General features: G+C 39.1%; 3 protein-coding genes and 1 long non-coding RNA gene across 32 annotated transcripts in view; 3 read left to right on the top strand and 1 right to left on the bottom strand.

Annotated features, from left to right (window-relative positions):
* kif1aa (kinesin family member 1Aa) overlaps positions 1 to 25,377 on the bottom strand; it is a 243,450-nt gene extending 218,073 nt beyond the window's left edge. For 10 of the 27 annotated variants that reach the window (XM_028794785.2, XM_028794786.2, XM_051922135.1 and 7 more), the window contains exons 1-2: positions 25,022 to 25,375; positions 13,365 to 13,521 (exon numbers count right to left, since the gene is read on the bottom strand). In XM_028794785.2, coding sequence (XP_028650618.2) covers positions 13,365 to 13,470 — 106 coding nt within the window. In that variant the 5' untranslated portion in view covers positions 13,471 to 13,521; positions 25,022 to 25,375. Of the gene's footprint in view, positions 1 to 13,364; positions 13,522 to 25,021 lie in introns of all 27 variants that reach the window. The other 17 variants (XM_028794777.2, XM_028794779.2, XM_028794780.2 and 14 more) reach the window with 3 other exon arrangements.
* Positions 23,862 to 26,759, top strand: LOC127526522 (uncharacterized). The gene is made up of 3 exons (XR_007934022.1): positions 23,862 to 23,936; positions 24,019 to 24,142; positions 26,486 to 26,759. It is a non-coding gene; the product is annotated as an uncharacterized LOC127526522 (long non-coding RNA).
* A 6,877-nt stretch (positions 26,760 to 33,636) lies between these two features.
* Positions 33,637 to 96,328, top strand: zgc:103559 (Allantoinase, mitochondrial). 2 transcript variants are annotated; one of them, XM_028794773.2, is made up of 11 exons: positions 33,637 to 33,932; positions 41,376 to 41,527; positions 49,181 to 49,295; positions 50,147 to 50,293; positions 59,704 to 59,758; positions 70,433 to 70,526; positions 77,329 to 77,515; positions 79,168 to 79,306; positions 87,658 to 87,830; positions 94,495 to 94,527; positions 95,725 to 96,328. In XM_028794773.2, exons 1-11 carry the CDS (start codon positions 33,786 to 33,788, stop codon positions 95,848 to 95,850), a joined length of 1,368 nt encoding a protein of 455 aa, XP_028650606.2. In that variant the 5' UTR covers positions 33,637 to 33,785; the 3' UTR covers positions 95,851 to 96,328. The 2 variants fall into 2 exon arrangements, with proteins under 2 accessions (XP_028650606.2, XP_028650607.2); XM_028794774.2 differs by having other exon boundaries at positions 33,784 to 33,932; positions 41,306 to 41,527.
* A 6,751-nt stretch (positions 96,329 to 103,079) lies between these two features.
* The window catches only part of LOC114646545 (alanine--glyoxylate aminotransferase-like), a 79,548-nt gene continuing 38,448 nt past the window's right edge, over positions 103,080 to 144,179 (top strand). The window contains exons 1-4 of one of the 2 annotated variants that reach the window (XM_028794775.2): positions 103,080 to 103,596; positions 121,422 to 121,614; positions 134,113 to 134,177; positions 137,788 to 137,888. In XM_028794775.2, the coding sequence (XP_028650608.1) occupies positions 103,327 to 103,596; positions 121,422 to 121,614; positions 134,113 to 134,177; positions 137,788 to 137,888 (629 nt within the window). In that variant the 5' untranslated portion in view covers positions 103,080 to 103,326. Of the gene's footprint in view, positions 103,597 to 121,421; positions 121,615 to 122,166; positions 122,300 to 134,112; positions 134,178 to 137,787; positions 137,889 to 144,179 lie in introns of those variants that run through there. The other variant, XM_028794776.2, reaches the window with a different exon arrangement.

The following is a 144,179-nucleotide window of genomic DNA, read 5'->3' as shown; positions in this document are numbered from 1 at the left end:
ATTGATGGGAATTCATTTTGTGCAGCACTGCCATGCAAAGTAATTTTGCTTTGGAAACTGCTTTTGCCTGACACTGTGTGAAGCAGAAAAAAAAATAATTTTGTTGGATTTGGAGATAGCTTACTGAAGCCAGCTGTGATAGCTAAATCTCATTTATGCAATTTAATTTCATTTTCAGATACACAATACTCCATGAAAGAAGGATTATAAAACAGATTGATATATGGAAATATATTCTTTGAATATTAATAAAATGAAAATGTATTCCTATCAACTTGCCTCAAGTCTTTTAAAAATAAAAGTTTGGGGTACTCTTGCTGTCAAAATGTGTTTCAATAATTGTTCTGTAAACTAAATTTTAACACCCCTGTCTTCATGAGTTATGTGTAAACAGACCACCTGATTTAAGAAATGGGCATGCACAGAACTGGTAACTGGATTCAGCTTGGCTGATTTTCATTAAAAACAATTAAATCAGAACTGGCCAGGAGAAACCAAAAAAGTGCAACTTTAATTATTATTATCCATCCATCCATCCATTTTCCAACCCGCCGAATCCGAACACAGGGTCACGGGGGTCTGCTGGAGCCAATCCCAGCCAACACAGGGCACAAGGCAGGGAACCAATCCTGGGCAGGGTGCCAACCCACCGCAGGACACACACAAACACACCCACACACCAAGCACACACTAGGGCCAATTTAGAATCGCCAATCCACCTAACCTGCATGTCTTTGGACTGTGGGAGGAAACCGGAGTGCCCGGAGGAAACCCACGCAGACACGGGGAGAACATGCAAACTCCACACAGGGAGGATCCGGGAAGCGAACCCGGGTCCCCAGGTCTCCCAACTGCGAGGCAGCAGCACTACCCACTGCGCCACCGTGCCTAATTATTATTATCATCATTATTATTATTATTATTATTGTTGTTAATAGGGGGCTTACCTCCTGCTCACTTTGCTTGCCAACCCCCCTGGCCCTCACTACGCGCCAGCCACTTTGCGTCTCTGCCACTCGCATTATGAAGAGGGAGGCTGAACGCACCCTAAGGAGACGCGGTAACTCCTCCTACACCCCCTCTTAAACGGTGATACAATGGGAAACAAATACAGTTTTTTTTCTACCTCCTCTTTGCTCGATCAGCTCCATGGCTTGCTGCTGTACAGCAGCTGTCTTTGTCATCTACTCTTTGTCTTTTATTTCTGGCCCCGGGCATGGCTAAATGTCTTGGCACAAAGTCTTGTCTCACGGGATGTGAGTTCTTGATATTTTTTAGTTTATAATTTAAAAACGAAATAAGAATCTGAAAATCTAACAACAGCACATTAAAGTTCGATAAATTCTGAAAAGAATGATACCAAACATATATATGTAGGTATTAAAATAAGCCCGACATAAAAACATCACATAAAATCATTGCACTATTAGACTTAGGATTTTATATACTGTATATAGAGTAGATTTTGTTCTAGTTTTGGTCGTTGTTTCATGAAAAAAATAAATATTAAAAATATAAGTTTCAAGAAAAAAATAATCAAAACAAAAATCAATCTTACCGTTATTCCAAATAACAAAAATCTTCCCTATAAATAAAAAATAAACTCCAAAGTTGCCTGCAATGCTTTTTAACAAGTATTTAAATTAATAATAATAATAATACATTTTATTTATATAGTGCCTTTGACTGTGGCATGTGCCAAAGAACAGGCTTCTGAATTGCATCAGTTTTTAATTTTTAAATTAAAAAGCATTATTGCATTCTCTTTTGATACCAGTGACCAAACTCTGAACCTAGCAATAAATGTTGTCACTGAAAAAAATGCTATATTGAATGCAGTCAAAATGAATTTTTATTATTTATGTTGTAGGTAGTGATGAGCAAAATGATTCAGGCAAAATCTAAATTACAATGAACCTCAGTGTTTGACTTCACAAAAAAATTCTAAACACAAATGGCATTTCTTTTCCAGCAAGATTTATGCCATTGACTCCAGGAGAAACGTGCTTAGTTCCTGTCTGGAAGTGTTTTTATATATTAATTCTGCCTATGTGTGCCTTTCATGTCGTATTTAAATATTGATCTGTTAAACAAACCTTTCCTGTTTTGCTTATCACTAATTGTAGCCTTTGATCCCCCCTACCTCCACAACATTTATGACAAGTTGGTATACATGGTGGCCATACATGCCAATAGAATGATGTGTCTGTCTACATACTTTCTACAGACCACAAATCATCAACCCAGAAGAACAATAATTTGAACCTTATAAAGGATCTTTCATTCCACTCCACTTCTGTCTCCTGACTGGTCTGCAACATTGTATTGCTATCTTCTCTGTAAAGGTCATCACCAGTGATGTGATAATGCCCCATAACAACAAACCTCTTCATGGGTTTCAATTTCTTTTACTCTTATGGACCAGCTGAATAATGGTGAAGTATTACAGCAATTGGCATTGGCAGGTACACCAGCTACAAATTAGACTGGCAAACAACGAGACTATCAGTCTCCTGCTAGAATGGCGACTTATCAGACCTTGACCATCACTCAACCCACTGCACCAAAGGTAGGACACACACGTGTTCTGTTGAAGCTTGTTATAAGTCATGATGTGGAAGCTCTCCTTTTGAGAACTTAGTTTTCCAATATTATTGACATAAAAGGGACTGAACACAAATCCAGCTGTTCTTGTCAGGTGAAACCTTTCAAGTTTATTATGACCTAAAAGAAAACCTCCCAGCAGACTATGAAGTCCTCAAAAAGTAAATGTAGATATAGGATGTTTAATGCTGTACACAATCTTAAAGATGCCAGATGTGGTCCTTTGATTCAGATAAGTTTGTAAGGGCACAGGTGTTCAATTCATGTGGTTGAACTAGTAAATGATTGCAGCAAAGGTCAGTTCTTGAGAAATAATTTTGGAAATGGTGCTGGCTGAATTATTATTACAAAGTCTTCCAGGATCTCTTACCTTGTCAGTCCACATGCATTTCTGGAGTACAGTCAGAAATTGTATTGAGTTATCTGACCAAAATCATGACATGCTCTGAGACAGAAGAACTGTGCCTGAGCCACCCCAATCAGCAAAGACAAAGAAGAGCTACTAGCCGAAGACTACCTTCACTGTTTGAAAACTGGACCAAAAAGTCCAATGTTCCATTTCCTCAAATGTCCAGAACTGATATGGTGTTACTGCTGTGGGGAGACAGGACACATCATTCTATTCTGCTTACAGGGGGAAGAGCTAATGGAGCACTACTAAAGCCAGAAGAGAAGGTACTATTAATTTTCGCCTCCATGGCTCAGACAAGGTATACAATACCACACTGGAGCAACAGAAGCTCGTAGAAGCCACCCAGTGAGGGCACCTAAGCCATACCCATCATCTTTTGGTCAGGACGATATAAATTTGAAGATGGGAGTCTCTGTCTGAAGAACGCAGCCCCTCATGATGAAGCTCCCCGATCCAGACCTGTTTGACAGAGACCATATCTTTGAGAAGCCTCATTGGCTAAGAAGGCAACTCTTACGTCTTATTTCTGTTGCACCACCGCCCACCCATTTTTGCTCGGTTATTTGTACTTTGGCAGTAAGTGGAGTGGCCTGGTTGGCACCCCAACATTTTTGGTTTTCTTCTTTCCTTCATTTGCACCTCATAAATGTAACAAATTCATTCCATTACCACAAAAATGTACAGTACCACCACAGTCACATTTACCTGTAAAAGAAGCTTGACACTACTTCATAATCTTCCTTATGCTATGATTATTGGTTGTGATACAAATTTTATGTTATGTAGTAATGTCACTTGTAGGACATTCTAGTCTCCTTCATCAAAATCTCTGTTGACATCAGAGGTGAAAGTAGCTCATTCTACTGACGTCAACAGAGAGACAGTGACAGCAGAAAAAAAATCCATTTCGAAATCTGCCATTCTCACTCAGACAAGGAAACTAGCCCCTTTATGTGGAGTTATTATTCACTTAAACATGAACAAAATGTAGTGGTCTTGGAAAATGCTAGTTGTCACTGGAAACATATTACACAAGCCACGCTTCAGACTTGTGAATCATTTATTATATTGAGTCATTACTATTCTTGTAGCAATATTGTGTTGAATTGTTCAATTTAATGGATGGTCAATTGAGCTAAGTGTCTAATATTAAGATTTTATTGGTACAGATTTAATGCAGAGGTAAAGTTAAACTGTGCCTTCTGTGCCAGTTTTCCCAAATGTCAAGGTACCAATGAGTACCATTTGTCCCCCTAACATTGATAAAAGTCAACTTTAAGAGGATCACAGTAGAAATTGTGGGTCTGTTCTAGAAACAGGCATGCAGTCATAGGTAACCTCTCATTGTAGTGGACTAAGCTATTTTGAATCCTAAAGCCATTTCTCATGAGGTTGCCAAAGAAAAAAAAAACATTGCAAAAGAATTAAGTGTAGTAGTTAACACAGATTGAAAATCCTTGGATTTCAGGACTCATTTCGTTTTTGAAAAGATTTTAAGGAAAGTAGAAGTGGATGATGGAAGGCATTGGGACCTAAGCGGTGCCTTAGATATGGACTTGTTTCTTGCTTTTTAAGTTGGTTTATGGGAGACATGCATCCTGGATCTAGTCTAGAAAGACTTGAAGGAGAAGGTGCAGTCAGATCCCTAAACTAATACATTGGTGAATGCTGTGTAATTAAAAGAGCAATTAAAAAAACAGCTCCCTCTTGTAAAGAAGCACTAGAGTTTTACAACTGTGGAACTACAATCCATAAGTTGAAACCTGTGGATCGATAATAGTTTTAGTCTGCAGTATTCATTATAAACTCATAGCCCACTGACAATGTGAAGTGCTTTTAGAAGTGAAACATAAAGAAAAAGGTCCTCCCTGTGTGGAGTTTGAATGTTCTCCCCGTGTCTGTGTGGGTTTCCTCTGGGTGCTCTGGTTTCCTCCCACAGTCCAAAGACATGCAGGTAAGGTGCATTGGTGATCCTAAATTGTCCCTAGTGTGTGCTTGGTGTGTGGGTGTGTGTGTGTGTATGTGCCCTGCGGTGGGCTGGCGCCCTGCCCGGGGTTTGTTCCTGCCTTGCGCCCTATGCTGGCTGGGATTGGCTCCAGCAGACCCCCGTGACCCTGTGTTAGGATATATCGGGTTGGAGAATGACTGACTGACTCACTGACATAAAGAAAAAGATTGGTAGAATAGTTGATGTTGTAATAATTTAAACAGTCAAAGAAGAATATCATGTAACTCTGTACAGGCTGAGTACAGATTTCTGAATATTTTAAATTACTTTTTGCAGCTCAGTTGACTTCTCTTCAAGTAAAACAGTAGCAAGAAGTCATAGAAAAGGTAAAGGGATATAATGAAAATGAATCTTAGAATAACTAACATAATTTCCACTGATATTCACACTAGCCCTCAGATTGTAGTCAGAAAATTACCATATTATATATTAGAGGCAAAATTGGCTAAGGATGAACTAGAAATTAACAAAATTTTAGAACTGGGCTTGATATGCCAAGTGAATGAACTTATTTTATGACTTGGAAAAGCCTATTTCCAAATACTACTGATATCCTTAAGGCGTATATGCAAACACCTTTGTCTAAGTTCACAAAATAAAAAAGCACCTCCAGTGGAAATTAGCACATGTCCTTCATTTTGGTTCTGCACGAGGATCTAGCAACATTTCAAAATCTGGTGGATATACTGTTAAACATCTATTGTATGTTATGTTACACATTCCATTGTACTTAACCTTGTGTAATTATTTTTCTTTATAAATATACTAGGGGGCTCCGCCCCCTGCTCGCTTCGCTCGCCAACCCCTGGTGTTGGGAAATTACAAAGAGCGTGATGTATGAATGAGATATAGCATAGTGTGAAGGTGTAGATGACGCAGATAGGAAGCAAAGAATAAAGTGTTTGGCACAGTGTAAAGGTTTATTGGAAAATTTCTTTGTAAACAACATTAGTAGTAAAGATGGTGTCTTGTACTTGAATGAGTTTTCCTTGGCATGGAGCATTTATGACCTTAACTTTAACGTCAGATGAACGTCGAAGTTGTGAGAAGGCCACATAAAGTTGTCCATGTACAAAAACGGGCTTAGATAGGTAGATGCCAACCTTGTGCATGGTTTGTCCTTGTGATTTGTTGATGGTCATGGCAAAGGCAGGTTTAATGGGGAATTGTTTCCGTTTAAGTGTAAAAGGTAACTCCAGGTCAGAACTTGTAAGGTCAATTTTAGGAATTAGAACAGTATTGTTAGCATGTGATCCTGCAAGAACTGTTGCTTGAATAACATTGTGTGTTATGGTGTAGAAGACTAAACGTGTACCATTGCATAAACCCTGTTTAGTGTTAAGGTTTCTTAATAGCATGAGTATTGTTCCGTTTTAAGGGGAAATTAAGATGGTCATTGTCGTCATCAAAGTCAACTTTGTCAGAGCTTAGAAAGAGGTGTGACTCTCCAGGAAGTAATGAAATGACCTGGTTATTAATGTGATCAACAGTAATATTTTTTGGACATAATATACTTCGTTGTGTTAAAAGGGGTATTTGGTCTAATGAGACCGCTGTTCCAAATATCTCCGTAAGTAAGTCGTCGCAGATGAAGGGTTGAGGAATTGTAATAATATCTGGGTGAAGTCCATCTGTATTGGTGAGTGTACAATGTTCTAGTTGTAATAACCAATTGTTATATTCGGGATCTGGAAATCGCATGTTACGCGGTTTTAGAAGCGCGCCGAGGTGAATTTTTTTGTTTGATGCGGGTTCGTGTTTGTGGTCCCGTTACTCGAGCTGTCTAGTTTTGTATCCGTGATCGTGAATTGATGACTTGTTTGATCTTTATCGTTAGGAATATGGATAAGTAATAAGTAGGATCGAACTCACTGTTAATATGCGGACTGTTCGTTTCTTCGTATTATCACCAATCAGGTCTCGCGCCTGTATATGTATTGTAGTTCGGTCTCGTGTTGTTTATATGACGTCGTCGCGTATTTTAAGGTGGACTGACACTGTCTAAAATCTACTCCTAATAAAAGTACCTTTCCTCCAAAGGGAATATTATTATTCATCAACGCAATGCCAATTGTCCGCGTATTTTAAGGTGTACTGAACAATAGCTGAGCGCATTGAAAGTGGAGTAATAGTTAAGCACTGTCTAAAATCTCCTCCTAATAAAAGTACCTTTCCCGCAAAGGGAATATTATTATTCATCAACGTTTGTAGAAGTTTATCAATGGTGTTGAGTAAGTGACTGGATGCCATTGTACATTCATCTATAATTAATAGTGTGGCAAGACGGATGTCACGTGTATTGTTACTGTGCATTGTCATAGTGGATACCGATGTTTCTGTGATTGGGACCGGTATTTGGAATAAGGAGTGACGTGTTTTTGGAGCCGAGACATTTTTTCTTCCGTGGTTTCAGAAGCGCTTTGTAGGTGCCGACGTGATTTGTGCATATTTGCGTTCTTGATTTGTTTCAGGGTGCACTGTTCCAATGCGATGTAATATTTGTCCACATACGCGAAGGCAGTATGGGTCATTGCCTTTTGGTGACCTGATATTTACTCCGGTAGATGCAAAATCAAATGAAACTATTGTAGGATGTAATGCAGTTCATAAAGTTTTTACTTTCAGGTACTTCGTTAGTTAGAAGCTTCTGTAGATATGCAGGATATGAATGTAAAGGAGGCAGTGTAATTTGACTTTTTTGACAACAACGTGTAAATTCATTACTTGTATTGCCATTTGTTTCTTCAGGGAAGTTAAGTGAATGACAATGATTGCAAATGACATTCATTAATCCCAATGAATTTTCATGAAAAGTGGACTTATTATTGAACGCGCTGTCAGTTAATTGGCGCAATCGTTAGTGTGGTCGTGGGTCTGAATCGTCCTTTTTGTGTACGTTTCGCGTGCTATGTCCGTAGTCTGTCCCGTTTCGTGTCCAATGGGCTTTGTGTGGCGCTCGCGGCTTGTTTTTTTTTTTTGTGTGCTGGGGGCTTGTTGCCTGAGTTTTTATTTCTGTTAGTGGAGGGGGTGTTTGTGTGTCGTGGGGCTGAATCGTCCTTTTTGTGTGTGAACCGTTTCGTGTGCTACATGTGCCTGCGTGTGACTCCTTTGTTTTTGGTGTCATGGGGGCGTGTGGCCTCATTTCTTATTTCAGTTACTGGAAGGGGGGCTTTGGGTGTCGTGGGTCTCAATCCTCTTCTTTGTGTGTGTCCCGTTTCGTGTGCAATGGCTTCGTGTGTTTACGTTGCATTCCATCCGGCCGGTTTCCGTTGCTTTTGGATTGTGGGGCGCCTGCGCAGTACGTCTTTTGCGTCCCTGCGTCCATCCGGTTTAGCATTCTCAGTTAGTAATATGGATCATTTAAAATAAACGAATTCATGTTGCCTAAATTTTGCTGGTATTATTTTGATTTTGAGTCACCTAACAAGCTAACCCTAAAGATCACATCTTAAGCCAGAACATGCTTTGAATCTGCATCCGTTTATATTTCAGATCTAGATTTTTCTCTTTAAGAAGGGGGATCGGAGGGTGTGTTCCAACTACAGAGGGATCACACTCCTCAGCCTCCCTGGAAAAGTCTATTCAGGGGTCCTGGAGAGGAGGGTCCGTCAGATAGTCGAGCCTCAGATTCAGGAGGAACAGTGTGGTTTTCGTCCTGGTCGCGGAACAGTGGACCAGCTCTATACCCTTAGCAGGGTCCTGGAGGGTGCATGGGAGTTCGCCCAATCAGTCTACATGTGTTTTGTGGACTTGGAAAAGGCATTCGACCGTGTCCCTCGGGGAATCCTGTGGGGGGTACTCAGAGAGTATGGGGTACTGGCCCCCCTGATAAGGGCTGTTCGGTCCCTGTACGATCAGTGCCAGAGCCTGGTCCGCATTGCCGGCAGTAAGTCAAACCCGTTTCCAGTGAGAGTTGGACTCCGCCAGGGCTGCCCTTTGTCACTTTTATGGACAGAATTTCTAGGCGCAGCCAGTCCGGTTTGGTGGGCTCAGGATTGGGTCACTGCTTTTTGCAGATGATGTTGTCCTGTTTGCTTCATCAGGCCGTGATCTTCAGCTCTCTCTGGATCGGTTCGCAGCCGAGTGTGAAGCGGCTGGGATGAGAATCAGCACCTCCAAATCCGAGACCATGGTCCTCAGCCGGAAAAGGGTGGAGTGCCCTCTCAGGGTTTGTAGCGAGATCCTGCCCCAAGTGGAGGAGTTCAAGTATCTCGGGGTCTTGTTCACGAGTGAGGGAAGAATGGAGTGTGAGATCGACAGGCAGATCGGTGCGGCATCCGCAGTAATGCGGGCTCTGCATCGGTCTGTCGTGGTGAAAAAGGAGCTGAGCCATAAGGCAAAGCTCTCAATTTACAAGTCGATCTATGTTCCTACCCTCACCTATGGTCATGAACTATGGGTAGTGACCGAAAGAACGAGATCGCGAATACAAGCGGCTGAAATGAGTTTCCTCCGCAGGGTGTCTGGGCTTTCCCTTAAAGATAGGGTGAGAAGCTCAGTCATCCGGGAGGGGCTCAGAGTAGAGCTGCTGCTCCTCCGCATCGAGAGGAGTCAGATGAGGTGGCTCGGGCATCTGATCAGGATGCCTCCTGGACGCCTCCCTGGTGAGGTGTTCCCGGGCACGTCTAACCGGGAGGAGGCCCCGGGGAAGACCCAGGACACGTTGGAGGGACTATGTCTCTCAACTGGCCTGGGAACGCCTTGGGATTCTCCCGGAAGAGCTAGAAGAAGTGGCCAGGGAGAGGGAAGTCTGGGCATCTCTGCTCAAGCTGCTGCCCCCGCGACCCGACCTCGGATAAGCGGGAGACAATGGATGGATGGATGGATGGATGGCTGGATGGATGGATGGATGGATGGAGATTTTTCTTCCTCTAGCAAATCTACACAGGCACAGGGATCAAAAAGGGTCCAACCTCTGGGCAGATGCAAAACTACCCACTGTAGTCCTTTACTGTCCAATCTGTAATTAAATGTTCCTTTTATGTTCGTCTTTCACTACAAACTACAAACAAGAAAGCCTATCCAAGCTGCAGTTTTAAAGGGCTTTTGTCTAAAGTTATTTAAATGAGTAAACAGACTCTGTTCTATGTGATATTGTGCAATGTCTGATGGTGTACATTAATGCCAGAGCAGGCTCACTTATTTGTATGCTGCTGCTGACCATGCAGCTTGGAGCTCTGAGAGAAAAAAAGACTTGAAAAACAACAACAAAAAAAAAGGAATTAGTCCACTAGGATTTTAATTTGTTTCCACACTACTGCGGTCTACTGTTGCTTTATTCCTAAAAACAAAAGTTTTACTAATTAAAGTGAACTACAGTAACTCAATGATTTGGTAAAGGAAATGCATTTACAACATTTTACTTTACTTTACAACATTTCATGATGTCTCTAAAAGGTCATTTTATTACTTATGTTTATTATATTTGGTGCTACATGTGGCCCAGCTCATCAAGAAGAATAAATGGTTACATTGGTGCACTGAGAGACAGTAAAATGCAAAAGGCATTTGCATATTAAAAACAAGAAACAATATTTGTTTCTTCCTTGTTGTTCTGTGAAGGCCATTTTCCTGTTTTTCTAACTTAGGTAACCAGTACTGAAAGTAATTTTCAAAAAAAAAATTAAGTACATTTGCCAGATTTACAATGATGGTATTATAGAAGATTCTGAACAGTTAACTACATAAAAAGTTTGGCATAAGAGAGGAAAAGATTCAGTCAATCAAGCTTGTTTGGTTTGCTAATAGATAAGTTGCTTCCTTATCTTATCCAAATGTTTTTAAAGGTTGTGTTGTGATATAGCCATGGTCATTGCCCTGAATCAAGTTTATTTCTTGTTTATTTAGTCATTTTGTAAATAAGATTTCATATTGTGTTATTAATTCTGTTTTTGGCTTTGTTCTTTTTGTGTTGTATTTATTTGTTGATATTTTTTAATAATTGTTTTACTTTTTGTTTTAGCCTTAGCCCCACTTTGGGCCAGGATTTGAGTCTGGGCTTGAAATTAAGGGCAGGTCTGGCCTTTTGTGTAGTTGTTTGTAAAGATTGCTTCCCATTTTAAACTTGTGGCAGAGTTCATAAAAGGTTGGCTATGAGACTCCCACCCCCATCGTCCCCAGTACTAGAAACACTTGACAAACTGTACCAAAAATTAAAAATCATCAGCAACTGCCTTCGTTTAGACTATCATATGTTTAAAACGCTTCTCAGATCACTGTGGTGCAATATTTAAGCTCAATCAGAATAAAAGTGTACTGCTAGTGTGTTTCTCTTCAGATTTGTATGCAGATCTTCTATATGTGGATTAAGAATGTAATACAATCTAGAAATTACTTGTGACCGCATTTTTGGTAGCTGTAGAAGATTGAGTGTTAGCCTCAATCAATAAATCAAATGACCCATTAGCTGCAGCCATAATCAGAATCCCACAATAGTAAGCAGTAGTGATTGGAGCCAGGCAGAATAATGTGAACAATAGGAAAGAATGTTGAAGCCTTTAAGGTCAGTACAGAAATTTGGTGTTAAATCTGCACTAGGCACTCAGATGACAAAGCAGAGTCTTGTATTTTGATGGGCCCAATTTGGTTAGTATTTTATTTGCTATGGCGTTCTATATCTATTCCTGCTGTTGGATGTGTATTATCTGATTAAAAAACCCTACACTATTAAACAGAATGATTTAATACAAACATGGCAAAAAATAGCACAGACAGCTAGTATGCATTAGAATGACACAAATACTGTGATGGAGACATCTAAACTGGGTCAAGGATTAAATATTTTACAAGCTTCATTTATTATTGAAAGAATGGCTCCACCTCAAGCAACAAAAACTCTTTAAGACTGGAATCCAAACCCCATTAATACAGTATATTCTTCATTAACAGGGAACAGGATAAAAATACTACCTTCAGATTAAATAGTCACAGTATTTTCAATCTAGATAGATAGATAGATAGATAGATAGATAGATAGATAGATAGATAGATAGATAGATAGATAGATAGATAGATAGATAGATAGATAGATAGATAGATAGATAGATAGATAGATAGATAGTGTAAAGTAGTAGGTTGTGGATGGGCTAGTTTGGCTGGGAGGACTGCCTCCATTCTTCAATTGATGATTTTGGAGTCAGGAGAGAAGTACAGGAGGAGGAGGATGAATTCTTCTCATTGTATTTAGTCTGTGCTATTGTGCAGTTTAAAATAAAAGTTTTTTTGGATCTGACACTTCAACTCTTTAAATTAGTTACATGTTTTGAATAAAATAATGTACTATGGAATAAACCACACAGATCAAAGAGGGACACTTCAAACCTTTGGCTACAGATATATTGTAAAAATAAAAATTTCCAACATATGAAGTTTCATGTACAATTATTTTTAACAAGTGCTATCAAAGCACAGTCACTCCACTACTGTGGCTCAATAAAGACACACTTAACTTATAATAAGGTTATAAAAACACACCTGTTCAGGTTGTCTTGAGAATTAAGAACACTTTGTGTCTAGAAATAAATTCACAGAACGTAATATGGTGAATGGCTTTGATAGGATTTGAAAATATAGATTTTATTTCATATTGTGACTTCGATGAATTAATCAACTCAAAGGCTCATTCAAAATAAAGGGATTTAGGATTTAGAAGTGTGATTTGAACAATCACCATACAGATTTCAAATTCAGCACTACAGCCAAAAAAACCTAACTCTTTGTGATGGAACAAAACAGGAAACAAAACAACTGTTCACATTCAATTAACAGTGGAGCAATAGTACACAAGACAATCTTTACTATTCCATAATAGGAGCCACACAGCCAAACAGCTCCACTTTATTATTATTTCAAAGATCCACACAGTATTCTCACCTTGCTTCTTCAATATTGTTCCTACACAGCACAAGATTGTGGCCAATACAATTGCATATCCATAAGTGCCCTTTCAGCTATTTTGCAATGAAGTATTCAATTAACTCCAACCTCTGCATCCATTTACAAATACACATTACCCCCATTGGGTCCATGCACTTACAAAATTAGAGGGCCATTCCTTTGATCACTCAGACAAATTTTTTTCTGCACCTTTTTGATGTTTTCAAACTTGTCAATGTTTGCTACTCCTAAATTGTTAATGATGTTTCCTTCAGTGTTTTCCTAATTTCTATTGAAGTGGCTAGCCAAGATCATTGTGTTTTTCTCTTTCTTGCCAGACTGTACTACTTGTCGCATTTGTTCCTACCTGCCACGTACAATTCACCATGTTTTCTCAACACTGTTTCTTTGAAAGCAAGAAGTTAACAGTAAGAATAATAAGAATAATTTTCAAATGTTACTTACTAGTGGTGTTGCCAGTCATCTGAATAATACACTTGCATTCACGGCTTATTTCCCGTGAGTTGAAGGGACGGACCCTGACCGCCACTTTCACCGATGCTCCTGCCATTTTGTTGGTTGAACCACCAACAGCAAGAGCAAAGGCCAGAACACAGGAGACCTGAAGAAGCAAAAATGAACAAGACATGTTTCAGAGCAAGGCATAACATCAGCAAACAGTTTTTACACTCCATTACTTAGTAGTTGCAACACTGCCCTAACCTCTTTTGGGACTGACTGAATTTTTCTACTTTCTGTGACCAGAAACCCAGGGGGAAAAATAGAGACTAAATAACCATTAAACAAAGATGACTAATTGGTTTATTTATAAAAACTATCACAGAGAATAACATTTCACTACAGAATATGTTATTTAGTAAAATAGAGAATTGGTGATGGGTCTAATTTTTTTTTCAATACTCTGTTTATATAGATAAGACACTTCAAAGTGTAAGGTTGATACCATTCTGTTTTTTTTAATTACATATTCACTACCTCTGCCATTCCAATATGGGGCACACATAATGTTTTACCAGTTTCTGAGAATGTTATGTAATAGAAAACATGCTTTTGTTGAAGACCAGTGAATTTACAATTTTGGCATCGAAGCAGTTAACAACATAAAGTCATTACAACTTGAATTAAATCAAGCAAAGAACTTTCTTTGCCTGCCTTGAAAAGTCATGACACTTCTTTCCACTGTGTCTTAGAGCACCTTTATCTACACTTTGTAGCAAACAAAACTCATACAGTACTTTCTGTTGTTCAGTCATGAGATCAGCAATTACCTGCATTATGAGTGTTTTTATGTAATTATGTGAAAATAAATCTGCAACACAAGACATTTAAGTACAAATAGATATATGGTTTTTTATTTTGTATACAGTATATGATATACAAAAATAAGTATTGTTTAACAAAGAAAATGAAAACAATATCTTTGATAGATAGATAGAAATAACAGAAAACTGTCTCAAGTATTAATAATAAAGGTCTTATTGATTTCCATAATCAAGCTATAATTTTTGCTATGATGAGGTTAGGATTTATGCCCTTTTCATAAAATATTTCATTCAAAGCTGAAAACAAGTAATTCACAGCATCTATCAGCTCTTAACAATGCAAAGATTCAAAACTAAAGTAAAAAACTTAGATATATGAAACATTTAGTTAAAATAATAGGTATAAATAATGTGACAGTATGCTTGTATTCATCTAATTAAAAAAGGCTTATTTTTCATTTAAATAGTCCAGTGAAGAGAAGAGCATTAGCCCTTATTTAAGATAATTCTTCAACTAAATATAATTGGTTCGCTATAAAATCAGCTCTTTTATTATGAAGGAATTGGAACAGTTAATATTTAAGGGTATACGATTTTGTAGAAAGTAAATGCATGATAGCATTCTCAGTCTGTGTTCTGTACCTGACTGCATTTATTGCAATGTATGGTATGTGTTGGGCGGCACGGTGGCGCAGTGGTAGCGCTGCTGCCTCGCAGTTAGGAGACCCGGGTTCGCTTCCCAGGTCCTCCCTGCGTGGAGTTTGCATGTTCTCCCCGTGTCTGCATGGGTTTCCTCCGGGCGCTCCAGTTTCCTCCCACAGTCCAAAGACATGCAGGTTAGTTGGATTGGTGATTCTAAATTGGCCCTAGGGTGTGTTTGTGTGTGTCCTGCGGTGGGTTGGCACCCTGCCCAGGATTGGTTCCTGCCTTGTGCCCTGGGATTGGCTCCAGCAGACCCCCGTGACCCTGTAGATAGGATTCAGCGGGTTGGAAAATGGATGGATGGTATGTGTTAATTTTCAAATACGTTTTTCAAACATTACTGATATTTGCCTATACTACTCATAAGGGGCTTTACAAAGTTTTAACAATTAACCTTTAACTGTATGGTTACTTTAACAGTAAGGCTCCTGACAAACTAATTTAAAAAAATACTATATAAAATCTCTTTTATACTGAACACTTTATAAAACCACTTACCATTAGATAGATCATAAACTGTATTTGCATGCTGTATTCAGCACTTAATCTTGATTTAATAAAGTGTTTTTCTAAACATGCATGCATTGACATTTGTTTTGTATCCTAGCATGTTTATTACTAAATACCAACTGAAAAGTATAAAACCCTTTAATAATCATTCATTCACTCACACTTTTTGGTTCTATGTTTTTCTTTTCTTTCATTTTTTGTTTTATATATGTGTCAAATTAATCAATTACTATATCTTACTAGTTCATATTTTTCCTGCTTCTTGTTATATATGTGTTGCCATTTCTTCTTATAGTTGCATGTTTATTTTTTTGTTCGCATTATTGTAATATTGTTTAATTTTATTTAGTCTTTCACTTTTTAAAATTCTATTTACAGTATATGCATCTATTTGTATGATCATTGTTGTTGTGTTCACTTTATGTACAGTACATTTCCTTGGAAAGAGTTTTTTTTTCTCTGTCTTCTATTTTTGTAGTATCTACTTTAAATATACAGTATTACTTTGATCTAGGTATAATTATTTATTACTTTACTGACTCCTGCTATACTCTTCATTATTACTAAGAAACTAATGTATGCAATTACAAGACATCCTTACTAACACACCCACACGAAAATTCTTAGTGCCATTTCTTATTTTTATATAACGTTTCACAGTAAGCAAAGGTTGAATAGTAGCAAGTAGTATTAATTTTGATCAATAGTTAATTAATCAGCAGGTAATTGTCAGTATGTGTCACAGAATTTGTAAATGCTGCAAAACACAAAAGTATTTCTAGCACAGAGTCAAGGAGCATATAAAATTCAGGAGACCAAATTACATCCTATTGATCAAGATATTAAATTCACAATGGATGTCCACTATATAAATTATGCATTTACTAATTGGCTGTTCATTTCCCATACACTCATTCCCTCATCACAATTGTTCCTTGAATAAACCTTGCATGACTGTAAATCTGATTTTAAAATCCTTATAGGTAACACCAGATTCACCCAGATTCTTTCTACATGCCAACAGTGGCTTGAAACATCATTGTAAAGGCTTTATTCAGTTTCCAATGAGAAAGGAGTTTTCAAAGATTTGGGGGAAACTTTTAGCAGTTGCATTTAACATACATAGATCAGCCTAAAATGAGCCAAAAACAAAAGTGTGCTAAACTGTAAATTACAATATGAAATGTGTAATGCTTTGATTGTCCTGTCCAAGTTTGCTGCACGGGTATGTTTCACTCACCATGAACCTGAAGTACACTAAGCAGGTTCAGTATTGGATGGATTATCTTGAGTCTTTCTCAATTTATTTCTTTCTCTTTAGATGCTGTCAATCCCACATTTCACCAGAGAGATTATAGACAATAAAAAAACAACTAAATACCCAACATGAGTCAGGTATCACATGGACAGCAGATCCTAACATACAGCAGCTAGTTTCTTTTTTTTCTCTCTCTCTATCACTCTCTTTGTATGTACCATAAGTACCTCCCTGGTGCATCTGATCTTATCAGTGAATTATCACAAATGCTTCATGATCTTAATTAATTGACCATAACTTGGGTCATGATCTTGTTCTGCCTGTCATTCTAACTGACTAATAGGTCCCAAAATACATTATTTCCACATAGAGCATACCTGCATTGCCCTGGAGATGACATACTAGCATGGTAATAATAAATAATAATAATACATTTTATTTATATACATGCTCAAGGTGCTTACTTAGGAAAGGTCAAAAGCCTCACACCACAAACATCTTGAGGATGTATACATGTGTATGTGACTCTATACAAGAGCCATAAATGCAGTGCAAGTCTTTCCCTGTACTCCTCTAATAATTATTAGATTATAATCTATGACATCTTGGCGCACCCAACTCTACAATGCCAATGCTTTAATCAACCTGAAAAATCTTCAAAAGTAAGATTGCCATCTGTTGATACTTCTTGTTATTGGTCAGTCACCTGATATCTTCCTTACATGGCCTGAAGACTCTGTGATTCTGATACGAGTACCCAGTTCACCCAAAAACGTTTCCACTTTTTCTTCTTCTTTCAACTAATGCTCTGGCCCCTGTTTCTTCTTAGATAACACATTATGGTAAGGCCTTCTAGAGGCTGCCGTTTTGTGGTGCTTTTTCCTTACATCCACTGAACACGCTACATTCGCTTAACACCAATTCAAAGATGACAGGAGAGAAGAAAACCCAAAATTATCCTCTCATACAATGTACTATTGCCTTGTGGAGATGGAAATGGGTTTCAAACTTCAGGTAGTTATTGACTTATGGGATTTTCAACCAAGCATTGAAAATTATCATTATAGTCATCCATCCATCCATCCATCCATTTTCCAACCCGCTGAATCCGAACACAGGGTCACGGGGGTCTGCTGGAGCCAATCCCAGCCAACACAGGGCACAAGGCAGGGAACCAATCCTGGGCAGGGTGCCAACCCACCGCAGGACACACACAAACACACCCACACACCAAGCACACACTAGGGCCAATTTAGAATCACCAATCCACCTAACCTGCATGTCTTTGGACTGTGGGAGGAAACCGGAGCGCCCGGAGGAAACCCACGCAGACACGGGGAGAACATGCAAACTCCACGCAGGGTGGACCCGGGAAGCGAACCCGGGTCTCCTAACTGCGAGGCAGCAGCGCTACCACTGTGCCACCGTGCCGCCCATTATAGTCATGATTATGTTAATTTGTCTAAATACTTTTGAGCCCCTGGAAATGGAGGAGGGTTGTATGCAGAAAAATGGCTGTCATTCCTAAACAGCTCATATGATTGGCAAACCGCAGAAAGTCTACACTTCAATCACATAATTATTGTTTTGTTTGAAATATACTGTGGTGACATACAAAGCCAAACTTATGAAAATTTCATCTCTGTACAAATACTTATGGACTTAACTGCATCTTATTTCATATTCTCCTATTACTTAAACTGTATATCAGCTGATAAAATACCACAAAACTACACTTGGGAGTTGATTCATGCCTGATAACAGGAATAGTCAATCCTTAAATTTGTGAGCTGCAATGGCTACAGTTTCTTATTTATTTATTTTTTCCAAGCCCTCCTTCATTAGAGGTTAAGCTAGGTATCTTAACATGACCCTGTCTTCAATGCCTAAAATTACCAGTAAGTGTATATTTTTTGCCTGTGAAATTTGTAAGAATGCCTGGTGTTTTTTGTTATCATTTTGAATTTTTACTGCATCTTTCTTTGCATTAACCAATTGCCAATCCAGTATGTGGCAATAAAAGATAGCAAACAGCTACTCCAGTAATTTTATACTATTTTCATCTATAACTTGTTGTCATATAGATAGATAGATAGATAGATAGATAGATAGATAGATAGATAGATAGATAGATAGATAGATAGATAGATAGATAGATAGATAGATAGATAGATAGATAGATAGATATTTGGAAACAGGATGGAACAAAAAATAAATAAAAAACTTCCATGGCATCACTCCAGGATTACTTTGTATAATTCCAAAAATGCAACTCCAGAGCTTGAAACCATACTGTTCTAGAAAATAGTTCTTTTTGAATATTTTCAGGCTTCTTCATGTAGTACTATGGTTTTGTACCATGTTAGCCATTATGGATGTAATCTTTCTAGTTTGCCAATAAAAGTTGTTTTGCTTAACTTCAGACTTCTTCATGAAAACCTTGAAATAGTTGTATTATATTTTCTCATCCAATTTAGACCACGGTTCTTATGACTTGATAATTACTGTAAAATTTGTCACTCTAAAATTCATATGTTCGACTAGAATATTTCAGGGAGACTAGAAAACTGCATGATTTGATAATTCATGCTGAGTTTAAGAAAAGAACACCTGCTTGAAATTCAAATTTCACCACCTATGACCAACTGACAAAGAGGGAATGTAGCTTTTTTCAGACACTTAATCAGTGGCTCATTCATGTTTGTAAATTAACTATTCAGCAATTTAAACATCACAGTATAACATTTTTTTTCTTAAAAGTACAAAGCAGCATAAGATGATTTTGAATGCACATTAACAGTCCCATTCAATTTCTCATTTTCAATAAATTAATAAATCTCCATACTATAAAGTATTTTTAGAATCTTACATATTGTAATTCATGCAGGGTCTTTCATAATTGGTATTGTTTCACAATGCATTGCAATTCTTCTTTTCTTCTTCATTCACCATATACATGGGAAAGGTATTGTGATACATTTAAACATAACACTTTCAGAATAATATTGTTCTGAATGTATGGATGAATGTATGTTTCACTTGGTCTGTGGACACAACAACTCAAAACCAAGCCACTCAATCTGAGTGAGAGTTAAAACGTAAAATGATGGAAACCAGTTTAACTTTAGAAAAATTGTTTTAATAGATTTAAAGTGCACAATGTAAACACGAAGGTTGCTGGTTCGAATCCCCATCACTGCCGAAAGAGACCCTACTCTGCTGGGCCCTTGAGCAAGACCCTTAACCTGTAATTGCTCCAGGGGCGCTGTACAATGGCTGACCCTGCGCTCTGACCCCAAGGGGTATGCGAAAACTAACAAATTCCTAATACAAGAAATTGTATAAGGCGAAATAAAGAACAAAAAAAATATATATATATAGTGAATTGTTATAATTTTATTTAGCACTTTTCAAAGTTAGTTTAAAAACAAAATTATTTGATTTCTATTTTACAGTGTGAGCAATCCTTACCAATATGCACTTTTCAATACATCTGTATTTAATGTTATATTTTTTGAGTACTTTCATAAAATATTTTAGGGTATTACCTGATCACTTTTCATATTGGGCAATGTAATAAACTTCTGCAAGTTATACAGAGCATTTCAAAAGAACTAGTATTTCCCTATATTATTGTGATTTGTAGTTCACATTTACTTTTTCTTCTGCTGTATACTCTAAGTACATCTTTTTTGTTTTCTGAAACTGTTTAATTTAGCTTTTTGTTTGTGAACAGCCAAAGCCCAACTTGGCAGGTACCAACTGTGAAGGTGATGTCAATAGATCAAACAGCACACCTGCATACACACCCACACTCATTCACATTGGATCAATGAAAAATCTGCTTCTAGCGTAAAGTGAACTACAGTATATTTGTAATGTGGGAGGAAAACTGGAATGATTTAAACACATACACACACACAAACATGGGGAGAACATTCAAACGCACAGAAAACTGTGAGGAAGCAAGACTAAGCACAGAGTCACAGTGATACTTATTTTCCTCAGTAACTGATACCTGTAAAACTCATGAAAGGAAACATAATGGTATAACATGTATGAAACTTCAGTCATACCATTTTTTGAACAGGCATAGTCAATACAGATTCAGGACAGACAAAGGCACATTATGGCAGGATTGGCCAGAAGACAGGAAGCAGGCCTAGGCAGGGCAACTTACCCTAATATGAGAATATCTGGTTTAAGGTATATAGAGTTTCAAAGAAATACACAAACCTTAAATTGACAGCAGAAATCTTTAGGGTCTGGGAACTGGAAACAGAAATTATGCATCAGCTAAAAGTCTCCAGTTTAGGATATTTACTGCACTGGGGTGGATTTGTAGCTATCCATTATTCTACTGTAAACAGTGATCTACAGGAAAAAAACCAGTGAATCTAGATAAAGCTTCTGTAACTGGATTTTGGACTACATAATTGGCAGGGAGCACCACATCTTGCATACACTGGCAGCATCACTTGCTCCTTACTGTTTCTCAACACAGACACACCACAGGATAGAGTGCTAATGCCATTTGTGTACTCCTTGTGCACCTATAACAACATGGCTACACAAGGATTCTGCTGCGTCACAAAATTTGACGTTAATACCATCATTATAGGCCTGCTTTCCAGCAATAATGAGACACCCTACGAAGAAGAGATTTTCTTTGGGACACAGTGCTGTAAAGACAAATATCTCTCCCTTAATGTCAGCAAAACCAAGGAGCTGGCCGAAGACTTCAGGAAGTAAGAGGCAGTCTACCCTTACATTACACTGGAAGAGACGTTGTGAAGAGAAGAAGATCAGCAGGTTTAAATTTCACAAATACCATACTTATTCAGGCATCTATAAAAAGCCCAGGTATCTTCATCTGCGTTCATCAACATTTATAGATATACATTGATGTCTGTACTCACTGGCACCTCCTCAGTTCAAGACCACAAAGCAGTACAGTGTATCATCAAGTCAGCACACAATTTTGCTAATATTTAAGTCTCTTCTATTCAGGACATATATGAACATGCAGTTTCAAAGAGGCAAACAGCATTATTATAAACCTTAGCCACATTGCACAATCACATTTCACTGCTCTTTGTCAAATGTTACAGGACCATTAATACTCTTGTGACTAGATTCAGTAACTTTCTCCCCCTAGGCTAGGTTCCACATGCACTCATAATGACAACTGCATAAGCATATCTAATATTTGTACTTATAAATATACCACATTGCCTCAGTCAAATTCATTTTTTTTAGATATTATTCTAATATGATTAGGCTGAGGGAGACATACAAATAAGTATCTCATTTACTGTGTGCTAATGATAATGCACTTAAATGTGTAACATTACAATAATTTTACACAGAAGGCATTCCAAGTGGTAATCAAATTGGTAGGCAAGTGCTGTAAGGTGACAGCGCTGCCTACATTGTCACCCACAAGCAAAAACTCCTTTCATTTACTGAATATTTTTAGTCCAGTGTTAGGGTCATAGAATTTGAGAAAATATCTGGATAGCAGGAAACCACCCTGGAAATTACTCTTATCCATTCTTGCAATATACTGACAATCATGCTCACATTCACTTATACTACGCCAATTAACTACAGACCCATGATTTTGGGAACTGGAAGGAATGGGACCCAAAAAAAAATTCATAAGAAGAAAAGGAATGAACTTGCAAATTCCACAAAACTGAGATTTATCCAGAATTCCAACTCATTCACTTTGAGTTGTAAAGAAGCAGATTTACCGTAATAAGGTAACTCAACAGCCACACATACTGACAAATGCATGAATGATTCGTGCATATATAATGGATATACAGGATATTTAAATGTATTTTATATTCATTGTCATGTGTTGGATATACTTCGTTTGTGGAAGTCATAAAACTACAAAAATCAGTGAACTGTCTACACAAATGGCTCCTAACCTCAGTCTTGGGGACCCATTTTTACTTGGACGTTTTTGTTCCAGCTAAACTCATTTTTTAAAATTGGACCCCAAGCCCAATTAGTTGAGCTGTTATTTTCCAGTTTCTGCATTTTAGGGTCAATATAGAAAGTACACATTTATTTTGGTATTTTTTTATTAAAATGTACTAAGCAGTAAAATTTGGATAATGTGGGGTTTTGTTTTCTCTTTTTAACAATATTTTCATCCTAATTTGATTTTCAATGCTTTTTCATGTGTTCTGCTTATTCAATATATTATTTATTAATTAGTGGGTCTGACGCTAAAGTAATGCAGTCTTTCATCATTCAATGTTGTTTGCTCGAGTGCCATGCTTGTTTTTAATTGTCATTATTAAGATAAAATGAAGGGAGAAAATTACAGAAAAAGGCAACATAGTAAGAAAACTATAAAAGACAGTTAAGTATTTAAAGCTATAGCTAACACAAATATTTCTAAATCATCTTTTAAATGTAAAAATCATACTACTGCTTTTCTGAATGCTGAAAAAGAGAAGAGAAAAAGCCTTGCTATGAGATCACTTAATTATCACTGATTGTGAAGCTGGTTGGAACAAAAAACACTGGTTGACACTTTACTTATTTGGTTGACATCTTTTCCAAGGTGACTTGCAACATCTGTGATAGAACTGGCTGCATTCCTTTTGTCTTTTTTTTTGTTTGTTTGTTTTTTTACCAGTTGGACCACAGAGATGCAACTTGCTCATGGTTCAGATACCCTCAATGGTAGCTGAGGGTTTGAAATCCACAGCTTTAACCATTACATCACACATGACAGTAAACTTGACATTGAATTTAACCACGATGACAGCATGCCACATGCAAGTGAAACATTTTAAGTGACGTTTTTAAAATGCTTGTCACGAATACGGCCTGGGACCGGCTTTTAAGAATGAAAGAAAGAAAATACGTGCATTATGTATTTATCACAAACGTGCCGTTTCTGTTGGGGCTAGCAGTTGACATAAAAACGTGCATCGCCATTGCCGTCCATGACTTTTCCTGAGCGGGGAACAGTCACCATGCAGACAGAAATCAGTCTTGAGCCCCATGATGAAAAGGGTACCACACAATACCTTGCATTTCCCGGGTACTGCTGGTGCCCTGCTTATTTTTCCAGCCTAGATAAGTGAAAGTGCGTCTTCTGCCTTTCCAGCCTGCACCTTAAACGCAGTCTGAACAGACAGGCGCGCCCTGTCGCGTCGAGCCGTGCGTTTTTTTTCCGGCTGGGGAGGATGTTGTGTTTGCTTGGCCACAGAATATATACCTGCTCCCCAAAGGTTCACTTTCCAACACCGTAGCCAGGTCTGTTGGACCACAAACTGCCAGTTGCGCCTATTGAATTAATTATGAAGTGTATTTATTTCTTATTTATTTGTTATTACAGATGCAGAATTAATGGAAAACAACCGTCATCCACAGTGAAAATGTCCATATACCTGATTTAGACAGAAATCAGTGTGTGTTCTTCATACCTCAAAAGCGACATCCCACCTTTCTGTAATGTGCAGGTAAGAAACATCTTGCTGGCCTCAGACATGTGAACTGGATGGACCCAATGACATGCGTGCGTCAGTTAAAATTAACGTGTGCCGTTCAGATTCTGACGTATAAACACTAGTAGGGCTTGGCTCACTGTGGATGGTGTATGCTTTCGCACGTATATTTTATCGTTTTAATACCACCGTTGGATGCTGCCAAAAGCAAATTTAAGGAAAAAGACTTAACAGTGAGTATGGAAGAACGACAGAAAATTATATTTCATTTGTATACCCCATGCTTCCAATCGTAAATTGCGTAGGCCTTTTTAGCCTGCCCACAATGCAGATTGAGCGACTGCGCGCATCCATCCTCTACGCTTTCTTATTCTTCTTCTTCTTCCATCTCCTCCTCCTCCTCCCTGCGTGATTTTGTTATGCTGACAGCTCCCTTTTGGAACAAAGCTACTGCCAACAACACGTCCGTACTCTTTAACGCGTAAACTCAAGTAGAAATCGGACACTACCCTTGAAATATAGCGATCCTAACATTAATTATTAAAACGTGTTGTTCACACTTGCGGCATTGTCCTCTTCAGTCATTTTGTTTATTTTTCCTGCATAATGTACGCGTTTTCCATCGTCAGTCTTTGCAAATATGATGCCAAGTCTATATATGGTAGAGAAACAGGTATACGGAAACTGGAAACCTAGAAAGGTTTATATCTGACAAGTTTACATATTTTATATTCCTGATTACTATTTTACTTCACATTTTAAAAGAATTTGCACACGTATACAAAAATCAATTACATACAGTGATATCAAAAATGTTAATTCTCTTTACCCACACAGATAACAACGCCTCACTTCTAGCGTATTCTAGTGAAAAACAAAAGCTTAATTGCTTACCTCTTTGTTATTTGCCCAGCCCTGTTATTTTTGTAGCAGCCTCAAATGCTATTCAGCGTTTCAGTCTTCAGCCTCCGGCGCTGCTGCAGCTGCTGCCTAAAGTGCAGCGGATGGGCTGAACAGAAATGACAAGGTTGTCACAGATCCTTAAAGGTAATGTAGGCTGCCTCTTTTCCAAAGTGTGCCATGCAATGGTGCATCAGGGTGTGTTCTCTTGACCTGTCTGAAAAGGATTTAAGGGGAGGGGGAGGGGGGTCATCAGAATCTGGATGTTATATGTTCTCCAATTGAAAGGCAAAATGGCTTTGCTGAGTGAGTCAGGCAGGGATGCTGAGCTGTACTGAGCCAGTGACATCATCAAGAGAGAAGCAGCAGCATCAATGCAGCAGTGGTGGGGGAGGGCAGGAGAGGGAGGGCGTGAGTGTGTGCGTGTGTGTGCACTAAAGAGAGAGAGAGAGAGAAACTGGAGAAGGATATATAAAAAGTGATACTGAGAGAAAACGAAGGGTCTGGAAAGGAAGGTAGTGAGACATAGAAGAGGCCAAGAATAAGAGGTTGGAAACAGGACACAAGAAAGGAGAGCTGAGGTATATATACCATGCAAATATAGGAGCCTGAGCAGCATGTTTGTGAAATAAGGTACACATGGCAATATGGCAAAATCTGTGTTTTTCAAGCCAAATTATTTTTTATTTAAATCATTCCTTCCAGGGTGGCATGGTGGCACAGTGGTTAGCACTGCTGCTTCAGTGCTTCTAAGCTGTGTTTTCTTAAAGTTCAGTCTGACACTCAATACCTGTCTGGACAGAGTCTGGTCACCATGGTTTAAGCAGATCTGAGAATATTTTTATGTACTAGCTATCTACCCTCTGTGATAAATCAGTGGAACTTCAGCAGAGATTGTGAAGGAAATGAGTAGTTTGAGTACAGGAAGGAACAGTATAAACTCTTTAAGTTAGTAGCATTCTGGTTTATAAGATGAAATTAGTGTCATGATCCCATAAACAGGAATTTATATATATGCTATATATCTTTATTTATTCATTTGTTTAATGATTACTAGTTTGCAATATATTTATTTGTTAAAGTATTTATTTATTTTGTTTCACATAATTCAGGTGTCCTGTATGCTAAACAAACATCAGTGAATTGTCAATTTTGCTTAATCCAATTTAATATCAAAAAGGGATCATCAAGGTTAGGAAAAATCCAGAGCAAAAATCAAAGGCAAAAAACTGCAAACTTAAATCCAAACTGTGCTCTCATGAAGCATTGTTGACCCAAACCAGTTCTGAAACTGGTTAAAGAGCCATACTTTAATAATTCCAGATTTTGCCCTGTTACACATGCACATCAGATAATCTCCTTCCAGGCTCATCTGAGGTAAGCAATACCACACCGGAATGGGGGGGGGGGGGGGGGGGGGGCTGTTGCTAATGTTTTCGTCTCTATCTATCCCCACAGGCAACTGACTCCACCCCTTTCATTTGGAGGACTATAAAATCGAGGCGCTCCTGGAAGTTGGCATCTCATTTGATTGTAGACTCAACACAAATATGAGCTCAACCTCAGGCCTGACCAGTCAAGGGAGGCTCTGTGGCCTAGTGTTGTTTGTTTGATTTGCATCCCCAAGTGCTATTGCTGCTGTCGCTAGCACCATTACTAAAAAGGGTGGCCCAGTTTGCACTCCAACATTTATTTTGGATCTCATGGCATGTCTAACACAACTACAACATAAAATAAAACTTTTTTTTTGGTTCTTTCTCTTTTTCTTTTAATGTCACCTGTAACAGTCTGGAATAACATTCCCTGGTCTTCTACTCATTTCTCGTGACTTCTCTGTTTTTTTAGTGCTTATGGAGTAATCTGGGCCTTCCTTACAAAAACAGTACATGGCATATCATTCCCTGGAAGCCTGGTACTTGGATGGTCTTTGCATTAATCAATGTGTACTCATCTTCTAAAGTACAAAAGTATACTAACTTACATATGTCACTTTGGCTTCTGACAGCCTATTAAAGAATCTATAAAAGTAGTTATTTTGTAAGGGAAATACGTATATTGTTTGAAGTTACTACTACTGCCTTTCAACTTCAGAATCCCGAAGTGAAATCACAGTCTAATTTGCAGCTTTTGCACTCTCTTCCCCCTGTCCATATAGGTTAAAATGTAGAATAAATTGTATATGAAGCAATTAAGTGGTGAATTTAAAACCACAGTTTCAAATTCAGCAGGAAAATTATTGACACAATGCCGCATTGAAAATTAAAATTGGGAAAGGAGCAGTTGGAATAAAATGAGAAATGCATATTCTTGTAACCAATGGAAGTAGAAGAAGAGAAAGAAAAAATAAACATGCATTTTTATCATTTATAATTAGAAAAAGTCGTAAAATTCCTACCACACCCTGGCTCAATACTTGACACTTGCCAGCTCTGACAACCAGCCAGTCATTGACTAGTTTCAAAAGTAAGTCACTTGGAGTCAGTTGAAGGACTTGTGCATTTCAGTGTAAGCTAAAGTAGTTTGTACCTTACTATGTGAAACAGGTCCATTGAATCTTTCCACTGGTGTTCTGCATTTTGTGTTCTAGACAGTTGCTTCTAGTTGAGAAGTAATCCAGCATTAAAAACCAAGACAAGTATACAGTAGTTTCTTTCTCTAATACAGTACTTGACCAAAATGGACCTAGTAAGTTATTTAATGGTCATTTAGCAGCAAGAACAAAATGGCGATACAACCATTTCTTCTTAGCTCTTTTGCTCAATAGTTATGGTTTAGATTAGTCACCACCTGCATTAGTGTACGTAACTAAGAACATGTACCCTTTCAAGACAAAAACTAGTTTGTGGCTCACTCAATTTTGGTTACTCTATAAAAGAAGTTGGTTCTCTACTCTGAGTCAAAGTGAATCAAAAAAGCCTTTACAATGTGAGAAGGAGTGGAAATAAAATATCTCATGAATAGGCCTCTAGTCTGAAGGTCACCAAAATACTTTACTAAAAATTACATTATATGTGCAGAATTCATGATCAGGTGTAAGCTCTTATGTTTGTAAACAACAGGCAGAGAGTATTCTATTGTTTATACATAGCCTTTTGTAACATTTTATTTTAGGACTACAGGTCCACGTGTTTATATACTGTAGATAGATAGATAGATAGATAGATAGATAGATAGATAGATAGATAGATAGATAGATAGATAGATAGATAGATAGATAGATAGATAGATAGATAGATAGATAGATAGATAGATAGATAGATAGATAGATAGATAGATAGATAGATAGATAGAGTTTGAAATACACTAACCATACACCAAAAAAATAGGAAAAATGGATTGTGTGAACTTTCCTAATAGGATGAATCTAAAAGCAAAGTCATAAGAGTTTAAATTTGGAGTCAAGTAGTACATAACACGATTTTTGCAAGAGAGTCTTTCCTTTATTACCTAAGTAAAATTCAGAAAGGAAACACCATGGAGGGCGGCACGGTGGCGCAGTGGTAGCGCTGCTGCCTCGCAGTTAGGAGACCCAGGTTCGCTTCCCGGGTCCTCCCTGCGTGGAGTTTGCATGTTCTCCCCGTGTCTGCGTGGGTTTCCTCCGGGTGCTCCGGTTTCCTCCCACCGTCCAAAGACATGCAGGTTAGGTGGACTGGCGATTCTAAATTGGCCCTAGTGTGTGCTTGGTGTGTGGGTGTGTTTGTGTGTGTCCTGCAGTGGGTTGGCACCCTGCCCAGGATTGTTTCCTGCCTTGTGCCCTGTGTTGGCTGGGATTGGCTCCAGCAGACCCCCGTGACCCTGTGTTCGGATTCAGCGGGTTGGAAAATGGATGGATGGAAACACCATAGCCACTCATTGTGATATAAAATGACATCTTAAAGTGTAATTAGGTGATGCTTGTAAGGTAGTAGAGCTGGAATAGAAAAGAATCCCTAGAAACCTACACAACACTAATACTGGATAATTTAATTAAAGCTATGACAAAACTTGCAGAAACGGAAATTTTAACAGCAAGAGATCCTAAGAAAGAGGAAGTAATGTAAGTGCCTTTTATTACTAAACACATTGGAAAATGTAAATTATATAATAAAAGTATAAGTAGGGTAGGGTGCATTTTGACAAGATCAAGATTCAAAATGAAGAGAAAAAGTGTATTTTACAAAAACTACTTCATATAGTAATATCAATTGCAAAATACTATTTTATCTCTATATTGTTATTATTATTAATCTCTGTTTGATGGCCACTTTCAAAGTCTACCCAAGTTTTCCAGTTACTGTCAAATTATTTTCCTTCACTCTCTGTGGTCATGAGCAACATTTGTGGTGAGACACATGCTTCTCATGTCATCTGCCACCTTCTGCATACTTTGATATTACTGCAGATACAACCATTTGTCCTCTGTCAACCATCTTCACTACCTGCTCGTAAAAGTTTGCTCAATCAATATAACCCACTCTCCAATCACTTTTTTTGGTAATCTGGCATGAACACATTTCCGGAATTCTTTATTCTTACAGAATTGTGTTAGCCCCTTCACATCAGTGCAAACCTGATTAAAGACAACAACCCCAAATTACAAACAGAAATCGGTGCACCCAGTGTTGTCATTCACATTTAACAAACACTCAACAGGACATACTTATAGAGAAAGAAAAAACCCCTATGTGAATTTATCATTCAGTACAGTTATAGAATTGGTCAAGGAACTGAACCCTTGTATGGCATTTTAGCTGCAAATTGGATTTCTCCTGTATGCTTTGCCATGTAATTATATGATTATGAGGATCAATTGTTCCACACATCAATAGATATAATTGTTTTACTCCTTTTTTGATCATCATAAAAACGTAGAACTGAATACAGAGCTTATTGATATTGGGTAAAGGTATCAGATAAAGAATAAGCTGTTTCATTCAAACAATCCTTCAGCTGAGCAACTGTGTTTCATTACAAGACACTCTTTATTTACAAAGGCACTCTTTATTTACAAAGTGGCAAAGGCACCATTTATTTACAAAGTGAGGCAAAAATGAAAGAAATACCAATAACTCCTTTCAGGACCTACCTAAACAACTGTGGTGTCACTAGCTCTCTAAGGAAGCTGCTAGTTTGTTTTCCCTCATCCTTCGCATCCATATTTCCTCACCTCCAAAGTGCTGCTTTTTCATTCTATTTCCTTTTTTACTTAGTTTTTTTGGCTTCAGTTTCTGTCAAACTTTCATCACTGACAGAGATATGTCTTCTTCAGCTGTTTATAAAAATTGTAAACACTATAATCTAAGGGTGATTCTTCAAAGTTATATGCCAATAGGTCAGAGAGGGCACCTGTGAGGCTTGATATCCATACAACATACTTATTTACATGAAGGGCTAGATACTTGGATCACGCCCTTGATTATATTTCTGTAGCAATCCATTTTCGTAGCTTTCTCAAGGACTCCCTGATGGCCCCTCCTGGTTTGGAAGACATGGTTGTGATTAACGAGGTTTTCAACACAGCTCCATCAAGCATTGGAATATAGCACAAAGTGGGACAATTGTGTCTTACTGTCAGCTTTGTCAGAGTAAATACAGGGAATATCCATTACCTCATATTATACAGTGCACCCTTTACCAAGTCAGAGCAAAAACATCAATTTTCTGACCTGTTTCTCTAACTTTATAGTACAGTTCCCCCTATTCCCAGTTAGAAGCCTACAATTGGATTTTAACCATGCATCTTTGGATGGTGACTTATTTGTATGTGTAAAAAAATAAGAAGAAAGTAAACATTTTATATTAAAGCACTTTAACATCACAAAAACAAACTGTTATTAATATTTAAGTAAAACTTTTTCCATCAAAACTGAATATTTGCATCAGATATCCTTTGAATGAGCAAACGCTTAAACACTTTATATTACAAGACTAGTTTATACTACAATGAAAAAGGCTGGAATAAAAAAATAAACAAGAATATTATTTAGTCTCCGGAACAACCTAACTGTCTTGCAGGAAGGTTCTCCCCATTAATTTATAATCAGTAATCTAAGATACAACAAGCTGCAGAAAGTAAAAATAATTTTAAAAAAAGGGCAATTGAAACACTGTAATGAAAAAGTTAAACATGCTGGGTTCAAAGGGGAATCAAATTTTATGTGGTATAAATAAGGTGGCCAAGCTGGTGACAGGGCTATGCAGACCTGGGAATGAAGTGTAACACATATTACTGGCCCTGGGGCTTATCAAGGCCAAAAGCAAGATGGGTGGAGTTGTCTCTCTGGTGGCCACTGGAGGAAAAGTAGGAGTGAGGATTAAGTTGCAGCTTAATGATGCAACCAGTTAGACTGTTTACCTGTGAACTATTGCAGAGTAGTTTTCTTCCATCAGGACCTAGAAGTACTTGTAAAATTTCTCTAACCCCTCTAACAAGAAGCAAAGCATAAATACATGTAAAGACATAAAAAGTAACAAATGTGTTATGGAAATCCTTTTAAAAAGAAGGACTACCCTAGAGATGAGCATGCAGGAGTTAAGTGTCAGAAGGGGACCTTGTTTTTCGATTTCCTGGATAATCCAGTTACTGATTGTGTCAGGGTTGTCTGTGTAGATATTTGCTGTCTTGCAAAGGAGTCACCGCTTTGAAGTCTGGCCTTGGAGGATGTCTGTATTTACCTGAAATTAACATGTTTGACAATATTGGTTTCTAATCAGCAGATCTGTACTCATTAATGGTTGGTAACAATACATTTTGTTAACTTGTGTTTTCATTAATTGTTAAACCCAGGAAATTTAGATGTGCCATTGATTAAACTGATTGTCCAGGACTGACAACAGCAGGGACTAAAGGAGATTTAAACTCCTGGGCAGCAGAAGGCAGAGAGGACAATCAACAGAAAACGCTGCCAAGACACTCGGACAGAGCACAGAGGCTCACAGACAGACGAAGGTACCTGGCTGGCACGACGTGAGGCACAAGGACAGCAACACTTCCAGGGAGGAAGAGACAGCTCCACAAAGAGACGCCGGATGTGGGTTCAGCGAGAGAGGGAAAACCGCATGAAAGGACCAAGCAAAGCTGACAGACGAGAAATGAGGTGTGCCTAGGTCACAGCAACACAAGGAGATCAGAGTGGAAGAAAAAGGAACAATGAAGAGACTCCGACAGGTATTCAACAATTTGACACAACTTCTGTAGGGGAACGAGTGTCCGGATAACAGAGTGCATCCATGGACAGTTGAACAATTAAGTGTTGGGAAAAAAAAGTGCATAAACTGGACTCTGCACCACTAAAGGTTGTATCCTCCAATTCTTGTTTTTAACGGACTTTTAGAGTGTGGACTGTGTATTTTCCTTTTAAAAAAAAGGAAATTAATTCCTGATATGTTTAGGTTTTGTTATGTTCGTTTATCTTTTTAATGTACCTTATATTGTCTTGTGTAATAGATCTTACTGTTGCTTTTTTTCTGAAATTACCGTTGTGTCTTTCATTGTGTGTTTACTCACCGCCCAATTTAAAGAAACCTGTGTGCTATTATTGGTAAATTTCAGGAGTCCCCAGTCTCTTCATAAAACTGGGTGGCGTAGTCGGATATTTAAATGGTGTCTAAGTTAGATTACCTGTAAGTGTGACCAGACACCTGTTACATAAGTATTACTGTAATTTAAAGCCTGAATTAGACTATAGTGAATTAAAAAATAACATTGAAAAGGTACAATACAATGCATCAAAAGTTCTCTGAGAATCTGACTAAGCAACTTATTAAATGTGTTATTGCTTTTAATGTAGAAGCAGCCTGAATTAAATTCATTGCAGTAAATAATTTGTATATCTGTATGCAAGTGGGATACTGTAGATCAAACGGGTGATCCCCCAAACTATGTGACTCTTCAGTTCCACCCGGGGGGGTAAACATTAACATTATACAAAGTTATTGTCTGTTTCTACCTGCATTATTATCAATCTTTAATTTAATATTGTTTTTTGTATCAGTATGGTGCTGCTGGAGTATGTGCATTTCCCCTTGGGATTAATAAAGTATCTATCTATCTATCTATCTATCTATCTATCTATCTATCTATCTATCTATCTATCTATCTATCTATCTATCTATCTATCTATCTGAATATTTTTTATGTTATAGAAAAAAAATAAACTAAACACTATATAATTAACCCTGGCTAACTTCGGTAACATGCAAACATCATACAGAAAAGCACATTTTCTCAGAATTAAATCAGTAATCCAAGCCTGTCCAATTGTTACTCCTGCTACCAAGATGAGAGAAATTAAGAAAGGTAACAATTTTACAAACAATTTTGGCCAGCCACAATATCACATTTAATTAGCCTGCAAACAGAATTTTGGGGCTCCAATTAAAAGTAAATTGCCCCTGGTGTGTCATAATTTCCCACACTAATTGTTAGCACTGCTCTCCTTTTACCATTCTTTCTGTCAGTCCATACTTTTATGCCACATTCATATTGTCTGAATATTGCTTAAAGATTTTTTAGCACTTTAGCCCAAGGACATTTTTAAAATAACAGAGCAAGGCAAAATAACAGTTTCTGTATCTTCTCCACATGACCTTTGTTAAAATTAGATAAGAGCTTGCTGGTTTTAAATATTTGAAGATCAAACTATCTTTGTCATGTTTACTTCTAGTCCCATGTGATATGAGCAACAGCTAAATTAACAGCAGGAGGAAATTGCGATTTCATTATATAGTACATAAAGAGAAAAGAGAGAAAATCTGCAAAGTACATTTTGTGAAGAAAATGGAGGCAGGAATGGCAGTTAAAGTGCTGAAAAGCCAAAGGGTGGTTTTAGGACAGGAAATCTGTTCTGCAAGTATTGTCCTGAAGGACGGAAAAATTCAAGATATAGTGAAAGATTCGGACAAAAACAAATTACATCTGGGTCAGGTGAGTGATGACACAGGTATCTTAAATGGATTGTTTATAATTAGTCTGAGATCATTTCTAGTATATTTTGATCTATTTTTTTTCAACAATTACTACTGTTTGTACAAAAACTTTAATTATATCTTTCAAAGTACGTGATCTGTAAATGCTTTTCAGTATTCTCAGACAAAAATACACTTAGGCTTAACTTAATAGTAGAGCTGAATGCTATAGAATTAATTGCTTTAAGAAAAAAAATGCTTATTGTGGTAAAATATTTCTGAAAGGTGATTTACAACATGAAGGTAAAATGTCTACTGTTTACTTACTGTTTTTAAAGCTGGAATTTTTAGTGACTTGCTCAGACTCACAAAGTGAGCTAGACGTATGCTGAACAATCAACTTTGGGGTTTAAGGATCAATGCAATAGATACCATACCAACACCATCTACCTTTTTTATTTTAGCACATCTAGATACTTTGTTTTTAGTGTTTAATTGTATCAGTGTCTGAGTAAATGTCAGAATAAATTATTAGTATTTGGTATACTTCAAAATCATTTATTTCAACTGTGACACCTGTCTGCAGCTTTTGAAAAAGTGCCATGTGAGCTTTATATTTTTTCTGTATTCTGCTAGGATAGGCTTAACCTAGAAATAGAAAAAAATTATACTAGAATGGCTGAATATAAAGAAATTTAGGATTAGGGAGGCCTAATCAAAATTTGCTCCTAAATGGAATTGAGATATTTTAGCAGAATCAGAAACATTCAAATCATGTTCATAAAACCGCAGATTCTTGTGAGTGGAAACAGTTCCCAAAGAAACAGAGAGACACCTTTCTGTGACCCATTTAAAAAAATAATATTATGAAAGGTTTAGCTATAGTTATCATTGGTAAAGTCCAGCCTGGTACTTGGTTCCAAAAAAGCAATTATTATTTCATATAAAGTATTACCTATTGCAAGAATAAATTCAATAAAATAGGAGTCAATGTTTGGTTTAAAGTTCAAGGTAAATGCAGGAAAGCAGCCAAGCCATTCCTGCATTTTTTTCCAACTTGTGCCCCAATGATGTAAGTGATTGATGTGATTATTTTTTGTTTATAGTGTTTTTACTTCTTTTTAGAGGCAATTTTGCTTCTTTTACTTCTTTTTGGAGGAATTAATCTAAGTATTGTACTGTATGTTTTGGGAAGCTGCATCCAATTTTGATTTTGATTTGTTTTCTGTTTAACTTTCATTGTAATATTGCAGTTTTCATTAGTGTTTATTACTTTCTCCATTTTGTTTTTTATGGGAGCAGCCATAAAACAACAGCATCACTATGGTGATCAGGTTGGAAGCTGTGACACATGACAATCAGCAGTACAATGATAAAAAGGTTGCATTGTTCATATCCTATATCAGAGTTTTATGGATAATCCCCAATTTTTCTACATTAATTTTCCCATGATATTTGATTCTTTAACAAGGTTATTTTGACTGAAGGTTAGGGTATTGTTTTGGTTTGACAAAAAAATGGCTTAAGTTCTTTGATTAGAATTTAGAGTTTCTTTACTTACAAAACATCTTCTGGTCCTGATTTGAAAATATTTCTGCTATCTTTAGCATAACAAAAACTTGTATAGCAAAATGTGAGACCCTGAGATGGAACAGCTGTGGTCTAGAATCAGTGCAACACATTCTATAAGCAAGACGCAAAGAGATGAAACTGTTGATCTGTATAATTATGTTTATGATTCTATAGTGTTCTTGTTTGTAGAAATAAAAAAACTAAAAAAAGAAAGGGATGTTAATAGACAACATTTAGTATATTGCTTAGAACAAAAGCTTTTGTATGCAAGATGAAAAAGTTCGATTTGGGAACATGGGTCTAGGTAGCCTAGCAGCATTTACCAATCTATTGCATGTGCCCGTAAAAATAAATGGGAACTTTTATTAATTTGAGCGTACTTATTGTCTCATGAGGCTGTAGAAAATTTTATTAGCACAGTTCTTGTACAGCAGTTGCATATACTACATTATCCTCTAAAAATGAAACCAAGAGTTTTGTCCATGAATGGTAAATAGATAGGTGTGGGTGTGCTAGAATTCATTACCCATCCATTAAAGGGTCACACTGAGGTTCTTCATGTGAAAAATCTCTCCTTCTTTGTTTTTCCAGTTTCTCAAATAATATTAGGTTACATTACATAATCCTCAAACAGACTGGGAAAATAAAAGTAAACTTGCTTGGAGCCAATATTGTAAAACTATTTGCTTACAACACATCTCCAAGGCAGTCTAGCTTGTAACAACATTAACATATTGTCTGATGAACTTATCTGACGAATATCATGAGTTTAATCAAATCTTCAATAAACAATAATCTTACAAATCCCATCCTATTGAAAGTATGATGATTGCTTGATTGAATTACCGCCTGAGCCACCTGTCCAAAAAAGAGAAAACTTCTGCACTTTCTAAACCAGAACCTGAGGCAATGAAGGAGTATATAAGGAAAAACAAGAAACTGCTTTATAAATCCATTGTCACAAGAACGAGTCAAAGACATCATGAAGGTTTGGGGCAGCCACCCGTGTATTATTCCAAGGCTGCAAAATTGGTTTAAATTGAACAGAGGTGTTCACAGATCCGAGTCCAAAACAGAACTGAAGGAATGTTATTAAAGAGAGAAAGAAAGCTTAGGACCACGCGCTGATACAGCGCATTGCTGCACCCACCACACGACAAACCAACTCAGGATCCAGATTAGGACCCGAGTGCAGCCAAGCAATGGGTGACATCTCAGCACCACACTAGTTCAGATGGAGTGGAACAGTGTGAGGTTTTTTATGGTGTTTGGAATGTGGCAATTCTGCCACCAACCCCCAGGTTTTTCCCTGTAGGTTGGAGGGCCTACATGCCGGGATGGATGCAGATTAACGTCATACCCAGGATGGCGCAATTGCAGGTTAAGGGCCTTGCTCAAGGGCCCAACGGAGTAGAGTCCCTTTAGGCATTTATGGGATTCGAACCGCCAACCTTCCAATTGCCAGTGCATGCCCCATGGTATCAAAGATGGTGACTTTATTAGCCAGTGCAGGAAATGACGTTATCGGGGTTGGAACTGGAAGTGACGTCATCGAAGGAGCCTGAACCGGAAGTGACTTCATCGGAAGCACTGGAACCAGATGTGATGTCATCAGATGCAACAGAAACAGGCAGAATTTCCTGAGAATGGTCTGCAAGGAACTGAAAAAGACAGTCAGTGCAACCCTCCGCCCCCTGGTCTGGTGTGGAGTTACTATTACTCAGACCCTTTAGCTGTCTCCTACTCACACGTGTGTGTGACACCATCTTATATCATTTAGAGCAGTGTTTCTCTTTGTTGAGGATAAGAATGGAGGTCTATGCCCTTTAATTGGTTACTAAAAACATACACATGCATATTTGAAGAGAAAAAGTAAACTCCACACTAACAATGCAAGGGATCTGGCTGCTGGATCTTTGGGGTAGCAACCCTAGCCATATATACACTAAATATATTTTGCTCCCTCAGTCTTTCTTTTTTAATGCCAGAATAAAAGAAGATTCCAACAGCTGTATTTAAGCATGGGTGTGCATCTTTTCTCAAAGCCTTCATTACCCGTGGTGTTACTCATACTACATCGTCTGGAAGACACATGGGAATGACTATTGTTCTTTCTAAATCATGGGCCAAATGTAAATACTTCATTGGAGTGCTATTTGCAAGTTCTCAATTCAACTCAAGAAATAAAAGGCTGAAGATCAAATGTGATGTTGAACAATGTACGACCACTGATCTGTTTTTATGTTTAATATAAATGCTCAAGTATTTAGCAGATGCATACAGTACATACATAGAATTTAAATACCTGTTCCATGGTATTGTATATATTGTATTACAAGGATCTATTCTGGGTCCACTGTTTTTTTCAACCTAGGAGCTAAGCTAGATTATCTCCAAGCACAAGGTGAGTTACCACAGTTAAGCAGATGACACACAACTTTAGTTATCAATAGCGCCTGATGACCCTGATGCTCTTGCCTCTCTGATCCAATGTTTTAGCAGTATTTCTGATTGGATGAGTAGTAACTTTCTCAAACTAAATAAAGAGAAAACAGAAATCTGAATGATTGGCAAACATGCTTATAGCGAGGTTTTTAGAAATAAACTTGATCCCTTAGGTTTAAAAATCAAGAAAGAGGTAAAACATTTAAGGGTAATTATTGACTCCGACATGAACTTTAAATCACATATTAACCAGATCTCTAGGTCTGCATTTTTCACTTAAGGAATATAGCAAAAGTTAGACCTCTTATAACTTTACAATTATTAGCATCGTTACTGGTTACCTGTGTCATTTACAATTGACTTTAAAATACTATTAATGGTTTATAAAGCCTTAAATAAGTTTGCCCTTTTGGAATGCCTGTCCTCCTACACTCAAAGTCATAACGTTAGATCTTCAAATGGAGGTCTGCTTATAATTCCAAGAGCCAAGTTACAAAGAAGTGGTGAGGAGGCTTTTTGCTACTATGCACCTAACATCTGGAATATTTTGCCTATAGAAATCCGCCAGGCTAGTACTGTGGAAAATTTTAAAAAATGATTAAAAACCAATTTTTTTTAATTTGGCCTTTTGCAAAGCTATATTTTGTTCTAATTTTAATAAACTATATGATCAATGAGCTATGATATTCTTCAGGGATCCACTGTCTGTACTAATCCACACTATTCTCTGCTGTCTTTTCTGTTTCTTCTATGGTTGTGATACCACCACCTGATCAAGTCACCATGCAGCCACCTGTGATGACATAATGAACAACAACAACATTTATTTATATAGCACATTTTCATACAAAAAGTAGCTCAAAGTGCTTTACATAATGAAGAAAAGAAAAATAAAAGACAAAATAAATTAAAATAAGACAACATTAGTTAACACAGAAAAGGACTAAGGTCCGATGGCCAGGGTGGACAGAAAAAACAACAAAAAAAAAACTCCAGAAAGCTGGAGAAAAAAAATAAAATCTGTAGGGGTTCCAGGCCACGAGACCATCCAGTCCCCTCTGGGCATTCTACCTAACATAAATGAATGCGATTTGGAATAAAAGACATCAGACATTCCGATATATAAGATGGGGCAAGATTATTTAAGGCTTTATAAACCATAAGCAGAATTTTAAAGTCAATCCTGATTGACACAGATAACCAGTGAAGTGACTTCAATACTGGAGAGATGTGCTCGGATTTTCTTTTCCTAGTTAGGATTCTAGCAGCTACATTCTGCACTAGTTGCAAACGATTTATGTCTTTTTTGGGTAGTCCTGAGAGGAGTGCGTTACAGTAATCCAGTCGACTGAAAACAAACGCGTGAACTAATTTCTCCGCATCTTTCAATGATATAAGAGGTCTAACTTTTGCTATGTTTCTTAAGTGAAAAAATGCTGTCCTAGTGATCTGATTAATATGCGATTTAAAATTTAGATTATAGTCAACAGTTACCCCTAAGCTTTTTACCTCCGTTTTGACTTTTAATCCTAATGCATCCAGTTTATTTCTAATAGCCTCATTGTATCCATTATTGCCAATCACTAAGATTTCAGTTTTCTCTTTATTTAAATAAAGTTACTATTCATCCATTCTGAGATACAAGTTAGACATTGTGTTAGTGAATCAAGAGAATTGGGGTCATCAGGTGCAATTGATAAATACAGCTGTGTGTCATTAATTCCACCAGGGGGGGTAAACGTTAATATTTAACATTATACATAGTTATTGTCTGTTTTTTTCACCTGTATTATTATCATTCTTTAATTTAATATTATTTATTGTATCAGTATGCTGCTGCTGAAGAATGTGAATTTCCCATTGGGATTAATAAAGTATCTATCTATCTATCTATCTATCTATCTATCTATCTATCTATCTATCTATCTATCTATCTATCTATCTATCTATCTATCTATCTATCTATCTATCTATCTATCTATCTATCTATCTATCAGCATAGCTGTGATAGCTCACGTTGTGCCCTGAGATAATCTGACCCAATAGAAGCATGTAGATTGAGAAGAGCAGCGGACCCAGGATAGAGCCTTGTGGAACACCATATAGGATATCATGTGTCTTTGAGTTGTAATTACCACAACTAACAAAGAATTTTCTCCCTGCCAGGTGGGATTCAAACCAATTTAAGACGCTTTAATGAAAACGGGTATCTCAGATGTCCACAAGACCAACTTTATCAAATCATGTCAAGTAAAGCATAAAAACTAAGAGGGCAGAGTTTGAAACATTTACAGCATGTTAGACAGAATGCCCAGTAGGGGCTGGCTGGTCTTTTGGCCTTGGAACCCCTGCAAATCTTGTTTTTTTTTTCTCCAGCCTGTTTTTTTTTTTGTTTTTTCTGTTCTCCCAGGCATCTGACCTTACTTATTACTTACTTATTACTGTGCTTATTTTATTATTATTTTTGTTAATATTATTGCCTTTCCTGAATTGGTTTTCTTTTCTTGTAATTTTTTATTGGTCTTTTTGTAAAGCACTTTGAGCTACATTGTTGTATGAAAATGTGCTAAATAAATACATGTTGTTGTTGCTGTTTATAACCAATGCTGGTCCAGTGTGGAAAGCATATGATTTTAGATCTTCGTCTGTTTCATGTCAGACTAAATTAGCTGTAGATTTCATTTTATATATCTATAAATATCAACTAAATTATAATGCATCGAATTCTTAATGATCTCTTAACTGAATTTACAAGAGCAAGATTCTAATCTGAAATAACTGCAGATAAAATCCAACATTTTAAATGCGATCATCAATTCATCAAACAACATTTTAATTCTTGAAAGCTTGAAATGCAGCAAAGCTATACCAATTGCAGTAATGAGATATTTGAAGCTTTTATAATGAAAGTACAGTATTTCTTACATTTTTTAAAGGCACTATATAAATTAGGCACTTCATATGTATATAATTCTTACATTTTATACTTAACACCAAAGTGCTGCCTGAGGTAATTGCTTCATCACTTCTCCACATGTGCCTGCCTTGTATGCGAGTATCCCATTTAAAATGTGCTAGTATCCTTGCAGCTGCAATATCCATTACAGTGAGTATATGTATCTAATGAAAAAGAAGAAAGAGCTGTGGTTTTAAAAACTAATAATCAAGACATAACGAATTACACAGTAACCTAGATAAAAAGACACAGACAAATTCAGGAACTATTTCAGAGTTATGATTTTCTTCTTTTTTCTGTTAAGATAGTATTCTTTTAATGTACATATTCCTCACTTTGTTTACATACAGTTAAAATGGAATCCTATAATCATAAAGTTCTTAACTGCATTAACCATCATTCTTTTTGATATTTTTCAGATCTGGATGAGAAAATCACTCAGGAGAGGTTTTGATGGGTTTTATTATATAATTTTTTTTTTAAAATCAGGCTATGGATTTTGGAGATCTTGTGATTATGCCAGGAGTGATAGACAGCCATGTTCATGTCAATGAGCCGGGGCGCACTGATTGGGAAGGCTACTGGACAGCCACACGTTCCGCAGCTGCTGGCGGGATTACCACTATTGTGGACATGCCTCTGTAAGGGAAATACATGTATTTGTTTTCTTCTGGTCACATTAAACACTGAAAAAAAACGGAAGTATATTTGATGTTTTATTTTCATGTATGCCAGTATTTGAGTATAGGCAAATGTTTATTTAAATTAGCTCTACATAACTACAATCATTGAGAATACACAATTCAAAAGCAATTTTAAATTTATGCATATGCTTTTTTGGTAAAATTAAAATATTTTGACTGAAAGGTTAATGGAATCAATTTATACTAAGGGCTGCATTTTTCATAAATTGTATTGTATTAGTTTGGAGATACTGTAGCTGCTATACCACAAAAAGAATAATTTGTTGGTACCAAAATTACTTGTGGATATCTAAGTCTATAGTAGGTTCCGATATTTTCTTTTTTATTATTTTTTGTCAGGAGGGCCATTTGTCCAGTATTTTGGCAACAGCACATGCCAAAATCATAGTATATAGAGCCATGTTATATATACATATATATCTATACATATATACTGTATATATATATATATATTGTGAAACATGACCCAGACACAGACAGGCAGACACGTTTAAATCACCCCACACACATTTATTTACATTGTCCATTATTTACAATTAGTGCTCACAAGTCCCCAAAGTCCTGGCCAACACACACAATGCCTTCTCTTCTTCAGGCCGCCTCTTTGCCTCCTCCCAGACCTCGTCCGTCTTCCACCCGACTCCAGTCCTGAATGAAGGGAGGCAGCCCCTTTTATAATCACCTAGATGTACTCCAGGTGCTTTCCGGCAATCTTCCACCGGCACTCCCCAGTGTGGCGGAAGTGCCGGCTGCGTACCCAGAAGCACTCCCGGTGCCTCCGATCCTCTTCCCCCCAGCACTTCCGGGTGTGGCGGAAGTGCTGAGGTCCAGGGCTCCCAAGGCATCGGGGCACCCCCTGGCGGTGACCACGAGCCCCTGCAGGGCTGAGCTTCCAAGCTCTGTACCCGTGGTCCCCACAACCGCCAGGGCGGTCGCCCCCACGTGGTCTGGGGAAGGTGTAAGCCCTCTTCCGGTCCTCTGGGGTGTCCCGGCCAGGTCACCCCCCAGCCACCTGCGACTATATATATATATATATATATATATATGGAGGCGAAGGTCTGTGATACGGTTTGCATATTTGCTGCTGGAGATCCACAAAGGGAGAGAAAGAATCACGTATCATAAAATAGTTTTTATTCCTGAGCTTTCAGCCCCTGCCAGGGCCTTCATCAGAGGATAATGCTTAGACTTACAAGAATCAAAGGCAATATATAGCAAAATTAGGTGGTGGTGTGGTCGGGGGGGGTGGTTAGAGCTAGGTCAGTGTGTGTATGTGTGGTTATTGGTCGTAAAGTATTATTTATTATGAATATGTTCTTAAGTTTGCATATGCTGGGTTTATGTCCAAATGTCTGTTAATGGTGTTTTCGTCCGATAGCCAAAGATTCAGCCAGCTCTCTGGCACTTTTAGTGCTGGCCTTAAATCTTACTCGTACGTTGTCCCAGTTAAATGTATGTCCTGTTGATTATGTATGCATATAGATCAGTGATCGTGAGTCCTTCCTTCTAACGGCGTTGCGATGTTCCTGTATACATGTTGCGATTCTTTTTGAAGTTTGTCCTATGTATACCTCTGGGCAAGAACTGCATGGAATGCTATAAACTGTGTTTCGTGTTTCTGCTGTCGATTTCTTGTTTTTAGCATTAAAAAGGACAGTGCGTAGATTGTTCGCAGGCTTGTGTGCTATTCTGATGTCTGATTTCGCCAGGATGCGTGCTGCCCCTTCAGACACTCTGTGATGATAAGGAAGTGTGTACCAGGTGGCGTGGGGGGTCTCATTCGAGTCAATATATATAGTGGTAACTGGCCCGGACACAGGCAGGCAGATATGGTTTTAAATCACCCAACACACGTTTATTCACACACACATTAACAACCCACTTCACCCCAAAGTCCAGGCCTCTACCAAAATGCCTCTTCCTCTCTTTAGGCCGCCTCCACTCCTCTCCTCCCGAGCTCCATCTCTCTTCCTCCCGACTCAAGCCATTGAATGGAGGGAGGCGGCCCCTTTTATACACACCTGGACGTGCTCCAGGTGCCTTCCAATTAGCTTCTGCCGGCACTCCCAAGTGTGGCAGAAGTACCAGCTGCGCACCCGGAAGCACTCCGGGTGTCCCTGGTCTTCTTCCCCCCAGCACTTCCGGGTGTGGCGGAAGTACTGAGGGCCAGGGTTCCTCAGGCATTGGAGCACCCCCTGACGGTGACCACGGGTCCCTATAGGGTTGAGCTTCTAAGCTCTTTTCCCGTGGTCCCCAAAACCACCAGGGCGGTCGCACCCTCGTGGTCTAGAGGAGGCGTAATCCCTCCTCCAGTCCTTCCAGGCATCCCGGCTGGGTGCCATCCCCAGCCGCTTGCCACAATATCTATATATATAAAATCCCTATGTGCGTCCAGGTGTCCATGTGTGGGTGTCTTCTGATGAAGTGCGCATGCGCGGGGCACGGTGCGACGCGCGACATTACTGTCAAATAAAGTTAGAGGCGTTTTACGGAAATACAAACCAGTATTATTGCGAGAGGAAATTAAAGGTACACAATACAGTGACGCATATTACAGCCACATACAAGCCAGTATTACTGTCAGAGGAGATTAAAGGCATATTACCGACGCGCACGCCTGTATTACCGCCAGAGAAAATTAAAGGTATATTACGGACGTACAAGCCAGCGGACGTACAAGACGGTATCCTTCAATAAGGGCGCGCACAGGTATCCTTCAATAAGGGCACGCACAAAAAGGCGAGCCTCAAAAGGACGACCTCAATTGGGCGCAGCGAATAAAGGCACGCGTAAATAAAGATCTGCACCTTTGTTGCTCTTCACATATTCCAGAGCCATTTGAACTAAATTATCTCCGAACGCCTTTATTCGCTGCGCTCAATTGAGGTCGCCCTTTTGAAGCTCGCCTTTTTGTGCGCGCCCTTATTGAATAGAGCCGTACAAGACAGTATTACTGTCACAGAACATTAAAGACACACAATACACGGTGGCAGCCCACAAAGAACGGTCAGCTCAGCAAGTAAACATCAACAAAAGAAAGACTGAAAGAAAGAAAAATACGACCAACAAAAAGAATGAAGTCAAAATCCCTTGCCATTTAATATAGACTGTTCCTACTAATGTTTATGCACTACTGTTCTAGCGCCCGTTATTGTAACAGGCTAAATGACTAGTATATATATATATATATATATATATATATATATATATATATATATATATTAGGGATGGAAATCGATTAAAAAGTAATCTAATTAATCATATAAATGTATGTGATTTGTTGTAATCAATCACATCTAACATTAAAACATGTAATTATAAAATGAATGCATAAATCATGAAATAAATACACACTGAATCACAAATTTCATGTAGAATGAACACAAAGAAATAAAAAAAAAATTAATGGCATACTTTAAACTTAACATAATACTACTTGAGCAACTACAACCCATATTTGAATGCCTTCCTAAAAGGCAAGTTGAAAAGAAAGCAATTAGAAAAAAAGGCCAATGTATTAATTCTCAAACTGACAAGTGGGACACAGACGAGTCAAAATAAAAAACAATCTAAATGCAATCTAAATGCACTGCTAAAGAGTGATTAAATTGAAGGAATAACCATCACTTAAATGGGAGTTCATTAAAACTTGTGTTAAAACTCCACAAATACTATCCTCAATTGTTCATCACCATCAACGACTTCATGATTATACACTTCACAAGTGTTTTTCAACTGGTGTGCCATGGAAATAACAGTGTAGTGTCCCTGGGGCCTGACCTGAGAGATACACTACTCAGGTGGTCGAGACCTGTTGAGACCTGTCTGAGGACTACCTGGACAAGTCGACATAAAAGCAGCTCTGTGATCGCCGTTTTGCAAAGAGTTTAGCACATGTATAGATTTATGGCTTTTGTAGTTGGTAGAATTGTGCCTTGGGATTTTTTGGGTTACAAAAAGTGTGCCACAACAGGAAAAATGGTTGGAAAACACTGCTCTACCTACATCTTTGCTTCTGACATTCTAAAAAAGATCTCCAAAGTCCTAGCTAGAAGGATAGAGAAAGTGCTGCCTTCGGTAATATCACAAGATCAAACTGGATTTATTAAAGGCCGACACTTAGCTTCCAATCTTCGACGCCTGTTTAATATAATATATTCACCTGCAAAGTCAAGCACCCCGGAGATATTATGTTAAACTTTTAAATGATATGATTGAATGGAACTACCTTTTCACTACATTGGAGAAATTTGGGTTTGGCCCGAATATTTGTGCATGGATCAAACTACTGCATACCAATCCAGACGCTTCAGTTTGTTTTAACAACATTTGCTCAGACTACTTTAAACTAGAACATGGTACCAGACAAGATGCCCCTTTTCACCACTGCTATTCGCAATCGCCATTGAACCACTGGCAGTTCACTGTCGAAATGCTTATCGGATAAAGGGGATTATCAGAGAAGGACTGGAACAGAAAATTTCTCTATATGCAGATGATATGGTACTGTATATATCAGACCCACAAAATACTGTGCCTGCAGTCTTAACAGCACTTACAGAATTTCAAAAGATCTCTGGTCTCAGAATTAATTTGAATAAAAGTGTGCTCTTTCCAGTGAATTCTCAAGCATACAATATTAGATTGGACACCTTCCCTTTTATTATTGCAGATCAGTTTAAATACCTAGGGGTAAATATCACAAGTAAACATAAAGCTCTTTATCAACAAAATTTCACAGTCTGTATGGAAAAAATTAAGCAAGACTTGCATACAGTAGATGGTTAACCCTCCATCACACTCTAGCTGGAAGAATTAACGTTAAGATGAATATCCTTCCTAAGCTTCTCTTTTTATTTCAAAACATTCCAATATACATCAATACATCATTCTTTAAGCAATTAGATTCAACCATAACCTCATTTATTTGGAACCTAAAGCATCCACGTATCCAAAGAGCGACCCTACAAAGACCTAAGACAGAAGGTGGCATGGCTCTACCTAAATTTTAGTTTTATTACTGGGCAGCAAACATACAAGCTATAAAAACCTGGACACAAATAGAATAACATACACAGGCTTGGTCCACAAAAGAAATAAAATCCAGAAGTACTTCTTTATATTCCCTGCTTTGTGCCCCAATAAATGCAAGTTATTGCCAATGTACTAATAACCCAATTGTGCTTCACTCACTCAGAATATGGAACCTTTTTAAGATGGAGAATCTTTTATCTGTGGCACCTCTGCATGAGAACCACCTTTTTCAACCCTCGCAAATATATACAGTTTTTAATATCTGGAAAACATTTGGGATTAAATTGCTTAGAGATCTTTATATAGACAACATCTTTACATTCTATGAACAATTACATTCCAAATTTAATCACTATCTTCAAATTAGAAACTTTGTCAAACAGAACCTGCCCGATTTTCCCTATCTCCCACTTTCCTCTATGCTGGAAAAAATATTGCTCAGTCTCGAGGACTCAGACACCATTTCTGCAATATATAAAAATATTTTACAGTCCCTCCCTTTCAAAGATCCAAGAGGACAATGGGAAAAGGATCTCTCACTCAACATATCAGAAAATGAGTTGAAGGTAGCAATGCCGAGAATTAATTCGAGCTCCATATTTGCAAAGCATACAATTATTCAACTCATATAATTATATATCGAGCACATCTGTCCAAAATGTTTCCAGGGCAAGATCCAACCTTTGAACGCTGCAATCAAGCTCCAGCCTCTCTGGGTCACATGTTTTGGGCCTGCACCAAATTAACATCATTCTGGACAAAAATCTTTGCCTTTCAGACAGCCTTGGTGTCATAATCCCTTCTAACCCATTAACAGCCGTGTTTGGTGTTTTTCCAGATGGGTTTAAATTGGAGAAGGACAAACAAACTGTGATTGTCTTCACTATACTATTGGTACGCAGACTTATTTTGCTAAACTGGAAGAATCCTAACTATCCTCTTTTAAGTCAGTGGGTAACTAATGTTTTATATTATTTGAAATTGGAAAAAATCAAATTCTCACTTAGAGGATCTGTGCAGTACTTTTTCAAAACCTGACAGGATCTAATCAATAATATTTTAGAAAAAGCTCTTAAAGCACTGAGGAAATAGATTCTCTCCCCATTTCTTTTTCTTCTCCATTTATCTGTCTCCACCTATTAAACTCATCAATTTATTTATTTTTACTATTTTTAAGTTTTATTCCGTTGGCCATGCTCTCTTTCTCAGGGGGTTGATTTGTTTTCAATCCTATTTTTTGTAAAAATTGATCTATTTATATAGAATGATTACAATAAAATCAATAAAATTAAAAAAAAAAGGTCTCAGTAGCTACTATCTCACTTAAAATCTGACATTGTGCATTATTTGAATGGTTATGTTGCGTTCTTTGCATAAATTAGCTGTAAGCTGGCTGGCAGACTGGCAAGTTAAAACCAGGGATACTGGAGTCTTATTTTGGTTTTAGTACCAATCAAAGATAACGTATTTAGCACTTACGTGATATGACTTTGATTTGGTCTCCTTACAGAAACATGAAATGAAAAAGAGAGGGAGAGAGTGTGTAATTTTTACCTTTGCATCTTTTCTCTAGCATTGCACCAGGACTGCCGTAAACTTCCCCTCCCCACCCCCTTTCCCCCCACTCCCCTGCACCTGTGTCAGTATGTATAAATCAAGAAAATAAACACCAGTGCTATGTACTGATATGTGACATATCACTGTAAACCACATAATACTAAATGTTAAACTTTTAAATGAAAATTATATTTCATAAAATTTTTAAAGGTAATATATTAATACAGTATTAGATGTGTATGTAATTTTTTAGGTACATGCTTAACTTATTTGTATTATTGTTTTGTAATGTAAAAAAAAATACATGAAAATGACGCCCTGGATGTGACAATTTTTTTTACTGCGTCAAGCAGGCCACATTAATCACAAAAATTAACACATTATCTTTCCTTGGCCTAAATATATATGAATTCCTTGTCTTTGGAGACTATATCAGGTTTTATTGGGTAACATGAATATCAGGCACTTGCAAAGGGTGCTATGGCCTACATATAATTAATGGGACAACACTTAGCCACACTTATGATTCTGAGGGTTTCTTGAAAATGAACTCCAAGTTAGGGAATAAGTTGCTGCTCCATATTAGATCAAACTGAACTTTGAGTCTAGTATTAAGAAGAACAGTTGTCTTGCAGTGACAAAATATGTGAGAGAAAACAGTATTTACATTTTTTAGTAAAACTCTATTACATTGTTAATTTTAATAATGACACACAAAGGGAAAGGTATTTCAAATGTACTTTTTATTTGTTCATAACATTTCTGTTATGTTTATTAAACAAAAGCCGCTTTATTTTACTTTTTCTTCTAGGTCAGTAAAGTACACACAGATACTCTATTACTAGATACACATTTACCACAATACTGTTATATAATGAATTTATTTAAAATATGAAAAAAAACATAGATTTTGCATGATATGGTAATTATTTAATGTTAAAATGTTTAGACAGATACTTTAACTTGTACTTTCCCTTACCCCTGTGTTTTCATTCACAGTAATAGTATCCCACCAACTACCTCTCTGCGCCACTTACAGACCAAACTGCAAGCAGCTGAGGGACAGTGCTTTGTAAATACTGCTTTCTGGGGCGGAGTTATTCCTGGAAATGAGGTTAGTTTCATATCAAAATGGATGATGGAAAATAATCTCACTCACTCACTCACTCACTCACTCACTCACTCACTCACTCACTCACTCACTCACTCACTCACTCACTCACTCACTCACTCAATCTTTACTTCATGTGTTCAAAGTAAGAGACATCACCAAGCATTTGAAAAGGTAAACAATTTATTAGAAACTTTAATGTATTTGTTTGGAACCACCTGCTCTGTGTACTACAAAAATAGCCTGGCTTCCAGAATATACCTTAATTCCTCCATGCCAGGCACATTTGTTATTTGAATTAACACTCTGTGCTAATTGTGGACTGCTTATTGTCTGGCCGTTAATAGCATACTTGGACATTAGAAACAAAGCTGCAGATAACTCAAACCCAACTATCATGACAACTTCATGATCTATTGTTTGGTTGTGCATACAGATTGTTAATTTCCAAGGACCATTGGATATAAATGTAGCTTCTCAAGATCAAAAGGAGACAGCTACAATGGTTAGGTTTCTAATTAGGATAACTCCTGAGTACCACTCACTGGAGGTGTGCTTGGCATGGTCCACTGGGATAACAGCCTGTGAAAGATGCAATAAATGCTAAAAAGATGATTGCTGTAGAAAAGAAAGCAGGTCTATCTTCTTGCCACGTTGACAATCTATCTGTTACAACTATTCAACAGAAAATGAACTGAAGGAAAGCAAATAATTGTTTCATATATCACTAACATCTTCTGTGTGGCTTTATTTGATTTGGATGTTTTCCTGATGAAAGAGAAAGAAGCTACAATAAACTGGTTTGGCTAATTAGAGGATAATATACAATCATAATGGAAATTCTTTCATTATAGCAAGAACTTCGTCCCATGATCTCTGCTGGTGTTCCTGGATTTAAATGCTTCATGATACACAGTGGTGTTGATGAATTTCCTCATGTGACTGAAAAGGATCTGCACAAAGCCATGGCGGAGTTGCAAGGAACTGGAAGTGTTATGCTAGTAGGTTTGATTATGGTGATCATTTAAACTTATATCATGAAACATTGATATTTGTTTAGCATTCTAAAATTCACTCAAACCAAATTTAGAGCCATGCAGGGATACAGTGCATCACAGTCACATTAAGTGTAAAGCAGCAATCATTCCACTGGGTACCAATTCATTGCAATAACTTTAGTATTCAAGTTGTTATTTCAGCCCACAAGAGATGTCTCAGTACCAATCAATCAATCAATCAATCAATCATTTTTATATAGTATATTTCACTGTGCCTAAGATGAAAATGTGTATATAGTTAATTCAAACTTTAGTAAAGATAGTAACTAATGTTTTTATATTGTTCCTTTGGTGTTTGGAACAGAAAGGTTAGGTAATGTCTTAGCACTTACTGCCTACTAAAGTAAGATTAGTTTACTCTAGTTCTAACTTCTGGCACTAAATAAATTCATGTCAATGTAGTTTTTGCAGTGGCGGACCTTCAGGGCCTGCAAGGCCTTCTCTGCTGGCCTAAAAAATTATCTGAATTACAAACTGATGTTAATTATATTTTGTCCATGAATACTTATTAAATAATTCCAAATAGTCTGTCCGCTTCCTTTCATAGCTTTTCCAATGGTTGTGCTGCTTCCAGACATGTATTTTCGTATTAAAGCATTTAACCAATCACATTTCAGCCATCATTTGTTGCTAGGCAGGGTCAAAGTCAATGAAGTCTGCCCGGAGGCCTTCACAATCCGTTCTGCAGGCCCTCTAACACAAAATAAATGTCGATTAAACTGTTGCTTCAACCAATCAGATTTTGAGTTGGTGTTACTAGGGCCCTCTAGCAGGTGTACGGCAACGTCACCGTATTCAGACCCGTTGATTGGATAGGATGGTGTAAGTATGCCATGGATGATTACGGCAACGTCACCGTATTCAGACCTGTTGATTGGATAGGATGGTGTAAGTATGCCATGGATGATTTTGCAGGAAAATCTCCCACTGATCTCCTTGACTTCCTTCATCAGAAAAATGGGGCATGGAGCATGGGGCAGCTGTACACATTGGTATGTTTGGCAGAGACCATTTCCGTGTCCACTGCTTCTGTCGAGGGGACGTTTCCAGCCCTAAAGCGAATTAAAACTTATGCCAGAAATACAACAGGGCAGGTTCGACTTTCAGCATTAGCTTCGATGGCGATAGAAAGGGACTTCGTGATGGAACTGAAGCGCACGGATAATCTGCTAGTAACTGAACTGTTTTTGAGGAAAGAGAGGAGGATGGATTTTGTTTACAAATAATCCGAATTTTTGGTGAGTAAAATGTTGCGATTTTCCTAAATAATATTGCAAGTTTATGAGTTATTATTGATGTTTATGTGTGTCACGGCTTTAGCGGCAGTAGAAAGGAACTTGTTCACCCCTGGTTTGTCTATTCAATAAAGGCATGTATTGTGGCTACAGGAGTTATCTATCTGCGATGCAACGGCTCTTTATACATGTATTTCTGCATATTAAGATGGTTTTTATAACCATATATTACTTTTTGAGGGGCGGGTTGATTCAGACGGAGCACTACTGAAGGCCTAGGTGGTGAAATGCACGGCCCGCCACTGAGTTTTTGAGTTACTTGAAAAGCATTGTGGTGGATGACACAATAAAGTAGAATTGCACATGGGCATGGGTAACAGAGGACAGATACAAACTAAAGCAAGAACCAAAGAAAATGAGTAAGACAGACCCTGAAGGTATGTCATCCAACCAAGGCAATCAGAAAGAGAATGCCAGAAAGTGGTGGGCCCAGCATTGTTTCTAGATGCACTGGATATCCATTAGAAAGACCATTAGCATAATTGAGAAGGACATGTGATCCAGACAAGAGCTGGTTAGTTTCCCCCAAGGCAGTCAGGGGGTGAAACACTTAACAATTATATGGGTTTTCCGACCCTGTATTAAGTGTGAAATGAACAGCCTTGACACACACAAAAGGGTTTGGGGCAACCACCCATGCATTGTCCTTGGCTGCAAAAGGGCAAATAGCACTCATGTGCATTGTTTTGAGTCCTGAACTGAACTGACTGGATGTTGAAATGATGGCAGCTTTAAAGGCCAAAACCAGAAGTGTTGTCCGTGGCCAGAACTGGAAGTGACCTCATCCGTGGCGCTGGAACTAGAAGTGACCTCGTCCGAGGTGCCAGAACCGGAAGTGACATTGTCCGTGGCCCCAGGAACTGGAAGTTACATTGCCGTGCCACCGGAACTGGAAGTGACATCATCCATGCCACCAGAATTAACGTTGTCCATGGCACTCACAACGGAAGTGACGTCATTCATGGTGCATCTGGTAGGTTTTCCCGTATCTGGCCTGCAGAGATAACAGAAGTAGGATTAGTACACCCTGCCACCTCCTGGCCTGGCAGGTTAATACCTTGACTTTGTCCGCTCAGCTTCCTCCTACTTGCACACGTGTGACATAAGTAAAAATGACCTTGGAGGAAAGCTAGAGTTCACATACTAGTACATCAATTGAAAGATATTATTTTCCTCCATAAAGTGGCTGTTGTAAGTCAAATATTGAGGAAACCAAAAGTACTGATCATCTGGTTCTACATTATATTGAACCATTTTTCTGTGTACATTAGACTTTCAACAAGGTAAGGTAAAATTATTATTATCCAGAACTCTGTGGTACAATGTAAAAAGATTTATATATACTACATGTATTAAAATCTGTTATTAACAGCAAAATATATATCCTTTTGCTTTCTAGGCATTGTTAAACTTTGGGTTATCTTTTTGCACTGATTCAAACAGAAGATCAGGGGACTCTTGCATAAAACCTTGCTTAAATTCCATATTAATATTTTGCTTGGGCTTGAAAGGTAAAAATGACATACAAAAAAAATTATTTTTATAATATCGTACATATACCAATTGCCACATCATGTTCCTTTATAAATCTCAAATCAATTTAAAGCTATGTGTGTGTGCACATGCTTTTATGCACTCCCTGTCACCTCCTTCCAGTAATCATGTATGGCTTAAAAATACCTTTTTTGAATATACAGTACGTGATCTAATCACCATATTAATTTGACCATGTTCCTAAATGACATCTTTACCACAAATTACAGGAGAACTCAGAAAATGAAACTTCAGTGAATACAAATTTAAGATATTGTTGTCTGAAGTGGAGAACCACAAAAACATTTTTTTCCTGGTCTCTCTGCAGGAGTCACAAATAAAAAAGCCAAGAGTTGAAGCAAGTAACAGCAGCTAATTTGAGAGCAATACACCATTATGCAGCGCCAAGACCGTGGCCAATGTCATGGGGCCCACAAAACAAGTGTTGACCAAGGAGGTGTTGCAGACGCACGAAAAATGTATTCAGGCATTAATGGCTTGTTTCAAACACAGAGTGAATTGGTACAGGCTGTATTTGTAGGACTGCAAGATATTAAGAGCATTCTTATTAAACATGTAAAAAATACATTTATATTATTTAAATACATGCAAGTCTGCTTAAATTTGACATACGACCTCCAAATGTCTTTGAATTGCCATTGTGTTGATGTCATGAGGGATAGGGTCTGGATCATTCATGTACTCATCTTGGCCTATCTCAAGTGACAGAGGTAGTCCATGTTTCTGTGCTGCGTTCTGTAGTACTGTACAAGCCATAAAAATGTAGCAAGCCTTTGTGGGACTGAACAGCAGTGTGCAGCCCAATGAGTTCAAAAACCACCATCTACCTTTTAACAAACCAATGGTCCGTTCTATCAATGAATCATATGCTGGAGTGCCTTTCATAGCCTCTCTCTTGTGGTGTACCAAATAGCACCTGAAAGAAAGGTTATGCAGGTTGTTTGTAATGTAGTAATCTTAATTGCAATCTGGTCAATTAGCCTTCTTTACCAAAAACGCAAACATCACACACAGCATGACCTTGAAGTCTGCTTCCCAGTAATTTTATAAAATAAGGCAATCGTGGAATCAGGTAGACCACCGCTCAACAACATTAGTCAAACACATTTGAACATCATATATTAGTTATATAGCAAATTCATTCTTTGATGTTCCCTTTATTGCAACATGTATGCAGTTAATCACACTGATTACCTTAGTGAAATCAGCATTCACTGTAAATGGCCTTGTGATCTCAGCTTGTTCACCTTCACTGCAAGAAAACTGGATATGTATGGGTAACATTTTAATTATACAGTCCCATACAGATGATACGACATGGGTCACTGAAAACACGGGTCTCTGTATTGTAGGTTCCAATTCAGTACACAACTCCAAGACAATGGCTCTAAGAAGTGTAAATCAGGATATAACCCAGTCATCATCATAAGCCAAAAAAATCATCATGATTTCTGAAAACTTCATACTTGTGTAGTCTGCCACTGGTTATATCCTCCAAAAGAGCTAACATTATCATTGCTTATTTTGTCAAAAAACACACAAATTCTGTGCCAGAAGTCCTAAAAGCATTAGCAGATTTTCAAAAGATATCTAGGCTTAAAATCAATTTGAACAAAAGCGTGCTTTTTCCAGTGAATTCTCTAGCACATAGTAGCGGACTGGACACCTTCCCATTTATTTTAGCAGATCAGTTTAAATATCTAAGGGTAAATATTACAAGTAAATATAAAGCTCTTTTTCAAAAAATTTTGCTCTCTGCATGGAAAAAATGAAACAAGATGTGACTAGATGGCCTACCCCTCCACCTTATGTTAGCAGGGAGAATCATCATTATAAAGATGACCATTCTTCCCAAGCTGCTTTTCCTATTTCAAAGCATCCCCATATACATTAATAAATATTTTTTTAAAAAATTAGACTCATTCATATCTTAGTTTATTTGGATTTCGAAACATCCACACATCCAAAGCACAACTCTACAACTACCTAAAGTAGAAGGGGGCATGGCACTACCCTATTTTCAATTTTATTACTGGGCAGCAAATATACAAGCTATAAAAACCTGGACATTGACACAAATTGATGAATATCCGCAAGCCTGGTATGCAATAGAAATAAAATCTTGCAGTATTTCTTAATATTACTTGATCTGTGCCCTAATTAATACTAACTATCGTCATTACATTAAAAACCCAATTACCCTTCATTCTCTCAGAATATGGAACCAATGTAGGAGGCACTTTAAGACAGAAAAACTTTTATCTGTTGCTCCTCTACATAACAACCACCTTTTTCCACCCTCTCAAACATAAACATTATTCAATGTCTGGAAAATGTCTGGGATTAAAACACTTAAGAGACTTGTACATAGATAATGTCATTGCATCCCACGAAAAGTTACGCTTCAAATACAACTTCTCATCAACACAATTCCTCCACTACTTTCAAGCTAAAAACTTTGCTAAACAGAACCTGCCCAATTTTCCTCACCTTCTACCTTGTTATACTCCAGAATAATTATTGATCAGGCTTGAAGACTCAGATAGCATATCTAAAGTTTATATAAATATTTCAAAGTCTCTTCCTTTCAAAGACCCTAGAGTACATTGGGGAAAGAATCTGTCACTCAATACTTCAGAACAAGAGTGTAAGGCAGCCATGCACAGAATATACTCAAGATCCATATGTGCAAAGCATTCAGTCATTCAACTTAAAATCTTTTATTGAGTGCATTTATTTTGTTTAAAATTGTCCAAAATGTTTCCAGGGCAAGATTCGACCTGTGAACGTTGCAATCTATCTCCAGCCTCACTGGGCCACATGTTTTGGAGAAAAATCTTTGCATGCCTATCAGACAGCCTCAGTGTCACAAACACTCCTAATTCATTAACAGTTGTGTTTGGTGTACACCCAGATGGCCTTAAAGTGGAGAAAGACAAACAAACTGTACTTTCCTTTAGTACTCTACTAGCATATAGACTTATCTTGCTCAACTGGAAGAATCTCACCAGCACTCTTAAGTGGGTAGCCAATGTTCTGCACTACTTGAAATTAGAAAAAATCAAATTCTCACTTAAAATATCCATTCAAACCTTTTAAAAATATGTCAGGATCTAATCAATAACATTTTAGAATAAGCTTCCATTTTGGGGAAGAGGATAACTTTCTTTTCTAGCTGCCTTTTTTATAGAGTAGCTTCGGTTGCTGGCTCCTCTCTATTTCTCTTGGGTGGGGATCGAGTTTTGCTTTGATTTGTTAAATTTGACTTGACTGCATAGAATGTTATCTGTTTCTAATCAAAATAAAAAAAAAACACAGCACACACTTTTTATAGACAGGCTACACACTTAGGCCATTAACAGTAAGAGTATGCTTTAGATGTTAATACCAATATTGAAGACAGCTGTATTGAGAGAATATTTCTGTTAACTGTGACAAAATTAGTTCAAGAATATTGGAATGTGACTGATGCATCATTGATATGCACAACAAAATGATATTCTCCGTTAACTTCATTGTTGTTCTGTCTGGAATCACTAATATGCCAACACCAAAAAAGTCTAGACAGGACTCACAGATGGCCTACATTTGCAATTATATTAAGATAATTTTCATATTAAGTTTATGTTTTATAAATCCTGCTTTTTATGTAAGAATGGTTTACACACATTTCCAAGTGTAAGCATGTTTTATACTTGAGACCCCAGATAGCCATTCTTGCTAACATAAATTCCTGACTCTGGCCTTACATGTATTGAGCTTGTGTGTTGATACAGGCATTGTGAAACTGATTTTCAGCAAATGAAGTTAAGAACACTAAATTAACAGTTTACTTTTTGAATGTTCTCACCTTTGTTTGGGCACTATTCTTTGGGCAGGAGTATGCAGAATGAAATACTCTCAGCTCTATCAGTTGACCTGCCCCATCTAAGTTTGAGTAGTACTGACGAAATCAGTCCTTTCATTTTAATGTCAGATGATAGGCAGAGTTGATAGGCAAAAAATCCTGTTTTCTGTAAACAAAAGTTATTTTTAAAATCTCTAATACTTTTTAAATGTGGGGAATGGCTGATTACTGCAACAATCCAACTACAAAAACTGGATTTATAAGTAAAGTGAATCATAACATTTAAAAACAACATGGCCAAAGCACAAATATTTCTTAATACCTTTTTAGCTCGATGTAGCAATAATTATAATTGATCATTCTTTCTATATTAAATTATATTGTAAATAGCCTACATAGCTTTAACAAGTCCAATTGCTCATTACTGAATTTTCTCTGTTTCTTATAATAGAAGGGACATTTGGGAGCAGAAACAATATATTAGATCCTATTTGGAAAAAACAGTACTTGTCTCTGGTTGGGATGAACTACAGTTAGACTTGTAAAAGGACAAACTCTATTTAGTTAACCACACAGGTGTGTAAGAAGAAAAATCAAAAACCAGGAAATTAATTGTTGTTAAGCAAAGCAAGGGCCAAAACCACATAAATATATGTTTCCTTTTGCGTAAAGGAGAGTTCAAAAATTAAAGTCAAAGAACCGAACCTGAGATCAATTGCAAGAAAAATGGTAAGGAACATTTGCAGTCGCCAGAGTATCCACAAACTCGAACAGGGAAGTCTCTGTGGCATCTGTTTATATGTTATAAGTCTGATGACATCATCTGATGCAACATTCAAGGACACCCCAACAACTGCAGCTTGCATCTTAGCAATGGGATTACAAAATGGTGATGTACATAAAAAAAAAGCAGTCACGGGAAAAACTCTAAAACAAAATGATATAATGTTGCAGCTGACAGAAAATGACTTAAAGTATTGATATTTGAAAAATAACTTTGCACCATCAGGAACAGGAAGAAAAAGTTAAGAAACACAGAAAACATGAAATAGTAATGCTGTCACAACACAGATAAGCTGTGGTTTATTTGTTTCATGTTTGTTCGTTTGTGACATTTTTTTCTTTTTCAGTTCATACCTCCCTGATATTTAATTATTTGAGTGAAATTCTTATGTTTGTACTTTTTGATCTTTTGACATTATTCTGGGTGCAACTTTTGCAACAATAACACTTGCTTAGTGTTTCATTATAGAAAATAGTGGTTCTTTAAAACATTTTATCATACCAGCTTTCATTAAGTGACCAGATCTAATTTTTGGACCAGTTACATCCTAGTTAACTCACAAGTCTAAATATGTTCTGTGTGCTCAGAAACAATCAATTAGATCCTAATGGAAGAAAAGGGCACTTGGGCCAATGAGAGCTGGGTGTACTCCAGCTCTTTTGTTTTAACAAATGCACTATTTAAGAGAGCACAGCTTTCACTTCACTCAGAAACACTAAAGACATTGTGAACTATGGGGCAAGGCTTTTAACTAAGATTGTTTTGCATTCTGCCTGAGTCCTCAGCAGCTGGCAGAGACTGCTTATCTTTCTGTTTCATAATGCTTAAAACAAGTTTAATTTCTTGATGGTGAGCAATTTTTATGTTCTTTTCTGTTATATGTGAGTTTATAGTTTCTTTCCATGGTTTAAGCAATTAATTGCGATATTCAAACATTTGTACGATTCCTATTAGCAGTATTCACCCCTTCAATGTTTTTACATTTTATTGTTGTAAAGCATTGAATTACAATGGGTTTCATTTAGCTTTTTTGACACTGATCTACAGAAGAGATTCTTTTAATGTATTTTCTTTTATATTTGTAATTACTTTAGACCAATTTGCAGAGATGTGTATTCACTTTGACTCTTTCTGTTGATTGATACTTTTTAGGTGAATATTTTGGTAGGCACTGTATATATTCTTAGTAATGTACCAATGCCAGTTTCTGTATACCCTTGTTCCTTGTAGTCTTGATGATTTACTCTTTCTAAATAGGTAAAGCATGGTTTGAAAATGAAATGGATGGATGGATGTCTGTTATATAGGATTTTTTAAAAATGTTTTATTAATTTTAAAATGAGACATGAATCACTGTCACACACATTAATTTTTTTTATTTGATTTTTACATAATTCACTCCACAAAATAAATAATAAATTATAATAGATTAATGGTCTTTAATTACCTTAGTTTCCAGTCTGGACATGGTCGGCATAGATTTTCCACTTCTTACTTACGACATCTTAAAGACATGCAAGTTATGTTGACCTGTATGTCTAAATTGGTCCATTCTCAGAAAGTGTGAATGCCCTGCCTTCGACCAGCATCCTGTTTTAGAGTAGGTTTTAATGTTGCACATGGTTCTGTCAGGAAACACTTCCATGCCTGACCCTGTATTTGACAATGGACATTCAGAAGATAAAGGGAAGTATATACCTTTTTCTGTATATTTAAAAGTTTGAAGTGCCAGAAAGTAGCATTTTGTTCTGAGACAGGAGCAAAAACTGATGAGTGTATGTTGGCAAAACATACAGAACAACTCTGTAGAAATCTATAAAGTTTACAAAACACTAGTACAGATGAGTAAGATGTCTTTGCTTCTCCTTTGTAGTTCCATGCGGAGTTGGAGCTTGAAGATCTAAAACAGACTGGGAAGAGCAAAGCAGGTGTGTCCTGATTTATTCAAAACTTTAAAAACCTAACTAATAAGGCATTTTTGGAGCATATACTGTATCATGCAATAAAAGCACACATAGTCATGTTGTAAGCAACTTGAACAGACTTTACTACTTTTTGCAAAACAAAATACAGTACACTTCCATTTCCATTTCTGCTTAAGGGTCTCTTATTTCTCTGTGCCTGCAGGTGTCTCCAGCACTACACACCTCTTCATCTTCAGATTTCAGTTCCATAATTTAAGCTTCACCATAGATTATTTACAATTGCATACTTTCAAAGTACATGAAGTGTGTTTCCTGAATTAAATTTACTTCTTCTATTAATGACATCATAGGTAACCATGTATATGCCATATCAAAAGGAACAAAACTTATGCCTAGGTGTGGAAAGCCCTAACATAGAGATAAGAAGGGAATTGTATCTGATCATTTCTTACTACTGTCTGCCTTTCAGCTGATCTGAACATCTCCTGACTTGTTAGAGTCAAAGCTGCTGTTGATGAGTGCACAATTGCAGCCTCTCATTGTTTGTTTGGTTATGCCCAGGATGCTGCATCTGGAATTTTAGATTGCTTGTTCAAATGCATTTGGTACCCACTGATTAACCAGCTAAACATGTGATGACCTTCTTTTTCTGTCTTTCACTATAGAACATGTCCCTTTTTTATACCACAGTGTACGGATCAGTCTGAAAAGTAGCAAATTTGCTGTATCTTGATTACTTTAGCAGAATCTTGTGTCCATTCTGAGTTTTGCTGCCTCTAACTTTTCTTAATTTTTCTTATCTCCTTTCTACTTCTTTCTTTTATGGCAGCATCTGGTAAGGTGAATGTCTGCTGCACATGTCTATAAAGCTGCTGGTAATAATTAATTTATGTTCTGTAAGTATATACAGATTTCTTATGTGAGTCAATAAGAATTTCTATAGTTATCATAGGGTGAAGGCTTGTGGGGCAGTGTGCTTTGTAAAGATGCATATGTGCACTTCACCAAATACTGGAATAGCAAGAGGATACCTAATTAGTTAAAGCAGTGAATCAGTGGAAACTCTAAACTTAAAAATTAATTTTACATTTGGCAGACTGGAGCCATTACAGCCATCTCTCAGTTCTTGATGTCTATCTTAGATGATCTGACGTGGTTGGTGATCTGGTACCATAGCATAATCTAATATAGCAAGAGCCTTTTTGAGACTGTAAATAGTACTTCTTTTAGTCAGACAGCATGTGGCTGCCAAAAGTTATTTTCTTCCCCTGTTAACTCAGAATCATTCCAATTCCTTTCGTTAAGGTCACAAATAATATACTACTGAGATGCTTTAGTGCAAAAAGGAGAGCTGGGATATGTCTCAATTAGAACCAAATACACTGCAGGAAGTAAATTGTTAAGGAAGCTTAATTGGACAAAATAATGTCATGACCAACTATCTTGTAAAAAAAAGAACAAAAAAAGCTTGTTTAAACATTCCAAGGTTTTAACAGTGATGTACAGACAAAAAACTAAAGACAGAAAGAACTTTAAAATTACTGTCATTCAAAATTACTAACTTGATAAAAGAAACTAAATATCAGAACTATCTAGATTTTGAAGGAGCTTGTTTCAACCTCTGATTCTGCACAGTCAGCAGGACACCTGCAATAATACTCAAACAATTGTAAAAAGGCAAATAGTACTGAAGTACAAAACACATATAAAATACTGCTAAAAATACAAGGAAAATAATGTTCAAAAATATTCAAATACTGATGAAAAATGTATTTCAAAATATTTAGACAACTAAGTTATGAACATAATCTGGCTTTTCTATAACAGATCACATGCACTGGCCATCCTTCCAGGGCTCCTTATACAGAGTCCCAAATTGGCCTCCAAGATCATGTGACTACATCCTATCACATCATTAGCTGTCAGCCTGCTTTGATCCTAACAAATAATTAGGACATGCCAGCAAACAAAATAAAAGATAAATTAATGATTAAATTTCATCAGTTTGAATATGGGAAAAGCTCAGTTTGAGAGAATTTGATAAGAGATTAGTAGAGATCAGCTAACATCTTTCTGAAAGAGCTTGGCAGGGGATTATTTGAAAATAAGCAGCGGTCAGTAACCAAAACATTTAACCAGAACACACTGTCAAAAATCATAAAATATACAATGTATAATTAATTAAAGACAATGCACATCATCTATGCAAACTAACTGGAGCACACAAAAGCAATGAGCACTCAAACAATTCTGCATTGTGTGCAAACAAAGCAAGCAATAACTGAACAAACATCATAAAGATGGCATCTGGTTCAATAATCAGAAAAGCTGACAAACTCTCCAATATTTCAAAGCTCCTTTCATTGGAAAAAATGTTTGCTGCAACACTACACAACTTTTTCTAAGTTCATGCATGTCTTGCTCATTAATGCATGTGACCACAATGATAGTGGCAGTGATCTCTCAATGGTGGCACCATCTTAGAAACCTGCGGTCTGTTCCAGAAAGAGAAGTCATGCATCTCAAAATGAATCCTGGAGTAAACATCTGCCAGGAATACTATGTCTACAATTGCCATACAGCAAGCTACCTAAATAAGCAAAAGCAAGAGGATAAACGGGAATTTAAAAATTGTTTAAGAAGTGCTTTTGTCAATCGTAAAAGCCATTGCCCAAATTTTACTATAATACAATACACAAGTAATATCATTGCCATATTCAATTACAGTACCCCAAAACTGAAACTGCATGAATAAGCATGTTAGTTTTTTTCAGTAGAGCGGAGTCTTCACAGGTTTCTACTTTAAAAGGTGAGGGGCTTCGCAGAAGGGATTAAGGTGAGGAGCTTGTTACACTGGCAAGTCTGTTATCAGTCATGATTACACAGAAATGCCGCAGATGTTTAAATTCGATTGCCTTACCTGTAACTTTGAAATCCATGTTTGGTTGTGGGTATTTATTTCAGTCTATGTGTGTGCATGTGATTGTGTGTGTTAGGTTCACTTTTGCTGTCATTTTGTTGATATGTGTGTGGCCTGTAGAGGGCGCTCCTGCCCCCCCAAACCTGACACAGACAGATGCAGGACACAAGTTCAGGGCACATTTATTATTTTTTCTTTGTTTTCCTATGGGAAATGCCTTCCCCCGTTTCCCACCTGTACAGCACAGTTAAGTACAACCACAGTGCAATTTTCTTTCTTCCTTTTTCCTTCTCTTCTTTCTCTCTCTCTTTTCCTCCACTCCTCCTGGCAAGCTTTGTCTTCTCCCTCCCGACTCAGGCTCCCAGAGTAGTGGCTGCTGGCTCCCTTTATGAGGCACCCAGAAGTGCTCCAGTTGTTCGTTGGTCTACGTCCGGGTGTGGCGGAAGTACTGCAATCAAGGGCTCAGCTGCAACTGCAGCACCCCCTGATGGTGTCCACGGAACCCAACAGGGCTGCACCAAACTCCAGCTCCCATGGAGCACTGTGGGAGTCTGAGGCACTGCTGCAACCCAGGGGGGCTACCACCTAGTGCTCCGTGGGAGGTAATGCAATGGATACGCTCCATCCCCCAGTCCTTCCAGGGTAGAGGCATGCTGGCTGGGCAAGGGCCTTGGCCGTACGCCACACAGTGATATTTTGAATGTCATGGAGAAAGCTGTCTCTCTATTATAAAAAAAATTATGGAAGGCTTGGAAGGAGACAATACGTGATCTTCTCGGAAGACAATCTGACGTCCCGCAAGAGACACTTTAATGTCACAAGGAGAGCTGTTGTACAGGCTTTTAAATGATCAACGCGCAGTGCGACAAGCAGAACATACAGCAAGGCAGCAGTAGCAGAAAGACAGCAGCTGATCAGACCGCATCTTCTCAGCCTGCACTCATTAGCCAACACCCCCCCTCCCCCTTGACAACATCAGCAGCAGAGACGCAAAGTGGCTGGAGTGTAGCGCACCCAGGAGGGTGGGATGGGATGGGGTGGGCAAGCAAAGCAAGCAGGTAGTATTTAAAAAAAAAAAAAAGTTGGGGATGTAAAATGGCAACTTTCATGCAGACACTTCTCTGGGCATGACAGAATGTCTGCTTATGTTTCTCTTATCTGGTTACAGTCTCATCTCTTTTGTCTCTCTTGTCTGGATATGTTTCTCTTGACAGAATTTGGCAAAGGAGCTGTGCTTCAGTCAATTGTTTGTTCAAGAAATGGCATGACATTTTTAAATTTCACTTGCTTTTTCTGCTTCTTAAGTAATGCAGGTGATATCAGCATTTGTGGCAGAATATTTACAGCTAATCTGTAATCTTATGATTGAATGCTCTGCTCCTTAATTTTTGAGACTGCAAAGCATTAATTCTTCGTGTTAAACTTGCACTTTTGCATTTTAGTTTCAGGGCATTGGTTGCCCCAGCAACCATCTTTCTTTCTGGAGCGGACAAATCCTGCGTCCGTTCCAAAAAGCGGCATTAGCTGCATTTCTGTCCTCACAGATCACATAATTCTGGCTTTATCTGTTCTAGAAACACAAGTGTGGCTAAATCCAGGATTTCTGGAACAGAATTAGCCTGACATTTGTGAGTCCCAACCTACTTTTAACAGGATTTCATACTAGTCTTGCTTTCAGGAACTGACCCCCTGGAAGACGGGAGATTGTCACTCCAACAAGCAGGATAAAAGCAAACAAATGATACAACGCAAACTCTAAAGTAAGCTGACACTCAGCTGGCCTTTGAACATTGCATCTATGAGGATGACATTCACAATGACATAAATTTCAGTATCGTAGCCGAAAGATGCAATTAGTTTAGAAATCTTCAAATACTGCATTCACTGCACTAATTAGAGTATTTATGATGAGTGCAGTCCATAAACTCCATTTACCTGATTTCTGATGTCACATTTCTCCATACTGCGGATTAGCCTTTTCTTTCATAGACTGTGTTATTGTTTTGCATTGTTATATTATTCTATATGAATCTGTTGTGAATGTCTAGAAGCAGTTGGTGAATGATTTAAAGGTATCTCTCTCTCTCTCTCTCTAAAACACTTTGAGTCACAGATTGTAAAATACCAAGATGTAGACTGAAATATCTTCAACTTTAACTTACAACCCAAAAGGGTCATTCATATCATCTGACTGTTTAAGTTGGCCATCTACCTGTTTCCAGTAAATGACACTGAAATACCTTTATCGCAGTTCCAGTTTCCAGATAGTTGCCATTCAATGAAACCATATCAGCACTTCCATTTTATTGCTTGCCAATGCCTGAATCTTATCACCATTTATACTGCAGCCTACGTATTTATTCCAATTCAAAAGAGAGGCCTCTTTACCTCACATTTCATGATTTCTCAAAAATACTGGTGGAATGGTGGAAAGTCTTAAAGAACTTGATAAAGGCGGATAAATGTTGCCAGTTAAATATATTTTATAGAAGTACCTTTGAGTAAAGATTACATTTCGACAGCACTGACATTTAAAAGTCAAAAGCGGTCACAAAATGGTTGAAGACTGTGGCTATTCCATATGACCTGGAAAAACTGAGTGAAAGATCAGTGCCCTGGGACCTACATTTTGATAGGGCTAGTGCTGACCTTTGATTCAGTGTTTTGGAAATCAGCTTACCTCATCATGTTTCAAATGTGAGAGAAGCATAAAAAAGGAGGCAAGGTTAGATTATTATGAGACACTAGAACTGAGAATAAAAAAATATTTTTTAAAGATCAAAAGAGAAATTGAAAAACCATTGCTAGAGAAGCCAAAACAAGAAACCAATTTTTCAGATGCCAGAAATATAACTTTGACACAGCAATACACACTACATAATAAATAACCATTATTTACATACAACAATATTAACAAAATTTGCGTTAAAGCAAAACAAACACATGAAAAACAATACTTCATAAATAACAAATGATAATAAACAATAAAATAAAGACAAGCCAGAGAACAAACCCTGGCTATAATACTACATGTTGAATATTCTCAGACTATATATGAGACCAAAGCTATAGTATCATGTGCAGTTTGGTTCACCATGGTACAAAAAGAGATATAGCAGCACATGAAGTTGTGCAGAGCACTACAACCAAGTACATCTCAGATTTAAAGAGCATATTCTACATTATTAAGCTTGGAGTTAAACGTCTTTAGTGTGGAGTAGATGAGGCTGTGTGAAACCTAATACATTATTTTAAAAGTCTCAAATGCAACAATAAACTGGATACAGCAGATTTACATTTCTATACATTTATATATAGTAAATGTATTTAGGAATTTGGCCAGGTAACACATCTTTACTTCACAAAGAGCTATGGAAATCTAAAATGAACTACTGTGCCATGCAGTTGAAGCAGAAACAAATCTTGATAACTTTTAAAAGGTGTCTGGAAAAACCTAGCTACTGTATTAACTAAGTAAATGAGCTTGATGGACTGAATGGTCTATTCTTGTTGTCAAACTTCTTATGTTCTACCATCTTGAAACAAGGTGTAAACACCGTTAGGGCAGTGAAGGCTGTACTGTTTGTAATTTAGATCTCTTTAGTTTGAATGTTGTCAGATTAACATTTACAGCAATGCACATGGATTCCCATTCTCACAGATACAGTCCAATGCAACAAAAGATCAACTGGTAGTTGAGTCATGGCAACTGGACTTCTTTCTTGTTAGGTAGATACGTTTCACTGCTCAACCAAGCAGCTTCGTCAGTCTGAGGAATGTTGTTAGAGAACACAATTTTATCCTCCAGTTTAGTTTCACTTCACACCTGCCCGTTGAGTAAAACAAAGGAAGGGGGAGATGTGGGCAGATGTAACCATCACACCTTTTTTAACAGCCCCTCCTACTCCCATAGAGTGGGTTGTTAAGAGTGGTCTACCTGGTGTAGGTGTGAATTGGGTGTGATTTTCCTGGGGATGGATGAAAGGGCAGCATGATAAATTGAAGACAGGTTATGCCTAAGGCCTCCACCTCTGTTGAGTAAGGGTTGATTTGCACATGCAAAGCTTCCCTCACCCCTCTCTCAAACCACTTGTCTTCTCTATCCAATATCTGGACGTTAATGTCCTCAAAAGAGTGTTCTTTGTCCTTGAAATGGAGGTACACAGCTGATTCCGGCCCTGAGATGTTACTCCTTCTGTGCTGGGCCATCGTCCTGTGTAGTGGCTGGTTGGTCTCTCCAATGTACAGTTCAGGACACTCTTCGCTGCATTGAACGACATATATTACATTGCTCTTCTGTTTCGGTATCCAGTCTTTGGGGTGGACGAGTCTCTGTCTCAGTGTGTTAGTGGGTTTAAAGCGGACAGGTATGTGGTATTTTCCAAAAATCCTTTTTAACTTTTCGGACACACCAACCATGTATTGAATAACCAGGTTCTTCCATTGGTCCTGGTACTCCAACTGTACCGTTGTCCTTTTCTGGAACAAGATACTGCCTTGTTAAAGGCCCACTTGGGATATCCACAAGTCTTAAGGGTTGTCTTCAGATGCCTGTTTTCCTTCTTCTTAGCTTCTGAGGAAGTGGAGATGTTCTCTGCTCTGTGGTGTAGAATCCTGATGACTCCTAGTTTGTGTTGTAGTAGGTGATGTGAGTCAAACAAAAGATACTGGCCAGTGTTGGTGGGTCTTCTGTAGATTTCTATTCATAGCTTTCCCTCAGTGCCAATGATGATTGCACAATCCAGGAAAGCCAGCTGGTTATCTTTGGAGTCTTCCCTGGTGAATTATATATTAGTGTCCACTGAGTTAATGTGGTCTGTAAAGGCCTGTACCTCCCGGATCTTGATCTTTACCCAGATGTCATCAACATAACTGAACCAGTGGGTCGGTGTCGTCCCTGGGAAGTAGTTGAGTGCTTTCTCCTCCATTTCTTCCATGTACAAGTTGGCTACAATGGGTGACACTGGGGAACCCATGGCACAGCCATGTTTCTGTCTGTAAAAGTCACCTCTGTACGAGAAGTAAGTGGTGTTCAAACACAGATCCAAAAGCAAGCAGTTTTGATCTGGGTTAAGGTTGCTCCTGGTTGTGAGGGTGCCGTCTTCTTCCAGTCTCCTCCTTACAGTTGTTAATGTAGCAGTGGTGGGGATGCTGGTGAAGAGAGATGTGACGTCAAAGTACACCATGGTTTCATCCGTATCTAGTTTCAGCTCCCTGATCTTGGAAGCAAACTCCTCTGAATTGTGGATGTGGTGGTCCATATGTCCAACTAAAGGTGCTAGGATTGTGGCTAGGTATTTGGCAATGTTGTAAGTGACAGAGTTAATGCTGCTGACAATGGGTCTGAGGGGGGCTCCTTCCTTGTGTATCTTGGGAAGGCCATAAAGGCAGGGGGTGGCCTCCCCAGGATATAAACGTTAATAGGTTTCCCTGTCAATGGGGTTTTCCATTTCAAGGTGTTTCAGGCAGTCTATCACTTTCTTTTTGTAGATGTTGGTGGGGTCCCTCTTCAGTTTTTCATATGTGTGTTTATCCTCCAAAGTGAGATTACTTTTTCATTGTAATCTGCAGTGTTTAGAACAACAGTGCATCTTCCTTTGTCTGCAGGCAGTATGGTTAAAGGACATTTTGTTGAAGGACAAAGGACACTCTTTTGAGGACATTAACATCCAGATATTGGATAGAGACGACAAGTGGTTTAAGAGAGGGGTGAGGGATGCTTTGCATATGCAAGCCAACAACCCCTCACTCAACAGAGGTGGAGGCCTTAGGCATAACCTGTCTTCAATTTATCATGCTGCCCTTTCATCCATCCCCAGGAAAATCAGGCCCAATTCACATCTCCACCAGGTGGACCACTCTTAACAACCCACTCTATGGGGGTAGGAGGGGCTGTTAAAAAAGGTGTGACGGTTACATCTATCCACATCTCCCCCTTCCTTTGTTTTACTCAATGAGCCTAATTAGGGCAGGTATGAAGTGAAACTAACCTAGAGGATAAAATTGTGGTCTCTAACAACATTCCTCAGACTGACGAAGCTGCTTGGATGAGCAGTGAAATGTATCTACCTAACAAGAAAGAAGTCAAGTTGCCATGACTCAACTACCAGATAATTTCACCTGGATGACTGAGAATCTTCACAGACAACAACAGATCAACTTTCCAGCTATTTTGACTCACATTCACTTATAACTTATTTGGAAACAAAATTACTTGAAAGTGGTTTTACAGACACAAAAACTAACTTTCACACTTATTTAACCAAATGCTAATTCATAGGCACTTACAGCTTTTACAACTTAATATTAACTTGCTAACTTAGCAGGCACGTATGTTAGTTATATTAGACAAATGACCTTCAGTTATATATATGCATTTTTCTCATGTACATTAATCTAATCTTGGCCAAAGTTAGGCAATGTTTAAAGCACTGTAGAGAACTCCATAATTTTCTAAGACAAAATGATGTAATACATTGCTTCAACGCCAAATTCCATTTCCCAGTTTAGCTGCAGTAAAGATCTAAATTTAGCTCTATCTACTGTCCCTTTCATTTGCCTAGCTACCTTCTGTTTATCTTGTATCACTGTTAGAAGTTAATCTGTGTTCCATTTGGATCTCATTCACTTGTAACGTGTGTCAAATATGCAGGCCATTTCTACATATACTGTCTCCACTTTGTCAGGTATGAGTGGTACAGCACATACAAGCGTATAGAATGTAAGTATTGTCTTGCAGAAATAAAAACTTAAGATTTCTATAATGCTATATCTAGGGTCTGAATCAATAAGCATACTTATAGACAAATTATTGCAATTTAATAATAGCAGTAACTTGGAGGACAATAAGAGGAACATTATTGACGTGTTTACATTATGAAGGTTGCCTTAAAATGGTTCTTTAATGAAAACACTAAGTATCTTGGTGTGTAGTATTACTTTGGGAACATTGAAAACTCAACTAGATGATATTTTTCAAAAGTTATGTAAACAAAAATTGACAAGATATTGTTGGGCTGAATGGCCTGTGCTCATGAGATTTCTCTTACATTATAGTATCTTGTGCATTTAAACTGTTTAGATGAAGCGTTAATACCTATTTCTGTCAACTGACTTTAAATCCCATACTCTGTAGAAATTTTACTTCTGCTCAAAAAATGTACCCATGGAATGTTGATAATAACAGGTTCTGCTCAGTGTTTATCAATCTAAGCAAGTACAAATGGAGTGCAGTCACAATGGTATTTTAGTTTGACATCCCCATTATTTCATTTTCAGCATATCTTTCAAGTCTGAAATTCACATATAAAACTATTTACACGTCTTCAACACTGCTCCAGCTTTCTAAAAAAGTAATTGAGAGTGCTAAATATCATCTTGTAACAAACAGAATGCATCCTGCAGAGGCAGGTCACCCTAGGCCAAGGGCAGTTATAACTTATATCAGGATAACCAAAAGTACACTTCTGTTTCTGGGTTCCTTCCTTGAAAACTTTCCCTTCTGTCTCAGCTCTGGCCTCTGTTAATCTATTGTCTTCCAGGCACCTGTTCACAATAGGCAGACATACAGTATAGTAGATAAAGAGATTGATTTTTCTTTTCCTAAATGAAGATAAGTTGTTTGTTGTATTTTTATTTTATAGTTTACAATATTTTATGTATTTACGAATGTATCCAATTAGTTATCTAAAAATGCTAAAAAAAAAACTTACAATAATAGTATGATAAAACAAAATAATAATTTTGCTATTTTACAGATCCTTGTGAATATTCCACCTTTTTGGATTCTAGGCCAGAAAACATGGAAGTGGAAGCTGTTCAGCAGGTCTGCCAGCTCTGTCTACGATACCAGTAAGACAATTAGGTTATATGTATTTGTAGAACTTAAATCTACAGCATCAATACTTTCAAACCAAAGCAGATGCAAACCTGTATAAGTTTTTAGTTTTAAAGTCAAATCACCTAGCAGACCAGATGTTAAAGGACACATTTCATATTAAATTCACTTTTATTGCAAATTATAGCGCTTCGCAGACTATGAAAAAATAGAATTACACAATTAAGAGTAATCAGCACATAAATACTAATTATTCATGTACAGCGCAGTAAGGAGTAATGAACAAACATTAGGTTATGTAATAAGATATGCTACAGGCCAGATGGCAATGGAGTTAGAGAAAAAGAAAAACTTCACTGCCATTCTGGATTTTTATAGGATTACAGCTTTGGGCAAATATTAGCCAGAGGGACATGGCTCCAGATTATTTATGTATGTATGTATTTATGTATGTTTGTCCTGTATGTGAATAGGTGTGCCAAAGTAGATACATTTATACATTGATGTTATGGTAAATATATTACAGGACCTTTGTTTAATTCTTCATCAAATTGATAGTGCTAAATTGACCCCGATGTAAGTGAGTTGGCCATGTTTAAGACTGTGATGGTATGATGGACAGCTGCCACAGCCAGGGTTAGTCCTTTCCTTCTTCCTAATGCTAATGGGATAAATGTCCGCTGTCCTTGACTTTAAGTAAATGGATGAATTGACATTTATTGCCGCTACAATTTACGTATGTTATAGGACTTTACTTGGCTTTTACGTTTTTGTATTTTTTTGTAATTTTTACTTTTTATCCTACAACATTCTGTACAATGCTTTTCATTTGACAATCTCTCCAAATGTGAATATTCTATGTTGTTTAATAAATGATGACAAACCCAATCCTAATGAATTTTCTTATCCAAGGAGATGCCAAGGATTACTTATTGTAATTAACGTTAGAGTGGGCTGTTGATCTTTGCATCCTTCATCAAAAGAAATGTGTTTTGAAGTGTATGAATGGAATGCATGTGTACACAGCAAATGTACAGTGCATTATAGTGTCAGTGAGAATTTTTGTATTTTATAGTTTACTAGCTGTGTTTTTCAAGTCAGTGAGCCTCAGTTATATTTCTGTTGGTAATCACATATATCAGAAATACTATGTAAAAAACTTTACATAGTAAAGTACTTTTCTTTATACAATATTTGTATTTTTCTTTTACCATGGGCTAATATACATAGTATTAAAAACCTTTCTTACTGGATCAGTTGCACAATATTGACTATGCTCACAGCCACAGAGCCTAGCAAATACTTTAGCTTTATAACACTTACTAAACACATCTTCTTTCAATTTCGACGAACTTCCCTTCTTTCACTTCACTTCTGCAGATAGCCTTCATTTGCATAAACTGGCACACCCCATTTCTCTGTGCAATCGCTGTCAGCACAGTGGACGAAAGGCAACGCAGTGCATTAGAATGTTCTGTGCTACAGTATTTTTAACGACAAATATCAACAAATAAAAAAAACGTGTTGGCTAGTTTTCTTTATCTACAATTTCACCAAATTTCAATCAAATCAGTCAAAGCATTTTTGAAATTTTTTGAATTTGACGCCTTCCCCATTTCCCATAGGCACAACAACACAATCCAAGCACAGCACAATGCACAAACAATAACTCTTCCTCTTTCTTTTCCTTCTTCTCTACTCCTTGGGTCAAGCTTAGTCTTCCTCCTCCCGACTCTGGCTCCCTGGTTAGTGGCTGCTGGCTCCTTTTATAAGGCTTACTTATTTCTGGCAGCAATTCTGGGTGTGGCAGAAGAACTGCCCATAAGGGCTCAGCACCTCCTGCTGCAGGACCCCCTAACTCCCCCCAAACTCCAACTGCCAACTGCCATGAAGCACCGCTGCAACACAGGGGGTTTGCCATCTAACGTCCTGGGGGGAGGTAACGCTCTGGCCATGCTTGCTCCCCCAGTCCTCCCAGTGTGGAGGCGCCCCTGCCGGGCAAAGGCCCTGGCCGCACACTACAACCCACTGTTCATTTCCATAAGAATTCTTTTTCTTCCACTGTTATAAATCATTTGAATTTTAAGCTCTTTATTTACAAAAAACAGAAGCACGCCTGTTTTAAGATATAAAAATGTAAATTAATAAATAATGCAAAACTTACCCACTTTCTCGAAAGCAACTCCTTTGCCAATATGCAAATTTACACTTATCATATTAGCATTCTGAACTGCTCTTGCACACTTTGTACAAGCAAAATTTGCACTTGCTACCAGAAGTCTACCCTCCATTTCACTACATCTTTTAAGAACCCATTTCAGACAACCCATGTATTGGCTGGATATTCTCTCAACATTCAACATCTCTACCACACATCCACCATGTGTTAATGTAACCATGTCTTCCACAATTCCTGCTGTGACACCTATATCATTGAGTTAGTCTTTCCTGCATATACTTTGAAACCTTTCACTCCTAAACTAGTTTTCCATTTCAGTGTCCTCTTCGATTTTGCTTCACTTAATGCCTTCAATATGAGATCTTCAGGAATCATGAGCTCCTATCACTTTGACAAAAAACAAAATGGATCTCTTACCACCATTCATGCTCTCTCATATATTAACTTCACCACAGACAAGCTAACCTCCCCACCTCTTGCAAAACCCTGTCAGACACCTTACCTGGATCTACAAATACATAATGTAGCTTCTGTCTCCTCCTCAGGAGCTTTTCCTGCATTTGCCTGATCAAAGATCACATCTGTTGCTCTCTTTCCAGGAAACCAATCATGTTAACTTTTATATACCTGCTTCTTTTCTCTACCACTCCATCAACCACCTTCACTAACTGTTTCAAATGCTTGATTTGACCCACACTGCAGTGGATGACATTTTCTTTTATATAATGGAATAAGCTCACTTCTTTCTAATCTTCAGGAATCTTCCATTCACATCCAATCATGTTCAACTCCAGACTGTCTGCTCCTTTTTGCATTTCTGACATCACACTCATTGGGCCTGCTGTAATACTATCGTCATCTTTTTCAGCTCTTTTGCAGCCTCCACTTTTGAAAAACTTACAGTTCAACTCATTCTGTTTTCTCATAATGAAAATGATTATCCTATTCATTTTCCTCATTCATCAACCTTTCCATATAATTCATTAAGGTGTCCTTAATATTCTTACTATCAATTATAATATTCTCTTCAGTATTTTCAAACAATTCACACACACCTAATAATTCTGAAACCTTATTCACTCTTGCTATCAGTGTGTCATGAAACAAGTAGGAGATATGAATTGTTTTGTTTAATCCTTTTAGGAGCGGCAAAACCTGAGATGCTCATGTTGGTGCGGTGGCACGCACATGCCAGATTATGATGCCATGCATACCATGCCAGCATGATTGTTGGGCGCCAGCTACACAATAGTCCGGTTGCACTGGATGAGGGTGTGTAAAAGGGAGTGGGTTAGTGCACAACGGATATAGAGAAAGAGAAAAACAATAAAAAAAAAAATGAAATCATGACAGAAAGCAATCTTCAACTCAGGGAGACATGAATGGTGGAGGATGAGGTGAGCAGCACCAGACTGCTGATCGATTTACAGGGAGCAGGGCAGAAGGCTGGAGGAGCTCCAATTGATGACTGTGCTCTTGGCAGCTGTGGGGCTGAAAAGGCAAAACTGATAAGAGGGAGAGAGATGTCACGGATAACGTAGAAAGGTCCTAATGTGGTGGCATCCAATATGACCAAGGAAGTTGTGGTGACCGAAGGAGGTGGCAGCTCCAGTTCCGTGGATACCGGCTGAGATAGTGGATCTGAGGGATGTGATGGGCTGCATTTATGGAATACCCATGGGTTCTGACAAGGACAGAAAATGACTGAGAAAGAAGAAAATTTATTGTTCTATCACTCCATTTGGAATTACTGTATTTGGAATATTCACACTGTTGTTTTTATGGAACAGCTTTATGTGTTTATTTATTTAATGTATTTGTAATTATAATGCTTTGCATGTCAGCATGGAATGCACTTTATTTTCTCCATGTTTTGAATAAACTGTTATTTATTTTTGTTAAGTAAGGCTTACTTGTTCACCCTGTCCATCCTCAGCTGTGACTATAGATATTTTGGGAAGCAGGTAGTGCAAATGCTGCTGGCACATGGGGCATCACAGAGTGTTTTAGCAGAGTTACTTCTCATACCCTCCTCCTTCAAGTTTCAGAGTTTCAGTGTTGGGATTTACTTCTTCTTTATTTTCTTCATGCCTCTGACTAAAAGCTCTCCTTCACTTGTGATGAATAACTTTCTCTCAGGCATCATTTTCACAATTTTCAACATATCCCAATTAACATTCCTCACCAACAGTCAGTCACACTTCTTACACCATGCAGATTCATATGTCCTTAGCTTGCTCTCCTTATTCTTAAACATTGTGTTGCACACAACCATTTCCATCAACTTACCAAACTCCAGAATCCTCTCATCTTCAATATTCCTTATAACAAAGCTGAAGCCTCCAATGACATCCTCATAACCATCTGAATGTGTGCCAACATGTCCATTTAAGCCACCACCCATTACAATCACGCCAGATGCCACCTCCATCAGCTTGTCTCAGAACTCCTCTTTTACTTCTTCACTTCAGGGAAATGATGTGGCATCTGCCAGCGTTCCATCTTACTAACTACAACACACTGATTCCCCTGTTCACCTCCACCATTTTGTCTGCCCATTTTTTTGTTACATGCACACTAACTCCAGCATTGCCGTCACTGTTCCTACATTGACCTATCACTGTTCTCAATAAGTACTGCTGCATCTTTACCTTTCCATCTTGTCAGGAGAGATGTACCCTACCTCTGTTCAGTACCTCTACAACTTTATCCAATCTCCCTATCATTCTCTGTAAACTCCAAGTTGCAATCCTTATACTCTTTCCTTTACACCCCTTCCTCACTCTCATTATTGTTCTTTCCACCAAACTGACACAGTGCATAATGTCTACGTCATCATGAACTGGGTTTCTCCTGTGTATTGGTGTCTGCACACCCCCCAACTCTGTCTTTGATGTAGGCATGTGGGAGCATACACAAGGTACTATTGGCTGTACACCAACTATTGTTTGTACCTCACCATGGAGATGCAGTATTAAAGCATAAAGTTTAAGGATGGTTTCTTTTTATGACACAGGGCAGTGACTTTATTATAATCCCATGCCGCAGAGTACAGTTGAATGCAGATGCAGTTGTGCTTGCAACAGTCAAAGCAAGGATAAAATCACCTGGAAGAAATTCTAGGAACTGTCTCCCATTATGACTTCTAAAACAGCTACCCTGGCGTTGAAGGGAAAGCTGCATGAGGAGTAGTATGCTTTACGGTAATAAGATATGGCAGATGAGGTAGAATCATAAAGCAAAGCTGGAAAGAACAGGGTTGAGAATGATCAGGTCTATATCCGGAGTTTCATGAACTTAAAGGAAGATAAACGCTGAGTTGAGCTGAAAAAAAAACTATGGTGGTCTTCTTAGTTCTAGTTGCACCTTACATTTTCTTATTTTGTTATTCTCAGAAACAATGTGTTTCACTAGATGAACAGTTGGTTATTTGTACTATCAGTTTGTCTTGTGCAGTTCTACTTTTCCAGTAAGATCACAGTTGTTCTTTGCAGAACAAAAGTCAACCACCATATATGTCTTGTTCTGTTCAACCAACAACAAATTTTCAAATAGAAAACAGAATGTTTTGTCATCATGACATTTTAAATGAAAGTTCTAAACAGAAGCCTTTTCCAAGGTTTGCAGAAGTGATATGACTTTACATTATAACCGACATGAATCCTTCAGAGGCTTATTTTCTGCAGGGATGCTGCTCACTGGAGTTTTTGTTTTCTTTTCTTCCGCTGTTAACTGGCCATATCTCAACAACAATGGATATACGCCATTTGAATAAGTTTGAAATTGCTTTGTTTACTATTCATTTAAATTAATTTCCTGTTTTATTTGTATACATTTTGCAATTTTGCTGTGAATTAGTTATAGTTGTCAACCTGCACTCAGTGAAGAGTGCTATATATAAAACTGTAATTGATAACTGATGAAAAAAAAAAAAAAATCTATGTTTATCAATCTGGTGGAGTGCCATGTGCTAGGGATAAGTTATCTCCATTAATGTTTCTCTTTCCAGACAGGCAAAGGAGCTTAGTTGCAGTACATTTTTTTGGTATATAGTTTATACTAATGCACCAAAGGTCCAATGGAATATTCTAAAAATAAACTGACATACCTTTAGGTTATCAGAAATTTATCTTGGCAGATGAGAACTTATAATAGCTGTGCAGTTTGACTAATTAGTACAGAAGCATAAATAAGAAACACATACTACTTAACTCAAAATCACTAAGAGCAGAGAATGGGTAATGTGTTACTCAGCCTAAAAATGATGTTAGATTCAAAATACCTTCATCATGAATTTCCAGTCATAGAAAGGTCCAATGTAACTGCAAAATGAGAATAAAATAATATTCTTAAACCCACTTAGTCCAGTCATTGGGTGCAAGGCAGGAAGAAGCTGTGAACAGGATTCCAGTCACACACACATCCATGCTCTCACAAGGACAATTCATAATCACTAATCAAACTACCACTTACAACTTTGATAATGTGGGAGGAAAACCAGAGTAGTTTAGGAAAGAGATATGGAGAATGTGCAGATTAAACACAGCAGTGTGAAGCCAAAATGATGAATCCATGAGGCAGTACTAACTGATGTGTAACTGTGAATATATAAATAAATGGCAATGTTTGATTTGTAGGGTCCGATGTCATATTGTTCACCTGTCTTCTGCAAAGGCACTGAGCATCACAGATGCAGCCCGCAAAGCGGGAGCTCCTTTAACTGTGGAAACAACTCACCATTATCTGAACTTGGCTGCTGAACACATTCCCCGAAGTGCAACTCACTTTAAGTGCTGCCCACCAATCCGTAGTCAAGTAAACCAGGTACAGAATCTGTTTTATATATTAAAGGTGTCATGGTGTTTGACCATTTATTTTAAGGTTTAAATCTGTGTAAAAATAAACTCACTGTAGCTCTAATATTAAAAATAAGTTTTGTTATGATGACATTACTGTTGTCAGAGCAGCCATGAAGTTAATATATGCATAGATCATTGTTTGTCCTTAGTGACTGTTTTTGAGCTGAATGTAATTTCATCCTAACCTCCTCCCACATTTTCCTTCCAACTCTGAATTAAGGTAAAGGTTATGTATGGAGCTGTAACTTTTGCAGTTTTTACTAACAAACAGCAAGAACAATTTGAAAGAGGTGTCCACATTGAATTTTTTTTTTTTTGCACAAATCAAGCAGATGACATAGATGTGAGGCATAAAAGTGTTCCTCATGATGATTTCAGGGGAGTTTTTTATTATTATTGAGTCACTGTAAAGGAAATGTTAATGACTCACACAATAGTTTACTGCACATTAAGTATCATACTAATTTCTAATTGTTGCCTTCAAGTTGTGGCATCATTTAACTTTCAGCATGCTTTGCTTTCTTCTTTCACTGACTGTGCGAGTACTTTTTTTTTTTTTAAACCTTTTAGCTTCAGTTTTCAGAGATTTATGGATTTCTGTTGTGGCAGGTGGCCGGGTGTGGTCATCAGCCGCCTGCCTATTTAAGGGGCCGCCTCCCTTCAATCAAGGCTGGACTCGGGTGAGGAGGTGGACGAGGTCGGAGAGGAGGCGGCGAGGAGAGGCCTGGAGTGTGAGAAGAGAGTGAGAAAAGAGAAAGAGAGGTGGCTAAGTGAAGCCTGGACTTTGGGAGACTGTTGGGGTTTGTGTGTGGTGGTGCACTTAAGACTTTGTATATAATATTAGTGTAAATAAACGTGTGGTGATGGCTGTAAATGTGTCTGCCTGTCTGTGTTCGGGCTGCGCTATTTCACACTGTCTAGAGTTATACTTGTGGTGTACAGTATATACTTTGACATGGTTTCTTCAATGAAAGAAAAATAACAACCAGAACAAATTGTGGATGCAACAGAATTTCCAAAAGGAAAAATGGGCATTTCTTGGAACTTTTGAAATCACCAGACTACCTTTGGTAAATCTCAGAAATGTCAGGCAGAGTACATGACAAATTTTGTTATTATCTTTTTCAAAAATAGTACAAAATGCAGCGTTGTCGTAAATATAGAACAGATTTTTGCCTTGTCTTTAACACTGTCCATCCTCTCTGCCTGAGAAATATGCTACTGAAATTTAGGGAAATATCCTTAAAGAGTCCTGGTCATGGAATACAGGACTATGTGTCAGGTATGGTGGTCGACAACACAAAAGCATCACAGAGAACTGCCCTATCTGTCTTTCTCCTCTTCATCTGTTTAACTAATTTTACGTATAATAGTGATTTATGCTGTCTTCACAAGCCCTGCAATAACTACCCCATCGTAGACTACATGAAGATGAGGATATAAACACTTTGGATGCATATAAACAGTAGACTGGATTGGGTGTACAACAAAGTCCTACTATCAGAAAAGCGGCTAGAGCAGACTCTTCTTTCTGGGAGACTCATGTATTTTAAACTGTACAACAAGTTTCCAAAATGATCTTCTCACAATCTATTCTTTCTTTTGTAACCTTTCCAGGAGAAACTGTGGCATGCACTAAAGGAAGCCCGTATTGACATGGTTGTTTCTGACCATTCGCCCTGCACTGTTGGTATGAAGAAACTAGGCACAGGCAATTTCTTGGAAGCATGGGGTGGAATTGCATCCCTTCAGTTTGGTAAGCCTGAATCCTGAATGAAACAATACCATAAACCAAATTCTGAGAATAATTTATAACAATAGCATCTGCAATTCCTGACATTGCTGTCTCTCATTAACATTTAAAAACATGTAAACTTGGGTATTAGTTTCAGTTTTAGCATGACATAACTTCAGCAGTGAATTTGCAAAATTGATCACTCTCATAGGTTTAGTCTGAGCTTCAAGACTGTCCAAAACACAATTTCATATCGATAAACTCAAAACCTATTTATTATTATTTTGTTATTTTTCACACTTTCACATAATTTTAAGATGATGCTACTCCAAATGTATAGAGTGTAGGAAATGGATGAATTCATGTATAGTTTAATTGAGGAAGAGTGCAGAGAAGAATAAGAAGAAGCAGACTCAAGTGCTTTTATTTGTACATTATATTCAAAATGCACATGTTAGGCTCTTTAACAGACATTCCACCTGGAGTATTCCTGAATACAAAAAAAGACATGCTGTATACATGGGAATGAAGATAAGAACAGAGCTTAACCTAGAAGTATAGCTCATGATGATTGACCTCCCTGCTGTTATTGGTCTGCCAAAGAAGGATTGTTATAAAAAGCCCATAAACTAATATATTTGATGAAAACCTGTACTGGTAGATGAGAGCTCACCCAGTTACCAGTGCCCCTCAGGGGCAGTAATATAGTAATGTATAAATAAACGCTCCTGAAGAGAGTTCCTTTAGGGATTTAGGAAACAATATGACCTCACAGGTGGCGCAGTGGTAGTGCTGCTGCTTTGCAGTAAGGAGACGGTGGAAGATTGTGGGTTCGCTTCCTGGTTCCTCTCTGTGTGGATAGCGCTTTGAGTACTGAGAAAAGCGCTATATAAATGTAATGAATTATTATTATTTATTATGAGGGTGTCTTATTTATTCAGGTCGCTGTATGGAGCCTTGAAGTACTTTAACTGCTACATAAAAAGGTAGATAAGTAGACCAGGGATGATTTTTAAAGCTTGTATCAGTCCAGGGCTCAGCCTCACTGTAGCAGCTGGGACCACCCAAGAGTTGCTTGGTGAAGTGTGAATCAGAACTTTTATTGGCATCAACTGACTGGAAACTTACACCAGAACATATAATAAACTATACTTGAAGACTTGAATTTAGAGTAAGGATTAGATTTGGGGCAATTATCACCTGACATGAAACAAAGTGGACAGATTATGGTAGAGAAGATTAAACATTTTACTGCAGAGGAATAAAACATATTTTGTAAACCAAGTGTTATATTCTGTAAACTTACTTAAGTTAGCAATTCAGCAGTATATATTAGTGCCAAGGTTTAGTTAATGTATATGGTGAGTATAAATTTCTCTAACATTTAAAATACTTTGTTTATTTGTTACATTTAGATGCTAGTCCTCTATCTGAGAGCTGAATAATTCACTTGAAGCAAACATACGAAGGGCACATATATACAGTGGTGTGAAAAACTATTTGCCCCCTTCCTGATTTCTTATTCTTTAGCATGTTTGTCACACAAAATGTTTCTGATCATCAAACACATTTAACCATTAGTCAAATATAACACAAGTAAACACAAAATGCAGTTTTTAAATGATGGTTTTTATTATTTAGGGAGAAAAAAAATCCAAACCTACATGGCCCTGTGTGAAAAAGTAATTGCCCCTTGTTAAAAAAATAACCTAACTGTGGTGTATCACACCTGAGTTCAATTTCCGTAGCCACCCCCAGGCCTGATTACTGCCACACCTGTTTCAATCAAGAAATCACTTAAATAGGAGCTGCCTGACACAGAGAAGTAGACCAAAAGCACCTCAAAAGCTAGACATCATGCCAAGATCCAAAGAAATTCAGGAACAAATGAGAACAGAAGTAATTGAGATCTATCAGTCTGGTAAAGGTTATAAAGCCATTTCTAAAGCTTTGGGACTCCAGCGAACCACAGTGAGAGCCATTATCCACAAATGGCAAAAACATGGAACAGTGGTGAACCTTCCCAGGAGTGGCCGGCCGACCAAAATTACCCCAAGAGCGCAGAGACGACTCATCCGAGAGGTCACAAAAGACCCCAGGACAACGTCTAAAGAACTGCAGGCCTCACTTGCCTCAATTAAGGTCAGTGTTCATGACTCCACCATAAGAAAGAGACTGGGCAAAAACGGCCTGCATGGCAGATTTCCAAGACGCAAACCACTGTTAAGCAAAAAGAACATTAGGGCTCGTCTCAATTTTGCTAAGAAACATCTCAATGATTGCCAAGACTTTTGGGAAAATACCTTGTGGACTGATGAGACAAAAGTTGAACTTTTTGGAAGGCAAATGTCCCGTTACATCTGGCGTAAAAGGAACACAGCATTTCAGAAAAAGAACATCATACCAACAGTAAAATATGGTGGTGGTAGTGTGATGGTCTGGGGTTGTTTTGCTGCTTCAGGACCTGGAAGGCTTGCTGTGATAGATGGAACCATGAATTCTACTGTCTACCAAAAAATCCTTAAGGAGAATGTCCGGCCATCTGTTCGTCAACTCAAGCTGAAGCGATCTTGGGTGCTGCAACAGGACAATGACCCAAAACACACCAGCAAATCCATCTCTGAATGGCTGAAGAAAAACAAAATGAAGACTTTGGAGTGGCCTAGTCAAAGTCCTGACCAGAATCCAATTGAGATGCTATGGCATGACCTTAAAAAGGTGGTTCATGCTAGAAAACCCTCAAATGAAGCTGAATTACAACAATTTTGCAAAGATGAGTGGGCCAAAATTTCTCCAGAGCGCTGTGAAAGACTCATTGCAAGTTATCGCAAACGCTTGATTGCAGTTATTGCTGCTAAGGGTGGCCCAACCAGTTATTAGGTTCAGGGGGCAATTACTTTTTCACACAGGGCCATGTAGGTTTGGATTTTTTTTCTCCCTAAATAATAAAAACCATCATTTAAAAACTGCATTTTGTGTTTACCTGTGTTATATTTGACTAATGGTTAAATGTGTTTGATGATCAGAAACATTTTGTGTGACAAACATGCAAAAGAATAAGAAATCAGGAAGGGGGCAAATAGTTTTTCACACCACTGTAATTATAGCAAGCATCACAGGTAGTGTGAGCTTTACTCTCACAAGACATCTAAATGGTGAGGTCTTTTATGAACTGAACAAAATTGATGGGATTGGTCAATAAACCTTAGTTCATCAATGTAAATTGGAGCAATATACTATATGGAACTACATGTGCAGTGCAAAGTCTGCACGAGTTTCTGTAATGAGAAATTAGTCACTTTTAAAATATAAGACAAATAAAGATTTTTAACAGTAACCTAGGACACCTTGATTGAGCCTGATATGGGCCTTTCTCAGATCATCTGGTTCCCCTAGCCATAGATATAACATAAAATGCTTGTGTTTTCTACAAAACATGTATATTAGTAAAGTGTTGATTCTCATATATTGTACCGGATCGGGAGTATTTTGGTTAGGAATATTGTAGCACATATATGGTTTGCTTCTGTGCCACTAGTACATTCCATCCATCCATTCATCCATCTGATGTTTTATCAAACCTGCCTAATCCAGTTTAGAGAATGCTGGAACCTATTCTGGCAGGATGGGGCAAAGGACACAAAACAATTTTGAATAATATGCAAGTCCAGCTTCTAGTGAATTCTTTCTGTTAATGGTTTGTTACAAATCAAGTCATTTTCAGTTTAAAACTGAGTCTGTACAAATTATGAAAAACAAGTACCATCTCTTTAAAACAAATGTTCAGGTCCATTACTGACCACAACATAGTTAGGCAACAGTAACATAGAAAGGCCCTGTTGGCCTGCAGTGGAACTAACGTCATTTAGGTATTGATTTACTATGTGGAAAATTACACATTAGCCATGAAGCTAACACAAGTGTTTGAGCAATCCTTCTTATTTAAATAGAGATAAAAGGCAAAGCAGTAGTAAATTCCACTGTTCAGAACTGTATTTACTGTGCTTATTTTTTCTTTTATTTAAATGTCTTTACTGTGTAACTACAATCTGAAATCTCAAAAAGTTAATGCTAGTTTACATTGTGATGAAAGGCAAATGAGTTTTGTATTGTACTTTTCACAAATGTACTTAATATGTTACATTTTTTTAAATGTGCTTGTCCCGTATATAATTTGAAATCTCAAAAAGTTAATGTTCTTTGACTTCTGAGCTAATCGCTTTAATAACACAGAACTTCAAAACATTATACAGAAAACAATAATGGAAAAGTGCATTAGTTGAAACCTAATTATTTTATTAGTGGGATAATTTCTTCTTCAAAACAAAAATCCTGGCAAAACCCCTCTGTTGAAATAACAACCATCAGCACGCCCCTTAAATCTCATTGGTTAATCTTCACAAGCCCAAAATGGGTGCAGCTTTGTTGCTTGTATTCTGATATCTGAAGCATTAAATCACAAGGGAACAGAACACCCTGCTTGTTTATTTAAAAGACCATTGACCATTATAAAGCTTTAAAAACATGAAACAGCTTGGTTTTTTTTTGTAATATTTTTTTGTCCATTTTCAGGTTTTTTATTCTCATAGCCTAAACTTAAGTACTGTATACTTGTGTTTTTAAATAAAGGCATCCTTTAAGCAATGATTTTTTCTTCATAAAAACTCTTTTTCATTTATACAGTAAAGAAAAATTGTAAACAATAAAGAGGGGTCTGCTTTATAAAAGTGGTGTATTGAAGTGTTGGGTGTGAAATGAAGAACCATTGTATCTACTTTTTCCTGACCAAGGCCATGGAAAGCTGAGGTCAGCTCTTGCACTAACTGATAAAAAGAAAAAAGCAATTTTTCTTCTCTGGAAGGGAAATCAGATCTTAGCAAAACCCATTCACACATTACACTTACACTAAGCTAATTTAAAGTTGTCAGTCACTCTGATATGTTTTTGTAATGTGTCAGGAAACCAGAATCACTATATCCAGTAGAACTTGATATATTGACATGTTATTGCCAAATGCTCCTTTGATAATCATTGTCCAGGATGAACTCCAATTATGAAAATACTCCAAAACAATCCACACTCCATAACAATAATTACTGAAAAGTAAAAATAACTTTTTTAGTCAAATGCTAATCTAATTAATAATACAAATAAACAAAATATCTTCTTATGGTTTTTACAGTTTGGTCAGTTGTTTTGATAAATATAATTACCAAACCCCCCCCCAATTTACTTCTGATGAAAAATCCTATTGTTAAATTAGATATAGGAAAAGCATTACAATTTTTTTTTACAAAATACAGAAGGCTATTCAGTCCATTTCAGAAATGTCAGGTTTCTCAGTAGGTGTGCTTTTGCTGACTGCTTTCCTGACACTCAATCTACCTTTACTTCTTGCACTCACAGGCAAGTCAAGACATATGTGCCTAAAGTTGTCCAGTACATATATGCTATTCACTGATCCTTAGCAATTTTACCAAAATAAATTTGAAAGCAGGATACCTTTTGCATCACCAAAATTGTCACACATAAGGGGGGGGGCTTACCTAATTCAGCTAAATAATTATTTCTTGCCTTTTTACAGGCAGTTGACTGAAGCAACCCTTTGTGAACTTGACCAAAGTGTTGCCATTTTATCTTCTTTTGGTATAGTAGCACATAGTTTTCTTCTTCATTTACTTGTCACATTTTTGGGAACACAACACACTACTTTTATTTTTTTGGTGGCGGCAAATCCTAACAATTAATTATAAGTATTTTCAACATTTTTTTAATTTAACATTAAAGTCAGCACTTTACCATCTTAATTTTGATTCTCTTTACCACAACCCTGTAATGATACCTGCATGTCTCTTGACCATAATTTATAAGAGTTACACCAATAACTTAAATTGCCGTACGGGAATGGATTTTTACAAGCCATATGTGGAAATTTGGAAGCAGAGAAAGCCCCTTGAGGCAGGGAAAAACATTTCTCAAAGGAAAAAAATAAATAAATGAACGAGTGATATTAAAACATAAAGAAAATTAATCACAACTTAGTACACTAGTTTTCTTTGTTAATCTCTTGGTTATTCTTGGTTGTGATATTAAAATATTATGTCAACTTCTCCCATTTTCTCTCTCAAATGGGTTATTCTTCATTGGGAAATGTTCCAAATCATGCACAAAGCTAGAAGAGACTGAGAAAAAGTAAAAAAAACTGCTGCAAACTGTCCCTACATCTGCCACATGCAATAATAAAACCCAGTCAGATAGTGAGAGCAAACCTAAGCTTGAGGAAACATTTTCTGATATGGCTTATCACCCAAGCAGAAGTTAGCAAGCATCAGCACAACTCCACAAGAGTGAAAACCCAGTGCTCAATTACAATTACTGCTATGTCAAGAGTGTGAAACAAAGTGAGTATTCCATTTCGTTTGAGGGTGAGCTTATACTGGACCTAGGACCATGTCAGGGCCCCTTCCAAAATGTGTAAAGGAAAGTTGTAGCCAATTGTTGTGCCCATAATTTATTCTTCTCAATGGTGCATCATCATGCACCGCAGTAAAGTTGCTTTTTGTCCTCCTGGAAACCAAGTTTGTTGTTTAACATCTTGGTTGCTCAGATACAAGATTCTGACAGAAGAACAGGGAAAAAGCATTAACAAGATTAATCCATTAAATTTGTTCTAGATTTATCTGACTTTTCGCCTAAGCAGCGAACAGACAAATCACAACTTCAGCAGACTTAAATTAAGACATCCCTCAGTCTTCAATGAATGCCCTGTCATTACTTATTATTGAGAAAGCAGTAACTAAGAGGATTTACTTCGACCGTGTCATTGAGACATTTGTGAGGATTAAGAAAAGAAAAACACACTTTAGTAGCAGTCTTTTATTACTTGGCAAGAAGATGCATCAGGAAGTAGGCCTACATTTTCTCAATTAATTACTTAACTCAAATATATATTTTTCCACCTAAAAAAAACTATTGCTAAAATTATACACATAAATAGTAAATGAAGTAGTTGTCATGCATTGACAGGTTTAATGGGGGTGTGCCTTTAATACAAAAGCAAGCAAAAAAAATAAATAAATAAACAAATGTGAGAGATGAAGTCAAGATATACCATGGAGTTAAATTAATCTAATCACTAGATTGCAGCCTCAAAGCAGTTCACCTCAAACTCACATTTGCTACTACTTTAAATACAATTTAGTAAAATTCTTGGATAATGCCACAGGCCATTTGTAGGAGTGATAGCACAGAAGAGATTACTCATTGGAAGACTCTGCTCATCTGCAGTGAGATTTGGGATATAAATAGCAATTAAGAAGACTTCATCTGGGGGATTTCATCTTTATGTAGGAAGGAAAAAAAGGAAAAGAGTGAAGTTTAATTCAAGAGAAGAAACTTAAAGGTTAATTAGGGCTTAATTGCATTGCAGCAACTTATTTAGCTAATATTTTCATTCAAAGTTTCCTAAAGTCACACATGAAGAGCTTAATTTTTTCAATGTTGGAGTAGAGGCATGTATAGAAACTTATTCAGAGTTAGAGAGTGAGCATATTTTGTAATTTAAAATTCCATGCTTTATTGTGATTACCCACTACAGTTAACACTACTGTACACACTAAATAAAAGCAAGAAGACTACACCAACCAATGCTGCAAACCAGATTAAGCTGACTTTTTGCCTCAGTCTTGTAAACCTACACCACTTGTTTTTACTTCAGCATGTATCAAGAGGGGGGGCGGCACGGTGGCGCAGTGGTAGCGCTGCTGCCTTACGGTAAGGAGACCTGGGTTCACTTCCCAGGTCCACCCTGCATGGAGTTTGCATGTTCTCCCCGTGTCTGCATGGGTTTCCTCCCACGGTCCAAAGACATGCAGGTTAGGTGCATTGGTAATCCTAAATTGTGCTTGGTGTGTGTGTGTCCTGTGGTGGGTTGGCGCCCTGCCCGGGATTGGTTCCTGCCTTGTGCCCTGGGATTGGCTCCAACAGTACCCCCGTGACCCTGTGTTCAGATTTAGCGAGTTGGAAAATGGATGGATGTATCAAGAGATTGAGGGGAAAAAAGTTGGGAAAGAAATGAGAATCACTCCAAATCTTAATTTTCTGCCTGACAGGAACTTGTCAATTAAGCATCCTTCAACTTTACATCATGTTCACAGTGTGGCTAACTATAATGTAAATATCACTTTTAAACAAGCACATTAGTAATGTATTCAGCTTGTGGACCATGAGACTAACAATCTTGGCATTTGTACGGCCCTTGCATTGCCCTCATTAAACATACTACATTTCTAACAAAAAATAAAATATACATTCACTGACCTTCACTGTGGCTGAAGCACTTACAGCAATATTAGATTATGTCTCATTTGTAGGACTTCCTTTGTTCTGGACCTCAGCGAAGAAGAGGGGATTTTCTCTTCAGGATGTAGTGATGCTGTTATGCCAGAAGCCTGCTGAGCTCTCTTCTCTTGCCAGCAGGAAGGCGTCTCTTCTACCTGGCTACGATGCTGATATTGTCATTTGGGACCCAGACAAGGAGTATGAAGTAAGGCTTAATGATGGAATCTAAACTTAACTTTGTTTTTTGTCACTATTAATTTCCCTTTATCTTCTAGCTTTATTGTTATTCTGTATGTTAGTACTTGTCCTATATAACTTTGCTGACAGCTTGTTTTAGGACTGGTTATATGACAAGTAAAGGAGAAGAAAACATTTATCTATTTAGTGAGCTGACTCAAAATGTTTTGTTGGATACCTAATTTCACACATAACGCTCCACTGAAGCTGATGGCATAATGCATAAATAATGAGACAATCTATATATATTTTTTTTTAACTTATTTTCATGCTCACATGAGAGGTAGAATTGGAGCCTGTCCTCAGATTATCAAGAGAATGGTATGAATCAAGCTAATTAGAAATGCCAGTTTGTTATAAGACACAGAAACATTTGTTCCAGGGCTACTTTACATTTAACCCCAGCTATGAATCTTTGTTTTGTGGTTGAAAACTAGAGAGGCCACAGAAATCCCATTCAAGCTGAGAAACAAACAAGCATCTTGGATCTATGTGGCAGCAGGGCTTAACACCTGATCATAAAGTAAACTTGTTTTGGCATTGTGAGATTTTTTAACTCTTTTGAGACACTCCCCAATGGTGCTGCACGCTGAAATGCAACTGACGCATCTGTTGAGGGTTGCTTGTCCATTGCTGAGGCAGCGACAGGTTCACAGTGCCACCAAGGCAACTACACGTTCACAGCCTCCTCGTGTAACATGTCTCTCCCCCAATGGATGATGCAGAGAATATGGTAGTTCCCATTTCAATAAATACCCTAACTGGTCCTGTTTTGACTGGAATAAAATTGATTTTCTTGAATCTTTTGGACTCAGCATATTTTCTTGTGTGCAGGACAGTGACTTACATGTCACACGGTACCAGGAGTGGGGTCCTGCACCAATGGTCCTCAGCTGGCACACAATGCTCCTTTTCCATTAGAACCAGAGGAGGTTCCGGCGGTACCCTTGCTGGTCCCAGAAATGTACTGGTGAGGATGGCTCCCATGGACAACCCCGAGTGTTTCCTATTCTGTTTTGAACGTACTGCATTGTGCTGCATTGATGTGCTGTAGCAAGAGAGGATGGGCAGCTATTATGGCCCCCTTTTTGATTGGGGAGGCCCTACACATCCTGCAAAACCATCCTCCTGAAAGACTTGATGATTATGACTTCCGGAAGCAACAGATCCTCCTCCGTACGGCTCTTAGCCCTTTGGCCAAGGGACATCAGTTTAGGATGTGGCAGATTGCTTCAGATCGCCCCATTTATGGACAGATCCCGGACTTAGTGGAACTTGATCCAAAGTTGGTTTTGTGGAGACACCTTTGAGCGCATTGTGGACAAGCTCGCCATTGAAGCAGTCTTGGCAGGCATAAACAAAGACCTTCAATTAAATGCTCTGAAACAAGGTCCACTCACTGCTAGCCCTGACCTGCAGACTGGAGGGCACCCAAGTCACCTAGAAACAGAGGGGCTATCTTCTGTCCAACCAAAGCAGCCATGGGTTGCAGCCTCTGCATCCACCTCATCCTTGCTTTTTCTCAGAGATGTCTGCTGGCTCAGCCTGCATCGATTTTTCTCGTTCAGACCCAGGCTCCAAGAGTCACAGACACCACTGCTGAGGGGATACAAACCAACACCACAGGCAGAAGGCGCTTCGTATGAACTCCACAGCTGAGATTGAATACAGGTGCTTTCACTGTGATCAACTGGGGCATCAGGCTTATAAATGCCACTTGTCGCCTGCACGGTCAATGGACTTCAGTCTGGCCCAGGTATGTGGGTTACAGGTTTTCCCCAGGGGGTTAAAAAGAGATCTTAAAATTATCTATTTTTAAGTTGAAATCCTGGCCCTGTTGGACTTTGGTAGTGACCTCTGCATAATCTGTTGTGACTTGCTCCGGCTGACTCCTTACACAAAGATCGACCAGGTGAGCATTTGCTGTGTTCATGGTGATGTTAACGAATATGAGACTATTTCACTCCCACTGAAATTTAAAGGAAGGAACTTTAAAATTTGGACTGCTATATCAGATAATTCACCCTGGCCTTCTTTTCATATGGAAGAGAAATGCTCCCTATTCCCACATGTCCTAGCCAACTTCAGTGCACTGCTGTCTGTAGTTGAGAAGGAAGGGTTCACCACTGTCAAGGTTGGCCAAGAAGCTGGCTTAGAGTCTGAACCTGAACCTTTGTTCAGTGAGGTAGGGGCCGAGGCCTCACCTGAGAGTCCGGAACAATTGGATGGCTCTTCGAATCAGACACTCACACCTTCAATCTCTGCAAGCCAGCCAGCAGCTATGTACCTCGGAGAAACAATGGCTAGAGAAGAGCAGGGTGCTGCGTTGGGCCCTGGGTAAGCGGGTGCTGACACTCCGACAGAGTTTGCACACCTGGAGCTGAGATGTGGACCAGTTTTGTAGAGCCTGACCCAACTGTCAAGTTGTTTTCACTCATAGACCTGCTGGGGTGTCCTTCTCACCGATGCCCTTTTTGGATGTCCCTTTTTGGAGGGTTGGGTTAGATATTGTGGGCCCACTTCCCAAGAGTGAGAATGGTTATCAGTACATACGAGTGTTGTTTGATTATGCAACAAGGTTTCTCAAGGTGGCCGCTCTGCAGAAGGCCTGTAAATTATAAAGTCAGGATTCCTGGACAACGAAAGCCTGCCCAAATTTTACATGTGAATCTTTTGAATGAGTGGCATGAGCCCCAGGAGGTGTTGGCTACATTAGTAGCAATCTCTCAGACAGAGGTTACTATTGGTGACAGTTAGATTGACACCCAGAAGGCAGAGTTGCTGTTGCTGATCGGAAGGTACTCAGATGTCCTTTCAGCCATACCCAGCCGGACAGAAATCGAACACAGGATCATATTGGAAGCTAGTGTTAAAGTACGTGAGGAGGTGAGGCAAATGGTCAAACTGGGTGTAACTTGCGAAAGTAAAAATGGGTAGCGAAGCCCCATTGTTCTGGTCACAAAATTGGATGGCTTGGTTCTGTTCTGTAAAGATTTCAGACATTGGATGCCTACTTGATGCCGTGTATTGATGACTTGTGTTAGAAACTCGGACAAGCCTCATATATTTCCACCCTAGATCTCACAAAGGGGTAATGCACCTCTGGAGGAGTCCAGTTGCAAGAAAGTCTGCTCTCTCAGTGTTTCAATGGGGAGGAACATTACGTTTCTGAGCAGTAAGTGGCTCCCCAGAGAACAAAATTACTCCACTATTGAGAAAGAATGTTTGACTTTTAAGTGGGTGGTGGAGACCCTCGGCTACTACTTATGGGGTCTGTGGTTTCTTATTTGTCTTATTATTATTTTTAAGGTGTGCTTGAGTGTAGCAATCATAACCTACATGTCTTTTTCCATATGAACAACTGTCAACCTACTTTTGCCCATCTCTGGGTGGAATCCTGTTGTGACTAAATTCAATAGACCATTAAAATATTTTATTATACTGAAATTTCATCATAGTGAAAATGCGTATGCTATTGTGACCGGGGTTGCTGGTGATTCGCCATCTCTAACAGATAGCTCCGTTAGTTGCTGTTCTGCATCTAGTAAACAATAAACTAAGGGCAAAGTATTGGTTATCCTCTGCAGGATCAAACTTACCGTGTAAGGTGCTTGTCGCACAATATTTAGAACATTTAACACTGGGCTTTGACCTGCTCTTCTTCACGCTCTCCTGATCGCTCTTATCCAGTTGCATCTGCCACAGTGGTGAATCTGAGCCGGTGGTATTCTTCTAATCTGAAGATGGGAACTAAAGCAGGACGATTGCATGTGTTGCAGCTTCTCTCTTGTGTGCTTGAGTGCTGAAGTAACAGCTGCTATTTTGAATGAAGTCTTGAGATTGTAAATGCCTTCTCTATACAATAATAAAGTACCTGTTGTGAGGGATGGCCGGCAGTTTATCCCGGCCAACACCCCCAGGCTGCTAGATGGAGTCCTCCCTGCAACATGGAGGTGCCCTGAATTCCCACAGGGCATCATGGACAATGGAGTTCGGCTTCACAGCCCTGCTGGATACTGTGGGGGCCGCCAGGGGACGCTGCAGGGAGGCATGAGTGTTTCTATTATAGCCCGGAAGTACTACCTCGCTGAAGAAAAAGAAGAGTTTTCATCTGACCCAGAAGTGCTATAGAAACACAGACTGAAGGACAGAAGCACTTCCGGGTCAAGGACTATAAAAAGGACTGTGGGAAACCCAGCAGACTGAGCCGGAGTTGGGAGGAAGTGCGACAGAGCTGCTGGGTGGAGAGGAGGATTTATTATTGTATTGATTTATTGTATTATTAGTGAGTATTGTGGAGGTGCTTTGTGCACAATATTACAGAAATTAAATTCATTTCTTATATTTTACCTGGTGTTTGGACGTACTGTCACACTGTATTTTCCTTGAAAACCTGGACTCATGTTCCTATCTCTTGTGCAACTCTGTCACCCAAGCTTGAAAATACCTGTATTAAAAAAAAAAAAAAAAAAAAACAGCGCTTCTTAAACTGCAAAAAATATTTTCTTTGAAAATGAGACATTAGATGTAACTTTTTTTTATAGAAATACAGGTAAAAATACAAAATGCGGACGCTCGGTGGAGCACTGAGTCAGAATTTGGCTATACATGTATGATGTCACTGTAGCTGAGACTGCCTGAGACCTGAAATTTCTAAAATTTTGGTCTAACAAGAAAGAAACAACCTGTTGCAGGGTTCCCAAAACTCAGTAAAACTGTAGCCGCAGCATGTAGTATTTTTTTACATCATATCTTCTTCAGTGGCCATTTCTGGTCGAAAAAAAATGTTCATTATACTTCATTAAAACAATATTTATTAAATATGATGTTGTATGAACATTTATTCAGGCCAACAAAAAAATATTTGTTATTCTGAAAATGTTGTTACTTTGGTATTTGCTATAAAGAGATTTGACCTGTATATATACACACAGTTCAGCCCTTGTGATTCATGAGCTGATGATTAAATGATCTGTCTATTTGTGGGGCTATAAGTAATAATTAAATTGAAATTATGTTGCAAGTTTTGCAACCGATTGTAGAAAACCATAGATAATGCTGTAGCTGTGCTACTTAAATGGACTGAAGATCCCAGCAGTCCTCAGACTACTGTGCCATTAGGAGCTTTAGCGGTTGCTGCAAGGGCTGCTGCATGAAACGTTATGATCCACAATTTTTAAAAGGGATCCATAAGATTGTTGGGTGTGTTTTTGTTTCAATACTTTACTTCTTCATTGTAATACAATTGGACTCATTGGATTACAGTTTTCTCTGGATTTAATTTCTTGTCCTGTGCCCAGTTTTTCTTGTAATTTTGTCTGGGTTGGAAACGTCTTTGCCTGGGGAGCATTCCCAACTTTTACAAATCTTCACTTACATCAACATCACGATAGAACAAAATTTTGAATAACTTTAAGGAGACTATTGACAGAGGATTTCATTTTATAACTACACCAACTGCATTATGTCACGAGTGTTTATAATTTATCATTTTGTGCTGTTTTGTTGAATTTCTTTTGTATTTGTAATTGTATCTGTAATATTAATCATTTACTACCATAAATATACACACAAATGTATTATAAGTAAAATTATGTAAAAAGTTACATTTGACTAAGGAACTTTGGAACTATGCACTGTGTCTGAGGGACGCCATTCATCTTTGTCTCAGGAGCTAGCCTCATTCATGTGATTTGCTTGTGCAGTGATCATTCTATCTAACATTTCTTACAACTTTGTGAATCTTAGGACCTAAAGATAACTGTATATCGCAAAAGATAACTGTGTATGCGTTGTTTTTTATTTATACTGCTGGTTTGCTTCATTGAATATTAAATATGCGCTATTATTGAATGTAATGTAAATTTTATATTGGGGCACCAAAGAAAAAGAGGTTGCTGAGGTTTGAAAAGAGTCCAGAATTCTTTCAAGGAATTAACATTTGATTCCTATCCTGCAAGTATTGGACAATGTCTATTTAAAGTTGAGGTGAAGAAGGGCTGGAAGACGACCTGCTGTTCACTCTGGGATTGTATCCATATTGCCCTCCTGCAAGATCTAGCCCATCATGGGCAACATAGGAATATGGTCTGTATGGTCATCAAACACCAGAGGGATGCCCTAACCTCATGTCCCATTTGCCAAATTGGGCCAAAATTTGCCCTTAAAGTCACTCTTGGATTTGGCTGGAAATTACATAAAAGAAGGGGTCTGAAGTTGCTCCTTTTACCGTGGAGCTAGTTGAGAGGATTAGCAGTACATATAAAATGCAGGAAAGCTGATAAAAGGAAGAAGTAAAGACCATGGTTATGCTAGAGTGTGAATGAAAGAAGACATAAAATAAGAAAGCAGTGCTTGGGTGTGGTACTTGACAAGTGAGCATATGACTAAAGAATTCCATTAGAGTCATAGTGCAGCCATCTGTGAAGGTTAAGTAGCTTTATAGTATTAATCATCTTTGTTCTCCAATTAGAAATTTTTGTCTTGATTAATTATTTTAAACAAACACACCAGTTTTGTTACATCCACCTTGGACTACCTGGTATTAGTTTGGACAAATGTTCTCCATTTAACAACTGTTAAAAAATATTTGCATTAAAGTTTGACTAACTTTCTTTCTCAACTCATTTCAGATAACTGAAGAATGTGTTCATCATAAGAACAAGGTAGTGTATATCTGCATTGACTTCAATTGTATGCAAAATATTTTTTGCAATAACCAAAAAATATTGAAATAAATGCTGCAAAAATAAAAAATACAAATGTTAATGCACATACTTTCTTCAAGTAAGTGTTTTGAAACTATTGACAGAACAAGTTAATAGGGAAGCTAATATAGTCATTCTTTTAAAAAAACATCTTTAAATAAAATCACAGTCTCAAAATTAATTAAACAATCTTAATCCCCTGTGATACTGAATTGGATTATGGGGATTAAATAATGATGGTTAATTACATTATAGTAAAATAATCAAATTACATCATAATTGTTGTATGTGTATGTAAATACTGTGTAAATGTATATAACCTGCCTGAAGAAGGAGCCTCAGTTACCTCGAAATCTTGCACATTGTAATCTGTTCAGTTAGCCAATAAAAGGTGTCATTTTGTTTGACTTCTCATTGCACACATTCCATTTTAAATTGTATGCCTATACCGGGGTCAGCATTTTCACTCTGGGATGGGGAAAAAAATTCTTATATATACTTATGCAGCCATCAGGAGAATGTGCTAGTGTTCCATACAGATAGTGACTAGGCTGATATTCATACCTACTCACCTAAAAGTGTCAAATAGCAGCGCTATACACTGTGCCACAGTGTTGTCCCACTGCAAAATGTTTCTTTTTTTTCCTTTTCATCTCATCCTTATATTAAAAAAAAAAAAAAAACTTTTCAGCAAGGCCCACGCTCTAACATCCCAAGATCTTTATTACAATTTTTATTATTTATTATGATCATTGGACGCTAAGTTACTCACTGTACCTAAATACAGGTTAGTAACTATGGGTGGCAGAGCTTTCAATATGATAGCCCCTAAAATATTGGAATTCTCTCCCTCTCAGCCTTCGCGTGGAAAAATCTATTATTAATTTCAAACTTCTGTTAAAAACACCTCTTTTCAATGAGTATTATTCTTTTTCTTGTATGTAATTTCCACTGTCTTGTTAATGTGTGCATTGAATTGTAAAGTGTCCTTGAGTGTATGAAAGGCGCTACATAAATAAAACGTATTATTTATTATTACATGCATAAAATGCTAATGTGTTACTCTTACAAAGTGTTCTCAGTTCTTTTATTTTTTTTTAAATTTGCTATGTCTTTCTGTCCATGTAATCAATTGCATTGTTTTTTTTTTTAAAGCTCACCCCATATCTCGGCTGTAAACTGCATGGAGAAGTGATAGCAACCATCGTGGCAGGAAAAATTACATATATCAAAGGACAGTTTGCACCTGAACCACCTGGACAGCTTCTCTTTGTGAAATGATTTAAATTTTTATTTGGTAACATAGTAAACATCATCTGATGCAAGATTAATTAAAATAGTTATTATTTTTTTCTTTAACTAGCTTTTTAGTCCAATATTAGGAAGTCATGTTAATTCTTCACTTGGTTGTTAATATATTCACTCAAGCACATTTTAAGCATGCCTTTGAAAGAACATGTCCCCAGATTGTTGGTAGAGTTATAATCAATTTGATTTGTCTTTCTGTACTTTTAGCCATCTTTAATGTACTTCCTATGTATGTCCATTACAGAGTAAAATGTACTTTTAAAATAGTTGTGAATGGCACCAAGTCAGTATCTCACTAACTACTATTTCTAACCACTGTTGCCCAGGGGTGCCAGTCCATTTGCTGTGTATGTAAGGGCTGTTATAAAATTTAATGCAGTGACTTGCTGACTGCGCAAATATTAAAAAAAAAAAATGATAAAAAATAAAATGCATATATTTTACTTTCAAAGTTATGCAAGGTCTAATAATATTTCAGTTGTAAGGTGTTGGATTGAAAATGATTAAGCTTATTTAAAAACAAACTGGTATTTGTTTCTGTTTACTAAAACCTATTAATTAAATCCAGGGCTATTTGAACATGAGCTCAATCTGGAACAAACCTGGAAAAGGTTTCACCCATCACAGGACATGCTTATTTACACACCTAAACTGTACCAGTTCATTTTAAAGTTCACTAGTCAGCTTAACCTGCATATCTTTGGGATGTTGGGGAAGCAATTTGGGGAAAAATACCTGCAGGCATGGAGGGCAGTCTTGTAACGTTATGAGACAGCAGCACAAAGCACCACTCTATCTTATTATTTTAAATGTTTAGATTTTTCAGTTATAAAGAGCATTTTTAAAAAGTGACCATGTGTGGGTGTGTATGGTTGTACCTTCTAATGCACCAGGAACCGCTTATAGCCTTATTGTTTCTTGTGACCATTCTTAGAAGATAGATTTTGCTTTCAATAACCCTGACCTAGATGAATACATTAATATACTGGATAGTTTGTTTTTATTATAATATTCTTCATAGCAGATGAGGTTATAAAGATGAATATATATTAAAAAATAAGGCACACCAACTATCACATTAAGTATATAAAAACAAAAATCCACAATGGCAAATATGGAAATCATGTCCGAAAATTGTGTGCCCCTTCCCCCAGGGATCTAACCTGAGACACTGCACCATACAATGCTCTGTCCAGTAACTTCCAGTTCCTCATACCACTTAATTACAGTAAAAAGAGTAGACAGGAGTTAAACATTTATTTATGTATTACAGAGAATAAGCCCACAAATAATAAGCAGAAATGAAATATGCTGGCAAAATAATAATGCTACAACCTTAGTACTAACCATGGCCTTTAAATGGAATAGGGCCTGGCCTCCTCCATATCCATAGATTGAAAGAGCTAGAAATAGTATGGTTTCACAAGGCTCTTCATATTGTGGCTTTGCAGCTCCTGACACACACAACTAACCAGTGAAATAGCTCAAACGCAGTTTCAGACAAAGTTAATCTGGCTCTGGTACTCTTTCTCTCAATGAAAACTCTGGTCAACTCTTCCCCTAACAAAAGAACTTATATGATTTGTTAAGTAGTTAAAGTTCCCAAGTAATATGTGACCCAAAAAGCTACCATGTATTTTTTTATTTTTTTTAAAGTTGGACACTAATTACAAAATACACATTATTAACCTATGTGGTAGGTGATATTCTCTAGTAGCTCTGAAATGGCTTCTTGACATTGCTCAGTTTTCAGTGGCTGTTCACTGGACACCATCCATTTCTCAGATATAAAGTGGGTCTACCCTCTTAAACCACATAATCTATAATTGCTAAACTAATGTTGTACCATCAACAATGCATGTAGACATCAATCCTGTATAATTAAATTTAACAGATTTCAGATATATGTTATTCCTTTCTCCTGTAGCTTTCCTCTGAACAGTCTTCAATCTCCAGGCCAAGTAACCAGTCTCACTCTCAATGTCATAATAATGCCCCTATAAAATGTATGAAAATGTACAGATGATACTTATTATAGGAAAATAAAATATGAGATATAAAACAATCCAAATTTATGTTAATATCTAAAACATGCACACACAAACTAACCCTAAACACACACAGTCAGCCTGTTTCTTTCAGGTATTGGACACCAAAGTGGTATCCAACAAAAGTCAAATTAATTTGCTCTTCCTTCAGCTGTTTCGCCATGATACTGATGCATCGGTACTCAAAACTAGAATGGCATAACAACACTTACATTGCAATGCTTACTGTATAGACAAGCAATCTCCATGTATCCAAAAAATACATTTTGTGTATATACCAAATGACAGATTTACACATGGGCCATTTTTGCTGCAGGTATATTTATCACTAATCTTCTCGTGTGATCATGTAAACTTTTGGTTCTGTCATATTCTCTCTTGATTAAATCCTCATTGACAAAGCCATTCTAGGCAATTTACTGTATATGAGCAGCTTCATCATTCTCTCTCTGCATTTTGTATGATACAGAATCAATTAAAGTCATAGTATCATCATCACTTGAAATCCCAACTCTCTCCAGAGCTCAGAATACTTTCACCACCAAAATTTGCATCTAAATGGGTTGCACTGGAACACGATAGTCTTTTTTTTTTTTTTGGGCCTTTTTCATAATAGACCAAGCAATGTCCTTTTTGTCATGATTTATATTTACAGGTAAGCCACACTGATAACTAATATATTTATAGTTTAAATGAAAGGAGGTAATAAGTATTGGCCTGAGGGAGTTTTATTCAATGCGAAAACAGTGTTAAAATTAACTTAGTGGTAGCTTGTAAAACGCATGTTGAAATGCTCTCCACTTTCATTATTCAGGCAGACTCTAACATCAATTTGGTGTTTGTAGGAAATGAACAAACATCTGAATCTATCTCGGTTCCTGAATTGTCATATACCTTCACATTCCAAATGGGGAGAAAGAACATCTTAATCACTGGCGATTTGTAATGTGGGGCACTTGGGCGCCACACCCCACACCCAAATATTTTTAAATCTCTACTTAAATTAATTAGGTAATGTAAAACAATCATAAAATGTGTTTATTTGCATAATGTACTTGGTTGTCAGTGCATGTCAACATCCATTAAAAACTGGTTTGGACTTGTATTACCGTATATATTTGCATTTAAGTTCTCCCGTGGATAAGCTGGCGCTTGATTTTAACAAATAACTTCTGGTATTTTATAATGCCGGTCGTATAAGTCAAATGCGGAAAACTCACGTTATTGGTCCAAGAGATTATGATATGCTAACACCCACCCGAGAGAGTAACCACGGATCACATGGCCCTTTTTTTTCCCCTATGTATTGTGCCTACAAGACCACATGGTAATACCCGAACTATTCCGAAGCGATGTTTGCACTGTTTTGTGTTTTTTGTATCTTACACCCTCATACACTTTATTGTAAGGGCATCCCTCAACTATGATGGAGTGTTTGACCAGAAGAAAATAAGAAGCAGGTTTTAAATTAAAAGTCATTGAAATGGCGAAAGAAATTAATAACTGCGCTGCTGCAACAAAATTTCATGTGTCTGAGAAACTGGTGTGAGATTAGAGGAAGCAAGAAGATGTTTAAAAAAAAAATGCATTTTTGAACGGGCATAAGTCGGGGTCTAATTTTATGATTGATTTTACGTGTTTCAAGACCCAACTTATACGTGAGTATATACGGTAGTTTAATTTCTCTGTGAATTAAAAAATAATAATTCTGTGTGAATACCTATATTTCTGGAGAGAAGGATGCCGGCCAAATGCGAGTCTATGTTAATTCCTTGATCTTTTGGCAAGCAGGTGACCACAGGTTGCCCTTTAATTGGTTGCTTTCGGATTTTTCCAGGGACACAGTTCTCTGGAAAAACTCCACATTAATTGGTAGACAATTTATATTGTTTTAGGTTTATTTGATCTAATGTGATTGGACAATTGTCGATGCACTATGTTATGTTGATGTCAATGGTTCACAGTTTACACCTGCCTTTAATGTTATGCAACTTCAAATGAGTGAGTGCGACTTTGATGGCATCATCCAGCGGAATTTCAAATATTACAGACAATTTGGTTATTTTTTTAATGAAACGCTATTTCATAAATTGTTCACTTGAAGAAAAAATAAGATAAAGGAGCATAGATCAGACTGACCTGGCTTAAGAATTCATGGATGAGCTTACACAGTTTGTTTCCAGCTCTTGTTATGATAAACAGAGTTGGCTAACTGGGTGGGTTGTAAGTAATGCCATTTTTTGCTTTCCGTTTGCTGTTTGAAAGTGTTGGTACCAAAGCATTGTGGACAATAACAGAGGTGCAAGATCTAAAACATCTTTCTGAAAAATGCAAGCAGCATGAAAGTAGCTGCAGTCGTCTAGACAATAGCATGAGGCTAAATTTTTTGGCAGGCTTAGTATTGCTGAACAGCTAGATGAAGGCTACAAGATTAGCATTAGAAGGCACAACGAAGAGGTCACCAAAAATCGACACATCCTGTGCATAATAATAGATAACCTCAGACACATATCTGTCTTATTAGAATAGTGGTGTACCCTGGGAATGATTTTGGTTACAAAAAGTGTATTACTACAGAAAAGGCTGGGAAAGACTGCTCTAAACAATATTATGTGGCTATTTTTTGGCAGGCTTAGTGAACTGACTCAATTTAATCAGAAAGTAATTGAGAAATTTTCAGACCTGAAGGAAAGGTGTGGATTTTGGCAAAATGGGGAACTGGGAAGGTTGGCAGAGGATTTGACAATTTAGAGATGGATGTAGTATAAAATCTGTGTGACAGGTGCATCTCTTCTCCATATCTAGAGGGCTAGTTATGGGAGGAATAAGGGGACTGTGGATGTCACAAACTGAAGTTTTGGTGTACAGAAGAAATGGGAAAGCTAGCATCAGATTGGGCAGCATGGTGGAAAGGGTAGAATACATTTTAGCCTGGATTTGCCCTGTGGGTCTGTTACTGGACAGGACAAGATGTGCATTAAGACTATGATGAGGACCATGACAACATGTGGAATGACCAGAGACAGACAGAGAGATAAATAGATATGAAATGCACCACAGTGTGGTGTAGTGGTTAAGGCTGTAGACTTTTCAAACCATGAGGTTGTGGATTCAAACCTCGCTACTGACATTGTGTGACCAAGAGCAAGTCACTTGACCTGCCTGTGCTCCAATTGGAAAACCAAAAGAAATGTAACCAATTGCATCCTAAATGTTGTAAGTCACCTTGGATAAAGGCGTCACCCAAATAAGTAAATGTTAATCTATATAACGCATAAGTGTTGCTTAGGTTTACCCCCACCAAAACTGCACTCCCGCCCAAATTTTTTTAACCAGCTGCAACTGGTCATAATTACTACAACACACAAATGAAACAGATCTCATTGTCCTCTTTATATCTGAATGGGAGAACCACACAATTCTTTCAGGATCTCTGCAATTACGATTAACTAAACGGACATACTATATATTGTTGTGACAGTGTAACACAGAACATGAAATTCTGCTCATCTTTTGTGTAACTGTCCCAATTGGGCAACCAGATTGTCACGGTTCCAAACCATTACTCTAATTAGTGTGCTGGAAAGAAAGGAAAAAAAAAAAACACAATCTCCCGAAGGATTGGATTGGTGAGCGAGGTCTCGGTGATCCTCTCCCATGGCGCATCGTACACCTTACTAAAAACGCACCTGAAATCGAAGTCCAAGGTGACCCTTCACGTTTCTCGCACCTGAAAACAGGTATTTTTATTCAATTCCGGGGTACATAACAGCCTAAACGGGTATGTCAAGGTCAAACAGGCGGGATGTCTGGTCACGTATGTATTAACGCAACCGACAGAAATATAAAACGAATAAAATACAAAATTAGTTTTGAGCTACATTTAAAAAGATAAATTAGTTATTCAAATTACATACTACCTGTTAAAGCAGTATACTGTGAAAACTGCCGAAGACGCCAGCTTCGTCTAGATTGTCACCGAAACTTCCACCAAACTTGTACTTCTGATCATCTTGAAACTTCACATTTTTACCCAGAATGCTTGCCGAAGGGAAATCGATTGACGTTAACGCGCATATTGCCATCTTCGATCTCCGCAAACACTGCTTTAAGTCAGGTATTTTAAAGACCATCCGTGTGCAACAATACACGCCTGACTTCTTCGTGGCGTGCAAGTTCAAGTGTAAATGAAATTACATTCTGAAACGACTTACAAGTGTTTCTCCTGTTTTCTTAATTATTCACTCTTCTTAACGGTAGATTCATTTGCGTTTATTTAGGACATCGTCCATTCAGTTGACAAAATTAAACGGGGGATATTACAATTGTGTGAAAGCTTTAACTAAAAGCAGCTGCTTCTATTAGGTTGCTTTGCTGTTTTCAAATACGACTTTGTGGTCACTCGTTGGCTAAACAAACATTTTTTGTCTTAATTAGCGTTCCGCATTTCTGCAACTACTTCCAAAACTCACAATGTATATGTGAGGGGACCTAAACATTCATACCTAAGTTATCCTGTGGAATATCACATCCGATGTTTTCCCTACCAGCTAGCAAGCCTAAAATAATTTATAAAATTACATTGATTGAGTTAAGCACTGTACCTTGTTAACAAGTAAATAATCCACCGTAAAAAATGTGCTGTTTTACGTAAAACTTACCTAACACTATCCAACGAAGTGTTTAAATATTTGTTACAAGCAGCATCAGAGAACTAGCGCCTGTATTCCTGAGTTGTGGGCGGAGCTTCATATTAAGATTGATGCACCACGAACTACTATTAGGACACAATGAAAATGAGCTCAGTTTTCCAATAATAATAGTGTCAAAATGACTAACATGATTGTTACAGTGACTTATTTATCTATTTTTTTTTAAATTGTTGACACTGCGCTTTTTTCTGTGATCAACACTCTTTCATTCCTCAGATTTCACTGTGTATGCTAACTTAAGACCAATGCCTTGAATTTTTCTTTTCATATAACCCCTGCACTCATTCTTGCAAAGCTCTACTTTCACAGGGCACTAATCTGGCCAATAAAATATAGAGAAGGCATGCATGATAAACACCTGTTTTAGTGGTTAATAATTGGACAGGTTGGGTAACTCTACAAACTTGCCATATGGGATTAATTAGTATCAGTAGTCTTGTTAGTCAGTTGTTTAAAGATTTAGCTCTTGCGACCCTCCTGCCCTGTAGCTCGAGGGAATGACTCTGTCCTAACTTGTTTTTGGATTTTTTTTTTTTTTTGTGTCACTTAAAAGATTATCTTCTGGGTGGAGGTTAATGTACTAGAAGTCAAAGAACTTCCATCTTCAAAGAATTTCTGAAAAAGAGATATTTCAACAATCTCTGTTTGAGTCTGGAGGTCAGTTCTGTTTGTGAAGAATCACCCTTACGATGCAGCGGACTCTGATGTGTAGAGCCGTACTTGTGGCTCAGCAGGTTTATGCAGAGAGCTCCGTGCCGGTCCAGACATTAGCGGCCTTCAGACAAAAAGGCAATCGCACAATGTCCTCTTTTTCTGTTCCTGTACCAAGTTGCCTCCTTCAGCCCCTGAAGGTCCCTGACCGCCTTTTACTGGGACCAGGACCTTCCAATGTTCCTCCACGGATCCTGTCAGCTGGTGGTAGAGCCATTATTGGACACATGCACAAGGAAATGTTTGAGGTAAGATTGCTTCATCCTGTCTGCTAGTGTAAATCTGGTGATGGGTTATTTATAAATAATTTCAACAATATATCTCTTCTTTCAAGTCTTCATTTACAGTCATTGTTTATCTGCTGAGCAGAATATTGAACCAAAAGATGACATATTCATTTGCAATATCCGAGTAATGCAAAATACAATAAGAAAGGTTTATATAGGTTTACACGTAGATGGAATCTCTCTTTATTTTTCATCTATCTAATCTATCTATCTCCTTTGTGAAAGGTTGCTGCCTCGAGAAACTGCAGCATTAAACTACATTATTGGATATATTGATGCGAAAAACTCATGATTGGTTTACATACCATATATATGTATATACAGATATCTATATTTTGGGCTGGCAGAGTAGGGTAGAGTTTAGAACAGAACACACATTCCAGGAGCTGTGACTGACCAATTCCAATTACTTCACCATGAGTTAGTATGGGAGTTGTTTCTAAGCTTTTTTTTCTGCCATGTTCTCCATTTCTACTTTATAGACTTTTGCCCATTGTACTATATTCACTTTGTAATGAAAACATCCTGAAGCACTGGTTCAATCTGCATGAAAACTGGGATGGGAGAGTATCACATATGCCAATGATTAGGTGTGCTTGTCTGATACACTTACTGTTACCACTAGATGATGGCACATTAGTAGTGTGAGAAAGTCTTTGGATTGTGATGATTCAAAAGGCCTGTGCTTGTTGCTAATAGCACATTCAAAACGCTTTGATGATACATTTGTCAGTCATGCACTTACAATTTTTTTTAGCATGACATTTAAAAAATGACATTCCTTTGGTTTGCAGTTTTATTTTTTTTTTTTTGTATGAAATGTAACTAATTGTCTCAAGTATGCTTATTCCAATAAGCTCTAGAAGATCTTTCCAGCCATGTATTAATATCAGAAAACCTCTTCATCTGACAATACTGGGTTAAATTGCTAGTTGCGAGGTGAGTAAGATGTTCTTGCTATTCTCAGTTCTAGGATATATGGAACAAGGTTAGAAATAGCAATGATGTCATATAAAACTTGATGAAGGATAACAAATTATTACCAATGCAGAGGTAATTTTTTTGCATTGAACAGAAAAAAAAAATATTTAAGTAGACAAGATTTTGGGGGAAAATAAATAAATAAATGAATGTTCAGTTTTTGTTGCGGTTGATGATAAACGATCTAAAGCAGGGATATACAAGAAATGTCCAGTCGTTATAAGACTGTAGTTATAGATATTGGGACTCAAGGGAAAAGCAATTTATTTAAATTCTAATAATCCTCTTTTAGAATAACTAATTCTAATAACTCTCTTTTAGAAAATAGAGTCCTTCAGAATCAGAAATTACCTCAGAGCCCTAAAAAATTGTTTTATATAACAGGATTTCTACTCATGCCGTTTTACTGCTGTAATTTGAATTAAATACCCCTTCAATCCATCATTTCCTCAACCTATGTTGATCTTTAATATTTACATTTATGTTCTGTAAGAAGGCTACAGTAATTCTGATTTCATTGAGTTAATATCTGCAAACACTTTTCAATTCATGATCGAGACTCTTGGAATTCCACTTACTATAAATGGTCACAGATTTCCACTTTTTGTTTTTTTATATATTACTAGCCAACCTGCGGCGTAGCATACGCTGCATAATCAGGCCGCTTTTTTAATGATTTTTAAGCACAGGGAAAAAATGAACATTTGAAAAATCCGTAATTTAATAAACCACCAAGAAAAGTAACATTGTAACAATGCACGGTACGAACCAACATACAATTGTCCATGACTGAAAACTGGAGGACCGCCGTCGCGACTTCTCCTCCTGTTCAGGCTCGTCGGGCGCGGAGGATGGAATGGGAGGAGAGGGGAAGGACGCCCATTCTGCCCCCTCCGTCATGCTAGTCTGCTGATTTCTCGTTCAGTATGCACTGCCTGCTCACGTGCCCGCCCCCAACTCGTCACCTGAGTCGTTTTCGTCTTTGCACAGTCTACTTGCACCTGTAAGTCACGTTGACTGTTCATTTTCCAAACAGCGCCTCATTTGGTTTTGTCTCTGGTACAGTCCAAATGCACCTCTGCGCCACGTAGACTTTTCATTGTTCTTTGCGGTTCTGGCTGCTTTTCTATATATAATCCACCAAGTCACCTGACCAAGGAAGTACCGAGGGTGTGGGGGGGTGTACAAAGGGCAGGGACGTAATCAGTGCGAGCGTATGACCTGTACTTACTGGGAATTCCTCGTTCGTGGGGAACAATTGCAAGCCCCAGTTTCCAGCACGAATGGGGTTCAATGGCTTACCCATGCCTCTCTGCGCCAGGTAGACACATGTTGATCCATTCAGTGTAGCGTGCGTGCAGTTACCTGATGCAGGAATCTGTATAACATTGAAAGAAGTGTTGTTTCCATGAAATACATTTGAAGAGGTGGCAATGGCAGGCAAATGAACAGTCAATGTGGGTCACAGCTGGATTGACGCCGTGTTTTGTGTCACCCGACCATGGTAGTAGCTTTGGGTGAACAAAGGGCAGGGACGTAATCAGTGCGAGCGTATGACCCGCACTTACTGGGAATTCCTCGTTCGTGGGGAACAAATGCAAGCCCCGGTTGATCCATTCAGTGTAGCGTGCGTGCAGTAGGGACATCCAAGGGCATCACAGACCTGTTAATGCTCAATCTCCTGCATAATTATTTATTGAATGCTAAACACTTCCAGAAAGACACAGTTGTCTAAAACGGGTTGGTCTGAGGATACAACAGTAAGTGAATGAAAAGATGGAACTCTGGAGAGAGCAAAATACAACACAATAGTGAACCCGCGGCACAACAAACGCCGCATAATTATTTATTGATGGTTGAACACTTCTGGAAAGACACAATTGTCTAAAAGGGGAGGGTTTGAGGATACAACAGAAAGTGAATGAAAAGATGGAACTCTGGAGAGAGCAACATACAATTGTCCATGAGTGAAGACTGGTTTTGGCAGATACAGGCATATCTTTTTGAAAGTTTGTCCCTGTGCCTTATTAATTGTCATCGCAAATGCCAATCTAACAGGAAATTGTCTTCGGGTAAAATTAAAAGGCAAATTTGAATCTGACGGGGTCAGGCATATCAGGGGAATAAGGACAGTTTGTGAGGTAGCAGATGTGATAGTTTTACACTCCAGTACATTGCGGTGAATGGTGGTAACAGACAGTCTAGTGCCATTACAAAGACCTTTTGCAGGCAGAAGGTTTCTGAGTAGCATGATGACGGATCCAATTTTAATTTTGAGTTTATTTGGAGGCATGCCAGTAGGAGTAAGACTATTAAGAAATTCCTCTGGGAATGAAAGTTGATCTGCAGGATCATCTGTAACGATGGAGTCCACGCTTGTGAAAGTCACCTCATTGTTAGGGATATGTTTTAGCACTTGTTCATTAAGGTATAGCGAGTCTTCGTTGGTGACGCTTAATATAGCTCGCGTGCTGAGTTGTTCCAGAGTGACAGTTGAGAAGTCGATGTCGCCATACAGTTGTTGAACGGGATCAGAATCCTGGCATTCGTATCTGGGATGCCTCTGAAAGTGTATCATGCCATATCTTGTCGTCTTTAAGAAGACCTAATTCTTGGCAAGCTTCTTTAAAAGTGTCACATTCTACACCATTGACTGTTCGTAGATGGTGAAAACTTGTGACACCCACAGAACGGGTAAGGAGAAGTCTGAGGTAATAACGTTCGGTGTCGTTAATGGCAACAACAGGCATTCTACCGATCACTTTTGTGCCTCCTCTGATTCTCTTTTTCCATTTTCCAGAGGATTTTTGAAATGTGTAATGTTGTGGAACATCAGTGTAATGTAACTCTACAGCTTCAGGATCTGTTTTGTTGAGTTCAAACCATGCTAACAGCATAGTGTTTTTGTGGGTGTGTCTTTGGAGCGCTTGTTCCTCGTGACCCTCATGAAAAAAGATGATCTGTTGTTCCAGCAAATGAACTGGTAATCTGGTAATGACGTGAGATTTTTCTGAAAGACTGTACTTGTTCAAACGCCACATAGCCTCAGGAGCACTAACATACCTACCGTCAAGGAAAGTCTGTATTTCGTCATGTTGAAAAATATCATCGGCTGGCTCTGTGTGAAGTGCAATTGATGCAGCGTCGTGTCCTTTGTACACATACTTATAAATGTGTATAAAGTATCAATGTATCAAGTATAAAGATACTTGATACATTGAATGGACACGCAAACTTCAACGTTAATATGAGCATTGAATTTCTGAGAAAGCCACGGATTGTAACTGTAACTATCCAACAGTTGTCGATATCGTATTTGCCAACAACGGCAGTTCTCCCTTGTCTTCGGTGGTATATGGGGTATCCTTGTGTGTTTTCTTGAGTCTCTGCATTGAAGTCTTTCGGGAAATTTTTGGTACACGTGCCGTCTTTCATGCAAGGTGATTTGGCGTTGAGCGTGCCACATGGGCCATGCTCCATGCATTTGGTGACAATTTGGAAAAGTCGAGGGTGTATTTCAGGATTTGGAAGCTCAGCGCAGACATATTTGTCTATATCATCTTTGGTCCTTATTTTGGATTGTGAGTCAAGTGTAAGTAAAATATGGCAATGAGGCAATCCTCGTTTTTGGAATTCAATGATGAAGATGTAAGCGAGAACATTGCCGAAAATATTCTTTTCCAGAATATCTGTTAGAAAATGTCGCAGTTTGATATGAAAGACGCGAGCAACGATGTAGGGTCTGTGTTCTATTTGCTCATGATAGGAAATGGCGTTGCAGATTTCCGGCCAAGCAGGATTGCAGGTGAAGGTTAAAAATAAGTCAGGCTTTACACATTTGCGGACAATTGCCATCACGTCTTGGTAGTTCTATTGCATGTACCTTGGACTGCCTTGAAAGGTAGAGGGAAGAATGATCAATTGTCCAGGGCGGAGGTCATGGTGATGTGCTTTCGCAGTGACAGCATCCATAAGTCCCCTGTATTGCTCTACACACAAATCTTGTTGATGTGACCGAAGGTAATGTAAACGCGCGCCTTCTGTTCTGACATATGCATCGACGATGTATTGCTGGAAGAGTTTGCCACTGGAATGCAAGACACTAAATAAAGATCTCATGGCAAGCCTGAAAGCATAAAATTGGAGCTGTGTGACTTGCGTTCTTTTCATGGTTTGCTTTTCCTCAACATGGGTCAATTGTATGTGCCAGCCTGGATCTCCGTAAGGGAATAGCAGTGGATAAACCATGGGGTCACAGTTCATATTGAGAACATCTCCCCTTGGATATATGCAAAGATACAAAGATAGCAGCAACATCAGTTTGACAGGACGGGGCGTTATACCTTCTCATATCCAGACCTGGATTTTCCATGAACACCATTCGTACAGCAGTAACAGGGTTACTGTGAGTGATAATGTCATGCATTTGCATGTAAGACTTTGCGAAGGGATTAACCTGTCGTATCATGTTGTCTAGTTGAAGCAACAAAATGTCACTGCAAGCGCTATTACATTCCTTTTGCAAACGTTGACTGGTAGCCTCAGCAGAATCGAAGATATATAGCTGACCGTATTGTGGTGACGTGTCAGGATTGGTATATAAAGGAGAGACCTGGTGATAAATTTGACCGTGGATTCTGAAAGCATACGGTCCTTGTCTAGATGGTTGAGCGATGTGTGCGCCCATTGACACGAAAGCTAAAGCAGAGTTGTATTCCCTGATATGATCGGACCTGGACAATTTCGGGACAGCGGGTTCTTGCCAGTCAAGAGGTCTTCTAAAAAAAGAGGGGGTTTGGATAGCGGTGGCAAAGACACCTTGCCGGCATGACAACACTTACTGTAATGTCCGGATTTGTTGACCACTGCTGGCCAATGAAGAGCATTGCAAGAAGCACATAGCGCGGTAGGTAGGCCAATGTTATGTTCTTGGACGTGAATGGCGGTATTTTCTTGAAAAGCTGCAGAAAACTGAATGCGATGTTTGTGCATGAACGATTTAGTGCTGTGTTGACACTGAAGGGAATTGGAATGAGTTGTGTCGAAGCATTGCTGACAATGTTCACATTGCATAATTCGTTCAGTGGAGTGTGTTTTTAAATGCATGTTGAGATATCTCTGCACTTGGAACGTTTTTGAACAAATCGTGCATTGAAAGATCTGTTTGGAATGAGTTTGTTCAGTGGAGTGGGTGTTTAAATGTACTTTGAGAGATTTCTGGCGCGTGAAGGTTTTGGAACAGTGTTGACACTGAAAAGAATTCATTAGGGAATGTGTTTTGAGATGGTTAGTAAGGTAATTGCGTGCGTGAAAGTGTTTGTCGCAAATTTTGCATACAAATGTTTGTGTTGAATGGATCTGCATATGGTTGTGGAGATCCATCTCGTCTGTGAAGTCCTCGTTACAAAATGTGCAATTGAAGGTGAGAGTGGAATGAGTTCGTGTTTCTTGAGAGCGCAAGTTGTTTTGAAGCATTTCTGGCAATGTTCACATTGCATCATTCAGTTAGTGTTGTGTTTTTTTAAATGTGTGTTCAGATATCTCTGCACTCGGAAGCTTTTGGAACAAAAGGTGCATTGAAAGTCCTGCGTGGAAAGCGTGTGTTCAGGGGAGTGTGTCTTGAAATGTTTTTCAGGAAGAGGAGAGTGGGCAGGTGACGTCACATTAGTGTGGCGAGCAAGTGGGTGTGCACCCTGTGTGCACATACCGACAGTGTCAAAAGATGTCACCAGAAGGTTATCACGTGTGTATTTGAGAGGCATGAGAACCTCGTAATGCCCATGATCCAAAGGACCGCTAAAGAGCAGGGATATGGAGAGACGTTGGGCCGGATTGTATGAGGACGTTCTTGGAAGTAAATGCTGATAGTAGCTGGAAGGATTTGGGACATTGCCACAATTTCTGCCTCGCCACCATAGACTCCGGACATATTCATGTAGTCAGCGTATTGTTGAGCAGACTGTATAACAATGCCTCTGTGACTAACAACAACGGACACCACGTCGCCGAAGTTATCCCAATGTTGGCAAACAAAGCCAATAGCCATGTTGTGAAGTTTGAGAGCAACAGTTTCGTCAATGATATTTTTCCAAAAAAAACCCGACTGATAGAAACAAACAGTTACCTGATGCAGGAATTTCTATAACATTGAAAGAAGTGTTGTTTCCATGAAATACATTTGAAGCGGTAGCCATGGAGGGCAAAAGAACAGTCAACGTGGCTCACAGCTGGATTTGGACCGCAGCACAGACCAAAGCGAGTATGTGTTTGATGAGCTGTTCGAGTTGGCGGGCAGTGCTCTGAGGTGCGTTCCCGATCACATGGGAGGAGGGATAGAGTTTTTGGGCGGGGCTTCGTTGTTCCTTTCCCATGGTTTTCGATGGTGGACGCGGTTGGTGTTGTAACCGAAAAGAATAATGAGAAGTCAACGTGGCTCAGAGGTGCATGTGGACTCCTAGCACAGACGAAAGCGACTTACTGGGTGGTTGGTGAGTTTTTGCGTCCGGGCACATGAGCAGGCAGTGTGAATGCCTAGAGAGCGAGGGTGGACACGGGCCAGGGAATAAGGAGTGTTGGTGGGCGGGGAAACGTCTTCCGTGTTCCTGCAGGACCATCTAAGAAGACGCATGTTTGTCGCGGATGCGAATTGCTGTATGTAGTGTGTAAAACAGTTTGCGATGGTGCACGCGGCCGTGCGTCGTAACCGAAAAGTCAACGTGGTTCAGAGGTGCATGTGGACTGTAGCCCAGACGAACATAAATGACGGCGTGTTTTCCGAGGCGTCGTGTCCAAGTTGGTGGGCGTGGCTCTGTGAGTTGTCGTCGTATCCAATGGTCTTAGAGTTGGTGGGCGTGGCTATCTTGTGTGCTTTCCATGGGTGGCTACTTGTCGGCGGTGCGTGCTTTCCATGGGTGGCTGCGTGCTTTCCATGGGTGGCTACTTGTCGGTGGCTTAGTGAATTATATATATAGACTAGCAAAATACCCGCGCTTCGCAGCGGAGAAGTAGTGTATTAAAGAGGTTATGTAACCATATATATACATATACATATATACACATATCTACATATACATATATATATATATATATATATATATATATATATAATATATATATATATATATATATATATATATATATACATATACAAATTTACATATATATATATATATATATAGTGTATATATACATATCTACTTATTGGCTCCTGTATTTAGGATATAGTGGGTTGGATAATGGATGGATGGACATCTGTATGCATAGCCCTATTTGCCCGTTTTCGTTTTTTTTCTTTCTTCAGTAATATTTCAGTAAACCCGGAGCTTGTCAGTTCAAATCCTGGTACTGACACCACTGTGTGACCCTGAGGAAGTCACTTCACCTGCCTGTGCTGCAAAAAACAAAAGTAATGTAACAAATTGTACCTCAGATGTTGCAAGTTGCTGGAATAAAGGCATAAGTAAAATAGATAAATATGTATTATCCACATAGGAACTATTAATTTATTTTCAGTTAAGTCATCTGCAGCAAACCTTTATAAATGAGGGTTTCTCCTTTTTAGATAGTGCAAACTGTTTCTTCTTCATTGAGGTTTTCTCTTGGAGAGCTTTTTTCATTTCATTGAAAATTAAAGCAGCAGCTGCCAAAATATGTAGCTTTCTTATTAATTTTTCAACATTGTGTAAAAAAAATTTATAAAGTAACATAAAAGGTTTAAATACTGGTTATCCTTTTACACTAAAATATTACTAAAGAGATACAAAAAAAGTAAAATGCATATGTTCTTTTTCTTTAAGGAGATTAAATATTACTGAAGAAAGAAAAAAAAAAAACTAAAACAGCCAAATGGGGCTATGCATATGAATTTAAAAGGTTTAAATAAAACAGAAATATACACCTTTATTTTTACTTCCTTAACATGTGGAGGGTGTATCCTGTAGCAAAGCCCTAACTTTTTTCGTGAAAGCCCGTTTCAGTCAATAAGTCTTAAAAACAGGTGTAAAGATATTGACAATAAGCTAAGCAAACCCACCAAGACATGGAATCGTTTAAATCGAGTATCATTACATCTTCCTTTCTTAAAGAGAAGTAAGGCAGTACTTATAAGCTTACATATATATATAGACATACATACATATATATCTATATATATCTATATTAAGGATCAGTTTTTTTGTGAAGCAGCCTTAACACAGCTTTTCCGCTGTTTTATAAATGAACGCTAAGGAAGGAGCCTTTTTATTAAATGCAAGGGTTCTTCGCTTTTTTTTTGTTTCTTTTTTACGATTGTTATAGTTCTGTTTGCATACAACGTTGTCAGTTCAGCACTCCGGTTGTAATATGACCAAGCCATGCAAGCACACTCTTGAGAATGCAACGTATAGTTGTACAGGAGAAAAGCAATCTTGCCTGAAGTCAATGGCAACCTTTTGTAGGTCTATGAACTTAATTTAAACTTTAGGTTTACACGGTGCTTTCTTTCCGAAGTACCTGCACTCATGAATATGTCTGTATGCGTCAGTCGCTCAAATCCCCGCTCTTCGCACCAGCGAAGTACTGCTTTTAAATTTTTATTAAGAAGAAAAGAAAACCTTTTTAAATTGAGAGAAAATATACTAATAACAATTTGTTAAGGATCTGTTTTTTTGTGAAGCTGCCTTTACTCGAGTGATCACTTCGAGCTGACTTGCTGGCTAACCATAAGCGTTACCTGGTAGGTAACCACCCATACAATCAGATTGTGAATCAGACTACGAATGCCGTGAATGTAATTACCCCGATCTACATGCTGTCAAATAAACGAACCACACGCCGTGGCGCAATTTTAGGGGCTTCGTCTCTAGCGCTGACATCCGAGGTTCGATTCCCGTAAGGGAGTGAAGTGAGCGCTTCGCACCAGCAAAGTACTGCTTTTAAATTTTTATTAAGAAGAAAAGAAAACCTTTTTAAATTAAGTCTTAAAAAGAGCTGTAAAGATATTGACAATAAGCTATGCAAACCCACCAAGACATACAATCGTTTAAATCAAGGCGCGAGTCGAAAAACACCATCCCATAATATTAGTTAACGATTAACACATTTCTATATGTATTGTTAGCATACAATACAACTGATAATATGTTGCGCTTATTTATCTGGTTTACCAACATTTTTGCTTGTTTAACGGCTGAAATCCAACGTGGTTTGTGCCCTTCAGAATGAAAACAGTTTGCATTTATCTTTTTAATAAAAGGCGAGCTTTTAAGCTTGAGAAATCACCCCGTAAATGCACACGTTTAATTGCACATGTGTTAATATGTATGCTTACATGAACTTAAAAGGTTTAAATAAAACAGAAATATATACCTTTTATTTTTACTTCCTTAACTTGTGGAGGGTGTATCCTGTAGCAAAGCCCTAACTTTTTTCGTGAAAGCCTGTTTCAGTCAATAAGTTTTAAAAACAGGTGTAAAGATATTGACAATAAGCTACGCAAACCCACCAAGACATGGAATCGTTTAAATCAAGGCGCGAGTCAAAAAACACCATCCCATACTATTACTTAACGATTAAGACATTTCTATATGTATTGTAAGCATACAATACAACTGATAATATGTTGCGCTTATTTATCTGGTGTACCGACATTTTTGCGCATTTAACGGCTGAAATCTAACGTGGTTTGTGCCCTTCAGAATGAAAACCGCATTTACCTTTTTAATAAAAGGCGAGCTTTTAAGCCTGAGAAATCACCCTGTAAATGCACACGTTTAATTGCACATGTGTTAATATGTATGCTTACACAGTATTAAAAGACACTCAAAAATTAATGTCATTTACCTTCGTTCCTGCGTTTGACTCGTGCTGTAAATCTCTTCCTTGTTTTTAGTTCACGTGATTACGTAGGAGGAGTGATGACGCGATACGTGACTCCGCCTCCTCCATTAGAGTATATGGACAAAAAACAGGTTCCAGTTATGACCATTACGCGTAGAATTTCGAAATGAAACCTGACTAACTTTTGTAAGTAAGCTGTAAGGAATGAGCCTGCCAAATTTCAGCCTTCCACCTACACGGGAAGTTGGAGAATTAGTGATGAGTGAGTCAGTCAGTCAGTCAGTCAGTCAGTGAGGGCTTTGCCTCTTATTAATTAGTATAGATACTGTATATCAATGGCTCCTGACAGGCTAGAGTAACAACATCATTATGAGAGGTGGTATGCTCTATTGACCAAGAACTTGCACAGACCATGGACTAAGAACCCATCCATCCATCCATCCATCCATCCTCTTCCGCTTATCTGAGGTCGGGTCGAGGGGGCAGCATCTTGAGCAGAGATGCCCAGACTTCCCTCTCCCCGGCCACTTCTTCTAGCTCTTCCGGGAGAATCCCAAGGCATTCCCAGGCCAGCCGAGAGACATAGTCCCTCCAGCGTGTCCTGAGTCTTCCCCGGGGCCTCCTCCCGGTTAGATGTGCCCGGAACACCTCACCAGGGAGGCGTCCAGGAGGCATCCTGATCATCCTTTTTCACCACGACAGACCGATGCAGAGCCCGCATTACTGCAGATGCCGCACCGATCCGCCTGTCAATCTCACGCTCCATTCTTCCCTCACTCGTGAACAAGACCCCGAGATACTTGAACTCCTCCACTGGGGGCAGGATCTCGCTACCAACCCTGAGAGGGCACTCCACCCTTTTCCGGCTGAGGACCATGGTCTCGGATTTGGAGGTGCTGATTCCCATCCCAGCCGCTTCACACTCGGCTGTGAACTGATCCAGAGAGAGCTGAAGATCACGGCCTGATGAAGCAAACAGGACAACATCATCTGCAAAAAGCAGTGACCCAATCCTGAGTCCACCAAACCGGACCACCTCAACGCCCTGGCTGCGCCTAGAAATTCTGTCCATAAAAGTTATGAACAGAATCGGTGACAAAGGGCAGCCCTGGCGGAGTCCAACTCTCACTGGAAATGGGTTCGACTTACTGCCGGCAATGCGGACCAAGCTCTGGCACCGATCGTACAGGGACCGACCAGCCCTTATCAGGGGGTCTGGTACCCCATACTCTCAGAGTACCCCCCACAGGATTCCCCGAGGGACACGGTCGAATGCCTTTTCCAAGTCCACAAAACACATGTAGACTGGTTGGGCAAACTCCCATGCACCCTCCAGGACCCTGCTAAGGGTGTAGAGCTGGTCCACTGTTCCGCGACCAGGACGAAAACCACACTGTTCCTCCTGAATCCGAGGCTCGACTATCCGACGGACCCTCCTCTCCAGGACCCCCGAATAGACTTTTCCAGGGAGGCTGAGGAGTGTGATCCCTCTGTAGTTGGAACACACCCTCTGGTCCCCTTTCTTACAGAGGGGGACCACCACCCTGGTCTGCCAATCCAGAGGCACTGTCCCTGATGTCCATGCGATGTTGCAGAGGCGTGACAACCAAGACAGTCCTACAACTTCCAGAGCCTTGAGGAACTCCGGGCGTATCTCATCCAACCCCGGGGCCCTGCCACCAAGGAGTTTTTTGACCACCTTGGTGACCTCAGTCTCAGAGATGGGGGAGTCCACCTCTGAGTCCCCAGACTCTGCTTCCACATTGGAAGGCATGTTAGTGGGATTGAGGAGGTCTTCGAAGTACTCCCCCGACCGACCCACAACGTCCCGAGTCGAGGTCAGCAGCGCACCATCACCACCATATACAGTGTTGACACTGCACTGCTTCCCCCTCCTGAGACGCCGGACGGTGGACCAGAATCTCCTCGAAGCCGTCCGAAAGTCGTTCTCCATGGCCTCCCCAAACTCCTCCCACGCCCGAGTTTTTGCCTCAGCAACCACCAAAGCCGCATTCCGCTTGGCCTGCCGGTACCTATCAGCTGCCTCCAGAGTCCCACAGGACAAAAGGGTCCTGTAGGACTCCTTCTTCAGCTTGACGGCATCCCTCACCGCCGGTGTCCACCAGTGGGTTCGGGGATTGCCGCCACGACAGGCACCGACCACCTTACGGCCACAGCTCCGGTCAGCTGCCTCAACCATAGAGGCACGGAACATGGCCCATTCGGACTCAATGTCCCCCACCTCCCTCGGGATGTGGTCGAAGTTCTGCCGGAGGTGGGAGTTGAAGCTACTTCTGACAGGGGGCTCTGCCAGACGTTCCCAGCAGACCCTCACAACACGTTTGGGCCTACCAGGCCTGACCGGCATCCTCCCCCACCATCGAAGCCAACTCACCACCAGGTGGTCATCAGTTGACAGCTCCACCCCTCTCTTCACCCGAGTGTCCAAGACATGTGGCCGCAAGTCCGACGACACGACCACAAAGTCAATCATCGAACTGAGGCCTAGGGTGTCCTGGTGCCAAGTGCACATATGAACACCCCTATGCTTGAACATGGTGTTTGTTATGGACAATCCGTGATGAGCACAGAAGTCCAATAACAAAACACCGCTCGGGTTCAGATCGGGGGGGCCATTCCTCCCAATCACGCCCTTCCAGGTCTCACTGTCTTTGCCCACGTGAGCATTGAAGTCTCCCAGCAGAACGAGGGAGTCCCCCTCTAGCACATCCTCCAGGGACTCCAAAAAGGGTGGGTACTCCGAACTGCTGTTCGGTGCATATGCACAAACAACATTTAGGACCCGTCTCCCCACCCAAAGGCGGAGGGAGGCTACCCTCTCGTCTACCAGGGTAAACCCCAATGAACAGGCTCCAAGTTGGGGGGCAATAAGTATACCCACACCCGCTCGGCGCCACTCACTGGGGGCAACTCCAGCCCCTCTCAAGGAGATTGGTTCCAGAGTCCAAGCTGTGCGTCGAGGTGAGCCCGACTATATCTAGCCGGAACCTCTCGACCTCGCACACTAGCTCAGGCTCCTTCCCCTTCAGAGAGGTGACATTCCACGTCCCAAGAGCCAGATACTGTAGCCAAGGTCCCCGCCTTCGGCCACCACCCAACTCACACTGCACCTGACCTCCTTGGCTCCTCCCATAGGTGGTGAGCCCATGGGAAGAAGAGCCCATGGACCAAGAACTCACAAAGTTATTACCCAATTCCTGATGCTGTCACTGGTCTGGATTAGTATTGAGCAGTTTACTCTGCAATGGGGAGCATTGGATAATATTCAAATGTGTTTGGATTACATTTTTGAAAAGAACACTATTAGGGAATCAGGTGTCGTAATGTGAAGCATCACTTTTGCTCACTGAGGTCAGTAAAACTCTACAAAGACCAGACACCTTTCCTGTGATCTTCCATGGTAAGCATGCCTGTTGGCATTTTCAAACAGAACAATATCCTTAAGGCAACCATCTTTTTTTCCTCTCTTTTCTCTGACGTAGAATTATCTCCTTGTCGTCCCATGCAGCGGACTAATATCTAGAGATGCACTAGTGGCTCTGCACGTTTAGGCAGAGAGCTCTGTAGTGGTGTAGACTTTAGCAGTCTTCAGACAAGAAGGTAATCACAGAATGTCTTCTATCTGTTACTGTACCCACTGCCAAATGTGTGTTTCACTCACTATTTATAACTTCCATGTGATGTACCTTTGCTATCAAATGAAATTCTTACCTACATAGTGCCGCCTTTGTATGCTTTCCATAGATCTCTGATACTTTTTTCTTACTTAGCATATATATATATATATAGAATAAGTAATGAAAAACCATTAAGTATGCCTTTCATAGCAATATGCATCATTAAACATCATTTAAACACTTCATCCACATTTCGATTAAAGAGATTTTTGCTAAAATATGTGTATTACTTTGCCGTTACTTTTAAAATTTAAATAATTGGACAACAGTTTAAAATGGCAGAGCAGTCACCTGACAGGCTAGATTGTATAGGAGTATTCATATTTTTCCTGTTTTTTTTTTTTTTTTTTTCCACGCTCACATGGATTTCCTCAGGGGGGCTGGTTATTACCCATCTTCTAAATTCATGCTGTCAGGTTGATCAACTTTAATAAAATGTCATACTGTACTGCCTATATTTTCTCTGAGCTGCAGTGCTCTAGGGCAGACATTTGCCTTGAGTCTGTTATTTCGCACAGTTTATCAGAATTATGCAAACAAGCTTATGAGAATGCATCAATGAATATTTATTTGCACTAATATTGCAACACATCACATAAAATTCTCAAATGCTCTGCATTTAATTCAGGAAGGCTAGGGATTTAAGCCTATCCACAAAGCAATGAGTGCAAGGCAATAACCAACCCTGAGATGGACACTAATTTACTTATTAACCTAATATGTATAATTTTGGGATGTTGGTAAAAGCCCAAAGAGCACACACATACACACATAAAGGAAGGATGTCATGGTAGGTGAGCACAAGTACTTGGAGAATGTAGAGTTCATAAGTCTTCTTCTGGGTTGACTGCTTCAAAACTAGTGAAGAAGCAGATAGGTTTGCAAATCTTCTGTTCTCCTCCACTCCCCCAGTCCTGTGATCACTTTAATTTTAGTTTGGGTAGATTCATTAAAAGGGTCACACATTTGAATATACATTGGTAGGGCAAAATACTGTATGTTGACCACCTGCCTAATATGCTATTTTTCCTACATGTACTGATCACTCAAGGACAGGCTCTATAAGACTGTTGATGGTGTCCTGTGGTATTTGACACAAGGACATTAGCAGCAGATTCTCTTACTATTGCAAGTTGTGAGGTGGAGCCACCATGGATTAAACTTATTCTATCACATCTTACAGATGCTAAATTGGAAAGAGATCTGGGAATTTGGAGGCGAGAGCAACAGTTTAAACTCTGTCATTTTCCTCAATGTATTTCTAAGCAATTTGTGCAATGTAATAAGGGCCATTATCCTCCCGAAAGATGCCACTTCTACCAGGGGGTACTGTTGCCTTCAAGGGGTATACCTGGTGCACAACAATCTTTAAGTAGGTAATATGTGTCAAATTAATATTCACATGAATACTCTAATCCATGGTATTCCAGTAGAATATTGCCCAAAGCATCACAATTCCTCTACTGGCTTATCGTCTTCCTCTCTTCCCTCAATTCATCTTGGTGCCATCCCTTCCCCAGGTAAATAATGCACACATGCTCCACCATCCACATGATGCAACAGAAAATGACATTCTTCAAACTAGGCAACCTTTTTACATTGATCAAATGTCAAGTTCTAAAGATCGCATGCCCATTGTAGACACCTATGACAGTGGACGGGGTCACATACAGTATATGACAGGATTCAGTGCATTTTGTGTTTTGATACATTATTCCAATAGTGATCATTAAAGTTTATTTTGCTTTGTGCGACAGTAGTCCTTTGGTTGGTTCATACCAGATGAGATAGCCTTAGTTGTCCTCTTGTATCCATGAGTCAGCAGTTCATTGTTTTTTCCCTCCTCAGACCAACTTCAAAAGTTACTCACAATGGCTGACCATTAGCACCTCACAAGCCTTTCCGATTCAAAAACACTCTAACCCAGTCATCTACCCATTATAATTTGGTCCTTATCAAAGTTATTCCTGCCCATATCTTCTGTATTCAACAGATACAGTATATCTAGTATATGATGTGTATATGTATAGTGTCTGTGTGTGTGTTTATTAATGGCACACTAGGGTGTATTCCACACCTCAGCCTCTGAGTACAACTACACTATAATAAGCCTTCAGGCTCAAATAGGCACTTTTATTGTCCAAAATACCTTTTTACAGGGTTCTTCATTTTCCCCAAGCACCACAAAGTAGTTATTCTTCACATTTTTCCTTCTCCACTCCTCTCCAGCCAAGCTTTGCTCATCTCCAATTTTAGGTGAGGTGTAGCCTCTATAGAATGGAAAAGATTCCACCTGACTGCTACCTACCCAGTGGCACTCAAGGAAACAGAGAGGACTGCCTATTGAAATTTCAGCTCCCATGTAACCCTGTTGATATCCAAATGCTGCTGCCTAGTGTGCTGGGAGAACACGTGACAGAATGGGCAAGTTGTTAACTTGCTATCCTAAACCCTGTGGAAACACTTAAGCATGGTAAATTAAAAAAACAAACAAAAAAAAAAGTTGCATAATTTCTACCCAACTTCCCACTCTTGATACATAAAGATACACTGTTTCTGAATTTTCTTTGCAGATGAAGGAATGAACTAACAATGGTGACTGTGTTTTTTCTGTCCCATGGCACTCAAAAACCTCTTTCAAGTCTGCTAAACCTGTTTGTTCTATAGTGACATTCTATGTTTTGTCTTACCCTTGAAAATGCACGTGTATATGCTCTTTGTAATGTATTACTTTTTCAAGCGATGTGTTTGTGCTACTACAGAAGAAGTCACTTGTAACTGAGTAAGAAAATAGTTCTCATGAATGGAAGCTTGGGGTTTTCAGCAGTGTTTAACAAAATATGTACAATTTACTTAATTACAGTACTGCAATTACTGTACTTCTGATGGCAGAAGGCTCGGCTCATACAGTTCATAGTTCAAAATGAAGACAGTTAATATCTTCTGTGTCATTGGAACAGGAATAGTTTAAATCTGATTGTTAAGCCATTCCTGTGTATGCTTGTGCCACTAAAGTTTGCACATGCTCACCAACTGTAATCTTATTATTGACAGATAAGAAGAATAAATTTGTTTATAGATGGGATACAAGGTGACGCAAATCAAATTTATTTTTTTTACTTATATTGTACAATGTGTAATAGCTCAAAATAATGGATAATGGAATTTACCTAGAGCATTTGCTTGTGATATTATTAATTCTTATTATACTTGAACCTTTTTTGTATCAAACATTCAGAATATGAATAAAGAATAGACATGCCTTAACCATCACCTGCTTGTGTTTTATAGATAATGGATGAAATAAAAAAGGGCATTCAATATGCTTTTCAAACAACCAATGAGCTGACTTTGGCTGTCAGTGGTTCAGGCCATGTTGCTATGGAAGCTGCACTTTTTAACACTTTGGAGCGTGGCGATAAAGTTCTAATTGGGGTTCATGGAATCTGGGGAGAAAGAGCTGCAGACATATCAGAAAGAATTGGTGAGTTTTTATATTTTATTCTTTGTAACCTGTCTCTTAACTCATCATTAAATCTGCAGAACACTTATTTAAAAAAAATACATTTTTGGATAATCAGATACGATCTGCTTGTCGAAAATATCAAAAAATTATCCTTATTATATCTTATTTCTATAAGATATGCAAATGAAAGGAGAGTATTCCATTAATTTTGTTATGCTCTTGACCTATGTTTTCTAGTCACTGCATAGGGGTTGAGCTATCTTTATTTAGATTGGCCTTGTCACTGTTTTGTGAATCACTCTGCACAACACAGGGTTTCCTTGGATAGAATTCACAAAATTATTTTCCAGTGGAAAAAAAAAATAGCAGTTGTGTGCATTTTGAAATACAGATAGGTAAGGTTTCAGTGGACAAACAAAACTCAAGGTTAGAAAGAAAAAGAAAAGGTCAGAGTCATGATGTGCTAGGTTTTGATTGCGGAACAGTAGGAACAAAATGCTGGCACATGGCTTAAGCACTAATAAATAAGCCTTGCACTTGTACTGTAGTTTCTTTAAAAAAAGGAAACTAGAAATAATAAAAATGAGATTGCTGTCAAGCAATTAAAGAGACCAGGTAATGTGAATGTGATGTGTAACTTCTTTAACCATGTCTACTTCATACCCACAATATGGAAGCTTTCCCAAGAACTCTGAGCAAGCAGGTACATTTACTGCCTTTTTTTTTTGTTCAATAAATGATTTTAACCTTATTTTTCACTAATGTTTTCCCTATTTAGCTCATGTGTTAAATTTAATATGTATTAAAAATTCTATATTTTTAAGTTTTTAGTGGTACTTCATGTTTAGTAATGTCAACAATACTGAAGCTAGGAAAGAACAATAAAGTGACAGTTGAAACAAGTATTATACAAATGAATTGACAATGCTATGGGACAAAGTGGTAATCTAACATAGGGAGATATTGTTTTTTCCATCTCCCATAAATTTGTTTTTAAATGTGTGACAGTCCGTAACCATGACAATATAGTGGATAGCACTGCTGTCATTTGATTCAAAATTCTGGGATTGAATCCCATGCCTAATTGGGTTTTCTTTTCTGCAGCTTATACCCCATCCCTCTGTCTGCACTGGTTGTACTCCACTTGACCTCCTGTATCCCAAACATTTGCATGTTATGGTTATTACTAGATCAGTGCTGACCCTATTACAGTGAACATGTCCATGAGTGGGCAATACGATAGAGTAGTGTCATATTGAGTGAAGGTTCCTGTCTTGCTCTTAATGCTGTTGGCATAGTCCATCTGACCTCTTCATGTTTCTGTTATTTCTTGAACTACATCAAAGTTCTTTTTCCTTGAAAGTCATTTGCATTCACCTACTCAGCTTTAACAATTGTCTCTGACATGAAAACACAGGGAATATATGGTCCAAGGCACACCATCACACATTACTTAATAGCAGCCCAAAAACTACATACTTAAAAATGTAAATAATGATTTTTTTTAAGGTGTGGAGGACTTTCCAGGCATTTTTGTGAGTGATAAAGCAAATGTAATTTTTCCTCTAACAAAATATTTTGTGAGCCTTTTAATGTGATAAAAGTCTAAAGATTAAAGTTAAAAGATTGCCATAGATTACTTTGAGAAGAACACTTCAACCCCAAGTGACCCTGGTTTGAAAATGCTGTAGTTAACTGACTGTTTTAGTTTACTATATACTTTTTTTACTGGTTCAGCAGTGAGTTTTGTAAAACATACATTATTAAAAGAATAGCATGTCCAATCTCTGGTTTTGCTTACTTGAATTGAAAATGAATGAAGAACTAACACTTAAAGCCATTCTGGGCCATCCTAATACAGGACTGGCTTCCCTACAAATTATGCATGTTATTTCAGTATGTGGTCATAGGGTACCGTGTGACCTGGTGTTGACAGAATGACATCTGCTCACAGAACCATTAAAAGGTATTTCCTTGCACTGAAGGGTGCCCATGTTTCCCAATAAAATGTGGACTATATCAGATGCAAGTTAATTTTGGTTAAAGACCCAAAACATGTAGTAATGGTTTTGACCTCTTCTTTTGTTGTATTTTTGACTTTTCAGGATAATTTTGGTTTTGATTGCAGTAAGCAGGGTCTTTTTCTGGCTTTCTGACCCTAGCTACAGTTTTTAGTTATTGTTCTGTATGCTTCATTTGAATTTAATTTCCTATTCTTCTGTTTTTTTTTTTTTAATTTTTTTACTAACCTATCTGTCTGGCAGGCATATCATCATGTTGCATTTTGATTTGTGCTGTACTCTGTACCTGTGACATAAAACCTATAGTACTTCTTACTGTGCATCCCCAAAACAAGCTTGATCACCCCCTGGTGGTATTTATGCTATATGAACATAATGGTGCGTGGGATGAAGTATCAGATTGTTGTCCGTCCTTGTACCTGAACTACACCACTTCAAAATGCCAGCAGTCCTGATGTATTCAACCACTAAAACACACTTCTAAAAAATTTATACACAAGCAAATGAACAAATGAGTGCAACCAAGGACATGTTCTCTCACCTCAGATCATCTTGATTGACTAGTAATCAGTCACAGTAGCTTACATAATTCAGACACTCTTCCTATTTATTGCTCTTGGCTGGCAGGAACTTGAAATTTAATCTAATGTGGAAAATATTATCACAGGTGGTACAACAATTTATTGGAATCATTTGAAAGTGTATCAGTTCAGATAGTAATTTGTTGCACAGCTTTTTCTGCCACTGCTTCTACATATTTTTAAATCAAAGATTTGTTTAATTTTACAAGATTAGGCTACAAAGGCTAAAGTATATCTCAAACTAATATATATATATGACAGGAAAGTGAAATCAGAATCTACTGTTGTCATCTAAAACAGTTTAATGGCTTTGGAAATACCTCCAGGGCTAGGACACTGTTTGTTATTTTCATTTACTTGGCTCTGAGGCTGATGTATTTTTTTTTTTTGTTTTTCAAATCTAGGAGCAGGGAACAAAGATCAGATATGTTGATCGTGAAATGAAAACAAATGAGTTGCAACAAAAGGTCTAATGCCAGTGGATTAGCATTTAACTGGACTCAAAATAAAGCACTTTGGCATGTATGTTAACATCCTGAGCTAGTTGAATATTGACAAGACTCCCCCACTGGGCACATTCAGCAAAATACACTGTTCACAGCCACATCTTCAAATAACAAGAAATTAATCTCTGCGTGCCATCAGTAGAGAATCATTTGTTTTATCTGCTTTACTCTAAATGTTTAATGCAGGAAAGACTAGATTTAATTCTGTGGTCACAAGCAAAGAATACAAATACACTTTGCTGCTCTGGGGACACCAGGACATCACATATGTACGTGCAGATAGGTGTAATACTTTCTTAAATAATGCATATTACATGATTAGAGCAAATGCAGGTTAACAGATTAAAAATAAAGGCTTTGAACATGGGGTATCCATTTGATTAATTTGGACACCTGATTATGCTGCCAGCCTCCAAAGGCAGCGTATTAATGTCCAAAAACCAGGCAGCATTTATACCCTAAAATAGGGCTGGGCGATTAATCGAAAAGTAATCGAAATCGACATTCAGAACCTATAATCGATCAAATTTTTCCAGGTCGATTATTTCGATTACTTTCCCTTTAAAAACACTACCGCGTGTGGAGTCACGTGACCCCGCACCGTTACGTTACGTTATTCTGCCGACATGTCAAGCATGGAGAGCTTAAACACTGACACAACTGAGCAACAAGAGCAGCTTGTACCAAAGAAAAACACAGTCTCCGTCATTTGGACACATTTTGGCTTCAGTAAGGATGACATCGAACAAAATGAAGTCAGATGTAGACACTGTAGAAAAACAGTTTCGACGCCCAAAGGTAACACCACCAATTTGTTTCAACACTTGAAGCACAATCACGTTACTGAATATGAACAGTGCATGGCTCAAAAAAAATAAAAAGAGACTGACAAGCGCCCAGCAACAAGTGCCTCCGCAAAGCAGATGTTGATAACACAAGCGTTCACAAATGCCACACAGTATGAGAAGAGTTCAAGAAGATGGAAAGAAATAACTGATGCTATTTGTTATTACATCGCAAAGGATATGACTCCCTTGGCTACAGTGGAGCGAAGCGGGTTTAAACACCTCATTAAAACTCTCGACAGAAGATACACTGTGCCATCGTGATCACATTTTTCTAAAACTGCGCTGCCAGACATGTACAAGACATGTTATAAAAATGTAGCTGCTGAACTGAAAAATGTTCAACACTTTGCAGCCACATCTGATCTCTGGTCAAGTAGATCGATGGACCCATTCTTGAGCCTTACTTTGCACTACATTGACTACGATTGGAAGCTGCGCCAGAGATGCCTTGAGACGGCATATTTTCCAGCCGATCACACGGCAGATATGATTGCGCAAGGTCTGAAAGATATGCTTTCTGAATGGGACCTCGCGGAAGAAAAACTTTCAGCCATTACGACAGACAATGGTGCTAATGTTGTCAAAGCTGCTGCGCTTAATGGATGGTTACGGCAGCAGTGTTTTGGACACCGCCTACACCTTGCAATTGGTGAGTACACGTCAGCTTAATTAAATATAATAGCATAAAAGCAAAAGAGGTCATTAGGAAGCTTTTTTAAAGGGAGTGAGGCAACACCTTCAGCAAGTTCAGCTACACCCACTCTGTCACTTCAGCAATCGCTAGAAGCAGAGATGAGCAGCTATTTGGTGTCCCCCATGCTGGATAGTGAGGCAAATCCACTGGACTGGTGGAGGAAGCATCATGTACACTTTCCCACTCTAAGTAAGGTGGCAAAAAAGTATCTCTGCATACCAGCTACTAGCTCCCCATTAGAGCGGGTTTTCAGTTCAGGCGGAAACATTGTTACATGCCTCAGGTCCTGCCTGAAACCTGAAAAGGTTAACATGCTCGTGTTTCTTAGTAAGAACTTAGAGTAAATTCATATTCATATAGTGACATGACAAGATCGCTAAGATCACCTCATGCAACAGTGTTAAGAGAGTTCTATTTTCATTACAACATTAAAATATTTGTTTACAGAAGATACAAGAAATGCACTGTTTAAAATATTATTTACAGGATATATAAGAGTTATTTTATTTAGAAGAGATACTGCTTATTTTCTACTTTTAATAAGAAAAACATTGAAAATAATTTATTTTGCTTCCAAAAGTGCAAGTTATTTATTTTTACTTTTTTTATAAGAACAAAGTGACTGTTCGTTTTAGGCAATGTGTGCTTTAATTTCAGTTGTTCAACATTGATGTTCAATAAATAATCACAGATAGTAGATAGTGTGTTTCCTTCAATTATTTTAAAATCAAGTAATGCACCCTTCATTCAAAAATCTCTCACTTGTAATATGTGAGCATATTTACTGTACAAAACTTGTCAGTGAACTATGAGGGCAAAAAAAAATAAAATAATCGTTCATTAATCGTAATCGAGTTAAAATGTTCAATTAATCGAGATTTTGATTTTAGGCCAAATCGCCCAGCCCTACCCTAAAAGCAAAACACATAAAGAAGGCACTGCACCATGAAAATCAATCTGGAAACTGATCAAAATTAGTCAGCAAAGCTTTCTGTTGCACCTCCATTATAATGGAGCTGCCAGTCAACTGACTTAAGATAGGTGGAATTTTGGGCAATTATTTCAAGAAAATAAATGCACATATAAATGTGTGTGAGTATTACTGTATGCAGCCATGCTCAAGAGGTTTAGTTGTTGTTTATTCGATTATTACAATAGGCAAAGTGACTCATTACAATGGTGAGATGTAGAAGAGAGTCCCTGAACTCACAGAATATCATCCATCCATCCATCCATTCTCTTCCACGTATACGAGATTGGGTCGCAGAGGCAGCAGCTTGAGCAGAGATGCCCAGACTTTCCTCACCCTGGCCACTTCTACTAGCTCTTCCGGGAGAATTCCGAGGCGTTCCCAGGCCAGCCTAGAGACAGTCCATCCAGCATGTCCTGGGTCTTCCCCGGGGCCTCCTCCCGGTTAGACGTGCCCGGAACACCTCACCAGGGAGGCGTCCAGGATGCATCCTGATCAGATGCCCGAGCCACCTCATCTGACTCCTCTCAATGCGGAGGAGCAGTGGCTCTACTTTGAGCTCCTCCCGGATGATCAAGCTTCTCACCCTATCTTTAAGGGAAAGCCCAGACACCCTATGGAGGAAACTCATTTCAGCCGCTTGTATTCGTGATCTCGTTCTTTCGGTCACTACCCATAGTTCATGACCATAGGTGAGGGTAGGAACATAGATCGACTGGTAAATTGAGAGCTTTGCCTTTCAGCTCAGCTCCTTTTTCACCACGACAGACCGATGCAGAACCCGCATCACTGCAGATGCAGCACCGATCCGCCTGTTGATCTCCCGCTCTATTCTTCCCTCACTCGTGAACAAGACCCCGAGATACTTGAACTCCTCCACTTGGGGCAGGATCTTGCTCCCAATCCCGAGAGGGCCCTCCACCCTTTTCTGGCTGAGAACCATGGTCTTGGATTTGGAGGTGCTGATTCCCATCCCAGCCACTTCACACTCGGCTGCAAACCAGTCTAGAGAGAGCTGAAGATCATGGCCTGACGAAGCAAACAGGACAACCTCATCTGCAAAAAGCAGTGACCCAATCCTGAGCCCACCAAACCGGACCACCTCAACGCCCTGGCTGGGCCTAGAAATTCTGTCCATAAAAGTTATGAACAGAATCGGTGACAAATGGCAGCCCTGGCAGAGTCCAACTCTCACCGGAAACGGGTTTGACTTACTGCTGGCAATGCGGACCAAGCTCTGACACCGATTGTACAGGGACCGAACAGCCCTTATCAGGGGGTCTGGTACCCCATACTCCCGGGGCACCTCCCACAGGATTCCCTGAGGGACACGGTCGAACGACTTTTCCAAGTCCACAAAACACATGTAGACTGGTTGGGCAAACTCCCATGCACCCTCCAGGACTCTGCCAAGGGCGCAGAGCTGGTCCACTGTTCCACGACTAGGACAAAAACCACACTGTTCCTCCTGAATCCGAGATTCGACTATCTGACAGACCCTCCTCTCCAGGACCCCCGAATTGATTTTTCCAGGAAGGCTGAGGAGTGTGATCCCTCTGTAGTTGGAACACACCCTCTGGTCACCCTTCTTAAAGAGGGGGACCACCACCCCGGTCTGCCAATCCAGAGGCACTGTCCCCAATGTCCATGCGATGTTGCAGAGGCTTGTCAACCAAGACAGTCCTACAACATCCAGAGCCTCAAGGAACTCCTGGCGTATCTCATCCACCCCCGGGGCCCTGCCACCAAGGAGTTTTTTGACCACCTCGGTGACCTCAGTCCCAGAGATGGGAGAGCGCACCTCCGAGTCCCCAGGCTCCGCTTCCTCATTGGAAGACATGTTAGTGGGATTGAGGAGGTCTTCGAAGTACTTCCCCCACTGACCCACAACGTCCCGAGTCGAGGTTGGCAACGCACCATCCCCACCATATACAGTGTTGACACTGCACTGCTTCCCCCTCCTGAGACACTGGGTAGTGGATCAGAATCTCCTCTAAGCCATCCGAAAGTCGTTCTCCATGGCCTCCTCAAACTCCTCCCACACCCAAATTTTTGCCTCGGCAACCACTGAAGCTGCATTCTTTTTCGCCTGCCAGTACCTGTGGGACTCCAGAGGCGCCTAACAGGACAAAAGGGTTCTGTAGGACTCCTTCTTCAGCTTGACGGCATCTCTCCCTGCCGGTGTCCACCAACGGGTTTGGGGATTGCCACCACGACAGGCACCGACCACCTTACGGCCACAGCTCTGGTCAGCCGCCTCAACAATAGAGGCACGGAACATAGCCCATTCAGGCTCAATGTCCCCCACCTCTCTCGGGACGTGGTCGAAGTTCTGCTGGAAGTGGGAGTTGAAGCTGCTTCTGATGGGGGACTCTGCCAGACGTTCCTAGCAGACCCTCACAATACGTTTGGGCCTACCACGCCTGACTGGCATCCTCCCCCACCAACGAAGCCAACTCACCACCAGGTGGCGATCAGTTGACAGCTCCGCCTCTCTCTTCACCCGAGTGTCCAGGACATATGGCCGCAGGTCCGATGACACGACCACAAAGTCAATCATCGAACTGAGGCCTAGGGTGTCCTGGTGCCAGGTGCACATATGGACACCCCTATGCCTGAACATGGTGTTCGTTATGGACAATCCAAGATGAGCACAGAAGTCCAGTAACAAAACACAGCTCGGGTTCAGATCGGGGGGGGGGGGGGCATTCCTCCCAGTCACGCCCTTCCAGGTCTCACTGTCATTGCCCATGTGAGCACTGAAGTCCCCCAGCAGAACGAGGGAGTCCTCAGCAGGTGCACCCTCTAGCACCCGCTCCAGGGACTCCAAAAAGGCTGGGTACTCCAGACTGCTGTTCGGCGCATACGCACAAACAACAGTTAGGACCCGTTTCCCCACCCAAAGGTGGAGGGAGGCTACCCTCTTGTCTACCGGGGTGAACCCCAATGGACAGGCTCCAAGTCGGGGGGGGGCAATAAGTATGCCCACACCCGCTTGGCGCCTCTCACCAGGGGCAACTCCAGTGTGGTAGAGAGTCCAGCCCCTCTCAAAGAGACTGGTTCCAGAGTCCATGCTGTGTTTCGATGTGAGCCTGACTATATCTAGCCGGAACCTCTCAACCTTGCACACTAGCTAAGGCTCCTTCCCCTTCAGAGAGGTGAAATTCCACGTCCCAAGAGCCAGCTTCTGTAGCCGAGGATTGGACCACCAAGGTCCCCCCCTTCAGCCACCACCCGACTCACACTGCACCTAACCTCCTTGGCCTCTCCCACAGGTGGTGAGCCCATGGGAAGGGGGACCCACGTTGCCTCTTTGGGCTGTGCCCGGCCACCAGGTGCTCGCCATCGAGCCCCACCTCCAGGCCTGGCTCCAGTGGGGGGCCCCCGGTAACCCGCGCCATCCAAGGTTTATATGCATCATAGGATGTTGTCTGAACAGCTCTTGTCACGTCCCTCGCCTAGGACCAGTTTGCCTTGGGTGACCCTACCAGGGGCATAAAGTCCTTGACAACAGATCTCCTAGGATCATTGGGACACACAAACCCGTCCACCATGATAAGGTGCACACACAAAATATCAGGCCTTGAAAAGACCGGGCTATAGTAATAGAAGATGATATAGGTCAGATCCTAATGCCATCTAAGGACAAGAAGATGAGACTACAATGGGCAGATAAACATCAAAACTGAATAATTAGAGATATCACTTGATAATATCAACTTCAGCTATGATATTCATATGGTGGGGTCAGAATCTCAAATAGGTATCATGAATTCATGGATACAGTCCACCTTGTGTCCGTGGTACAGGCTAGTGATAGTATGTTATGGGTTAGGTAATGTTTTCTTGGTACATATTAGACCTTGTATTATCACCTATACATCATTTGAATGCTACAGTGTACCAGTGCATTGTTTGGCCACAATCTGCACTTTTTCAAATGGATCTATCAAGTCAATGCACCATGTCATAATGTGCACCTGAACTCAGTGTTTCCCTGAATATGACCGTAAATTCCTTTTAGTCTGATGGCCTGCACAAACCCAGAATCTCAATCCAGTTTAGCAACTTTGGGATGAGGCTGCATATGTGGTTCATAGCATAATTGTGTGGCTAAAAACTCTGCAGGATTTTTGAGATGCTGTTGAGTCAGTATGAACAAAAATCATTTTTAAATCTTTTTAGTTAGCCAATAAAAGGTGTAATTTTGCTTGGCTTTTCTCTGAATCCATGTTTGAAAGAATTCAATCTGTTCAAGGGCTGTAAGGTGGCCCTACCAGGTAAAGTAGCCCTTTACTGTATAACTGATATGTAAGCTGAACAATTGTGACACCACGCAGAAATAGGCAACAGCAAGGCTATAAAAATTTCAGAAAAATAGACATTGCTAGTGTCATGCCAGTGCAGGGGGAAACATACTATTGGGACAGCATAGCCCGGATGCCCTAAAAATGTTAAAAAATAGCAGCTCAGAAATCCGGGCTCCCACACGGTATTGAATGCTAGGAAACCGTATAGGTGCCAGGACAACCAAGTATAGAGAGTTAGGCCTCTAGGGATATGAGTGAAGACCTCCTGGCCATTAAAGGGAATGAAAAATATTATACTTTTAAGAGGACATGAAGCAGAGGGGCTATACTGGAGATATGACTATTTTAAAGTAACCAAATGGACAGAGATTTTAGTTTTATGAGAGGGTTTTCTGGTGGGTAAACCATCCTACCTGATAGATAGGGTCAGAGGATGCAGAGCTTTATTGCTTTTTTGTTACTTTGAGTTCTCCCGTTGTTCATCTATATCTTGAATAATTTATAGGATAAATTCACTTTTTTTTTTTGTATGTTTTGAACTTCTCTGCATTTTGTAGGTAGGATGGTTGCTATAATAGCATTCCTTATATAGTACAATTTGCCTTTTTTGTTTAGGAAAGAAAACCTAGTAACAAAAGACATGTTGTTCAAGTGAAAATGATGTGGCAAGTACAACAGTATGATCCAAAGGCATTCCAATAATAGCTATACAGTTAAACAGCTTCATTTATAAACTGTGTAATACTGACAGTTTTGCACTAATGTCTAAAAAATGTTCTAAACTGATTCCCATGAAGCAAATTTAATATGTGCCCTAAATGGTGTTGGACACTTTCAACTCATGCAGCCTAGTGATGTGGATTGGCTCAATCCCATTCGTTTTCTGAAATTTTAATTTGAGAGACTTTCTATGTATGAAGCATAAATTAGTAAAAAAACTTTTATATAGATCCTGAATTTCAAGCCTGCAACACATTCCAAAAAACGGTTAGGACGGTAAAACATTCACCACTTTGTGGCATTTGTGAATGTAACTCCATATTGTAGTGCCTGACAGAGGTTTGCCAAAACTAATTCCTTGCCCATGTGGTTATATCAGCTATTGATGAGTGACGGCTCTTGATGCAGTGCTCTCTGAGGGATTGGAGCCCACAGGTGTTCAGCTTAGGCTTGTAGCCTTGCCCTTTACACATTGAAATTCCTCCCGATTCCGTGAATCATTCAGTGATATTATGTATTATAGGGAGAAATATGCAAATCCCTTCCAATCTTTCTTTGAAGGACATTGTTCTTAAACATTTCAATAATTTTCTCACATTTGTTGACAAACTGGAGATCCTCTGCCCATCTTTCCCCCTTAAAGACTCAGCTTTTCGTAGATACTGCTTTTGTACCAAATCATGATTACAGTCACCTGTTTGAAATAACATCATTACTTAATTATTTTACCTAATTGCTGGCCCTAATTTGCCTCTGTCCCAACCTTTTTTGGAGTGTGTTTCAGGCCTGAAATGCAGGAATCCATGTATATTAACAAATGAAATGAAGTTGACCAGACAAAAAATAAAAATCTTGGGTTCGTACCGTCTGCAATGAAACAAAAGTCAAAGTAAATTTAAGAATCATAATTTTTAAGAGTATGGGTAAAATGTCACTCTGATGACACAATTTTTATATAAAAAAAAAGAGAAAAAGTTGGTGGGTAGTTTTGAAAACATAGCAGGTATACGGTTAATGTTTAGTAAGTCTGTGTAATCATGCATCAAATGCCAAAAAACAACTCTGGAAGGGGAAAAGAATACCGTGCCTCAGTCTGTTCTTTTCATTATCACATCTGCCCAGAAGGGTAAATCGGAGTCAGAAGAAGATTACACTGCCAAGCGTCCAGATGAGTGACTCTAGCTTAACTGCCATATTAAAGAAACACACGCCCCGCGACTATCTTTACTACCATAGAAGACAGGAGCTTAAATATATATTGTAAGAAGATGAGTGTCCTTAAAATATATACAAGACTTCTACAACAAAATTGACTGCCAAATTGATGGGCAACCATAAAATAAAATGCACTAAGGATACAACGACTTATGGTAATGTATTTTGTACTAATCTGGAAAACTGCTGTAAGGTTGATTCGGTTTCTACAAGACTTTTGCCAATCAAGATTCACCCTCTCTGTATTAAATGACAAAGGTATTAAATCCCTGTGTGAATCAATATGTGTTCCATTAGGCTGTGGTACCTAACAGAGCAGGGTGTCTATTAGTTATGTTGGTTGTTCTTATCTAAGAGTGGTACAGTAATTTTTTATAACCTTTTTGTGTAGCCCAGATGAATACTTTATAATTTAATTATAATACTATAGTTTAATTAGCTATATATATAATGTAATTTAATTATAATATTAGTTTAGTTAGCCATATACAGATAAGACAAAGTTTTCCTCTAGATTACCTTCAATTTGTACACAGTGATTTGTTGAATTACAAAATTATGCTAGCAAGTTTATGCTCACAACCAAACAAAATAACTGCTACACAATTTGTAATTAATGACAAATGACTACCTACATTTTTTTCCCCCTAGGAGCAGATGTAAAGCGCCTTGTCAAAGTTCCTGGACAGTATTTTAGTTTGAATGAAATTGAACAGGTACAGTTTTCCACCTTATAAACATTGGTTTATATATCTGGCTGTAAGATGCTACCTTTTTTTGCGTTGCCAAATTGGCTGCTGTTGTTATTATTATTTCTTGTGTACTTCAGTTCTATAATAAACATGTACATATGCTGTATGTTTCTGGTCAATACTTGCATCTAAAAATGAAGCTGATAATCAACATACTAGGACATTGATGATGGCCATGTTATGCAGTAAAGGTGGGAGCTGAGTTGACTTCACAGCTATGGTTGCCAACTTTCCTAAGCAAAAATAAGGGACAACCTAAGGCAACAACTGGTTGGGTGGATTTGTAAGGGTGGGAGCTTGGAATGGGGGTTTGAAGGGGCATTGCCAGGTAGTCCCCCTGGCACTGTTGATGTCCAGGTGGGGACCCTTGAAGTTTTGCTGCTGTCAATGTCCAGGGTGACTGACCTGCATACCGGTACAGACCACAAGATGTCAGTTTTAACTCTGGTCACCCTACTCTCAGCTGACCTCGCCAGAAAGTGCACCACTTTCAGTGTTATAAAGTAATCTCTCTGTGTCTGAGGTTAAGAGTCTCCTTTAACTAAAGCTGTAGAGGGGCTGCTTCTATGGGCCATTGTAATCTGGACTTTGTGGTTTTATAGCTGCACAGTTACCATAGTACAAATCTGCGAACTGACTTGGCTTGTGGTGCCAGTCCATCACAATACAGTGTCTTTCTGCAGATTTTACATACTGCTTACTGAACATGCCATAAGATGGACTTACTCATAGTGTCTAACAAGGTGTGACTTGAGAGACTATACTTCTGCCGTCCCCTACGGAAAAACGCTTTCACAAATGACATTCAGCTGAAAAGGTTTTCTGTGACTACAGGAGGTGGATACCTGTCCAACAGACAGCTGCTACAGTACATTATCCCTTAAAACTCTATGTACAATACAATACAATACAATACAGTTTTTTTTTGTATAGCCCAAAATCACACAGGAAGTGCCGCAATGGGCTTTAACAGGCCCTGCCTCTTGACAGCCCCCCAGCCTTGACTCTCTAAGAAGACAAGGAAAAACTCCCAAAAAAACCTAGTAGGGAAAAATGGAAGAAACCTTGGGAAAGGCAGTTCAAAGAGAGACCCCTTTCCAGGTAGATTGGGCGTGCAGTGGGTGTCAAAAGAAGGGGGTCAATACAATACAATACAGTACAGTATACAGAACAGAACAATTTCTCAATATAGTAAGAAATAAAAAATATAAATTTTAGAAGTACGGAGCAGAATTTAACAGTAGATGATATATCCCATAATAAGATTTGGATTTGTATAGAGTCCTGGAGACCTCATCCTTCAAGCTGCCTCCCCCATTTGGCCATTCCACAGCTGAAACAGTGCTGGGCCAGCCAATCCGATGAAAGGACCCCTCTCTCCCACGATTCCTGCGATCCTCCATCTGGGATGACTTTTCCTTAGGCAGGCAAAACAATTTGGCAGGTGGGCCATGGCACCAAGTGCCACATTTGAGTACCGAGAAGAAAAACAGAATAAGTGAGGGTTAGTATACAATTATAACTGTCATGTTATTTATGTTTAAGTGCTAATGACTAACAACAGACTAACAACAGAGATGCAGTCTGTACAGTTAATCAGCAGCTCTAGTCAGGATATGCTAAACTGAAGTAGTGAGTCTTCAGCCGGGATTTAAAAGCTTATGTACAAAGGAGATCAAAAAAGATTTCCTTAAAGTTCTCCCCGGACTTAAATGCTAAGAAAATACTTTGTACTTGACCCCTTAGAAAATAAATAAACATAACTGTGGAGGCTGTACATGAGAAATTATAAGACCGCAAAAAGAGGGTCACTTTTCAAAAATTTTGTAGCTATAGAGAACTTAACAGAGCAGCAAAGTTAAAAAGAACACCTTGTGAATTAAGAGCTATCTTAATGCCACTCCATTTTTTAAACCTTGAAACTGGATCGTGTGAAGTCTATGTGTGCATAATAGAAACATAAGTACTGTCACTCGATTCCATTTCCCAAATATCGTAATACATAGTATATAGTGTAATCACTAATGAATGGAATAGTATGTGCTTCTTCTGGTTAAAGGAAACACAAGAGCAAAAATCGGTAAGAAGTTCAATGAGAGGCAGAACTTTCAAAAGTAGAACACCAAGTTGTTAAAGCTAAACTGCTCAAAGTCTGATGCATTATGCTCAGAGAGAGAGAAATAGAGAGAGACAAAAAGAATAAATTTCTTTCTTGTAACTTTTCAAAAATGCCAAATGTTTGCTACTTCATTAGTTTTGTTAGATAAAGAACTTAGAATGAACTACCATAGTTCGATCAAGTGGCCCATTGGGAAATGACTCTGGTAGCTAGATTGTTCCTCAAAAAAAAGGAAGTGAATCTGATAGATCCATAAGTGTAGGATCCTGCAACTTTGTTTGCATTTTTTGTAAAATATGTATATGCTGAAATATTTGTTTTTGATGAAATATGTATTGCCTAACTTCTTTAAAATAGCACTCAACTTCTATTCCTTTCAGATCAAAATTATTAATTCAATCATTCATTTTCCAAACCCACTTATTCTAATGCAGTCTATCCTGGCAGTACTGAATATAGGACAAAAATCAACCCAATTTGATGAACTAATTAGAAAATATGTGATTAGTATAACATGCAGATGCATGCAGGGACTATAACTGTTTTTGTTTTGAATTTTTCTTCATTTTCTTAATTACAGTTATCACATTTTTGTAACAATGAGTCATATTTGAAAATAACAGTGATAAAAGAATGCAATTAGATGCATTAGCAAAGTGCATAAAATACATGTTTTACACTATCGTAGTTAACAACCGAGACCAAATAGGCCTTTGGTGGCTGAAATAGTTTTCATAGACCACAGCTTACCACTCAAATGATGTGAAAACTAGCATTGAATGACTTCTATTGAATACAATCATTAGTTATTGGTCGAGAAAGGTCTGCAACTAACTGTAGTTCATTTTTTGTAAACCTGTATTTTTTTAATGATGAAGAGTTAAAAATCTAAATTGAAGTCTGCTGTGCACTCTGTGGCTGTCAGACATGTAAAACAGGTTGAAATAGCCTTTCTCAAAGGAAATTGAAGTAATTTAATCAGTAATTTATGTGTCAAAATTTATCAGCTGACGACATATGTTTTTATAAACTTGCTAATGCCTTTTGAATAGTTTTTTTTAAATTTCCAAAATTTTATAGTGTGCTTTTTTCAGAATATTGAAATAAAAATTGAAGTTTTTTGACAAATGTCCTACAAGAATAAGTGTACTAAGTTTTTACTGGGAATTGCTTTGTGTGGGAAGACCGGCAGACATGATGAGAAACTTCCTAAAAAGTAAATGCAGAAGAGCTCTGCCACCCCACGTAGAAATTGTTGTTCTTCCCTAGGATCTAGTTGCGAATAAATTACTAAGAGTTGTGCTAGACAGGAGGTGCCCACCTCAGGGTGCCGCACAGGGGCCTTCAGCAAGCTGGCTACGCCACTCTTACAGGGAACACAAGGCATAAAGTGTAGTCTGAATGTTTCAGAAATTTGAGTCTATGCAATTCTTTTTCTTTCTCTTTCTCATACAGGCACTATCAGAACACCGGCCCGTACTCTTCTTCATCACACATGGAGAGTCATCTACAGGTGTGGTACACCCAATGGATGGTCTGGGTGACCTTTGCCATAAGTGAGTAAGATTGCAAAGTGAAACACCATTTCTTTACAATCACATTTCCTTGACATCTTTTTTTGTAGACCAAAAATTGGAACATGCACGTTCCATGTCTCATGTAAAACATTTGATAATAAAACTCCTGATGTTGCTACTTAAGTTTTAAGCAACACTGCTTAATCCTCCATTTTAAAATCAGAATTATTTTTAATAATTGGGCTGTCTCCTTGTGCACCATAATAAAAAGATAAGTGCATCCATCCAGACGCTATGTCTTCGTCATTCTAGTAGATGGTGCATAACAAACATTTTTGGCAATAAAATGCATTACATTTGTCATTTCAACAGATGGCATATCACAAACATTAACACTGCTTTTATGAATCCCATTCCAAATGGCATATTACAGACACATATGCATTGTATGGTGCGCTGCAAACGTTAACGCTGAGGTATCCATTGATAACACCGGTCTTAGATGGGAAGCACAGCTAGAAGATTTCTAAAGGTTTATAGGATTATTATTATCATGTGTCCAGAGAACAGTGAAATTCTTACTTACAGGAAATGTGCTTATCAACATGTAACAGATCGCCATTCTCTGGTGCTGTGATTAGTGAACATAACTACCTTATATCTTCCTTATATAAATTAACGAACTTACTTTGAAACTCCTTGCTTTCTTACCTGAAAAATCTCAGAATACAGTTTGCAACAGTATCTGTCATTAGGAGACACATTCATTTAGCAAATTTTGGAAAATAATTAGATAAAAGCAAAAAAAGTAAATACTCTCTTTGATCACTCAAGCCTTGAAATGTTAATGTAGTTGTAGTAGCTATCTAGGTCATGCAAAAAGACAATTTTCCCCTTGGGGATTAATAAAGTATATGCAAACCTAGGTTACAGGATTGTGTAACACAACTATAATTATAAGTTTGATACTTTTGATCTTTTTGGTGTTAAAATAACATGTTTTAACATGTCATTGTTTGTTTATCCAATAGCACTGTACCAACAATGCTGAAAAAAAAGCAGGAACAAAAGAAAAATGCAGCAGGAAATTAACATGAAAAATTAACTTCAAAAACCTAATGAGGTTGCTGCCAGAAAGTGAAATATCATTATGTCAAAGCCCCAATGCATAACCAAAAATCTTTATTGAAAAACCCAAAAGTCAGACTTCCCCAAAAAATGTATTTACTCTGAAAGACTCTCTACAAAATCCACAGATTGAATGGCTGTAATTCCGCAATGCTGGTCTTTGTGCTATTGCTTTGATGGTGTCACATTTCACGACTTGCAGGTGTCATATGGTAGCAACTGTCAGTCATAAGAACTTCTACTAAAAATGGGTGTGCTCACAAACAACTAAGTGAGAGTGTGGAAATAACAAAAAATGTGACATTCAAATTTTAATACTTTCACAATGAAACTGAAAGAAGTACAGCTTCAAATAAATCCATAAATCATGATGATCACAGACAGCATTTTTGGATGCAAGGTATACACCAAACCTGGAGAGAATGCCAATCTTTTATAAGAACCAGAAGGTCGCAGAATATAACACTCTGACACACTTGACACTGATGTAATAAAAAATTTTAAAAGAGCCCTGTGAGCTCTGAAATGGACTGGTACCCTATCCAAGGCTTTTTCCTGCCTTGTTCCCAGTGCTATAGGGTTAGGCTTTGAATTGACTTTGAGTTAAGCAGCTCTCAAAATCGTATGTTATGCAACCCTATACCATATTTGTTTGCCATATTTAACTTTTCAGCAAAGAAGATAAAGACAGAAAATAAAAGGATAGTCTCATGATCAAACAATAAAATGTACATATTGCCATAGCACTAAAATACTACTGATAAGAGTCCACCAAGCCAAGATATTGAAAGAATAAATAATGAAAATAAGAACACACTACAACTCAAGGACAGTTAGAATTTGGTCTTTAAACTACCCTGTATTCATGTACTAATATATATATATATATATAATATAAATATATATATATATAAATATTGTGAAGAAAGCAAATGACACAGCATAATGTTTTGTGGTTTTAGCCCCGTATACTGTAAATCAAAATAGAGTAACGTCTCCACTATACAAAAAATCAAGGTCAACATAAGACATTGCATGAAGGGAATGGGGGACAATTTATACAGGGGGACCGGAAATTAGAAGGTGGAATGCTGGGAAAACTGTGATGCAGGATGGGTGTTTGACGTCATCATAGTGGAACTGGAGGGTAGAAGGGAACCCGGAAGTATGGTGGCTTTTTGTTTTGTCCGGGCGTTGTTACGCCGGCGATTCTTCATTCTGGCTGAGAAAACAAGAAAAGAAAAGTTAGTGCGCTGTTGTTGTCCCTCGGCACGACCTGTCGCGATGCGGCCCGGGTCCTTAAACTGCTCCCCATGCACTTGTGCGTGACATGACTCCCCCTTCAGCCCAGACCCACCGGGTCGGGCGGCTCGAACCGAGAGGGCATCTGCGTTGGCCTGAAGGTTACCCCGATGATAAGTGACGGTGAACTTGTACGGCTGCAGGTCCAAAAACCACCTGGTAACCCGAGGATTCGACTCCCTGTGAAGGGCCATCCACTGGAGGGCGGCATGGTCCGTCACCAGGGTGAACTCCCGGCCCAACAGGTAGTACCACAGGTGAGTTACCACCCACTTACTTGCCAGGGCTTCCCGTTCCACCGCCACATACCTCGTCTCCCGGTCCAACAGTTTCAGGCTCAGGTACATTACGGGATGTTTGACACTGTTGATACTTTGGCTCAACACGGTACCCAGGCCAGTGTCCAAAGCATCGGTCTGGAGGAGAAAAGGAAGGTAAAAGTTAGGTGTTCTCAAAATAGGTGCCGATGTGAGGGCCAGTTTTAAGTCATTGAATGCTTGTTCCGCTGCTTCATTCCACACCACATGTAAAGGGGCCTTCTTCTTTGTCAAATCTATCAAGGGTGCTGCCCTCTCCGAGAAACGAAGTACAAACCGGCGGTAGTAACTCGCTAACCCCAAGAAAGCTTGCACCTGTTTCTTGTATCAGACGGGGCCATTCCAAGATGTTTTTTATTTTTGAGCACTGTTTCTCCACCATCCCTCCTCCTACCAGGTAGCCCAAATATTTGGCCTTGTTCAACCCAAAGAAACACTTCTGGGGGTTGATACGCAGGCCAGCTTTCCCTAGCGTCAAGAGGACAGCGTAAACCTGCAACACATGCTCCTCCCAGGTGCCGGAAAAAATGACGACGTCATCGAGGTAGGCGGCACAATAGGACTGGTGGGGCCATAGCACTCTATTTACCAGACGCTGGAAAGTTGCTGCCGCCCCGTGCAGCCTAAATGGGAGAACCTTGTATTGCCAGTGTCCACTAGGGGTACTGAAGGCGGTTTTCTCTTTAGCGGATGCCGTTAAGGGAATTTGCCAGTACCCTTTGGTCATGTCAAGTGTAGTCAAATACCGGGTCGTTCCCAACCTCTCGAGGAGCTCGTCGACTCGGGGCATGGGATAGGCGTCAAACCTGGAGACCTGATTAAGACGTCGAAAGTCGTTGCAAAATCTCCAAGAACCGTCCGCTTTGGACACCAGGACAATGGAACTGGACCCTTCGATAATGTCCATTTCCAACATCCTCTGGACCTCCAACTCCACCTCAGCCCTTTTTGCCTCCGGGAGGCGGTAGGGTCTTACCCGGACAACCACTCCCGGGTCTGTCACAATATCATGCTGAACCAGCGAGGTCCGGCCTGGTGCTTCACTGACCACCTCCGGGACGGACAGGATTGCTCCTTCGAGCTCCTGTCGCTGGTGGAATGTCAAATTGGGGCCGAGGTTAAGCGATACTTTTTCGGAGAAAACGGAGAGGGTGGATTCAGGAAGAGGTTGCTCATCCCTGGCCTTCCACGGCTTTAATAAGTTCACGTGATACACCCTCTCAGTTGGTCGACGGTTTGGCTGGCTTACCAAATATTTGACGAGCCCCTTTCTTTCTTTAACCTCGTACGGACCCTGGCAATGGGCCAGCAGTTTGGAGTGGGAGGTGGGCACAAGCACCAGTACGCGATCCCCCGGCTGAAATTCGCACAGGGAGGAGTTCCTATTATAATTCCGGGCCTGCACTGCTTAAGCCCGAGACATGTGATCTTTTAGTATAGGCCGGATTTTGTCTAATCGAGCGTGTAATTACACGATATACTCCAGCAGGTTTGTGAAGGGAAGTGCCTCCCCTTCCCAACCTTCCTTTAGTATGTCCAAAATACCCCGGGGCTGGTGCCCACAGAGAAGTTCAAACGGGGAAAATCCCGAGGAGGCTTGTGGCACTGCCTGATAAGCAAAAAGGACTAAAGGCAGTAGCTGGTCACAGGTCCTTCCATCCGTGCTGACTACCTTACGGAGCATCTGCTTAAGGGTCTGGTTAAATCTTTCGACCAGCCCATCCGTCTGTGAGTGATAAACAGACATTTTGAGATGCTTAATACGGAGTAACTTGGCCACCTCCCTGAACGTATCCGAAGTAAAGGGCATACCTTGGTCCGTGAGGACTTCCTTAGGTATGCCCACTCGGGAAAATAATCCTACCAATTCCTGTGCAATATTTTTTGTATTAGCAGTTCGCAGGGGAACTGCTTCTGGATACCGTGTTGCATAATCCACTGTGACCAATATATATTTATGGCCTCGGGCCGAAGGCTCTAGGGGTCCTACGAGATCGACTCTGATCCGCTCAAAGGGAACATCAATAAGGGGAATTGGGACTAGAGGAGCTCGGTCCCTCCGGGAATCTGGCGTAACTGACAGACTGGGCAAGACTGACGGAAACGGCGGACCTCCTCGTTGATCCTGGGCCAATAAAACCAGAGTTTAATCCTCTCTAGTGTCTTTTCGGCCCCGAGGTGGGCGCCTAAGAAGTGGGCATGTGCTAGGTCGCAGACCTCCCACCGGTAGGTTCACGGCACTAACAGCAACTTCCGTTCCTCGCCTTCATGTTCCGCAACTCGGTATAACAAGTCATTTTCTAGGACAAAGTAGGGTCCCGGTGCTGTGGAATCTAGCGACGCTAGGTCATCTACGGATACAATAACATTTCAGGCAAACTTCAGGGAATCGTCGTTCCATTGCTCTCTTTTAAATGATGCCGGCGTAGAGCGAAATTGAAAGTCTAGGCTGGCTAATACATCAGGGCCCAGGCCCAGAGCGGTGCCCCCCTGCCCCGGAACCCCACCCAGCTGTACTTCCGGATCACGGTCCATCTCCGAAGGGCGTCCCCCCGGGCTGCCCATGTCATCAATAGTTGCCGATGAGCACGGCGTGGGAGCAGTTCGGAAGGTCCCCTGACCATCCATAAGCAGACCCAGCTTGTGTACAGGAGTGGTGACAGTTCTACCGCACATGTTTTGGACCAGTCTTGTCCCAATATAACCGGATAGGGGGGCTTGGACAACACTGCAACCAGAAGCTGTTTCGGAGTCCCCTTCCATGTTATAAAACACCTTGCGGACCTGTATGACCTGGTCTCTCCATGCACACACGTTACGCTCATCCGTTTTGCGACCCATTGTCGCGGTAAAACATAACGGTGAGTAACAATGGTGATATTGCTCCCGGAATCAAACAATTCCACCACCGAGTGCCCATTCACCAACACCACTCCCTTATTCATAACCGCCAGAGGGTTTGACAGTGCACAGTACCTCTCTCCTCTTGCGTAGCTGCAGTCCGTAGGCTCTGCATTGAGGGGACAGGTGGGAAGGATGTATCCCACCTTGCCACACTTGAAACAGCGTGGCGGGGTGAGCACCTGGTCTCTTGACTTCGCTGGTGGCTCCGTAGTGACAACACGGCGGGGGGGCTCCGGGGTGGCAACCCGTCCCTGTCGGGCCGTACGAGCAGGCTTCTCAGACCCCCCCGATTTGGTTCAACGCCAGTTGTCGCTCCAAGACCTCCAGGAGCCCGTTCATATCCCGGAAGGGGTGTCTCCGGACCTGCTGGGCGAGGTAGTCCGGCATGGCATTGATTAATGCCTCACAGGCTACCTGCTCAACCCCCTGGCGGGCTTGATTGACATCTGGCCGTAGCCAGTGCCCGAGTTTGCCCCAGAACTCGAACGCCTGGGCCCTAGCTGGGAGCTCCGGGTTGAACCGCCAGTGCTGCCATACCCTCGCCTGTTGGCCGGAGGTAATGCCGTAGCGCTTGTGTAATTCAGATCTCAGGAGGTCGTATTGGGTGGCTTCCTTCTCAGGGAGGTCGTGATAGGCCCGTTGTGCCGGACACTTCAGCTAGGGAGCCAAGATGGACGCC

The sequence above is a fragment of the Erpetoichthys calabaricus genome, chromosome 2 (assembly GCF_900747795.2).
Source record: "Erpetoichthys calabaricus chromosome 2, fErpCal1.3, whole genome shotgun sequence".
Lineage (NCBI taxonomy): Eukaryota > Metazoa > Chordata > Cladistia > Polypteriformes > Polypteridae > Erpetoichthys > Erpetoichthys calabaricus.
This window is presented reverse-complemented; position numbering and strand designations above follow the sequence as displayed.

Bases quoted from the DNA above. Each gene is read 5' to 3' on its own strand.
- zgc:103559 (XM_028794773.2), top strand. From the start codon at position 33,786: ATGGAGGCAGGAATGGCAGTTAAAGTGCTGAAAAGCCAAAGGGTGGTT. The intron at 33,933-41,375 runs GTGAGTGATGAC...TTTTAAAATCAG, and splicing joins ACAAATTACATCTGGGTCAG to GCTATGGATTTTGGAGATCT. The intron at 70,527-77,328 runs GTAAGACAATTA...TTTGATTTGTAG, and splicing joins CAGCTCTGTCTACGATACCA to GGTCCGATGTCATATTGTTC.